The sequence below is a fragment of the Pinus tabuliformis genome, chromosome 5_2 (assembly GCF_031772625.1).
Source record: "Pinus tabuliformis cultivar Carrire ecotype Pingquan chromosome 5_2, CPIR1, whole genome shotgun sequence".
Lineage (NCBI taxonomy): Eukaryota > Viridiplantae > Streptophyta > Pinopsida > Pinales > Pinaceae > Pinus > Pinus tabuliformis.
In genome coordinates this window covers 695,840,837-695,985,015 of record NC_142306.1, presented here as the reverse complement: position 1 = coordinate 695,985,015, position 144,179 = coordinate 695,840,837, and positions in this window count along the sequence as shown.

Below are 144,179 nucleotides of genomic sequence, written 5' to 3'. Positions count from 1 at the left end.
AACCAAACTTACCGCCATATGTAATGGGTTGCCTCCATATCATACCACCAAGCTCCAACCATAAACCACATGCCCCCCAAAAAACACTACACGCCACGATCGTTACGCCTAACTCTAAGTAAATGGTATATGGGGGAGGCCCGCGGGTTTGACCCCGGGACCTTCGCCCATCAAGTATAGTGTTCCACCAACGGCCCAATGGGCCTCACATTAAAATCTGTGCCCAATTTTTTTTTATATACCCTCAATCCACCATTCGACGGGGGGAGCGAACGCTGTGAGGCACTGAGCGGATGAGCATGAGAGCCAAGTGCCAGAACTGTGTGCCGAAACTGTGATTGGGCACAATTTTCGAGGGAATCTTCCAAAGGGATATTCGTCCAAGGAATATTCCACAAGATATTTTTTTATGGAGAATCTTGTGAGGAATCTAAAAGATTCCTTGGAGGGCAACTTTTCATAGTGACGGAATCATGTCAATTTTATACTCAAACGAACCAGAATTCCATAGGGAACGTGATGGTGTGGTCCGTTTCCTCATCCAAGTAGCAAAATTTCAGGCAGTCAACAGTAAAGGATCTTTGCAGAATCTTGAGGAATCTAAAGATTCCTTGAGAGGCTGATTTTTGACAGAAGCAAAATGATGCCGACTTTATAGTCATTTTCCCATAATTTCGCAAGGAGTGCAGTGTTTTTCTCAGAATTTTAATCCGAGCAACAAATTCTTTGCCCATCTCCAAGAAATAATCTTTGGGGGAATCTTCGAGATACCCGGGGGTCGAGATTTTGACAGTGTCAGAACGGGGTCATGTTTACAGTCATTCGAAACGATTTCGTGCCACGAATTCAACGGTGCAGTCTATTTCGTTAGTAGAGCCATGCGTTTTCAGGCCATCCCCGAAAGTAGAGGTATATTAATATGATGCAGTTATTCCATGTTTTTCTTTTGATTTGCTGAGGTGATGATTTTGTTGTTGAGATCCTTGTTACCATTATGTTGAAACTTGAAGGATACTTGTATGTCACGTCGTGAGAATTTATTATCTTGTCATGCTGAAGGAGGGCTCACATGAGTGAGAGTTCTTATAGGAGAATGTCTCGTGGAGAGATAAGCCACTCTGGTTGGGGGAATTTATCCTTATAATGACAAAGAATTTACCATGTACTTATCATCATCATGCAACATTTAATGAAGCGGCCTCCCCACTCTTGACATCGGACCCAGAGATGTAACCCACACTGGGTGAACTCTGTTATCACTGTGTGTGTGTCCGTTGATTTTATGGTCATCATTATGTTTCCTCTTCTTTAAAGTATGCACATGTGGTTTTTCATATTCTTTCACATGCAATTATGCTAACATCACAAAAGTAAAATATCTTGGGTAATTCCGGTACTCGAAGAGATTCGGATCAATGTCGCATCTTGATCCTTCTCCTTACGAAGGATCTTATTACTTTGGCTTGCATCTAAAAAGGTTGAGTTGAGAGGTGCTTGTTTGTAGGCTCTATTATGAAATGTTGCAATAATCGCAATCGGGATTAAATCGACAAGGGTTCAAAATTAGAAAAAATCATAAAAATCGGGAAAAAATTGGTAAAATTTTGCAAATACAAAATAAATCATTTTTTTTCAATTTTTTTAATATCTAAAGCATCCACAACATAAAATAAATGCATTGACACATAAATATGAAAAGAGAACTAATATATAAGATGTGTAATATGTCTAGTGCTACATCACACATAACAGTGAATCATGTCTTGAATACTGATCCCCGAGTCCTGACTCAACTTCAAAATATCAACAAAAAATATAATAATGTATCTCATGTCATAATATCATATAAAATGAAATGAACCAAGTAACTAGTACTACTGTACTACTGATTTCCTATGCCAATCTTGCGAGAAAATATAACAACTTTCCCTCTAGATGAAGAAGGCCCTGGGGCTGGCAGTGGACTCTGCTGTGTTCTAGAAGTTGAAGAACTAGGAGCTATAGGAGGTAGACCACATCCTCTATTGGTGACCGTGGTAGGTGGTGTCACCTCCTCCTCATGTTGCTCCTCCTCCTCTGCAATTTCTACCCTCTCGACTACCTCCTCTAACCAATCAGGGGCCGACTCCATGATAGACCTCTCGACCTCAACCCTCCATGAAGCAGTGGTGTCAATCCCATCCAATGAGATGGCCTCCACATCATGTGTCCTCTCAAGTTGCCTCACCCACAATAAAAGATTGTAGTAGAGGTAGACCATGTCATTAAGGCGTTGGGACTCCAATCTGTACAAGGGTCATAAATTAATAAATTATAAATAATAAATTAATAACTATTAAAAATTTAAAATAATAAATTATAATGTTTATTATTTTAATGAATTCAAAAAATTAATTTGGAATTTTTTTATTATTTAACCTATTGCGCTTCTTGGTGTGTATTTTTTCAAATACACTCTAGTTGCACTCCCATCCGAAGGAGCTACATGTTTGGTTGAGCACTCGAATGGCAAACTTTTGGTGATTGGGTTCTCTTCCACCATAGCTTCTCCACCATGCATCTACAACAAATAAGATAAACATAAGAAAAAAATTGAAATTTGAAAGTTGAAGCAAAGTATGAAGAGATAATGAAATTTGAAACGAACTAAAGCGTACCTAGCATTTTAGTCTTCCTATCCACAATATTCATGTAAAAGCTAAATGTGCCACCTGCCATCCTGTATATCTCCATTTCTTTGGAGGTTTCTGCACGTTCTGCTAGAGATGGTGCCATATTTTGAACACAAGTGAATAATCCATCTATGACCTCAGCATCAAATAAGAAACCACAGGAGTAAGAAAATGCGGGGTTCAAGTAGATCCCTACAGCATGAAGGGGAAGATGGAGTGTATTATTGCATCGCTCATCAATCACTTCCCATATCAGTTGTTGTTTCTCAAACCCCTCATCCCCCTAATCATCATAATAGTTGCGAATTGATTCTTTGGCCCTATCCATGGCCTCATACAAGTAGCCCATTGTAGGATTGTCTCCATCAACTAATTGTAATATTCCTAATGGAAATTTTACAATGATAACAAAGTCATGCAAAGATAATAACACAATTTTTTTCAAAAATGCATACGCATAAACTAGAAATATCGCAAAATCCACAAACTGGCCAAGATTTTATTAATAATAGTGTTGTGGTACAAATGAGTTGGAGAAAGTGCACCTGGGCTTGCACAAGGCAAGCTACAAGCACCAGGTGATGAATACAAGAAAACTCAACAAATATGATAGTAAGCTGCTCTAGAAAATTGCGTTGCTGCTCCAAAATTGCATTGCTGCTTGAATTCGCCCTCTGATTTCCCACTCTAGAGTGCCCAGAAAATTCTATAAAATTAGGAGAGTGTTCCTTGCCCAAAACCCAGAAAAACCCAGAAAGGGTTTTCCCTATCTCCAAGCCAAAGTCAAACCCACAAAATGGTGCAAATTCCCCAATTAACTAGCAATTCACCCCGCTATAGGAATTAGGATTTCAGGTCTGAATATCGCCCGAAAAATTCTGTAAAATTATCTATAGGCTCCTCTCAATAAACCCACAAAAACCCAGAAAGGGTTTTAGTTGAATCCACCAATCCCCGATGACCCCCAATAAGTGCAAATTGCCCAATTTGGCCAGGAAACGCCCCACAAAACTAATACTTCTGAAGTAAGCCCAAATCCACCATTGGAAATCTCTCCCAACTTTGGCTAAATTATCCCCTGAGGAATACCTTCAATCTCCGACCTTTATCTCTCCTCAACCTCTATTCCTCCAACCCCTGTGCACTTCTAGAAATGTAGAATTTCGTCCCCAAGAATTCTCTCAACTCAGCCCTATTAATCACCACAAAATATTCGGTTAAATTAGGGGAAAAACCTTGCAAATCCTTCGGTGTTTTACTTCTTCGTAATTGATCTCCCACAAGTAATTGAAAGGCTTGTGCACCCTGGAAGAAAAACATACCAGCGGAAATAACTTGCAAATATGCCCAATGGAAACTTTAAATTGAGCTCCCCAAATTGTCTCACTAGGGAGACACTCGAAGTTCTCCAAAATGAGGGTGGAATTCCCGCTCGAAAATTCTTTGTGCTGAACAACACGGTTGTCTTGGCTAAACAACTCAAGAGAACTAATGTTGAATTGCCAAATGATCAAAGATATCAAATGGAGGCCTCCAAGCTCTACTTATAATTGCTAGTCCTCTCCCTTGGTGGTCCCCACCTTCCACTAATAAAGTATTACTTCTCTTCCATTCTTCATTAAAATAATAATTTCCGCTTTTCTCCCACAAAATAATATTTTCTCCTTTTTATTTAATATCACCAAAAATTGGCCAAACTCCTTAGTGAATTTTGCACTCACAAAAATTGGGAACATTACACTAATCAAGGAACCTTTACCAAAGGTTCGGTAATGCTACACACCTCCTGCACTCCCGCCCAAAATCTCTTTTGGTATGAAACTAGCCTGCATATGGCCTCTGCCTCTAGTTTGCAGCTAAATGACAAAGCACACCACTCGTCTAAAAGAAGCATTCTCTTCACATTCCACATAGAATTCAAGAGGGATTGAAGAGATATGAAGCTAGTGGCAAATCGTGTAATAGACCAACTCCTTGTTGTTGGTGAATGTTCTCATCAAATGAAGCACAGATGCATGATTATATATAAATTTTGTAATGTTTTTTGATGATTCAACAATATCCTTGACAAAAGGATTTTTTCCCATGTCCTCCAACATCAAGTCAATGCAATGTGCAACACAAGGTGTTCAAAATATGTTAGGATGCCTCTCCATAAACATTTTGCCAACAATAACATAATTTGCAGCATTGTCCATTATGACTTGGACAACATGTTTTGGACCCACCTCCTGAATGAACACATCCAACAAATCACATAATAACCTTGCATCTTTGATCTGTGTAGATGCATAAACAAATTTCATAAAAATTGTCCCCTTGGGATAATTAAACAAGAAGTTAATAAGGGTTCTACCCTTTTGATCGGTCCAACCATCTGACATCACAGTGCATCCTGTGTGTGCCCATGAGCCCCTAAACTCCTCCAATCTCTTAGTGCATTCGACCTTTTCATTATGAAGAATATACCCTCTAAAGTCATCATAGGAGGGGCTTTGTACCCTGGGCCAACAATAGAAATAGCATCAATTGCGGGCTGGAAAAATGGATTGTTTTTGACAATGCTAAAAAGAACATCACTCCAAAGAAGACACCTACCCAACAACTTGTCAGCTTCTTCCTTGCCCCTTTTTTTTAAGAGCTGATGTAATAGATGGTTGTGCACTTGGTGTGGTTCTAGGAAAAAAAAGTGATGAGACAACTGTAGGGTTGACTACAAATGCTGATGCTGAAGGAGAACTAGTTCCACTCTCACGGTCACCTCCCAATCCCACCATTCCACCTCTTGCCATTTGACTCTTTAGAGCTTCCTTTGTCACTTTGGTTGTTTCTATTTCTTCCAATGATTTGAGGGATTTGTGGATGATTTCTGTATTTGTATTTGTGCAAGGAACTACTTCTTGTCCACAAATTTGTGCAAGGTGGAACTTCAATCTGTATACCTCCCCTGTCATATGATGCCCACGTAACTTGCAACTCAAATTTGATCTGTCAAACCCTCTGTCAGGTTCACCAAATTCCCACAGAGGGTCCAATTTCCTTGGTGTGTTTGTAACTTTGTTGAACCCTTGATTTTTAATGTAATATTGAAGTTTGAACCTAGGGCACAAAAAGAATTGCAAGTTAAACAAATGAAATTAATTTTTTCATACAATATTTTGAATTTTTGACAAAAAAACCCTCAACTCAATGCAACAATAATGGCAAAAAAAACACATTCAAACCCAAGCAAAAATCATGGAAAAAAATGAGGGCACAAGAAGAATTTAAACAAATAAAACTAACAATCAAGATTTTGCATTTTTTTGACCAAAAAAACCCTCTCCACTAAATGCAACAAAAATGACAAAAAAACACACTCAAATACAAGCAAAAAGCATGGAAAATATATGGGTGTCAAAAATCCAAGAAAAAACAAAAAAAAGAGGGCCAAATTTGATGCCCATATCTGAAAACCACGCCTTGCTGAAGAAACTTGGTTCAAACTCGATTTTTTTTTTGCTTAGGATGCTAAATTCCTTAACTTTTCTCCTCTCTTTCCCTTGTAGATGAGTTATCCTCCTCCTTTGCTCTCACCCTTGCTCTCTGTCTACAAAATGAATAAAAAAAACCAACAAAAAGAGTTTTAAAAATCATTGTCGCGTGCCCTGACGATTTTTTCAAAAAAATTGCGATAAATTCACAGTTTTTTCAAAGCGAAAAAAACGCCAATTTTATTGGCCAATTTAATCACCATCATGAAATTATCATGATTTTATCGTGATGTTCGCAACACTGCTATTACGGCAAGAGGCTACAAACTTTGATTCTTTGGGCTTAACTATTTGGTAGTTGATCCTTTTTCTTTCCCATGGAACCATGCATGAGAAACCCCTGGAAACTTTACCGTTGATGGGTGGTAACTAGAGTAAATTGTCAGCTTAGAATACAGTATGCTTGACTTGGTAGGGACAATGAGTATTGGCATATCACATATAGCTGGCCTGGGGACTTGACATTGAGACCTCTAATTTGAATTCACAACACTCAACTATGTGAGCTTACTAGTTGGTTTATTTATCTTCCCTTGCCCCAATCAAGGCCCAATGATTTTGCCAGTCGTGGATGAAAAAATTGCTAGAAATTTGCTAGATTGCTAAAAATGCAAGTTTAAACCGAATATGAGAAATTGGTAATGGAAAATGTTTGGTTTTCAAAAATTGTGACATCGTGATGTTGAGGAAAAATCATGATTTCTTAGGAAAACATCACACAATGACCTAAAAAATTGCTAGACAATGAATTATGTTGATTTTTGTAGCTATGGTCAGTCTTGATAATTTGCCTTAGCCCCCCAAAATGGAAAATACAATTTGTACTTTGATTAGGCTTCAAATAAAGGAAATTTTAAATTTTAAATTTTGATTTTGCCTCCAAATGTAAGGTCAGCTTCAAGTCGGCGCCAGTGAAGGGACACACCCATTCGACCCTTTTAACATCAATATATTTGCATTCATTCTCTCTAATTTTGGTATCCAATTCAGATCATCATCTGAGGCTAATTCAAATTATTTGAGGTAGAAATTCAGGGCTTATTGAAGGATGAATATGAGGTTCTTGAAGGACAAATTTGAGGCATGATTTGAGGCTTGAAAGAAGGACAAATTCTCTGAGGTAGTGGGCCAAAATTTCAGGAGGGTGAATTTTGTCTCTAGTTGACCAGGATTGACTTGGGTTTGGTTACTGGTTATTTGACTTTATTTTTGACTGGGAAATCAAATTGTATCTATTGTTGAAGTGGACAAATTCTCTACGAAAAGGTTGTTGGGTTTATCCCAGGGTAATTTTTGTCTCTCTTGTGTTTGGCTGTCTCTTCATGTTTCTACTACTATTATTGTTTAATGTTGAAGATTTCCTATACATAATTGCTTAATGATGATGTGACACAAGATAAATAACTAATGGTATCATTGGAAGTAATTATCAATCTAGGGAATCTTGAAAAATCAACATGGTTTTAGAGCCAAGTGGAAGAACAACCATTAAGAAGTACAACCCTAATCAAGTCAAGGATGGTCACGTCAAGAAAGACAAAGATAGTTCTGATCAGAATGATAGAAGGTTTTTTTAAGCATTATTTTGGGACTCTAATTATGCCCTAAAAGAGACCCAAAAGCTCTTGTTGAACAAGGAAGATTATCTACCTAGTTTTTCCAAGTATGGAGTTTTGTAAGCCCTAGTTCAAATTTGTGAAAATTTCGCTGCAGTGATTGATTTATTTCTCCTACTTATTTACAATAATAAGTTATTTACCAATGATTTAGTAAATATCAAAATAAATTCAGTTGTAGACTTCACAAATTAAGAATTGAAAATTAAAAGGAAAGAGAAACACCAACATATGAACAATCACATTGACACACTTGTTTTTGGACAATCGTCCCTGGAAAAACCCAATGCGGAAAAACCGATGCAACAAATCTGAGGGTTTCTATTATTGGCAGTAAATTTCTGAATACAATCTGGATGCCCCAAAGAAAATGGAAATCCACCCAAAGAAGATAACTGATAGAAAAATAGTGAGAATTTTCTCACATTGAATCTGGAGATTTTGCACTGGCCCCAGCTCCTGGATGACCCACTGTGCAGTCTCTGTGTGAGCCTACGCAGTCATTGCGTGGCTTCTGCATGGAGACTCCCTCTGACTACGTCACCCTAGCTGCTGTTGCTTCTGCTACTGAGAAATCGAGATTTCTCCTGCCAATCACCCACAGTGATTCCTGACACTGATCTTTGTTATCCCCCAACAATTCTGTGTCAACCTCCTCAAGTTGCTGCGCTGTCCCTCCTTGGCACTGCGCTGGCTCTTTGATCCTCCACTGTCTTCTCTAAAGCATATTCATTGGAACTGAAAATCACTTCTTTCCAATACTGCCTCTGATCCTCACTGCTTGATCACTTGTTCGAATTCCTTAGCAAACCCTGCCCTAGGAATATCGAACTGACTGATCAACTCTCTGTGTGTTTTCAAATGAACCCCAAGCCTCCTTCTTATACTTTTCTCGTTGAGACTTCAACGGCCGAGATTAAGTCTCTAATAAACGGCTAAGATTAAATCTTGACTTGATCCGCTTTCTAGAACATTCTCACCCATATTTTAATTAATACCCATTAATACTTTAATTTTCCTAAGTTTAGACTCAGGAACTCCATTAAAAATATTAATTATTTTAATAAAATACAATCCGGGTGGAATTTCACCAAATGGTTTCTGGGTTCTTTAGAACTCATGTGCCTTAGCCTCTCCACCAATTTTCATGGCTAGAGCACATCCGATGCTACCAAAAACTAATGCTCCCTCTTAGCGAGAAAAGTGCTCTAGCAACAATGTCCAACTACATGCTGCTGTCTCTGAAGCATCTCCTTTGCGCACTGTTGCTGCCACCAACACTATGCTGCTGCTACTGTACTGTTTCCCATGACACTGCCACTGCCATTACTGCATTTGTACTACAGCTCCCTCTCAAATGTTGCATCACGCTATTAAAAGGGATTTTCCAACGTACCCATTTGTTCTTGAAATTGAACAAACTTTGTTCTTCCTAGAGCCTTGGTGAGTACATCTGCTACCTGATTTCCTGTGGGAGTATACTCCAACTGTACCACCCCACGCTGAACACAGTCCCTAATAAAGTGACTGAATATAAATGTGTTTGGAGCGACCATGAAACACTAGATTTTCAGAGAGCTTGATACAACTCTGATTATCACAGAAGATTTTTGTCGCTTCCATCCTTTTCCTGAATAGATTTACAAGAAATTTCCTGAGCCATATAGCTTCACATGTTGCTTTGCTAGTTGCCATATACTCAGCTTCAACCGAGTTTAGTGCTATAGACTTCTTCTTCTTATTGCACCAGGAGGTCATCCCACATCCAATACCGAAGCAATACCCATTGGTACTTTTCCTGTCTACTGAACTTCTTGCCTAATCTGCATCAACGAATCCACTCAATTCGATATCATCGTCCTTGGTGTATCTTAATCCAAAATTGACTGTTCCCTGCACATACCTGAGAATGTGCTTTGTTGTTTCCCAGTTCCCCCTTTTTGGTTCCACCATGAACTGACTAAGGGCATTGACAGCATAACATATGTCTGGCTTGGTGTTGACCAGATACATAAGCGACCTAATGAGCTATCTGTATAAGGTGGGGTCCACTTCCTTGTCTCCGGAAGCATCTATTTTCTTCCAATTGGTAATCATAGGCATAGCCATAGGTCGACAATCCTGCATTCTGAATCTTTTCAGAATTTCTGACGCATATCTACCTTGGCCAAGGAAGATCTCACCATCCTGCTGCCAAACTTCCAATCCTAGAAAGTAGTGCATTAGCCCCAAATCCTTCATGTCAAATTCTGTTTCCAGGTTCTTCTTGCAATCCTCTATGAGTCTGGATGATCCTGTCAAAAATAGATCATCCACATATAATACCAGAATTAATGGCTCACCTTCTACCAATAGATAATAAATATTGGGATCGACATCGCTCTTGATGAATCCCAACTGTTGTAAGCAGCTGTCAATTCGACCATACCAAGCTCTGGGTGCTTTTTTCAGCCCATACAAGGCTTTCTTCAATCTACACACATGAGTTCTCTTTTCATGTGTTTCAAAACCTTCTGGCTGTTCGATATATACCTCTTCTTCTATCACCCCATTCAAGAACATTGTCTTGACATCCATTTGGTGAATCTCTCATCCCATATGCGCTGCAAGGAATATAATGGATATGATAGAGGTATACCGAGCCACTGGGGCAAAGGTCTCTTCATAGTCTATTCCTTCCTTTTGAGCATATCCTTTTGCGACAAACCTAGCCTTATACTTGTCTACGCTGCCATCTGCAGCATACTTGATCTTGTAGATCCATCTCAAACTGATCTGTTCTCTGGTCTTGGTACAATTTCCTAGACATCATTTGTCATAATGGAACTGTACTCTTCTACCATGGCATCCACCCATACCTGGTGCTGTACGACTTCACGAAAACTAGAAGGTTCTTCGACCTGAGCTACCAATGCTTGGTACCTGTCAGGTTGTCTACGCTGCCTTTTCTCGGCTCTAGGAGCTCCAATGAATTCCTCTACATCCCTCAAAGTCTGTCATACCTCTCAACTAGTCCTTCCACTGGTGGTGGGAGGTTCCATCTGTTCCTCTTCCTGTTGTTGTACCTGTTGTGACACTCTTGGCTCCTCTTCTCTTGAGGAGATGCTAGTACTGGTTACAGTGCTCGAACCAGATACTTGTCTTCTTGCTAGATCTGATCCCTGTTGCTGGACTAGAGGAACATCCTCAGCCTGTTCTTCAAAAGGAATCTCTCGAGATTTCCTGAAATCTCTATCTTCCATGAACTTTACATCCTGCCTTACTACAATCTTCCTACTGCTCGAAATGTAGATATGGTACACCTTTGAAGTCTCGCTGTAACCCACGAGATATCCAACTTCGACAGTCTGCTCTAACTTACTCTACTTCTCTTCTGGAATATGACAATAAGCCACACTTCTGAATATTCTGAGGTGACTCACTTTTGGCTTCTTTTCCATGAAAACACCCTCTGGCGTCTTCTTTCATAAAGCCTTGTGAGGAGTCTTGTTCTGAATGTATACAACCGTGCTGCATGCTTCTGCCCATATAAACTTGGGTAGATTATGATCATATAACATTGCCTTCACTGCTCCAACAATAGTTATGTTCTTCCTTTCTGCGACTCCATTCTGCTCTGGATTATAAGGTGTTGTCCATTCTCTTCTGATCCCTTCTCTTGAGCAGAAATATGTGAAGTTTTTATCCGTGTATTCTCCACCATTTTCAGAGCGCATTATTTTGATCTTCCTTCCTGTCAGGTTTTTTGCTAGAGCCTTAAACTTTTTAAACTGATCAAAGACCTCATCCTTAGCTCTTAAGAAATAAATCCAAGTTTTCCTGGAATGGTCATCTATGAAAGTGACAAAATACTCAACACCACTGATAGCTCTTGTAGACATTGAATCGCAGATGTCTGAGTGTATTAAGCCCAATACACTCTTAGCTCTATTGTTTCTTATGGAATAAGCTGCTTTGGCGTACTTGCCTAGTACGCAGCCTCTACATGTATCCTCATGCTTAGTAGTAAGCACTGGAACCCTCGTAACAATTTCCTTGAGAATCCTTAACGCCCCATGATGTAAGTGTCCCATCCTTCTATGCCACAGTTCATTTAAGTCTTTTTCTCCACTGACATTATTGCTTGTAAGTGCCATAGGAGACTTGAGCTGCAACTTGTATAACCTGTTGCTTCGAGTTCCAATCTGGGCCCTCTTTTTCCACTTAGGATGCTTGACATATACTCTGTTACTGATGAAGTACATATCATATCCTTTATCTTGTAATTGAGATACATAAATCAAATTCATTCCCATACCTCGCACATGTAGTATGTTAGTGGCCTGAAGACTATCTCCTCCTGCTGTCTGGAATGTAATGGTTCCCTTTCCTACTGGGGTGCATTTCGTCCTATTACCCATTGTGATTTGGAAGTTCATCTGTTCCTCCTGATAGCTTGAGAAATATTCTCGTTCTCCAGTCATATGAGCTGAAGCCCTGCTATCAATGTACTAATCCTCGGCTGATGCAGAACTCGATAAGCAAGCAAATTCCTCTTCCAGCCTGGAAGCTAATTCAGAAATATTCTGATCCCTACTGTTCTCCATGCTCTTTTTCTCTGCTACCATCTTGCCTGAACCTTTCTTTGATACCATGTGAAAATTTCGCTATAGTGATTGATTTATTTCTCCTACTTATTTACAATAATAAGTTATTTACCAATGCTTTAGTAAATATCAAAATAAATTCAGCTGCAGAATTCACAAATTAAGAACTGAAAATTAAAAGTCAAGAGAAACACCAGCATATGAACAATCACATTGACACACTTGTTTTTCAACAATTGTTCCTGGAAAAACCCAATGCAGGAAAACCGGTGAAGCAGATCTAAGGGTTTCTATTATTGGCAGTAAATTTCTAAATACAATCTAGATGCCCCAGAGAAAATGGAAATCCACTCAGAGAAGGCAATTGATAGAAAAATAGTGAGAATTTCTCACACTGAATATGGAGATTTTGCACTGGCCCCAACTCCTGGATGAGCCACTGCACAGTCTCTGCATGAGCTTGTGCAGTCACTACGTGGAGACTCCCTCTGACTGCGTCATCCTAGCTGCTACTGCTTCTGCTGCTGAGAAATCGAGATTTCTCCTGCCATTCACCCATAGTGATTCCTTGCACCGATCTCTGCTATCCCCCAACAATTCTGCGTCAACCTCCTCCAGTTGCTGTGCTGTCCCTCCTTGGCACTGCGCTAGCTCTTTTATCCTTCACTTTCTTCTCTGAAGTATATTCACTGGAAGTGGAAATTACTTTCTTCCAGTATTGATTTTGATCCTCACTGCTTGATCACTTTTTCAAATTCCTTAGCAAACCTTGCCCTAGGAATATCGAACTGACTGATGAACTCTGTGTGTGTTTTCAAATGAACCCCAAACCTCCTTCTTATACTTTTCTTGTTGAGACTTCAACGACTGAGATTAAGTCTCTAATCAACTACTAAGATTAAATATTGACTTGATCCGCTTTCTAGAACATTCTCACCCATATTTTAATTAATACCCATTAATACTTTAATTTACTTAGGAACTCCATTAAAAATATTAATTATTTTAATAAAATACAATCCGGGTGGAATTTCACCAAATGGTTAATGGGTTCTTTAGAACTCATGTGCCTTAGCCTCTCCACCAATTTTCATGGCTAGAGCACATCTGGTGCTACCAAAAACTAACAAAATTATGATTGAAAGAAGGACAAAATCTGCCTGTGCTTTGGCCAAGGTTATTTATGTTTATAAAGAAGACCGAAGCCCTAGGTTCAGAGCTGAAATACATTTCTTGTAGGACAAAAAGCCTTAGGACTAGGCCGCAACCTGTTTGAGGAAGCCCGTGTTGGTTGATGTAGCTCAAACAAATATTCTAGCCTTAGGTGGTGTCAGTGAGCCTAGGAACACAAGAGTGGAAAATATAAGCCCATGTTATTTATTTGAATGTAAATGTCTTAATCAAATTAATCAATCATTTTTTAATCATTTTCCTAAGTTTTAACTTAGGGAAATAGATTAATTAATTAGTAATAATTGAGACAGTCGATTTTTCTCCAAAGACTTCTAGTAAAGTTTCTAAGTGATCTTAGCCATCAATTAGATAATTTCAGATCTATATCTTGGTTGTTGATTTCCCAACAAGAGATTATAAAGAAAATCAATGGGTAGTCTTAGAGATAATTCATTGCAGTGAAGAGGGTGCACTGATAGTGTGGGGTTTGACACCAGTGAGCATTTCAACAACAGTTGAAGTAGTAAATATTTCCGGAGGTTCTTTCATCGATATTCTTCTAGTTTCCAAGATCTAGAGGAGGAATTCTCCCAGAGTTATTTTGCAGGAAAAGAGGTCGAGATTGTCAGGAGACGCTGTACGAGATTGCCAGGAGAGGCCATACGAGTTTCCATTTTAGTAGATCAAGATTTCCTATTGCAGAGCGAATTGCAGGAATTCGCAATGTGAATTGCAGGAAAGGCTGTGTTAGGTTGTAGAGGGAGGCTATGAGCCTTCTAATGGTTGGATCGATCTATGCAGGTAAATAAATATTTTTTCGGAGCTTTGTCGGGTTTTTGCAAGTAGTTTTAATATTTATCAATTGTAGAATATACTGAAGATAATAATAACACCCTCAGATTTGAAGAATTGGTTTCCCCTTTGAGGTTTTTCCAAGGATGTTTTGTCCAAAAATATTTTGTGCATTTTGTAATTGGTTTTTTATCAGAGTTTTTGCAGTTTATTTAATTGATGAAATTTTTAGTTGTGTTTTATTTGTTATTTGCAGTAAATAATATGTTGAGACAAATAATTTGTTTAAAGATAGGAGAATAATAATCGAATTAACTGCGATCGATTTTTCACATTATATCAGAGTAGATCTAAAGTGTAGGGGTTTACTGGAGTAGTGCAATGCAGGGGTTTGGAAGAGGAAGCTATTAGTTTTTGTTTGGGGTACCACCAGATAGGTGTTCTAGTCTCTATGGTGTGTAAGAGGCTAAGGAACACATGATCTCCAAAACCTCGAAAATGTTTTGTGAGAAAAGACTTGGAGACACTTAAATTAAATTAATTAGCCAATAATTAAATATTTCCCAAGTCTATTTTAGGAGAACTGGTTAATTAAAGTGAATTGAGGGAGTTCGATTTTTCTCTAGAGGCTTCCAGAAAAGTTAATTAACGCAGTCAAGATGATCTTAGCCATTGGTTGAGATGTGATTGTGGCCATTGAGAGTTGTTAAAATTGGTGACTAGGGCCAAATTCCACTTTGAACAGCTCCTTTTGGGAAGATAATTGTGGCATTGAATTCCTCTTTTCGAGAGGACCAAAATCGACCTAAAGATCATCAAATTTGGTTAAGGAGAAATGTGTTTTTGATTTTATACCCACTCTTATGCAAATGTCAAGGTCGACCTCTCCTCCATAGAGCCCAAACGACATGTCTCTAGAACCTCTCCAATTCCTATATATAGAGGTGCTTCCAACCTCATTTGATACAACATCAATGTGAATTTTCTTCTAAAATAGGGTGCAAAGTAGAGGCTAGAACGTCCAAGCCGGATTTGTGAGAAGATTGTCTCTGTTTGGGTTCCGTTCCCTTGTGGGAGAAAGGCCAAAGTTGTATGTGGTTGCAGTAGCCAGAAATGAGGTTTGGAGGACTGTTATAATGAGGTTTAGGGCTGCGGATTCCTTACTATCTCTGGCTGCAATTCAGAGGTGAGGTAATAAGGGTTTCTATGCTTGATTTATGTTTTCTATATCTCTGTTCTAGCCGCAGGAAAGAAACAACTACAGAAGCAAGTTAAGACACTTGTTTGAGGGATTGTAAGGCCTGGGAAGGCTCTTCCCTTCAAGCCACAATCACATGAAGATTCAGTTCAGTTGATCAAGGGCTTTTGTTGGTACGGGTCACTGTAGGGTGCATTGAGGAGCCTCAAACCCTAGATCAAAGTATATATGTTTAGAAGTGAACTACAAGGGTGAAACTCAATGAACGGAGGATACACCATGTTTAGCATATTTGATTAGGCTGTTGGTATGCCCTAACCAGTTTTGTTGATGCACAATGTTCTAGACCTTCATTGTACTCTTTCTCTATCTCTACTTAACATTTGATATTAATAACAGAAGAATTGATAAAGGGTTTTCCCATCTTGGGGTTTTTCCTTGGCTTGAGGCATCTCTTGTGTTCTTTTGTCTTGGTTTGTCTTCTGCATTTACATTGGATGTTCTTTCATCAGTTACTATTATGAGGTAATGGTTAATATATTAATGGAATCAATAAATGAAGTAACTGACCTAAGAAAAGAACATGTTAACTTAAAATTAACAAGAGTCCAACAAAAAATTATAAGAGTAGAGTCGAAGGGCTTGGAGAATCAATTCAAGTGAGTTCAAGCAGTTCGACTTACCCAGTTGCAGCGCGCAGGGCAAAATTGAAGCTAGGAAGCCACTAGCAGCGAGGTATTCAATAGAGATTTGAGAGCAGGATTTCAGAGGAGATTCAAAAATATTTTCTAGTGTCAGAGAGGTAGGAAAAGGGAGGCTGAATTATCTGCAGAGGAGGCTGAAAAACAATAGTGCAAGTTAGCCAGTTTATCTAGTGCGAGTTGCCGAAGAGACCACATTTCAGTTGCCAGAGGCCGGATCTATTTCTCGTAGGCAGAGTGAGTGGGTCTAAGCAGCTACAGGAGGTAGAACGACTTGCAAGGAAGGGTTTCCAGGGTTGTGCAAATTATCCTCAGCCAATAGTGTGCATTTCAAGAGGGCAGTGTGAGTGTCGAAAGGAAGTGCGAGTGACTAGGAGGAGGCCGAGTTGGTTTGCAGAGGGAGATAGGTAGTCCCCAGTAAATTCATCCAGAGAAGATCAATATTTACCAGAGGTTTTCCAGTGAATGGAAGCCAATTGTAATAATTTTTCAAATTGCTGAATAATAATAAAACCCTCATCTGCTGCACTAGTTTTCCCTTTGGGATTTTTCCAGGGACTATTGTCCAAAAAATAACGGTGTCATATTTTTATGTGTATGTGCATTATTTCTCAGTGCTAGTATTTTATTTTCTGCAACTTATCTTATTTGTGAAGATTGCAATAGTGATTTAGTCATTATTTGCCGAATTAAAATTCAAAATACAAATAATCTCCAGTAGGTAGAAGATTAAACTCTAGTTTATTGCAATCGTGGAAATTTCACATGGTATCAGAGCAAATTGGATCAAAGAAGTTTTAGAGCAAGGGTTGTGCAATTCAAAGGGAGATTTTAAGCACAAAAAACCATATCTGTGTAGGCTAGCCAAACAGTGCGAATTGTAGAGGCAACGGTTCGGTTTCGTGGAGGTGCGAGTTGTCTCAGTGAGTAGTAGCAGGCAATGACTTGTCGAAAAGGGTTTTTGGAGAGAAGATCAGATTTCGTAGAACAAATCTAGCGTAGAGGGTTTGTAGCATAAGAGTTTTGCAATAACAGATAAACGTAGGGCAAGGAAGAGAGAGCACACGAGGGTTTCAACCCAGTTTATTTCTCCAGTGTATTTGAGTTTCACAAAGTTTTCTAGAGACGGCTGCAGAAAGATTCAAAGACCAGGAGGTTATGGATTTGTCTTCCAGATTTGAAGATGAATTTGCTCAGATAGCTTGCCTCTCTAGCTGGACTTCACACGGTGTTTTGTATATAGATAATGGAGTGTCAACACACATAACAAGATATAGAGACTACTTATCCAACTATAAGGAGGAAGAGATGGACTTTCAGATTCAGATGGGAAACAAGACTACGTGTACTCCAGTTGGGAGAGGTACCATTGATATTCAGAGGGAGTCAAGAGAAAGCACCAATGTTACATATGTGTTGCATGTGCGAGGCTTAGGAATGAACCTAATTTATGTTTTTGAACTAGAGGACAAAGGGTATGATGTCTACTTTGAAGGGAAGGAGGTGTTCATCAAACAATAGAACTGGAAGAAGGTGAAGCTGATTGGATTTCAAAGAAACAAATTGTATAAGTTGCAACTCAATTCTCCAAAGGCACTAGTTAGCAACACCAGTAGCAGTGGGAGAGACTTGGGTGAATTGTGGCATAGGAGAATGGGATATTTACACTATGGATCACTGAAGATGCTTAAGGAAACAGTGACATGCATTCTAGAATTGAGCACGAAACATGATGATGTGTGCAGGGGCTGCGTGATTGGGAAATTCTCTATGGAAACGTTCCCAAGAAGTGACAATAGATCAGATGGTGTGTTGGAGCTTGTACATTCAGACATTTGTGGCCCGATGTCCACCAGATCTCTTAGAGGGTACGAGTACTTCGTCACCTTCATAGATGATTACTCTAGGAAGACCTGGATCTACTTTATGAAGACCAAGGATGAGGTCTTAAGTCACTTCCAAGAGTTCAAGGTTCTAGTGGGAAATATTACAGGGTAAAAGATCAAGGTGCTTCACACAGATAACTGACGGGAGTACATAGATAGTGAATTCACAGGATTTTGTGCAAAGGAGGGCATCAGGAGGGAGTGGACAACTCCATACAATCCACAATAGAATGGAGTAGCGGAGTTGTTAATTTTAGTTAACAATGGTATGTTCTATGCTTAGAAAAATTTACTTTAATGTTCCTTAGTAGCCCAATAACAATTTCCAATTTCCAATAGCAATCACAATAATCACATTGATAGTAAAAGCAGATAGAACATGAAAGAAAATGAAGAAGACAAGCCAAGGCAAGAGGACACCAGATTTGGTGGATGCCAGGGAAAAACCCCAATGTGGGGTAAAACCTTTGATCAATTATTCTTATTATTAAATAAAAAGTTCAGCAGAGAGAGAGAGTACAAAAATCAAATTGACTTGCCCAATACAAAGTCAAAACAACCTTGTAAATTTCTATAGGAAACTGCAATCAAACTTCAGCCCTAACCAGAAAGTCAACGCTGGTAAAAAAACCAAATCGTCCTCAAAGCAACTCGGTCTTCCTCAGTCAAACTCGGCCTGATCAGGAGGACAAATTCAACCCAAAACAGCTTGGTCAAACTCGGTCAAAGGAGAGAGAAAATTGTTGTAATTTTTCTGCAGTCAAACAACAATCAACCCTGAAGTCAACACAGGTCAAACAACCCAAAATTTCTTGGTTTTTATGCCCAAAGATGCGACCTAGAAAAATCAAACTTTTGACAAAAAACGAAGTCAAACTCGGTCAGCAAGTCCATGGTGAACGTTGGTCAAACCTGTCACAAAAGTCTGAAATTTTGGCCTGCAATTATGCTTAGAAAACTCGTCCTCCTTGCCACACGTGTGAGAGAGAAGTTGCCCAATAGCTATACAAACCAATCAGATGAAGAGAGAGAATAATGTGTGAGTGATGAATGTGCCAAATGAAGTGTGAGGTCTCTTGTATTTATACAATTTGTTGTGGGTGAAGAGACACATCCATTGGGCTTTTTGAGCCTACATGATGATGATGCCAACCTGAACAAATTGCACATGTGAGGGCATAAATTCAAAATCACACTTCTGCTTGTCCAAATGAAATGATCTTTATATCCATCTTGGACCTCTCGGAAAGAGTAATCCAATGCAATCATCATCTCCATCAAATGAGTTGTCTTAAGGTGGAATTTGGCCCTAGTTGCCAATTTTAACACTCCCTCTCAACTAGGGAGAATTCCACTTGCCAATCCATCTGTCGTCATCATGCCATCCATTCGTCATGTACCATATCTGTCATGTCATCTCTGCTCTACTAAACCATGAAGTAATAATGAAGAAGAATCGATCAAGAGTGAGTCACAAGACCTTACCACTCTCCACTGAAAAAAGTCAGTCTAGAGGTAGAACCTCAAATGATCCTAGATCAAGTTGTTGAACACCATGCATCCTAGACATAGGGGGTACGACAGTACACGATGTGTCCATCGGTAGTGCTATGGTCCTTATCCACGTTTCTCAATTCATTGGCCAGATGAGAGGTACTTCCCATGAGTCCCAGACTACATGGGTAGGATGTATGATGGAGCATCAACAGGAGAAGGGGAACCACTCATCTTGCTCATATGCCATAGGAGAAGGTGAACCACTCATCCTATGCATATGTCAATCGTAGGGGAAGGTGAACCACTCACCCTACACACATGTCACCATGGGGTATCATAGGGGAAGGTGAACCACTCACCCTGTACACAACGCACCACATAGGGGAAGGTGAACCACTCACCCTATGGTCACGCATAACTACAAGAAGTACCCCAAGCCCCCAAGAGCTCATAGAGCTCAGTGTCCAACTCAAGCGGGACCCTTATGGGAGGGTCTTTCCACGACTCCAAGTATCTCTCGGAAGATTAAGAATTTGACCTTCCCCAAAGGCTTCATGAGGATATCTGCAACTTGCTCATCAGTCCTGTTGTGTTGGAGCCTTATTTCTCCCCGTTGTACCATATCCCAGATAAAGTGGTACCTGATATCAATGTGCTTGGAGCGGTCATGGAAAAAATGATTCTATGAAAGGCAAACCCCACTCTGGTTGTCACAGAAGATCACGGTGGTATCTAGCACGTGCTCAAATAGCTCACTGAAGAGCTTCCTCAACCAAACAACTTCACAACAATCCATAATAGTTGTAATGTATTCGGCCTCGTCTGTGCTTAGTGCAACCGATTTCTTCTTTCTGCTCATCCAAGAAATTGAAGAAGACCCCAATCAGAAGCAACATCCAGACATGCTCTTACGATCCACCACACTACCATCCTAGTCAGCATCTGTATATCCGTGCAGCCTCAAATTCTTGATAGTGTATCTCAGTCCATAATAGATTGTGCCCCGAAGATATCTCAAGAGATTCTTAGTAGCAATCCAATGAATGTGATGAGGCTCGACCATAAATTGACTCAACGTATTCAAAACGAAGCTTATGTCAAGATGGAATTTTACCAAGAACATCAGGCCCCCCACAAGTTGTCTATATTCAGAGGGATTTGCCAATTCGGGCCCAATAACACTTCCACATAGCTTCTTGAAGTTGAGTTCCATCAAAGTAGACACAAACTTGCAATCCACCATCCCACATCTCTCGAGAAACTTCACAATGTATTTTACTTGAGAAAGGAAAATCTCACCTAGCTTTTGCGAGACCTCCAGGCCTAGGCAGTAGTGCATCAGTGCTAGGTCCTTCATCTTGAACTCGAAAGCCCACTCCCTCTTGCATTGATAGATGAGAGGGTCTGCACCTGTCAGAATGTAAAGGACGAGAATGAGAGGCATGTCATTTTCAACCTTGAAATATAGGTTAGGGTCAGCTTCACGCCTTGTAAATCCCAACTTCATAAGATAACTATCAATCCTCTCATACCAAGCCTTGGGGGCTTGCTTCAACCCGTAGAGGGATTTCTTCAATTTGCATACGTGTGTCCTTCGATATGTTGATTTTTGGTAGCATCGGATGTGCTCTAGCCTTGAAATTTGGAGGAGAGGCTAAGGCATATGAGATATCCAAGACCCAGAAATCGTTTTGAGAAATTCCACTCGGATGAGGAGTTATTAAAATAATTATTATTTTTAATGGGTTCCTAAGTCTAAACTTAGGAAAATAAAAATATTAATGGGTATTAATAAATATATGGGTGAGAAGCTTCTAAGAGACGAGGATCAAGTCTGTTTTAATCTTAGCCATTGATTAGAGACTTAATTTCGATCGTTGATTCATCAACAAGAAAAGTATAAGAAAAGACTTGAGGATCATTTGGAGAAACACCGATAGATACTCAGTATCTCTAGGAAAATTGATTCTCAAGTAAAGGAGATCGATTTCATAGGGAGAGTTGCAGGGCAGAGGAAGAGGAGGGAATCAATAGCAGGGAATGACTAAGGAGGAGGTGACGCAGGGACAATGGGGACAATGCAGAGAGAGACGCAGTCCAGAGGAGAGATACAACCCTCACGCAGGTTGACTCAGAGGGACGCAGAGCCACTCAGAGCCACGCTGAGTGACACAGAGGTGACGCAGGAGTGGGAGCAGGGTCTCCAAAGTGTCAAAGAGTCTAAAAGGGAAAGTCTCAGGTGTTTTCTTTCAGTTTCTCTGTAAAACCATTCCTTGTAAAAGCAATTGTTGCTGAAGATTAATAAAGCCCTCATTTGCTGTACCGATTTTCCCGCATTGGGTTTTTCCGGGGACAATTGTCCAAAGCAACTGTGTTGATGTGATTGGTTCTTGTGCATGTATTTTTCTCTGGGTAATTGTGTGATAATTACAGTAGAATTTATTTTAATATTTGCTAAAGGGATTTCGTAAATAGCTTATTGTGAATAATAAGTAGGTGAAATAAATCAGTTGCTGCAGTAGAATTTCAGTTTAGAATTTTTCACATGGTATCAGAGCAGAGATCTGGCAACATGAGAGGAAAATCAACTATGGGTCAAGAGCATGATGCAGAGGTATCCACTCAAGGGGACTCGTGCAAATTTCCAGAAGAATGCACAAGTGACATGAATTATGATTATTCTATGTTAGCTTCCATATTGGAAGAAGAAGTCGCTTGTTTAGCAAGCTCTGCCTCCTCTAAGGTTTGGTATATAGACAATGAAGCTTCCTGGCATATGATAGGAATCCAAGAATGTTTTTCAAATTATCAGGAAGAAAGAATGAATTTTTAGATCACCATGGGAAATAAGGCCAAGTGTACTCCAGTAGGAAGAGGTACTGTGGTCTTTCAAACCGAAGCAGGAGAGTTGCTTCAAGCAACCAATGTGCTGCATGTGCCAGGATTGGGGATGAACTTACTCTCCGTATCTCAACTTCAAAACAAGGGCTATGACGTTTTCTTCATTAAGGAAAAAGTATATGTCAAACACTCGAGTTGGAAAAAGAAGGTCCAGATTGGAATAAGAAGTAACAGGTTGCAGCTAGAATCATCAATGGCACTGATAGGCAGTAATGGAGACAAAGATTTGAATGAACTATGGCACAGGAGGATGAGACACTTACACCATGGGGTTCTGAGAATTCTCAGGAAAACAGTATCAGGAGTTCCAGAACTAAGTACTGAACGAGATGATGTATGTAGAGGGTGCATTCTGGGCAAGTATGCCAAAGCAACGTTTTCCAAAAGTAACAATAGGGCTAAGAGTGTGCTAGGATTGATACACTCGGATATCTGTGGACTGATGTCCACAAAAGCTCTTAGTGGCGCCAAATACTTCATCACCTTCATTGATGACCATTCCAAAAAGACTTGGATCTACTTTCTGAAAACCAAGGATGAAGTTTGTGGTCGATTCAAAGAGTTCAAGGCTCTAGTGGAGAATCTGACAAGAAAGAAGATAAAAGTGTTGCACTCAGACAATGGTGGAGAGTATGTTGACAAGGAATTCACCGATTTTTGTGCTAAGGAAAGCATCAAAAGAGAGTGGAAAACTCCCTACAATCCGGAGCAGAAAGGAAAAACATGACTATTGTGGAAGCAACTAGGGCAATGCTGTATGATCAGGATATGCCTAAATTTCTGTGGGCAGAAGTATGCTGCACGATAGTTTATGTCCAGAACAGGACTCCACACAGGGCATTGGGAAAAATCACTCCGGAGAAGGTCTTCACAGGGAAGACAACTGAAGTCAGTCATTTCAGGATATTTGGGAGTTTAGCATATTGCTGTATACCCGAAGAAAAGAGAAAGAAATTAGATCAAATTGCTGAGAAAGGATATCTTGTGGGATATACAGAGAATGCTAAGGCATATAGAGTCTATCTTCTAGGGAGTAGGAAGGTAGTAGTTCGACAGGATCAATGTTACTTGGGAGCGGGAGCGACCATTTTCAGAAGCTCCCGGTTTGGGAGCGAATCCCGGAGCGATTTTTTAAAAATATATATATTTTTTAATTTTTGATACATATATGTCAACAAAAACATGTAGAATGATGAATTAGATATAAAAAACATAAAAAAGCATAGATTGAACCATATAACAACAATCATCTAGAAGTTATAATCTTCATCAACCACGTCCGCAAGTTAGTAACATAGTAACATACAACATATTGAGTCTCATGATTCATCAATCTTAAAGTTTCAAGCTTTCAAAATTCAATATATAACATTTATCATCATTGATCACCAAAGTTGTACTTGTAAGCTAAGTGTAACCATTACAACAAATAATATCTAACATGAAATGAAATGTTATAAAATGAAATGAAATGAAACAACTTTCAACTTTCATGAAGCATCATATTCATAATTCATTACTAATGAGTTATAATTGCCAACTTCAAACTTAAATTGTCATATATTGTTTAAAAAAATATCATAATAAATATGAAAGAGTCAATAGTTATAAAAGCTACTAGAAACTAGAAAAGAGAAGTAAATCTATTATCTATTTCTTATGCTTGGGCCTCTTGCCACCACGAGAAATGTCTAATTTTTTAGTCTTGTTGCAAAATCAGGATCTTTGTCATTAATATCACCCTCCAAGCATTAATATCCAGAGGTATCTTTGTCATTACCTTTGTATCTGTATAGGGATCTTTGTCATTAATATCACCCTCTAAGCATTAACATAAGATAGAAAAAGCATAGCATGTCAAGTCAAGATTTTGTTTGAGTGATGCGTACATTTTTAGAAGGGTCATGATAGAGGAGTTCGACAACCAATGTCACTAACATCAAGGTACATAGAGGGATTGGTACTCTTGTTTAAATATGAGTTCCATACCCTAATACATGACAAAATTCAATGGAAACATTGCAATCCCCCAATCCTGAAATCCTGAAAAACTGATAAGTCTGCTGGATTTTGAATGAAATCTAAAATTCTACTTTCTCCATATGAAATCCAATGAGGACGAAACCACTCTCAAACATCCTGAGTCATTTCATGGTAATGTTAAAAATTTAAGTAAAAGGATGAAAATGAAAATTAAAGAAAATGTCACTTTTACTTATTCTTAAACATTACCATGAATAGCATATCAATACTAGGGCCTAGACTTGATCATTAAGTTGCCCCACTCAAAAACTATTTGTTTCTTTCAAAAAAAATTGCATTTCGAACATTACTACAAAAAAAAAATGCAAAAAAGGCAAAACGCAAAACGCTCCCGAAAAGGCAGGGAGCGAAATTTTTTTTAGGGAGCGCGCTCCCGACCCGCTCCCGAGTCGCTCCCGCTCGGAGCGCGGATCGGGAGCGGGAGCGAGGGGGGGGGGGGGCGCTCCCCCGCAACACTGGACAGGATGTAAAGTGCATGGAGGATAGAGCTTTCAGGAAATCCCGAGAAATTCCTTCTGAGGAGCAGTCGAAAGATGAGACGTTGGTCAAACCACTTCGACCATTAGAAACTAGTACCAGAAATTCTTCCGAAGAAAAAGCTCCAGAAAAAAGAGGAATCTCAGGAAGAGGAAGAGCCAATAGATGTGCCTACTACCAGTGGAAGAACGAGCAGGGAACTCCGACAGATTCTACGGGATGCAGAGGACTTCATTGGTGCACCCAAGAATAATAAAAGGGAGCAAAGACAGCTAGACAGATACTAGGACTTAGTAGCTCAAGTTGGGGAACCTTCTAGTTTTCAGGAGGCCGTTCAACATCAAGTATGGGTAGATGCTATGGTGGAGGAATAGAACTCTATAATGGTCAATGATGTCTGGGAAGTGGTACCTAGGCTTCAGGACAGATCGGTGGTAGGTTCGAGATGGATCTACAAGGTCAAATATGATGTAGACAATAGTGTGGAGAAATACAAAGCCAGGTTTGTGGCTAAGGGGTATGCTCAGAAGGAAGGGATAGACTACGATGAAACCTTCGCCCCAGTAGCCATGTATACTTCTATTAGAGCCATGATATCTCTTGCAGCACAGATGGGGTGGGAGATTCATCAGATGGATGTCAGGACAACATTCTTGAACGGGGTAATAGAAGAGGAAGTATACATTGAACAACCAAAAAGTTTTGAGACACATGGGAAGAAATCTCATGTATGCAGATTAAAGAAAGCCTTGTATGGGCTTAAACAGGCACCTAGAGTATGGAACGATCGAATTGATGGCTACTTGCAGAAGATGGGGTTCGTCAAGAGTGACGCAGACCCTAATCTCTACTATCTTGTTGTAGAGATTGAGCCTCTAATCCTAGTGTTATATGTGGATGATCTCTTCCTGACAGGATCATCTAGGCTCATCAAAGACTGCAAGAAGAACCTAGCCACAAAATTCGACATGAAGGATTTGGGACAGATGCATTATTTCCTTGGGTTGGAAGTTTGGCAGCAGAAGGGTGAGATCTTCCTTGGACAAGGGAGATATGCTATAGAGATCTTGAAGAGATTCAGGATGTAGGACTGTAGAGCTATGGCTACTCCAATGATCACCAACTGGAAAAAGATTGATGCGTCATAAGATAAAGACATTGATCCCACCTTGTACAAGCAACTTATAGGGTCCCTGATGTATCTGGTCAATACTAGGCCAGAGATTTGTTACATTGTCAACACCCTCAGTCAGTTCATGGTGGAACCTAAGAAGGCACACTAGGCAACAACCAAACAATTTCTCAAGTATATACAAGGAACAATTGAGCATGGACTATTGTACACCAGAGACAATGACATCAGGCTGATTGGGTTCAGTAACGCAAATTGGGCTGGAAGTTTAGTAGATCAGAAAAGTACAACTAGGTACCGTTTCAACATTGGATCAAGAATGACCTCCTGGTGTAGCAGAAAACAGAAATCCGTGGCTCTAAGCTCAGCTGAAGCAGAATATATGACAACTAGAATAGCTTCGTGCAAAACCATATGGCTTAGGAAATTGCTTGTGAATCTATTCAGGGGAAGGATGGAAGCGACAATGATCATGTGTGATAATCAGAGTTGCATCAAGCTCTTTGAGAATCTAGTATTTCATGATTGGTCGAAGCACATTGATATCAGGTGTCACTTTGTCAGAGACTGTGTCCAACGACGAGCAATACAATTGAAGTACACTCCTACAGGAGAACAGGTGGCAGATATCTTCATCAAGGCTCTAGGAAGAACAAAGTTTGTTTATTTTAGGGAGAAGATGGGGATGGTAAAGAATCCATTTCAGTAGCATAAATGGATAAGTTTTAGGAGTTGCAGTGCAACAGTTAGCAGTGGTAGTGCTATGGGAAACATGATGTAGCATGTTGAGAGGGAGCTGCAATACAGGTGCAGAAGTGGCAGTGGCAGTGTGGTGTCATGGGCAGCAGTACAGGAAGAAGCAGTGCAGGGGATGTGAGGCAGCAGGCCAAGCATCAACACAGGTATTGATGCAGAAGATTAATGTGATGTTTCTATAGTGAAGCATTGCTAGAGCACATTCCTCACTAAGAGGGAGTGTTGATTTTTGGTAGCATTGGATGTGCTCTAGCCTTGAAATTTGAAGGAGAGGCTAAGGCACGTGAGATCTCCAAGACCTAAAAATCGTTTTGAGAAATTCCACCCGAATGAGGAGTTATTAAAATAATTAACATTTTTAATGGGTTTCTAAGTCTAAACTTAGGAAAATAAAAATATTAATGGGTATTAATAAAGATAAGGGTGAGAAGCTTCTAAGAGACGAGAATCGAGTCTGTTTTAATCTTAGCCATTGATTAGAGACTTAATCTCGGTTGTTGATTCATCAACAGGAAAAGTATAAGAGAAGACTTGAGGATCATTTGGAGAAACACCGACAGATACTTAGTATCTCTAGGAAAATTGATTCTCAAGTAAAGGAGATCAATTTCAGAGGGAGAGTTGTAGGGTGGAGGAAGAGGAGGGCATCAACAGCAGGCAGTGACTGAGGAGGAGGTGACACAGGGACAGTGGGAGATAGTGCAGCGAGAGACGCAATCTAGAGGAGAGATGCAACCCAGAGGAGAGACGCAACCCTCACGCAGGCTGATGCAGAGGGACGTAGAGCCACGCTGAGCTACACAGAGTGACGCAGAGGTGACACAGGAGTGGGAGCAAGGTCTCCAAAGTGTCAGAAAGTGTCAAAGGGAAAGTCTCAAGTGTTTTCTTTCAGTTTCTCTGTAAAATCATTTCTTGTAAAAGCAATTGATGCTGAAGATTAATAAAGCCCTCATCTGTTGCACCAGTTTTCCCGCATTGGGTTTTTCCGAGGACAATTGTCCAAAAAACTATGTTGATGTGATTGGTTCTTGTGCATGTATTTTCTCTGCGTAATTGTGTGATAACTGCAGTAGAATTTGTTTTAATATTTGTTGAAGGGATTTCGTAAATAACTTATTGTGAATAATAAGTAGGTGAAATAAATCAATTGCTGCAGTAGAATTTCAGTTTAGAAATTTTCACATGATCCTGTATTTCGAACCCCTCAGGTTGTTCCAAGTAGACTTCCTCCTTAAGTGAGCCATGCAAGAAAGTAGTCTTCACATCCATTTAGTGTAGGCTCCATCCTTGAGAGGCAACAAGAGCAATAATCGAACAGATAGTGGTATATCGGTTAAATGATGCAAATATCTCCTCATAGTCCACTCCTTTTTGAGAGAAGCCTCAAGCAATGAATCCGGCCTTGTATTTTTTAGCACTCCCATTAGCTCCATGTTTGATTTTGTAAATCCATTTAGAAGTGATCACAAACTTGTCCTTGGGTCTAGGAACCACATCCTAGACATCATTCTTCATGATGGATTCATACTCTTCATTCATCGCATCCTTCCATACTTGGTGTTTCACGTATTCTTTGAACGTACAAGGCTCATATTGAACAATAGTACTCATAACAACAAGGTACCCTTGATACCTATTGGGGTTCTTACTTTCGCGAAATGCCCCTCTTGGAGGAATATGCTTTTCAGCATCTTCGAGAGTGTCTTTAAGCCACAAAGGTCTTTTCCTTGAGGTAGAGGAATCGCCAGGAGGCATAGGCTCATCAAATAGAGGTTCATCCTGCTTTCCAGTAGCATCATCATTCTCTTTTCCTGGAATGGGGAGGTCTTTGACTTTCCCAAGAGCAATGTCTTCATCGAATGTAACATCATGACTTACTTCCACATCTCATTGACCAGACACATAGATTCTATATGCCTTTGAATTTTCACTGTAACCAACAAATGTTCCTTTCTTCTCGCATGCTCCTAACTTGTTTCTCTTTTCTTTAGGCACATAAAAATACACGGGACAACCAAATATTCTAAAATGAGAAACATTAGGTTTCTTACCAGTGAAAACTTCTTCGGGTGTCTTGCAATTCAATGCTTGATGTGGGCACCTATTTTGAACATATACGACAATATTTGCAGCTTCTCCCCATAAGAACTTCAATAGACCTAGATCATGAAGAATGGCATGGGTGGCTTCCATGGTCGTTCGATTCTTTCTTTCAACAATTTAATTTTGCTCAGGAGTGTATGCAACAGTTGTCTCCCTCTTAATGTCAGCCTCTCTGCAAAATTCATTGAATTCATTTGATTCATATTCGGTTCCATTGTCGGTCTATAGTTGGGGCAGCAAAAACTATGTTGTATGACCAGGATATGCCCAAGTTCTTATGGGTAGAGGCATGTAGCAAAAAGGTGTACATACATAATAGGGTTTCTCATAGGGCGTTGGGGAAGATAACACCAGAGGAGGTTCTCTCAGGGAAGAAACCTGAGGTCAGTTACTTCAAGATCTTTGGCAGTATAGCTTACTGTCATGTACCAAATGAAAAATGCACTAAGCTAGATCAGACTACAGAGAAGGGGTTCTTCGTTGGGTATAGCGAAACCTCAAAGGCATACAGGATCTATATTCCTAGCAGGAGGAAGATTATCGTGAGACGGGACGTGAAGTTCATGTAGGATAGAGCCTTCAGGGGATCTCATGAGATGCCAACAGGTGATTAGAGTGGGCCAGCAAAAGCTCCATTAGTCTAGTAGTAGGGACAACCGTAGGAACAATTGCAGGATTCTAGTACAGTTACTAGTACCAACACTAGTTTAGGAGCAGAGGATCCAATGAGTTTGCAACAGACATAGCAGCAGAGGCAAGATGAGGAGCTGGTTGAACCACCCACCACTAGCGGTTGCACCAATAAGGAAGTTTGTCAGACGCTTAGGGATGCGCAGGAGTTTATGGGGACTCCTAGGATGAGCAAGAGAGAACGTAGACAACCACACATGTACCGAGCATTGGTGGCATAGGTTGTTAAACCTTCTAGCTATCAAGAGGTTGCACAACATAAGGTGTGGCAGAATGCAATGGTGGAGGAGTATAGATCCATCATGAAGAACTATGTTAAGGAGGTACTGTCGAGACCTATGGATAGGTTAGTTGTGGGCTCTTGGTGGATCTATAAGATCAAGTACGTTGTAGATGGTAGCGTAGAGAAATACAAGGCTAGGTTCATGGCAAAGAGGTATGCACAGAAAGAAGGCATAGACTAAGGGGAGACCTTTTCCCTATGTTCAAATTTGAAACTAGGGCCAAATTCGACCTTAGGACAACTCATATGATGGAGATGATTATTGCATTGGATTCCTCTTTCAGAGAGGTACAATTTTGATATAAAGATCATCTCATTTCGACAAGCAAAAATGGAATTATGAATTTATTTCTTCTATGGACAAATTGTCAAGGTCGGCTCCAGTCAAATGTAGGCTCATGAAGCCCAACAGATGTGTCTTTTCACCCTCAATCATGTGTATAAATAAGAGAGGCCTTTTCCGCACTTGGACATCATCATGTCACACATCTTCTCTCTTGATTGGGTCAGACATCATTGGAGGCTTCTCTCTCTCTTCTTCGCACGTGTGGATGGGCAGCTCTTGTTTCTACTTTGCACATGTGGTAGGAGGCCGAGTTTTGGGAAGAATAGACCGCTGACTTCAGGGCGTTGACCGAGGGGTATTTGACTTGCATTGACTTCAGTTTTTGGGCCAGATTTCTGATTTCTCTAGGCTGCGATATTTGGCACAGAGATTGAGGCATTTGGAGGTGTTTGACCAGTGTTGACTTCAACATTGACATCAGGTTTGACTGCAGAAAATTACAGCAGACTTTCTCTCTCCTTTGACTGGGTTTGACCAAAGATTTTGAGCTGACTTTGACTCTCTTGGAAGGTTGAATTGGACTGCTGTTTGGAGGATGTTTTGGGGCAGCTTTGACCACCGTTGTCTTTTTGGTTAGGGTTGATTTCACTGTTGATTTGTCTGCTGATTTAGGAGATCTGTTTTGGGCTTATATTTGTACTCTCTCTCTATGCTGAACTATTGAAGAATAATGAGATTTTATCAAAGGGTTTCCCCACATTGGGGTTTGTCCCTGGCAAGTGCCACATCTTGTGTCCTCTTGTCTTGGCTTGTCTTATGCATATGATTTTATGTTCTATCTACATTTACTGTCAATGTTTATAAGTTAATGTGATTGCTACTGGATACAATTGGAATTTGTCATTGGGCTGCTAAAGGAACATTGAAGTAAATTGTTTTAAGTATAGAACATACCACTGTTATTTAAAATTAACATGGTATCAGAGCTGCGGTGAAGACAAAGACCAAGCAAGAGTGAAGCCAAGCAATCACTAAAGGACGCTGTTGGACAAGGACTTGGAACTAGTCCCAATAACGACTACATCTTTCTTCAAATCAGAGGACAAGCTCAAGGACAAATCCGACTATCATGCATGGAAGATGATCTTGGATTTGGCTTTGGAAGAGAATGATGCCATGGACTATGTCAAGGGAAGAATAACCGAGCCTCCTTCAAGTGCATCTGCTGTTGTTCAAACAAAGTACAATAAATGTGAGACAAAAGCTAAAAAGATTATTGTTGATTCTATTCATAAGCCTTTGGTTGCATATATTTCTGATCTAGAAACATCTAAGGAGATGTATGAAATACTGGTTGGGATGTTCAAAGTGAACAATGCAAATTAAATTCTCTTTCTCAAGAACAAGTTGAAAGACATCAAGATGGATAGAGGAGAATCCATCCAATCCTACTTCATGAGGATCATCGAGATCAAGAATGATCTCTTATCTATTGGAGAAGTCATTGGTGACATGGAAATATCTCTTATTGTACTTGGGGGCCTTACAAGAGATTGGGATGTGTTCAACACTACCATTCTTAACAATGATAGGATTTTGGGCTATGAGGAACTATTGGCCAGATGGACACAAGAAGAAATAAGGATGATGGAACGAGACAAGCCCTCAAATGAAAACAATCCTACTACCTCCCCCGCTCATTCTAGAAGAAGGAACAACACCAAGGAATCAAGGACAAGGGTTCAAGTAGGGATTCAAAGAAGGAAGAAAAGGAAGGTGCTTCAATTGTAACAGGTTTGGCCACTTCACTAGAGAGTGTCCTCACAAGAAGGATACTCCATGAGATGATGACAACAATAACGACAACAACTTCAAGGGCAATGGTAATCGAAGGAACAACAAGTTCAATATCAAAGGAAAGAGGAACGCACCTGCTGCTCGAAATGGAGGTGGTCATCCTCCCAAGAAGTCGAGAAACTCCAGGTATGATGAAGTTAATGTTGCAAAGAAAAATGAATTTTATCTTATTTCTTCCCTCTCCACCGCCACTCCTCCAAATACATTGGACCATTGGTTGATTTATAGTGGTGCCTCAAGGCACTTCAATGGGTATAAATAAGCTCTCTCAAACTTGGTTGAGAAGAAGACAAATACAAAGATCATACTTGGGGATAATGCCACCTATCCCGTGAAAGGAATTGGGACCATTACTCTTCACTTAAATCAAGGTCAAACCCTTCACCTACAAGAAATGCTATATGTACCTGACTTGAAAAAGAACTTGGTTTCTATTTCTATGATGAAAGATAAAGGTTTTAAGGTGTCCTTCGTTGATGGGAAGGTTTGTCTTTGGCAAAGGAATCCAAGAGATGCATTCACTCTAGGATTCAAGGTTGAAGGTCTCTATCAGGTTGGAGGAAGTCCGTTGGGAGCTATGATTTGTGACACCTCTCTTCAATCTGAATTATGGCACCGAAGATTTGCTCACCTTCATTTTAAAGCCTTACTTGATGTAAGGAAGATGGTCACAGGGATGCCCGAATTCAACTTGAATCATGAAGGTGTTTGTCAGGGATGTGAAGTTGGAAAACATACAAGGGGACCATTCCCCTCAAGTGAGACTCAAACCACTGATATTCTTCAATTAGTCCATTATGATCTATCATGTATGATGTCCGTTACATCTTTGGGTAGATATTTGTATTATGCTATTTTTGTGGATAACTTTTCTCGCAAAACATGGATCTATTTCTTAAAGAAGAAGAACAAAACATTCAAATGTTCCTCTCCTTCAAAGCCTTGGTCGAGAATCAAACAGGGAAGAAGATCAAAGTTTTGAGGACCGATAATGGGACCAAATATGAGTCAAATGAGTTCAAAGACTATTGTAGAGAAGCTAGCATTAAGAGGGAGACTACAATCGCTTATACTCCTGAACAAAATGGTGTTGCCGAAAGGAAGAATCGTACTATCATCGAAGCTACCCAGGTTATGCTTCATGATCAGGTCTTCCGAAGTTCTTATGGGGAGAAGCTTCCAACATTGCTGTGTATGTCCAAAATCGATGCCCACATCAAGCTTTGGATTTCAAGACACCCGAAGAAGTATTCACCGTTAAGACACGTGATGTTTCTCATTTTAGAATTTTTGGTTGTCCCGTATACTTTCACGTGCTAAAAGAGAAAAGAAACAAACTAGACGCATCTCGGAAAAAAGGAATATTCGTGGGCTACAGTGAAACTTCGAAGGCATATAGAATCTATGTGCCTGGTCAAAGGGAAGTGGAATTAAGTCATGATGCCACTTTCAATGAAGATTCCACACTTAGAAAGATTTGAGATCTTCCTATTCCGAGGAAGGCCAATGATGACGCTGATGCAGAAAAGCAGGATGAATCTCCATCTGATGTATCGATGCCCAATGTTGAAGAACTATATTGAAATTTCTAAGTGTTACCTGTTAGAAATTTTATCTGTATTCTCTCGTTTACTTATCCTACTTGTTAATTATGAACAAGTTATTTAAACATATAAATATCGAAATAAACACAATATAGTCTCAACCATCTACAAATCAATAGTTGAAAGAAATAGCAAACACACAAGTGACACCGTTATTTTTGGACAACTCGTCCCTGGAAAAACCCAACTTGGGAAAACCGGTGCAGCAATTATAAGGGTTATTTTATTATGCAGTCTATCCGAGTACAACTGGGTGCCAAATCGGCTCACCCGACAGAAAAAATAATTCGACAGTAATACCTCTCTATTTGGAAGCAGATATTCAGAATATCTGCCCCATGAAACCCTCTCTAGCACAACTGAAGCACTGCGTCAGCCCTCCTGGCCTTTGCGTTAGCCTAGAAACCCCTTGCGTTAGCTCTCTGAGGCTCTGGTAGCCTCTCTGGCTCTCTACGTCACTCCTGCAGCCTCTGCGTGGATGACGTAGGCCCTCCTGGCCTTTGCGCTGTCTATCCTAGCCTCTGCGTGGTTCCCTTTGGCCTATGTGTCTACCTTTCTGCCTTTGCGCTGGTCTTCCGACACTATCTCTGCCTCTCTGTCTCGTACTTACTTCCCCTCGCTGCAAACTGATCACTGATTCAATTTCTCTTAGCAAACCCGCTCTAGAAAATTGAATGACTGATCACTCTGGTGTATTCTCCAACTGACCCTCAAGCCTCCTCTTATACTTTTCCTGTTGGTCCTTCAACGGCCGAGATTACATCTCTAATCAACGGCTAAGATTAGATTTGGCTTGATCCATATCATTTGGAACCTTCTAACCCAGTTTTATATTAATACCTATTAATATTTTATTTTTCCTAAGTTTAGACTTAGGAACTCCATTAAAAATATTAATTATTTTAATATCTCCTTAACTAGGTAGTATCTGCCCAAACCATTTATGGGTTTTGGAGATCTCATGTGCTTTAGCCTCTTCACCAATTTTAATGGCCAGAGCACATCCGATGCTACCCCAAATCAACGCTCCTTCTTAGCGAGGACTGTGCTCTAGTAATATTCCAACTGAGCATCACTCTGATTATATGACATCGGTACCTGTGCTGATGCTAGGCCTCCCCGCCCAACATCCTCTGCACTGCTGCATCCTTACCTGCTGCCCATGTCTCTGCCACTGCTACATTCGTATGACAACTCCCTCTGCATCCGTGCTGCTGCTGGTCCTTTCTCCTAACACTGCATCTGCATTGCAACCCCCTCTCATCACGCTGCATCGTGCTACTGCCAATTTCTACTTCACTGCAACTCAGTTACTAAGAAGTAAGTAACTGATCCACCCAACCACTGACATCCCTGTCAGGCTAGAAACACTCCCGATGCTGAAGCTCTCTCTGTCACTATCACGTGCCCCCTCTACTGCCTCTGCATTGCTACAACAACTCCCTGCCTCACGCACCGCTGCAAACCTCTTTGTGCCATCCTGCACTACTGTAACCTCTTTTGTGCCTCTCGCACTGCTGCAGCCTACTAGCTCTGCGCTGCCCGAGACTACTGCACTGTAGCACTCTCTGCTGCTTCATCCGCATCCATTTCTACCGACATCTGTCATCCTACTACTTTCACTTCGGGGTTCCCATAGCCAGGTATGATCCAAGAGTTTGGGTACCTCAAGGATCCTGCCCCTCATCGCCTGTAATCTTCCTGACTATAGCTCGATGTCTCCCCACCTCTTCTCTAGAGGTACATGAGCACTCATGGCACAATCGTCATCCTCCTCTTCCTCCTTTTCCGCCTTCGCTGGCGCTGCCTTGGAGTTAGACGCCTCTTCGATATTCTTCTTCCTTGGACACTAGTTCGCATAATGCCCTAGTTCCCCACAGTTGAAGCACTTAATATTGGCGAGGTCCTTTTTCTTCCTCTTCTCCTGCTTCCCCGTAGATGCCAGAGCTGCATCCTCTTCCTCTTCCTTCTTGATCCAGAATCCTTTGCTACTACTTCTTGTCTTGCTCAGCCGTCTGATCTCTTCTTGGCGAAGAGCTGCCCACAATTCTTCCCAATCTGGAAGATTCGTCCTGCCCAGAATGCTCTGGACAAATGTATCCCACTCAGAGACTGCGTTTAGGGTGGTCCTCACCATCAGCTCCTGATTTGGCGTGGCCCCTATGGAAGTCAGTTGGTCCTGGATCTCCTTCAATCTCCCGAGAAAGTGATCTATCTGCTCCCCCTTCTGCATCTGGTATGACCGCAGCTGATTCTCAAGTAACATCTTCCTCTGCACTGAAGTATGTTGGTACAACGTTTTCAAGGTGTCCCACATTTCCTTTGTCATCTCTTTCTCAGCAATATGTTGGACCACATGATCCTTGACCCCATCAAGGATGATGCATTTCGCCTTGGCCATTTCATCCTTGTACTTTTCATTGACAGCTGGGTCAACTGGGATAGCCACATTTCTCAAGGCGAAGGTCTTGATGTGATGTCTATCTAGAATGGACAGGATCCTGGCCTTCTAGACGACAAAGTTGGACACCTCGTCCAGCCTGTCCTGATCCCTCAGTCTATTCATGGCCATCTCTCTGCTCTTCCTTTCGACTCCTCTGAGTCTCTACTTCCATCTGGAAGTTCTCTCTTTGACTCCCTCTGAGTCTCTACTTCCCGCCTGGAAGTTCTCTGCTAGACTCCCTCTGATTCTCGATTTCCCTCCTGGAAATCCGCCTGCCAAACGTCGAGTTGCACCTCTCCAATCTCTTATGCACCTGCAACACTAATCTGGATTTCTTGGCTAGAAATCTACCTAGGTTGTGAATCAATACAATCTCAACCATCCATAGATCAACAGCTGAAAGAAATAGCAAACACACAAGTGACACTGTTATTTTTGGACAACTCATCCCTGAAAAAACCCAACTTGGGAAAACCGGTGCAAAAATTCTGAGGGTTATTTTATTATGCAGTCTATCTGAGTATGACTGGGTGCCAAACCGGCTCACCCAACAGAAAAAATAATCTGGTAGTAATACCTCTTTATTTGGAAGCAGATATTCAGAAGATCTGCCCCACGAAACCCTCTCTAGCACAACTGAAGCACTGTGTCAGCCTAAAAACCCAATACGTCAGCTCTCTGAGGCTCTGTGCAACCTCTTTGGCTCTCTACGTCACTCCTGCAGCCTCTGCGTGGATGACGCAGGCCCCCCTGGCCTCTGCGCTATCTCTCCTAGCCTCTGCATGGTTCCCTATGGATTCTGCATCTGCCTTTCTGCCTCTGCGCTGGTCTTCTGACACTATCTCTGCCTCTCTATCTCATACTCACTGCCCCTCGCTGCAAACTGATCATTGATTCGATTTCTCTTAGCAAACCCCGCTCTAGAAAATCGAATGACTGATCACTCTAGTGTATTCCCCAACTGGCCCTCAAGCCTCCTCTTATAATTTTCTTGTTGGTCCTTCAACGACCGAGATCACATCTCTAATCAATGGCTAAGATTAGATTTGGCTTGATCCATATCATTTGGAACCTTCTAACCCATTTTATATTAATACCCATTAATATTTTATTTTTCTTAAGTTTAGACTTAGGAACTCCATTAAAAATATTGATTATTTTAATATCTCCTTAACCGAGTAGCATCTTCCCAAACCATTTATGGGTCTTGTAGATCTCATGTGCTTTAGCCTTTCCAACAATTTTCATGGCTAGATCACATCTGATGCTACCCCAAATCAACACCGATGGATCCCATTGATCCACCCCCTTGTGAGCCCTCTACTACAAGAAAGAATCCTTTGTGGCTTAAAGATCCTCTTGAAGATGCCGAGAAACACATTGCACCAAGAGGGACATTTTGTGAAAGAAAGAAGCCGAATAGGTACCAAGGGTACTTAGCTGTAAATGAGAACTATTGTACAATCCGAGCCTTGTACGTTCGAAGAAGCCGTGAAGCAACAGGTTTGGAAGGATGCGATGAACGAAAAATATGAATCGATCATGAAGAATGATGTCTGGGATGTGGTTCCTAGACCCAAGGATAAGTCTGTGGTCACTTCGAAATGGCTCTAGAAGATCAAACATGGAGCTGATGGGAGTGCTGAGAAATTGAAGGCCAAATTTGTAGCTCGAGGCTTCTCTCAAAAGGAAGGAGTAGACTATGATGAGATATTTGCACCGGTTTCCCGATACACCACCATCCATTCGATCATAGCCCTTGCTACCTCACAAGGATGGAACCTTCATCAAATGGATGTCAAAATTGCCTTCTAGCATGGTTCACTTAAGGAGGAAATATATGTGGAACAACCTGAGGGGTTCGAGGTTCAAGATAATGAGACACATGTATGCAGGTTGAAGAAAGCTCTTTATGGGTTGAAGCAAGCCCCTAGGGCTTGGTATGAGAGGATCGATAGCTATCTTATGAAGTTGGGATTTACAAGAAGCGATGTTGACCCGAACCTATACTTCAAGGTTGAAAAGGACAGACCTCTCATTTTGGTCCTTTATGTGGATGATCTCTTTCTGACAGGTGATGATCCTCTCATTCATTAATTCCAGAGGGAGTTGACTTCCGAGTTGGAAATGGAGGACCTAGGATTGATGCATTATTTCCTAGGGTTGGAGGTCTAGCAAAAGCCAGGTGAGATTTTACTTTCTCAAGGAAAATATGTTGTGAAGCTACTTGAGAGATGTGGGACGGTGGACTGTAAGTTCGTGAATACTCCAATGGAACTCAACTTTAAGAAGTTATGTGGAAGTGCTGTTGGGCCCAAATTGGTGAATCCTACTGAGTATCGTCAACTTGTGGGGGCACTGATGTTCTTGGTCAACCCCTGTCCTAAAATATGCTTCGCTGTGAACACGTTGAGTCAATATATGGTCGAGCCTCATCACATTCATTGGATTTCCGCCAAGAATCTCTTGAGATATCTCCGGGGCACTATCCACTATGGTCTGAGATACACTGTCGGGAATTTGAGGCTATGTGGATATTCAAATGCTGACTGGGCTGGCAGTGTGGTGGATCGTAAGAGCACGTCTTGGTGCTGCTTCTCTTTGGGGTCTGCTTCTATATCCTGGATGAGCAGGAAGCAGAAATCGATTGCACTGAGCACCGCTGAGGCCGAATCCATTGCTGCGAGTATGGCATGTTGTGAAGCAGTCTGGTTGAGGAAGCTCTTCAGTGAGCTATTTGAGCACGTGCTAGATACGACCATGATCTTCTGCAACAACCAAAGTGGGATTCGTTTATCAGAGAATCCGGTGTTCCACGACTGCTCCAAGCACATTGATATTAGGTAGCACTTTATCCAGGATATGGTACATCGAGGAGTAGTTAGGCTCCAACACATCAAGACAGATGAGCAGGTTGCTGACATTCTGATGAAGCCTCTTGGGAAGGTCAAATTCTTATTGTTTCGAGAGAGACTTGGAGTCGTGGAACGACCCTCCTATGAGGGTCCCGTATGAGTTGGACACAAAGCTTTGGGAGTTCCTGGGGGCGTGGGGTACTTCTTGGAGCTAGCTATGAGCGACCATAGGGTGAGTGGTACACCTTCCTCTAGTGGTGCACTGGATATAGGGTGAGTGGTTCACCTTCCCCTGTGATACCCCATTATGGTTGACATGTGTGTAGGGTGAGTGGTTCACCTTCCCCTACCCGGCCACATGCATGTAGGGCGAGTCCTTCCCCTAGAGTTGACATATGCATAGGATGAGTGTGTCACCTTCTCCTATGGCATATGAGCAGGATGAGTGGTTCACCTTATCTTGCTGATTCTTCGACACACATCCTACCCATAAAGTCTGGGACTCATGGGAAGTACCTCTCATCTGGTCAATGAGTTGGGAAAAGTTGGTTAGGGACCATAGCACTACCGATGGATGCATTGTGTACTGCCGTACTCCCTATGACTAGGATGCATGGTGTTCAACAACTTGATCTAGGATCAAGGACCGAATTCAATCAGTGGAGAGTGGTATGATACACTCTCGATCACTTCTTCTTCATTATTACTTCATGGTTCAACAGAGCAGCATAACAGTGATGGCATGATGGTACATGATGATAGGTTGGCATGATGATGGATTGGCAGGTGGAATTCTCCCTAGTTGAGAGGGAGTGTTAAAATTGGAAACTAGGGCCAAATTCCACCTTTAGACAACTCATATGATGGAGATGATTATTACATTGGATTCCTCTTTTGGAGAGGTACAATTTTGATATAAAGATCATCTCATTTCGACAAGCAGAAAAGGAATTATGAATTTATTTCTTCTATGGACAAATTGTCAAGGTTGACAACAATCAAATGTAGGCTCATGAAGCCCAACAGATGTGTCTTTTCACCCTCAACGTTGTTTATAAATAAAAGAGACCTTTTCCTCACTTTGACATCATCATCTCACACATCTTCTTCTCTCTCTTGATTGGGTCAGACATCATTGTAGGCTTCTCTCTCTCTTCTTCGCACATGTGGCTGGCCAACTATTCTTTCTACTTAGCACATGTGGTAGGAGGTCGAGTTTCTGGGTAGAACAAACCTCTGACTTCAGGGCGTTGACCAGCGTTTTCCTAGGGGTATTTGACTTCTGTTGACTTCGGTTTTTGGGCTAGATTTCCAATTTCTCTAGGCCGCATTCTTTGGCACAGAAATCGATTCATTTGGAGGTGTTTGATTGACATTGACTTCAGCGTTGACATCAGGTTTGACTGCAGAAAATTATAGGAGACTTTCTCTCTCCTTTGACTAGGTTTGACCGAATATTTTGAGTTGGCTTTGACTCTGTTGGAAGGCCGAATTGGATTGTTGTTTGGAGGATGCTTTTGGGTAGCTTTGACAACCGTTGTCTTTTTGGTTAGGGCTGATTTGATTGTTGCTTTAGCAGATCTGTTTTGGGCTTATATTTGTACTCTCTCTCTCTCTCTGCTAAACTATTGAAAAGTAATAAGAAGATTTGATCAAAGGGTTTCCCCACATTGGGGTTTGTCCCTATCATGCACCACATCTTGTGTCCTCTTGTCTTGGCTTGTCTTATGCATATGATTTTATGTTCTATTTTCATTTACTGTCAATGTTTATAAGTTAATGTGATTGCTACTAAATATAATTGGAATTTTTCATTGGGCTGCTAAAGGAACATTGAAGTAAATTGTCTTAAGCATAGAACATACCACTGTTATCTAAAATTAACAACCTAGTTGCCAGATATACTTCCATCCGGTCAGTTATATCTCTAATAGCACATATGGGATGGTAGATTCGCCAGATGGATGTTAAGACAACATTCTTGAATGGGGTGATAGAAGAGGAGGTATACATCGAACAACCAGAGGGTTTCAAGACACATGAGAGGGGCGCACACATTTGCAGACTGAAGAGAGCGCTATACGGGCTCAAACAGGCTCCCAGGTCATGGTATGGTCGGATTGACAACTACTTGCAGCGGATGGGATTTATTAAGAGTGATGCGGATCCCAACCTTTACTATCTGATGGTAGAGGATGAGCCACTCATCCTAAAGTTGTATGTGGATGACTTCTTTTTGACAGGGTCATCAGGGCTCATTGAGGACTACAAGAGGAACCTGGAAACGAAGTTTGACATGAAGGATCTGGGATTGATGCATCACTTCCTAGGCCTAGAGGCATGGCAAAGGGATGGGGAGATCTTCTTTAGTCAAGGGAGATATACTACAAATATCCTGAAGAAGTTCAAGATGTAGGATTGTAGGCCTATGTCCAAGCTTATGATTACTAACTAGAGGAAGATAGATGCATCATAGGACAAGGATGTGGACCCGACCTTGTATAGACAACTCATCAACACCATGCCATACATTTGCTTTGCAGTCAACACTCTTAGTCAGTTTATGGTGGGACTTGAGAGAATGCACTGGACAACGACGAGGCATATATTGAGGTACTTGCATGGCACAGTCGAGTATGGGTTGAGGTATACTCGAGGTGATGGTGTTAGGTTATGTGGTTATACATATGCATATTGGGCAGGCAATTCAGTGGATCAAAAAAGGACTTAGGGTGTTGCTTCAACATTGGATAATGGGTTGTGTCTTGGTGCAACAAGAAGAAAAAGTTTGTGGCACTGAGCTCTATAGAGGCAGAGTACATGGCAACTAGCATGGCCACATGTGAAGCTATTTGGCTTCGGAAGCTGCTAGTGAGTCTGTTCAGTTAGAGTATGGAGGTGACCAATATCTACTAGAATAATTAGAGTTGCATCAGGGTCTCTGAGAATCTATTGTTACGTGATAGTTCGAAACATATAGACATACGCCACCACTTCATCATGGATTATGTGTAGCATGGATCAATCAGCTACAATATGTTCCCACAGACTAGTAGGTAGTTGATATACTCATGAGAGCTCTAGGTAGATCTAAGTTCGTATACTTCAGAGAACAAATGGGTATAGTGAACAACACCTTCCTCACCAAGAGGGAGTGTTAGTTTTTGGAGTAACAATGGACAGGTGTTCTAATCTCAAATGATGCTAAAAGGCTAAGGAACATGTGATCTCCAAAACCCATAAAAGGTTTCATGAGATTAGCTTGGGAAACACCTTCATTAAATTAATTAGCCAATAATTTAATTATTTTCTAAGTCTAACTTAGGTAAGTTGGTTAATTAAAGTTAATTAATTAAGATAATTTGATTTTGCTCTAGAGACTTCTATTGATGGAGTCAAAGTGATTTAAGCCATTGGCTGGGATTAGATCTTGGCCGTTGGTTGTCTATTGGGAATCACGATTGTCGTTAGACCAAAACCCGCATGTGTTAATCAATGATCCCATCGACAGAGATAAGGATCCACGGGAGGCAGTTAGTCCATGTCGCAAAACACATAGGGAGCGTTGGTTTATCCAATGTCCAACAATCTCCTCCCCAATGCTAGTCGGGTGTGTATCGAACTCACGACCTACGCTCTGATCCCACTTGTTGGGAATCACGGCCAAAACCTGCAGGTGTTAGTCAACAATCCCATCGCCAGAGATAAGGATCAACGAGAGGCGGTTAGTCCATGTCGCGAAACACATAGGGAGCTTTGGTTTATCCAATGTCCAAGATTGTCCAACAAAAGATTATAAGATCAAGTCGAGGGCTTGGAGAAGAGAAATCAAGTGAGTTTGAGCAGTTCAACTTACCCAGTTTGCAGCATTCAACAAGGGTGCAGTTGAAGCTAGGGAAGAGACAGTAGCAGGGTTTGTAGTAGTGATAATTTCTGGAGAAATTCTCAGGAGGTTTTCGAGTGTTCTAGTTTCCAGACAGGAGGCCGAATTATCAAGTATAGGAGGTCGTATTCTGTAGTTTGAGTTAGCCAGATTCCCATCGTGAGTTGCTGGAAGGGGCATCGATTCAGTTGCTAGTGCCTGGATCTATTCGTGGGGGGCAGAGGGAATTGATTCTAGAGGCTGATGGAGGCAGGATGACTTGCTTGGAGGTGTTTTCAGCATAGAATGAATTTTATGGAGGTAACAATGTGAATTCCCAATTAGGCAGTGCAAATTGCCAGGGAAGTACGAGTTGCCTAGAGAGGGCCAGATTGAGTTGCTGTAAGGGAAAAGGATTTTCCTAGTATATTTCCAATTGAGCTAAATTGCTGGAGCTAAGCCATAAAGGCTAGCAGTTGGAATTCTCTAATTTTGTTGTATAATAATAAAACCCTCATCTACTGCACTAGTTTTCCCTTCGGGGTTTTTACAGGGACAATTGTCCAAAAATAACGATGCATATTTGATTGTGTGTGTGCATCTATTTCTCAGTTCCATATATTTGTTTCCACAACGTTTTTATGATGGAGAATGCATCAATGATTTAAATGTTATTTTCCCTTAATAATTAACAAAAGACAAATAAACTGCTAACAGTTAGAAGATTAAATTTTAGTTGTTGCATTCAAGGAATTTTAACAGATTTTCTATGTATAATTTCTTAATGATGATGTGACACAAGATAAATAATTAATGATATCATTGGAAGTAATTATCAGTCTAGGAAATCCTGAAAAATCAACAAATTAACCCTCATAGACTGCCAATTTTCAATTTTTTCCGACTCATTTGTCTTTGCAGTGGTTGGGGATTGAGAAGGAAGGAGGTTACCATCATTAACATTTGATCTTAGAAAGGCCAAACCATTTTTGTCATTGCCATTAATGACTTATTTTGGAGCAGGGATTGATTTCTGTTTAACTATGTTTTCATATCTTCAAATCCTATGTATTTCTTAAAATTCTACCCTCTTAATTAGTTTATTTTTCTATATTTCTGTAGGGATTTCAAAGTGCATGTTGCTTGCATCTTATTATTATTTTTTTTCTCATGGATCATAGAACAATTTATAGGTTTGTTTTGTTAACTAACATTTTTTTTTTTTCAAGTCTTTGATGTCCAATTTTTTTTTCTAGTTTATTTGGCCCTAGGTTTGAAGTTCGAAGTTGAATATTGATTTGTTAATATGCCAAATGTTTTGGACTCATTTTGATAGTATGATGAACTTGAAAACGGGACAAACCAACAAAAATGACATGAAACTTGTGTAGGCAATTTATGATTGGAGGAATTAGCTAGTCGAAATTCCTACTTGTTAGAATCATAGGGAAGGAGGTTGCAGTTTGTAATATATCATCCCTAGAGGTTATGTGAGTTGGCCATGAAGCTATTTATTAAGAGGATAAAAAGAAAGAAAAGGTAGTTGTTGTCAAGTTGAGCTTGTCACTGGTGCAGTGGCTAGATCTTGAAGATCCACATGCATATGTGGGACTTAGGGTAGTGAGAGGGATTCCATGAGTTCGCCTTTTGTGAGGATTGTTACCACATAATATAGTAGGCCTGGTGGAAAGCCCCACTAGGCAATATAGGTCTTATGGGAACAAGAGATTGGCTACCATTGTCAACTTAGTGGTTTCTCTTCAATTGTTTAGTGGTAAATTAAATCCTAGAAGGAAAGGCTTCCCTATAAAGATCACCTAAGGATATTCAATGAAGAAGGATTTAAGGTGTTGTGATGCAAGGTCTAGTAATTGGGGTAAGGGTGCTATTGGAGCCTAGAAAGGCTAAGATAATATTTACCAAAATCCAAGTATTCTTTACTGGGACCCTTTAGATATATTAACGAGCTGTTATAAGTTAGGGTTTGAGAGATATTCAATATTATGGTATGCAATGTCATATAACAACTAGAGAAAATATCCCTTTAAGCATATATCAATAAAGGGTTAAGACTATCAATTAGGTAAGCAAGTTTTAGGGTAGGCGAGTTTATGTGGTTGAAACATGCATAAAACAACAATAAATGAGATGATGTCAACCTTGGTTATAAGGTTTTAACATTCAATAATGCTAGATTTTTCTTTATTCAAATTATTGAATGCAACCCCTATCAAGAGGGCAATAACATACAAAATAAAATTGCTATTAAACACAATTTCAAGAAAAACCTTAACCTTAAGTACCTAGAAATTAGAGAAAAGAGAGAAATTATATATAAAGAAGGGATTGTTCAACACCTACTAGACTAGTGCTTTGATCTAATTGGACAATGGAGTCTTGTAGGGTGAAATCTATGAAGAGGGCCTTGATGAAGAAGGTGAGAGAAAAATGATCTTTATTTACAGACCTTAGCGACTTCCTTAAGTGGGAGATTTTAAGTTCAAGAGATGCCTGTATCAAAATTCTCTTAAAGGATTCAGGGAAAACAATTTTACATAAGATGAAGAATCAACATTTCAAAAAAATATTGGAATTTTCACATGGCACACATAGAAACCCTAATTCACATAATATAGCATGCAAAATGGAGCAAAACTAACAATAATTTGCACCATTCCATAAGAATCTCTTCGATCAATCCCCAATAAGTCTCCCCATGCACACTGTTGAATTTTCCTTAGGCCTTAAATTTGGTCTGAGGCTAATCATGCACACAAACACACTAGGAAACATCAACTTACTAGCACTTCGCACAATGGAAATATTTAGCATTGAAATCAATTAAGTACACAGGGATTTGAGTCCAAAGATCGATTATTTTATTAGTCCATCAATAAAAGAATCACGGTGATCTTATACCAAGGATCATGGCCCTCAATCACTAGTATAGCTAGTATACATAGTATACAAAACTAGGGCTTGCGATCTACTTCTACAGATCTGCAATTTTCCCAACAAGACTAGAACAAATACACATGACTTACTTGTTGAAGATTCCCTTTTATCACCAACCCTTTCAATACTCATCTTCCCTTGACACATGGATGTCCTTTTCCTCCTTAATCATAGAGATTAGTATCCTTTCTGATCTTTTTCCATCTCAGCGTCTCATAGTGAATTAGGTCTATCAAACTCACTGTACCATCATCTCTAAAACAAAGCTACTCACAGTGACTCTATCCTTCAACTCACTACATATTAGCCCTCAAAATCAATAACTACTCACACGGTATTCAGTCTTTCAGATACTTTGCATAATCAACCTTCTAACCAACTGTTCATTAATCCTTTAATGAACAAACTTTTGAGAATACACTCAAAAATCATCCAATCGCAAAATAACAACATGCTTGTTGGTCACCTACAGTGTTGTATCTTCTCGACCCTGTCGGTACTCAGCCTTAGGATTTTTGGCCTCCTACTTGGCCTACAACCTAGTCACAGACAACTCAGACCTCCTCATATTGCCTTCAGCTCTTGGGTGGCCATATTTGTGACTCGGTCCTCTTTGTTCAAGACTTTGAGGCTTAAGTGCTTCCTCTTAGGGCTTCGACCCCCTTTCTCTTGAGCAGATCAGTCTCCCAGTATTTTTTGCATCCTTCTCCTAGGTTTTCGACATTCTTCCTTGAGCAGAACAAACTCTAAATATTGGTAGCATCTTACTCCTAGGGCTTCGACCTTCCTTTAGGCATGAACATAATTAGACAAGCACTTAACTTTGCCATAAAACCTTAGCAAATAGAGGTACAAGGTACTCGACCTTCCTTCTTGGGCTTCATTCCTCCTTAAGACAAAAATATGCCACTTTACTTGATCTCACTAGTTGATCTGTGGCTTCTCCTTGTTCTATCATTCACAAGGATGAGTGCTATGATTAAACTTTGTTCATGGAAACCCTTGGAAATGATGCCAAAAATGCTACCACAAAATCTAGCAGGTCTAGTTCAAAGGCCCACTAGGAAATCTAGGTCTTATGACAACATGAGATTGGCCACCACTGTCTCCTTAGTGGCTTCTCTCTAGTTGTTTAGTGGTGAATTAAATCCCACAAAGGAGGCTTCCCTATAAATATCACCTAAGGATATCCAATGGAGGAGTTAAGGTGATGCAAGGTCTAATGATTGGGAGAAGAGCATTGGCGGAGCTTAGAAAAGCTAAGATAATATTTACCAAAGTTCAAGTGCTCTTTCCTCAGACCCTTTAGATATATTAGTGAGTTGTTATAAGTTAGGTTTTGAGAGAGATTCAATATTATGGCATGCAATGTCATATAACATTAATTTTTAATAATATATTAAGGCTATCAATTAGGTAATCAAGTTCTAAGGTTGGTAAGTTTTTGTGGTTGAACATGCATAAAGCAACAATAAATGAGATGGTCAACCCTTTAACGTGCAATTAATGCTATATTTTTCTTTATTCAAATGATTGAATGCAACCCTTATTAAGAGGGCAATAACAATTCAAAATAAAATTGCTATCAAACTCAATTTCAAGAAAAAGCCTAACCCTAGATACCTAGAAATTAGACAGAAGAGAGAGAACACACACACACATATAAGGGATCGATATAAAAATGTTAGACTAATGCCTTGATCTAATTGGGCAATGGAGTCTTTTAGGGAAAAATCTATGAAGAGGGCTTTCATGAAGGGGGTGAGAGAAAAATGCTCTCTACTTACAAACCCTAGCAACTTCCTTAAGTGGGAGATGTTAAGTTCAAGAGATGAATGTATCAAATTTCTCTTGAAGGATTCAAGGAAAACAATACATACCATAAAGAATTAAGATTTCAAAAAAATATTGCAATTTTGACAAGTCACACATATAAAACCTAGTTCACATAATATGGCATGCAAAATGGAGGAAAATTAATAATAAACTTACACCATTCCACAAGAATCTCTTTAATCAATCCCAAAGAAGTCTTCCCATGCAAACATCTCCCTCCCAAGACAATTCACACCATATAGATCACATTGCATCCAAGTAGAAAGCAAACAAGAGTTAGTGTCCTGTAGTATCCCTTAACAGAGATATCCCTCAAACACAAGCAAACTCCAACCAGAGAAATAACAGTAATGCAACATACAATAATGTATACATGGAATATAAGCAAATACTCAAGAAATGTAGAGAGAAATGCGAAGCCATTTTATTATACTAAGTAATGGAAAGAGTACAAGAGGTGATCAGAAAGATAGCACCTCGACTTGCACAAGGCAAGTGAAGAAATACACTCAGAATGGTAAGGAAATGGCCTCTCTCTGAACTGCGTCCAAACTTCCGGAGAACTGCTGTGCTGCTGCTACTGCTGGAATCAAATGAGGATTTGGGGATGTTCCCCTCCTAAGAAAATGCTGAAACTCTGGAATCAGCCTCTGCTCGATAAACCCAGAAAAGCCCAGAAAGCTTTTCTAAAATAGCTGACCCCCGGAAATCACCCCCTTGAGGATCTACGCTATCCCCCAAGGCTCTGCGCTGCTCCTGAAGAGAATCCTCCAAAACTCTACCCGAAACTCTGCCAAAATCCTCCAATATGCAAGGGCTGATCCCCTGCTCAATCTCCAAGCTCAAATCCACCACAAAATCCCAATCCGGAGCTCCTACCAAAAGAACTGCGTCCTCCCCTCTCAAGAATGCGCAGTCATCAAAATACTCAGCTCTTCCTCAACTCCAGAAATCGCTCCTCCTGCAAAATACTGATGAAACTACCTTGCCTGAGAAGGCACTCGAAGTCCCCCGGGGCTAAGGGTGAGATCTCCGAACGGAGACACTCGATGCACTAAATAGTGCTGCAGACAGGCTAAACAGCCAGCGTGCTCTAAGTCGAAGTGACTAACTCAAATGCAACATAACCGAATGATCAAAATGAGGAGGCTCCTCTCTCCTTTATAGCGTTGGCCTCTCTCAAAACCCTAAGGCCCACCTCCTCCAACGTAGCCTCTCTCTTGCCACATGTTCCTTCTCCATCTGCGCAGTCCCTCCAAGTGTCTACGTGGGCCCCTTCTCTACGTGGTCCTTGGGCCCCCTTGGCTCCCCTTTAAGTTACAACGTTGTGCTACTAGGGAGTGACTTTATTCATAAAGTGAGTTATGTCCCCCTTTCCTCGCCTTTTTATTTATAAATAACTATAGAAGGCAAAATTGAGCAAAATCGAATATTCTAATTAGCCATGGCTAATTAGGAATATTACATGTGCACTTCTAAAGAGAGACAAGCGTGATGAATGCTGATCATGAATAAGTGAATGAGACTCCCCTCTATTTAGATGAGGGTAACCAAGTCTCATATCACTAATCTTACAAACAAAATCCCTAAAACTAATTTACTTGAGCATTCGATTAGGTCAAATGTCACACATCGACCTTGAGATAGCTCTAAAACATAATAAAATGCGAAAAATAAACCACATGTGTGGGAATAAATGCTCTCCACCATGATCTCATCCTCCAAGAATGGTCAATAATGCATCAAGGTATGGTCCAAGAGTGCTCCTTACTCCAAGAAATCCTCAAAGTGAATGTGTACATCTCGACTAGGTGTGAGAGTTTCTAACACGAAATTCCACTGTAGTGAGTGATTTATTTCTCCTACTTATTTTCCACAATAAGTTATTTACAAAACCCTTCAGAAAAATTAAAATAAATTCTATTGAAGTTATCACATAATGGCATAGATAAAGTAACAATGATATACAAGCACAAGAATCAATCACATCAACACAGTTATTTTTGGACAATTGTCCCCGGAAAAACCCAATACGGGAAAACTGGTGCAGCAGATGAGGGTTTATTTATTAATCTTCAGAAACAATCTCTTTACACATAAAGATTCTATAGAATACTGAGACACTTATGAGAGAAACACTTGAGAAAATTTTTCTCCTCCTCCTGGAGAAGTTCTGACACCTTGGAGACCCTCTACCCTCCTCTGCGTCACTTCTGCATCAGCCTGTGTAAGGACTGCATCTCCAGCTGCGCTATCTCACTGATCTTCCCTTTGCACTGTCTCTCAGATGCTTTGCGTCACCTCTTCGTTAGTCTCTGACTGATGCTGATACCCTCCTCTTCCTTCACCCTACTACTCTCCCTTTGAAATCGAACTTCTTCTCCTTGAGAATTGATTTCCCTTAGGTTACTGAGTATTTGCTTGGTGTGTCTCCAAATGACTCTCAATTCTTCTCTTATACTTTTCTTGTTGATGAATCAACGATTGAGATTAAGTCCCTAATCAATGAATAGGATTAAAACAGACTTGATCCTTGTCTCTTAGAAGCTTCTCACCCATAACTTTATTAATACCCATTAATAGTTTTATTTTCCTAAGTTTAGACTTAGGAACCCCATTAAAAATATTAGTTATTTTAATAACTCATCATTCAGGTGGAATTTCTCCAAATGATTTATGGGTCTTGCAGATCTCATGAATTTTAGCCCCTCCACAAAATTTCGGAGCTATACCACATCCGATGCTACACAAAATCAACACTCCCTCTTAGCAAGGAATGTGTTCTAGCAATGCCTCCAAATAGACGTATCACACTAATCCATGTCAGCGGTCCTCTGTGATGCTGATGCTCGGCCTGCTGCCCCTCATCTACTGTGCTGTTGCATTTGTACTGCAACTCCCTCTGAATATGCTGCATCATGCTGTCCATAGCACTTCCACTGTTAACTGTTGCACTGCAACTCCCTATACTATCCACTTCTGTTACTAAAACAAATTCTTAACCATCCCCATCTTGTCCCTGATATAAACAAACTTTGTTCTTCCTAGAGCCTTGGTGAGAACGTCTGCCACCTATTCTCCTATTGGGGTGTACCTCAACTGTACATCCCCTCGTTGGACACAGTCTCTGATAAAGTGACACCTGATGTCAATGTGCTTCGACCGATCATGAAAAACTGGATTCTCAGAGAGCTTGATGCAACTCTGATTATCACACAAAATATTGGTCGCTTCCATCCTTCTCCTGAATAGATTCACAAGCAATTTCCTAAGCCATATGGCTTCACACAAAGCTGTGCTAGCTGCCATATATTCAGCTTTAGCTGAGCTTAGAGCTACGGATTTCTGTTTCCTACTACACTAGGAGGTCATTCCCGATCCAATGTTGAAATAGTACCCAGTGGTACTTTTCCAATCTACTGAACTTCTAGCCCAATCTGCGTCAGTGAACCCACTCAGCCTGATGTCATTTCCTTGGGTGTACATTAATCCATGCTCGACTGTTCCTCGTATATATCTGAGAACATGCTTGGTTGTTGCCCAGTGCACCCTCTTTGGTTCCACCATGAACTGACTGAGGGTGTTGACAGCGTAACAAATGTCTGGCCTGGTATTGACCAAATACATCAGGGACCCTATGAGCTGCCTGTACAAGGTGGGATCGACTTCTTTATCTTTGGATGCATCAATCTTCTTCTAGTTGGTAATCATTGGAGTAGCCATAGGTCTATGGTCCTGAAATTATGAACCTTTTCAAAATCTATGTAGCGTATCTCCCTTGTCCAAGGAAAATCCCACCCTTCTGCTGCCAAACTTCCAACCCCAGGAAATAATGCATTCGTCTCAAATCCTTCATGTCAAATTCTGTAGCTAGGTTTTCCTTGCAATCTTAATTGAGCCTGGATGAGCCTGTCAGAAAAAGATCATCCACATATAACACTAGGATTAGAGGCTCATTCTCTACAACCAGATAGTAGAGGTTAGGATCTGCGTCACTCTTGACGAATCCCATCTTCTGCAAGTAACCATCAATTCGACCGTACAATGCTCTAGGTGCTTGTTTAAGCCCATACAAGGCTTTCTTCAACCGACATACATGAGATTTCTTCTCATGTATCTCAAAACCCTTTGGTTTTTCAACGTATACTTCTTCTTCTATCACCTCGTTCAAGAACGTTGCCTTGACATCCATCTGGTGAATCTACCACCCCATTTGTGCTGCAAGGGATATCAAAGATCTAATAGAAGTATACCTGGCTATTGGGGCGAAGGTTTCTTCGTAGTCTATCCCTTCCTTCTGAGCATACCCCTTAGCCACAAACTTGGCTTTGTATTTTTCCACACTGCCATTTGCAGCATATTTGACTTTGTAGATCCATCTCGAACCTACAACTGACCTGTCCTAAGGCCTAGGTACCACTTCCCAAACATCATTGACCATTATGGAACTGTATTCCTCCACCATAGCATCTACCCATACTTGATGCTGAACGGCCTCCTGAAAACTAGAGGGTTCTCCAACCTGAGCCACCAAGGCTTGGTATCTGTCTGGCTGTCTATGCTCCCTTTTCTCGTTCTTGGGCGCACCGACGAAATCCTCTGCATCTCGTAGTATCTGTCGAAGTTCCCGACTCGTTCTTCCACTGGTAGTGGGTATATCTATCTGCTCCTCCTCTTCTTGAGACTCCTCTCATTGTGATACCTCTGGAGTTTTTCCTCTAGGAGAAATACTGGTGCGACATGAACCACGCCCCCATCTGTGATTTCTTTGATGACATATGGCCCCAACTAGTGCATCTAAAACTTTCTTGGAAACTTATCAAACTTACTATCATATAATAATACCATATCATTTACCTTGAATGTGCACAACTTGATGTGTCGATCGTGCCATGCTTTTTCACGTTCCTTTTGTACTTGTTGATGAAATCTAGCCAAGAATCTATCCTCTTTGAGCTCCATCAACTGTGCGAGCTGTTCCTCTAAGGCTCTGTGGTCCTCCATCCCTGTGAAAGTTGTTATGCATAGACTAGGCACGATATATTCCATAGGCATCACAACTTCTACGCCATAGACCAATTGGAAAGGTGTCTGACCTGTTAGTTTTTTGCAAGTAGTCCTGTACGCACGTCCCAATCATTCTGCTGCGCATTGCAAATCTTTGTCAACGCATTCTCCAATATCTTATTGAAGGCCTCAACTATTCCATTAGCTTGAGGATGATAGGGTGTACTCTTCTGATGACAAACTCGGAACACTACGGTCAACGCACTGATCGTTTCATTGAGGAAGTGCGTACCGCAATCACTCATCAACAATTTTGGGCAAACGAACCTGCTTAACACGTACTCAAACAAGAATTTAGCTGTTGTAGCCCCTGTACAATCCTTCACAGGCTGTGCCTCTGCCCATCTGGTCAGATACTCTGTCACGGTGATGATATAGCGTGCACCTGTTTTCTTGCCTGGGGGCTGAATCGGTCCTACAAAGTTGATTGCCCATTTCTCAAATGGCTGCAATGACACCTGAGGGTTCAGAGGCAGCTCATCCCTTCGTGATGGCTTGCCCGTTCTTTGACATGCATCACATGCCCTACAATATGCTTTGGTATCCTTATGTAATGTAGGCCACCACAAACCCGCGCGCAAAATATTCTGCGTTGTTTCTTTTCCTGCATAATGTACTCCCGCAACTCCTCCATGAGCTTCAACAAGGATGTTATTTCGTTCAAAATCGGGCACATACTGCCATAGTATCTCGTCTGATCCCATCTTATACAAATGTCTTGCAATTACGGAGAAATCAGCTGCGCGTACCACCAACTCTTTCTTTTGCTGACTGGTGTATCCCTCTGGAGCCGTCCCTGTGGTCAAAAAGTGGATAATATCTGCAAAGTGGTTATCTACTATGCACACCGCGAAGAGCTGCGCGTTGGACAACCCTTCCTCCAAATTAGTAGGCTCCTCCCCCATTTCTATTCGCGACAAATGGTCAGGTCCTGCATTCAACCTTCCTGGCTTCAAAATTACCTCAAAGTCATATTCTTGAAACAACAACAACCATCTACATATCTCCCCCCCAACACAGGCTTATTGACTAGGTACTTCAAGGCGGAGTGGTCTGTGTACATCTTGAAATGTCCGCCCAACATATAGTGTCTGCATTTTTGGAGTGTATACACCATAGCTAATCCCTCACGCTCTGTTGTTGAGTAGTTCTTTTCAGCCTTTGATAATTTCCTTCTCGCAAAGGCTATAGGGTGATCCATCTCTCCTTCGCTAGCCTGTGTCAGCACTACTCCCAACACAATACATGAGGCATCAATGTGCATATGGAATTCCTTCTTCCAGTCTGGGAAGACCAAGATCGGCGTGGTGACCATCTTCTTTTTCAATACATCCAAACTGCGCTGACATTCTTCATCCCAACAGAATGTAGCATCCTTATTTAATAGCTTCTCCATAGACGAAGTAATCTGAGCATAAGCCTTAATGAACATTTGATAATACCCAGTATGGGCCAGCGTTGCGCACAACTGTTTGACACTCCTTGGGGCCTCCAAATTGACTATTACTGCGATCTTGGCAGGATCCACCATTAGTCCTTGCTTGGAAACCACATGACCCAACAAAATTCCAAAAGGGATACAGAACAAGCATTTCTTCAGGTTCAACGCGATCTGATATCTTTGGCACGTATCCAACATTAAGCGTAGATTGGCTCCATGGCACTTTACTAACCCAAAAACTATCCAATCATCAAAGTATATCTCTAAGAATTTTTGAATGAATTCCTTGAACGCTGTGATGACTACGCGGGAGAATATTGCCAGCGCATTCTTGAGTTCGAATGGCATCACCGTGTACTGAAAACAACCCCATTCCGTCTTGAAGGTTGTTTTACTCCTGTCTTTCGGCGCGATCTTAATCTGATGGTACCCAGAGAACCCATTAGTGAATGAGTAGGCCTCCTATCCTCCAACATTATCCAATACCTCATCAGTAAACGACGTTGGGAAAGGATCATGGATGTAGGCACCGTTAAACTTTCTTAGATCAACGAAAATCCTTATTTATCCCTTCCGCTTCTTTTCCTGAACTACCTTTGGGCTCACCCAATGAAATTCCTCCATTGGTTCAATAATGCCTACCTCAAGCATCTTGTCCAATTCCAAGCGGACCTTTTCCTTGTATTTGGGGTTTAGGTGATACAACCTCTGCTTAATAGGCTTCACGTTCGGTTTCAGGGTAATCTTCATCACGCCCAGGTCACCTATGATACCTTTTAGGTCCGAAAATTTTGTAGGAAACAAATCCTGATATTCGTGGAGCAATTCAACAACCTTATCCACTGTGGCATCATCCCAGTAATCTCCAATCTTCGCAAATTTTGGCTCCGCTTCAGTACCAATGTTTACTTTCCTAGTCTTCAACAGTGCGGTGATATCCGAGTTCTCTATTTGTGGACCTTCGACCTTGTGGTGGCCTTCTATTTCTGGGATATTGATATTCCTTGGATCCTCATCCTCCCCTTCAGTAGTCACATTATAGCATTCTAGCGCATGGCGCAGCTGGGTGCTCCAATCTGGTTGAACCAATTCCAAAGGATCCTGCGGAATTCTGAAGATCGCTGCCTTAACCTCCTGTAGTGCCTCATCAATGCTTTCGAATCCGTCTTCAAAACTGAAGGTCATAAAAAAGCCTTCCCTTAAGATATCCCACTTCGTGGTGTCGTGGCGGAGCTCTGTTTCCAGGTACCAATTCATAGGGATTATATCCAGGGTGTGACAGAACAAGTGCACCCACTCTGGCTGTGGCTCTGTTCCACTTGACTAAATGATCACGCGGATCATTCCTCCCATCATATTTCTCAGTTAACTGCACTTTAGAATGACCAAATTGCATTCTCATCATCTCCTGTAATCACGCCATTCAACAAAGTTGTCCTTGTGCGTACCCCACCATTGAGCGGACGTAGCGCGCAGTGCCAAATCTAGTGCCTGGAAGCGATGATCCTCCTAGACTTCTCTTTCAAAAGCATCCAAAAAATTATCTACATCGGTTAAACCGTCATAATAAGGTAAATTTCTTACCTCTGATGACACGCAGTGCAATGATTTAGTCATCATATTGCAGCGCAGCGTAGATACTTCATGCAACCTATTCTGCCAATGCTCCAATTCTTCATCTGAGTCTAAGGTACAGGAGCTTTCGTGGTCCCATGCAATTCATCCATCAACTGTTGGATTAACCCAATCTTGGTCTCACACCATAATTTTGTAGATTTGATCCAAATCATCATCACTTTCCTCATAGTCGCAGACCGGTTCAGTATAGCGCGGTCCTTCTGCAGGGTCCAATGGTACTACAACCATAGTGATTTCCTTTTGAATGACATTGTCCGCTTCTTCAAATTGATTACCCATTCATATCAATAGCCCAGTCGATTCCAAGAAGCGTGGGGTATGGATTGCTGTCATCAACAATTTCTATCACTTCAAAATCATCCAGCACGCTCGTGTTAGGATATTCCGACACATAGGATATAGTTAAGTTCAACTTGGTCTAGTTTAGAGTTAGGTATAGAGTTAGGTAAAGTGTGTTTCTTTACCGTTGTACATATTGTAACTTACAATCCGACGGTCACGATATGTAGTGATCCGACGGTTCACTCTCACCTCGGTATTATCGACACTTGATCCGTGGCTTGACACCCGATTGGTCCATGAGTTCTATTTAAAGCGCATGGAGGGTCATTGTTCGGGTAATCCGTGCATGAGAGAAGCTTATGTAAATTTTCATTCTTTGATTAATAAATTGCCTGTAGTACCCACGTTGGGACAGGCCGTGGACTGTTTCCCTCCTTGCACTCTGAGGGTTTTAACCACGTCAAAAATACTGGTGTATTTATTTGAGATCTGGCTTTTCTAGGTGTCATTCTGACAATACTGTCTACACCAAGAAAGTGGGTGACTCTCTTATCATCCTTGTTCTTTATGTTGATGATCTTATCCTTACTGGCAGTGATCCCAACCTTATAAACCATGTGAAGTCTATCCTTAAAAAGAAATTTGAAATGACAGACTTAGGACACTTACACTATTTTCTCGGTCTATTTTCTCGGTCTTCAAGTCTTGCAATCCAAGGAAGGTATTTCCCTTTCCCAGTCCAAGTATGCTTGTGATATTCTTTGTCATTTTCACATGGAAGACTGTAAGCCAGCCCCTTCTCCCTTTCAGTCTGGAGTCAAACTTTCAGTCTCTTGTACTTCTCCTGAAGTTGATGCTACCTTATACCGTCAACTTGTAGGAAAACTCTTGTACTTAACCCATACTCGTCCTGATCTTTCCTTTGTTGTTGGCCTTGTTGCTCGTTTTATGCAAAACCCCCGTGAAAGTCATTGGAAAGCAGCCAAAAGAATACTTCGTTATGTTCGAGGTACAGTACAGTTTGGGATTCATTACAGTGCCAAAGCAGCTCCTCTGTTAGTTGGTTTCACTGATTCTGATTGGGCTGGTGACCCTGATGATCGGAAGTCTACTGCCGGTTATGTCTTCACTCTTGGTTTAGGACCTATTACATGGGCTTGTAAGAAACAGGCTGCCATTTCTCTTTCGTCAGCAGAAGCAGAGTATCATGGTGCCGTGGAAGCTAGTAAGGAAGCCTTGTGGCTTCGTCAGATCCTATCAGAGTTTGGCTTTGAGCAGCAACATCCAACCACACTTTGGTGTGATAATCAAAGTGCCATTCAGCTATGCAAAGATCCAGTTCAGCATCAGCGCAGCAAACACATCGAACTACACATGCACTTCATCAGAAAGCTCATTCATGACCATGTTCTTGAAGTGCAATATTGTCCAACAGATGATCAGGTTGCAGACATCTTCACAAAGGCTCTCACAGAGGCGAAGTTCACTAAACTTCGATATATGCTTGGAGTTCAGGAAGTTGTCACTAAGGGGGGATAGGCTCTAGTGCCTCCTTCCTTCTCCTATTGTGTCATATTTGTAAATCCTTCAATCCTATCCCAAGTTGTTCTTAAGGGGGGATGTTAGGATATTCCGACACATAGGATATAGTTAAGTTCAACTTGGTCTAGTTTAGAGTTAGGTATAGAGTTAGGTAAAGTGTGTTTCTTTACCGTTGTACATATTGTAACTTACAATCCGACGGTCACGATATGTAGTGATCCGACGGTTCACTCTCACCTCGGTATTATCGACACTTGATCCGTGGCTTGACACCCGATTGGTCCATGAGTTCTATTTAAAGCGCATGGAGGGTCATTGTTCGGGTAATCCGTGCATGAGAGAAGCTTATGTAAATTTTCATTCTTTGATTAATAAATTGCCTGTAGTACCCACGTTGGGACAGGCCGTGGACTGTTTCCCTCCTTGCACTCTGAGGGTTTTAACCACGTCAAAAATACTGGTGTATTGATTTGAGATCTGGTTGTGAGCGGTGTCCTTTTGGTATTCTTTCTGAGGAACTTACCCTGTAAATTCCTACAGCTCGCACCTTCTACATCTACAGTAACTCCGTGCAGACATCCCATAGGGATAATCTTCTGCTGGTTCACCATCCTTAACTAAATCGGAGACCATTTCAGCGCAGGTCTTCCCATTCTCTCCCATGTCTAAACAGGCAAAACATTCACATCAAACCCTAGATCCAGAATAACTTGGTCCATTTCATAGTCCCCTATTTGTGTGGTGAGCCTCATCTTGAGCCCTGTTCTTACCTTATGTTTACCAATCTTGCGGACCACGCGGTGTCCCTCCGGTGCATCTTCCTTACCAGCACACTTGTTTATCAATTCTTGTAGCCCTTTCACAGCCTTGCTATCACGCAGCAGTTTCATACAAGTCTCCAAGAAGGTAGTAAGCACAGAGGGGTCAACCTTTGTAGGTGCACCGGTTTCTGGCAGTTTTTCCTGTCTTCCTGAGGTAGAGGCCTCAGCGAAGCTTTTCTTCGCCTCCATAAATGTTTCCTTCACGCGCTCCAGATCAAAACTAGTCTCCTTTTCCAAGGCCTTGCGGACCCACCCACTTTCCTCAGGTTGTTTTCCTTTATCATCACCAGTTGTTACTTTGCTTCTCAGCACGATATTCACATTTGGATCTTCCTCGCGGGGCTCAACCCTCATCATCTGCAAGTTCTGGGTAGGATGTTGAGGCTGCACCTTCTTCTCCTACATCTTGGCTATCAACACAGGGCATTCTTCTATTGTGTGGTCAAACTGAGTGCAGTATTGACATGACGGGCGTGTTTGACTTGTACACTCCTGTGCATAGTGCCCTGGTGTTCCGCAATTATAGAAAATGACATGTCCCCGACCTCTACCAGGTCCTCCTCCTCCTCGACCTCGTCCATGCCCCTGATATCCTCCATGCGCTCCCCCAGTGCCTTGATCCGGAGGCCGAGTTTCTGCTTTCATTCGATACGTAGGCATCCTCTCCATCATTAGTTCATAGCTATGGTAGTGGCGCTCATCATGGCCCATCGATTTGCAAAAATCGCAGAAAAATTGTTGTGGTGTCTGCACAAATTTTTGTAGCAAATGACAGTTATCCGTTACATGTTTTCCAACCACTTGACAAATAGCGCACCATAGCGTAGGCCCCATACTTGGTCCTGCTGGAGCTTCCTGCCTCAGGGGCATGTGCCCCCCCCCCCCCGAGATATAATTCGCGAAGATAGGGCAATGATCCTTATCATGCCCCTGGCTCTTACACTTGAGGCACCAGACTTCTTCGCACACCTCTGTCCTGGCCTCCTTTTCTTTTTTCAAGCTCTGCAATTCCAAACAGAGGTTCTGCAACTGCGAGTGAATTTGTTGGACTCCCAAAGATGCGTCTTGAATAGGTGTTTCATGCAATCTCATCGCGATTTCTAGAGCTTCTGCCTGAGTTCCTATCTTTTGTTGCAATAAAGAAATCCTTAGGTGGGGCAGGAGCGAGGCTATAAACCATTCGCGGTGCTGACTATCTGTGAGATGCATATTAGCTTCGCGGATCACGCACTTTAGTCTTTGATCTAACTCCCAGGGCATTTCATCGGCCCTCATTGTGATTTCCTTAAATCCAATTACTGATTGCGAGTCAGACTTAGGCTTACCGAATTCTTTGTTCAAAGCGGTCTAAGTATCTGCTAATGACGCCAACGGATTATCAGTGCAGTACTTAACGTACCATGTCAGCGCGCGATCCTGTAGAGTGGTAACCAACTGCGCCTTCTTTATATTATCATCCGTAATCTGTTGTGCTGTCCACACAGCCTTTGCAACAAACCAAAACTGATCTGGATCCTCACTTCCTAAGCCCTTGAAAACTGGCAACTTCATGGTATTCGACATGTCGAACGGTGGTGGTGGTGGTGGTGGAGTGGGCGAAGGTGTAGGTTGTGGAGGTGAAGGTGGAGGTGGTGTGGATGGATGATGTATCTGTGGAAAACCCTGCCTTATCAACTAGATAACGCTTCGCAGCGAGGCCTGCACCGCTCCTTCGTCATCACTTGAAGGAGGTCCAATCAACAGGCTATATTCAGGACCTGCTTTTTCTTGGTTTCTAAAGCTCCGTCCACTTCGCGTAGATCCAAACATCAAGGCAATGGCATAACCCATTTTTCACACAAGAGAATCTTAATCTAGGTATTCAAAGACCTCAAATACTTACCTCACGGTCCCTTGAAGAAGCGTCACTCTGCTTCGTTGTAACTGACTGAGGTGTCAACCGTGAACTCTGTAACAAATCCTCCTATAACCCGATCAAGCCAATGGTCAACAACGTGCATGATCTTATCTTCAGAGGCTTCCAACCTCTGCACTAGCTCCAGAGTCCACACTATTGGACCGTCAAGCCTCCACCTTCCTTGGCCATTTGCCAATTTAGCTATCCACTCATATAATTCAATTAGGAAGGTGCAGAAGAAAATTTCGTGTATTTCTGTGTACAAATATCTGTCCAACCATTGTTCTTTTGTCAGGCGCGGATTCCTGTTTTCCTACGCCGCGAATTCGTGGATCTTTCTATCCAACCACTTCTCAATTTCCTTCTTGGTCGGATTCCAGTGATGCGACATCACACATATCTTTATGCAGATCCTAGTCCTGGCAACGAAACCATTTGTGGGGTACTATAAAGTATTTCCTTTTCTCCTCATCTTCTTCCTCTCGCGCTGAGAGTCGGACTCGCCTCCTCTGATACAATTGTTATTCCGACAACCAACAAGTCAGCGAGGACCATGGCAACGGAACCATTTGTTGGCTTAGTGGGTCCTGACCCAGGTTAAGAGTTAGTTGCGCCAAACAAAACCTTATACTACTGGCCCTTTCGGCATCAATCCATGTAGCATGGACTAAAGTCTCACTCGAAGCAGTATGGGGAGATGCTGGAACCAAGTTTCCGCATCCATAGATCAGTGTGATGTCTTTCTATGACCTAGATCTACCTTCGCGCAAATTTCTAAGCCCTTAAGGCTTATTGCTGTAACTCCCCTCAATCGGCCTCTAAACCTCTGCGCAGGTCTACGACTGGCTTTTGCAGACTCTGAACAAGCAAATTAGCTATTTACGTGCACCATATATTACCCTTAGATCAACATTTACTTAGATCTACCTAAGCATTCGATAACTTTAACAGAAAGTGTTATGATCTTCGTGTAATCACTTAACATTAATCGCGTTCAGGTAATAGGACGGATCAAGTAAATTCACGCATCAATACATCATTATTTTATAAAGGCATTATTTCATCACAACATATATCGCAATCATACATAACATAAGTAAAGGTATAAAACACATGAATTTCTGCAACAATCTTCTTTATTGATCTTCAATATAGGTTTACAGACTCAACACTTCCTTGCGCACTCAGTTGCAGGGGTCCGCGCACTCATCTTTTGACACTACTCTAGGCCTCTGCGCACTTAGCTGCAAAGCCTTTCCTCTTACTTTCCTGCGCTAACCCTCTAGACTCCTTCCGTCGTACCCATAGACAAAAGACTTCTCTCTCTATCTATCTCTACCTTAGACTCTCTAAGACACACCTATTTATACAATCCCATGGTCTGCAGACCATGGGTAGATCTTCAAAAACTGACTCAAGTTTACATGAATGAGGGTAAAAGCCCTTTTTGACTCTTAACTAACTCTGCGCTCTGTGTCCACAATTTGCGGAGACTTTACATATTTTACATCAAAACTTGGGCTTTTGCCCCAAAACTGACCCAGGGGACCCCATCCCAACAATACTCAACTTTGGAACTCATGTTACTATTCTTCCGAGAATTCTTAGAGCCCCTGTGCCATAGTTCATTCAAATATTTTTCCCCACTGCTGCCTATCTGTGCCATTGGAGATTCTAGCTGTAATTTATACAGCCTGTTACTTCTGACTCCAATTTGGGCCTTCTTTTTCCAACTCAAGTGTTTAACATATAATTTTTCCTTAATGAAGAAAACATCATAACCCTTGTTTTGAAGCTGAGATACAAAGAGTAAGTTCATCCCCAATCCTGACACATGCAACACATTGGTTGCTTGAAGCCGATCCCCTACTTCTATTTGAAAGGCTACACTACCTCTTCCTACGGGGGTACATTTTGACTTATTTCCCATGGTGATCTGGAAGTTCATCCTTTCTTCCTGATAATTTAAAAAACATTATCGTATTCATGTCATGTGCTAGGAAGCTCCACTATCTATATACCAAACCTTAGAGGAGGTAGAACTCGCTAAGCAAGCGACTTCTTCTTCTAGTCTGGAAGCTAACATAGAATAATCATGATCCATGTTCTTCGTGCTCTCTTCTTTCTTTGGAGATCTGCGTGAGTCCATCTGAGTTGATGGCCTGACATCATGCTCCTAACTCATAGCAGATTCTTTAATCCGATTGCCTGTACCTCGCTCAGAAACCATGTGAAAATTTCTAACACGAAATTCTACTGCAGTAACTGATTTATTTCTCCGACTTTTTTTCCAAAATAAGTTATTTACAAAACCCTTCAGTAAACATTAAAATAAATTCTACTGCAGTTATCACATAATAGCATAGAGAAAATAACAGTGATATACAAGCACAAGAATCAATCACATCAACACAGTTATTTTTGGACAATTGTCCCCGGAAAAACCCAATGCGGGAAAACCGGTGCAGTAGATGAGGGTTTATTTATTAATCTTCAGCAACAATCTCTTTACACAGAAAGATTCTATAGAATACTGAGACACTTCTGAGAGAAACACCTTAGACAATTTTTCTCCTCCTCCTGGAGAAGTTATGACTGAGACCATCTACCCTCCTCTGCGTCACTTCTGCGTCAGCCTGCGTGAGGACTGCGTCTCTAGTTGCGTTGTCTCACTGATCTTCCCTCTGTGCTGTCTCTCAGATGCTTTGCGTCACCTCTTCCTTAGTCTTTGACTGATGCTGATACCCTCCTCTTCCTTCACCCTGCTACTCTCATGTTATTGAGTATTTGCCCGATGTGTCTCCAAATGACTGTCAAGTCTTCTCTTATACTTTTCCTGTTGATGAATCAACGACCAAGATTAAGTCCCTAGTCAATGGCTAAGATTAAAACAGACTTGATCCTCGTCTCTTAGAAGCTTCTCACCCATATCTTTATTAATACCCATTACTATTTTTATTTTCCTAAGTTTAGACTTAGGAACCCCATTAAAAATATTAATTATTTTAATAACTCATCATCTGGGTGGAATTTCTCCAAACGATTTCTTGGTCTTGGAGATCTCATGAATTCTAGCCAGAGGCCTACATCACCCTTCCAAGGCATGTAGGAGGTACCATCTAGGGAAAGCATTGGTATGAAGGAAGAATGTGCCATCCCTATCAAGTCATCTTAGTGATAACCATCTTCATGTGGGTTCCAGAACAAGGCAACATCCATCAAATAGGGTCAAGGATAACTTGGGGGTGTCCTGGGTCCATCTGTGCACATCATCAAATAGTCTAATGCCCAAGCTTTCAAGCTCAACGTTTAGCATCTGGAGGCACATCAAGAGGTGTAGAATCATGTAGAAGTTGCTCAAGGCCCAATGCTAATCTATGGAGGGGAAAGGTTGGGGCCACAAGGTCATATATGTTCTCAGAATGAGGCAAAGCACATCCTCGAGGTGTTGGAAAGAATTCAAGTTGTCCCTTTAGGGATCTCCATTGGATGTGTGATAGCACTTGAAAAAAACCTTTTACGAGCGAGTGAGATCAACATCATTATGGACATAAAACCATTAAAGCATCACAATGGACCATATCTAAAGCTAGAGGCATAGTAATACTTCGCACAAAACTGACCTTCAAATGTCTAACTAGAGATTTGTAAATAAATTAGCTTAGTTATGCTAGGGATGATTAGGTCAACAACTCTATTAGGTGTTTCTAGCCTCCAAGGGGAGTGACATGTCCTAGGTAGACTCATCAATCCATAGGTGTGTGTGATAAGATGGTCATGGAGTGGGAAAGGATTCAAGGAAGATGTCATAGCCATGAGACCAGCTAATGGAGGTCCAACATCTTGAGTTTAATTATGTAAGGAGGGAGCAATTGTGGAGGCATGCATTACCCCTTTCCTTGATCTGCTTTTTTCACCCCTCTCATATGCCATTTACTTTAATGATTTATCTTTCTTTGGTGCACAACTTAAAAGCCCAAGCTTGCTTTTTTCTTTTGTAATACCCTTTAAAGATGTCACAGTTTCTTGCTCATTAGGGTTGGGAAATTTAAGAGTTCGTTTCTTTTAGATGAAGTTCTTTTTACCACGTGCTAAATAAGTTCCAACCATCTTTTGCATTTTGCATTTTATTTGTATTGTTGCTTTATATGCTTTTATCATTCTTTTAGTTGAATCAACCTCAGGGACCGAGCTTTTGGGCCTTGACTCAAGGATGTAGTTATAGGATGCAAATCCTAATGACCGTTGGCTATTAACCCAACGAATGGATATGGATAATCAGGAGAGATGGAAAGTGGTAAGTATGGATTACCCTAGACACACTACATCAATTTCTGGTTCCTTGGTAGTGCCCTTTCTAAACCATAAGGCCTTAGAGGGGGTCCCATTGGACCTAGGTGAAGTGTGGGAACAAGGATACAATCGTTAGTAAAATCAAGTTTGCACAGTGACTCATATTAATATGTTCATAACATTAAATGAAGGCACATGATTGCTAAAATGCTTAAAGTAGTCATTGATAGATGACCCACTTTCCTTCTAGAAGAATGATAGATGGGAGAGAGCACTGACGAGAGCTATAGGTGGAGAATTCTAGCATAATGCTATCTGAAGACCATCATAGGGCTACTAGATGCTTGTCAATCAAAAGAGGACAAAACATTTCTCCTATGGGTTACCCACTTTTGGTTGGTAAAAGGACCTCACCTTTCTTTGTTGCAAAAAATTGAAGATGGACCACAACTTTCCATTTGATCAAATGATTAAAAGAAAGGAGAAGCAAAAAGAAAATAACTTTTGGGAGGTGTCTTTTCTAGAGTGAAATACTTTTGAGCATTACAAATACCAATCCATTCTTCTAGTCCATGTTTGATGCCATTGGTGGCCTAGAGTTTAGGTGTCCTACTTACGAGGAGTTGTGAGGGCCAATTCTTCAAGCAGAAAATAATGACATTGATACTAAATTGGAGGACCTAGAGAAGTCGTGGAAGTCCACTAGATGCACAATGATGTTTGCTGGTTGAATAGATAGAAAGAGGACCTTTCTCAATTCATTCATTAGCACATTATCCTAGGGTTACAATGTTTATTAGATCTGTTAATGCGTTGATGCATGTTAAAGATGTTGCATTGTTGTGTGAATTATTTTATGGGTTTATCCAAGAGATTGGTGTGCAACATGTTGCACAAATAATAACAAGTTGCTAATGGAGAGGCACCCTATAGTGTTTGGACTCCATGTGTTTTCCATTGCATTGATTTGATGCTCAAGGATATGGGCAAAATCTTCTTTATCAAGGTGGTCATTGATAAGGTTAAGAGTGCCACAAAATGCATATATTGACAATGCATTTTTTCTTAGCTTCATGAGGAAAGTCACAAGAATCATGGAGTTGTTGCATCCTACACACATGTTTTCTCAACAACTTCATTTCTCTTCAATGTATGTTCCATTGTCATTTTGAGGTGAAGCATATGTTTGTTTCTGGTGAGTGGTGTGATTGAACATTTAGCACAAGATAGGATTTGAGAGCCATTGCTAGACTAGCGTACACTTATTTCTTTTGGGAAGGAGTAGAGGAAGTGTGCATTGTTAGTGAACCTTTGGTAAAGGTTCTATATTTGGCTACTAGGGATAAGCCTGTAATGGACTATTGGTACAAGGTCATGGATAGGGCCAAAGGAACTCTCTGAGCTTATTATGTGTGAAAGGGTACCATTGGACATGAAAAATATATGAACAATTGGGATTTGATTGATGACCAATGGAATAGGATGCTCCATTGTTTTGTTCATGCAACAATGCTTGTCCTCAACCCTGCGTTTGCTTACCCCATGTAATTTTGATTTCCATAGTGAGGTTATGGAAAGGTTCCTTATGTGTCTTCAAAGGATTGTACTTGATCAAGAAACTCACAAAGGAAATAATCGTTACATGGAGATGTAAAGGAATGTTAATGGATTATTTGACTTTGACTTTGCTATCCAAGAAAAGGATATTTTGATACCAAGTAAGGCATTATAATTTAAAAATGTTTTGGTGTTTTATTTGCAAGTTAAATTGTGTTCTTTACTTCCTATTTTCCACTGTAATAAAATGTAATTTAAGTATACCATTTTTCTTTATTTGTTGGAAATGGTTGGTGGAAAAATTATGGCATGGAGTTTTGTCATTCCGGTGCTCAGCCAAACTTGTAACGCTTCAGGTTGCCAGCACGATTGGAGTATATTAAAAAACTTACACACAAAGGAACAAAATATGTTTGAGCTTAGCAATTACGATTATATATTTTATGACCTTCTCAATGTATTTATGACCCTCAAGATTTGTTAAATTTATTATGGTCCTCTTACTGGTTAGATTTCAGTGCTGGAATGATGTGGTTTATGTCTGCTACTGTCTCTCATTGTGGGTGAGGGAGTGAGAAATCCCTGATGTGGATACATAACATTGGACAACATTAACATATTGTCTTAATTGAGTGTGGAGTATGAGACTGCCTATTATGGAGGAGGCACCAGAGTGGTAAGAGGAGCAACAGCAGCAGCAAGCACAGTTGGCAGGGGAGGAGCAACAGTAGCGGCAAGCACAGGTGGCAGGGGAGGAGCAACAGCAGCAGAAAGAACAGGCGGCAGGGGAGGAGCAACAGTAGCAGAAAGCACAGGTGGCCGGGGAGGAGCAACAGCAGCAAGCATGGGGGTAGAAGAAGAACACTTTAAGAGCATGGAGGATAATGTGGCAGCCTCACCACCACCTTCTACACAGATTAATACACCTACGCTCACCAATGGCTATCAGATGGACGATGCAGGATCTTCTAGTAGCAAGTGCTTTTTCCATATCCATGTCCCAATGTGGTCATTTGATGTTGCTGTTTGTTTATATTTAAAAAAAATTGGAAAAAAGAATTTATTGTGTTTTTTTAATGCTCTCCATTGCTTGCCAATTTTTACCGTCTTTTTCCCCGCTATTTCTGTTGTTCCAATCCTTGGTGAGTTTTTGCTGATGCCAATGTTCTCAACAATGCGGAGTCATTCAATTACTTGGTCGTTCGATAATTCATTGTTTTTGGAACTCTCTGGGGTATGGTGTTGGAGAACCTGGAAAAAATTTGAGTCTGTTATAGCATATTTATTTGCTTCTTTTTATTTTTCTCCCATACTTTGGAAAATTTGTTTCTTACTTCGTGCCAATCTAAGGATGTTTCTCCTTGATTGGCTTGAGATAGGGAAGCTTGGTTCTCTTAACTGTCCTTAATGTTATGCTGTAGTGTTATTTTAGATTATAATCATCAGCATCTATACTTGTTTTGATTTGTTTTAAATTTCATTGTTGGGATATTATGTTCTATATCATGTGACATGAAGTACTGTACATCTATGTATTCGCTTGACTGGAAGATAAAAATAAACATTGTCTTTAATCACTCTTATTTGGATGATGCCAAGCATACAATGAACAAAAGTCTTCAGCACTGATGCACCAAACACCAGATTCTATATATTCTCAACCACCTCTTTTGTTAGCACCAGGGTCAAGTCCCTAGGGGGACAAGGTGCAAGAAGGTAAATTGAGTAGAATCCAACATGGTATCTGCATTTGAAGGTCCAACACATCATGGATTTTGAAAAATAATATATGAAACAGAGCAAAAGATACCGGATCCTTGTGAAGAAAACTTTATCACACTTTCTATGGCTAACAGGGAGCAGGAGCCTGTAAAAATGTCTGTTCTGGCAGCAAAGTCGGTAATGTAGGTGTAGAAATGCTGCCACTGCCACTCCCGTGTATGTGTATCCAGCATCAACTCAGAAACATATTTCTCTATATTGCCTCGAGGAAGGTACGGGCAGCAGTCTGGAATCATCAAGGACCATGTCTAAATGGGTAAATTCTGACAAGTGCTCCCATTCACCTGAGGAAAATGGGCAGGAGATAATGTGTACAAACTACGAACAAAAGAAAAAAATCATACAATTCACAAAGATCAGCAAAAGAAGGGCGAACGAGACCTCAGCAGCCTGTAATGCATCCCTTTTGGTGCTTTGAAATGTGAAGATATACTAGGAAGCACTTGCAGATTATAGAGTTCCATCTTGTAGAAACGAATTTCTCGCAAGAAATTTGTTCTCAATTATTCAGCCACCATAACAGGTCAATTGAACAGTCCTGCAAGCATAATGTGTCTGGCATTTGTTATTACCAATGTTCTATATCATGTGACATGAAGTACTGTACATCTATGTATTCGCTTGACTGGAAGATAAAAATAAACATTGTCTTTAATCACTCTTATTTGGATGATGCCAAGCATACAATGAACAAAAGTCTTCAGCACTGATGCACCAAACACCAGATTCTATATATTCTCAACCACCTCTTTTGTTAGCACCAGGGTCAAGTCCCTAGGGGGACAAGGTGCAAGAAGGTAAATTGAGTAGAATCCAACATGGTATCTGCATTTGAAGGTCCAACACATCATGGATTTTGAAAAATAATATATGAAACAGAGCAAAAGATACCGGATCCTTGTGAAGAAAACTTTATCACACTTTCTATGGCTAACAGGGAGCAGGAGCCTGTAAAAATGTCTGTTCTGGCAGCAAAGTCGGTAATGTAGGTGTAGAAAAGCTGCCACTGCCACTCCCGTGTATGTGTATCCAGCATCAACTCAGAAACATATTTCTCTATATTGCCTCGAGGAAGGTACGGGCAGCAGTCTGGAATCATCAAGGACCATGTCTAAATGGGTAAATTCTGACAAGTGCTCCCATTCACCTGAGGAAAATGGGCAGGAGATAATGTGTACAAACTACGAACAAAAGAAAAAAATCATACAATTCACAAAGATCAGCAAAAGAAGGGCGAACGAGACCTCAGCAGCCTGTAATGCATCCCTTTTGGTGCTTTGAAATGTGAAGATATACTAGGAAGCACTTGCAGATTATAGAGTTCCATCTTGTAGAAACAAATTTCTCGCAAGAAATTTGTTCTCAATTATTCAGCCACCATAACAGGTCAATTGAACAGTCCTGCAAGCATAATGTGTCTGGCATTTGTTATTACCAATGTTCTATATCATGTGACATGAAGTACTGTACATCTATGTATTCGCTTGACTGGAAGATAAAAATAAACATCGTCTTTAATCACTCTTATTTGGATGATGCCAAGCATACAATGAACAAAAGTCTTCAGCACTGATGCACCAAACACCAGATTCTATATATTCTCAACCACCTCTTTTGTTAGCACCAGGGTCAAGTCCCTAGGGGGACAAGGTGCAAGAAGGTAAATTGAGTAGAATCCAACATGGTATCTGCATTTGAAGGTCCAACACATCATGGATTTTGAAAAATAATATATGAAACAGAGCAAAAGATACCTGATCCTTGTGAAGAAAACTTTATCACACTTTCTATGGCTAACAGGGAGCAGGAGCCTGTAAAAATGTCTGTTCTGGCAGCAAAGTCGGTAATGTAGGTGTAGAAAAGCTGCCACTGCCACTTCCGTGTATGTGTATCCAGCATCAACTCAGAAACATATTTCTCTATATTGCGTCGAGGAAGGTACGGGCAGCAGTCTGGAATCATCAAGGACCATGTCTAAATGGGTAAATTCTGACAAGTGCTCCCATTCACCTGAGGAAAATGGGCAGGAGATAATGTGTACAAACTACGAACAAAAGAAAAAAATCATACAATTCACAAAGATCAGCAAAAGAAGGGCGAACGAGACCTCAGCAGCCTGTAATGCATCCCTTTTGGTGCTTTGAAATGTGAAGATATACTAGGAAGCACTTGCAGATTATAGAGTTCCATCTTGTAGAAACAAATTTCTCGTAAGAAATTTGTTCTCAATTATTCAGCCACCATAACAGGTCAATTGAACAGTCCTGCAAGCATAATGTGTCTGGCATTTGTTATTACCAGTATAGATCTATTTTAAACACTGATCTACAATGAGGTGTAAATTTTTTGAGGTGTAATTTGTTTTTATGAGCCTATGCTATTTAAATATTTTGTATATATTTTTTTCTTGGATGACCTAACAAAATTTCAATTTTGATGACAGACGAATGTTACACATCATGCTGGGCTGTAGAATGAGCCTCTAGACTTAATTAGTCTGGCAACCATATGGGTCTAGAATTTATTAATATGTGTTGTTTTAAGAATATGCACCATTACAGAAACTTTACTATTTGTTTTCCTTTGATAATACCTGTATCATCTTACTGCAAATTTCCCAATTTTCAAAGCAACTATTTGAATCTAATTTTTAAGCCTTGCATGGAAAATGTATTCCACGAATTGCCACTATGACAAGATGACGACATTTCCATTTTTTTTTGTGTGAACATTTTGAGTAGATTTATTCGCTTGTGTTCAAATATCGTGTTCTTTCATTGAGGGGAAGTGCAAATCTGGTTGTTACTGTGCTTGTGTTATCTTCTGCACGTAAATCTCATTGAAAGTTGACTACATTTTTCATAGAAAGTTGGCTACATTTTTTCATACTTGAAATATTTGATTGTAAATTAATTAGCATGGTAATTATAATAATTTAAATGTTGATGTTTGTATTTTGGGCTGGAGGATGTTTTAAAATCGGTTTTGTTTGGCTAAGAGCTCATCTTCCTCAGAGATAAGGAAACATGTTAATGGCTCAAGACTCAGAGGTATCTAGCAAGAGTGAAAGCTTGCCCCCTTATAGACCACCAACGGGTAATTACAAGTGGTGTGGTTTTCCTTCAATAAGAGTAATGAGTCAACTTACATTTGCCGATAGCCGCCAATGATGGTTGACCCTATTGTTGGTTTGACCACTGAATTATAATAGGTTTTCCCACAGTTTAAAAAAAAAATTCTTGGGTAGGTACTTATGCATAGGTTTAACTCTCTAGGTATGCAAAAGTCATCCAAAGTCTCTTTAGCATATTGCTCAATTGTTGAGTAAGTTGCTTTTGTAATTTAGCCTAATTTGTTAGGATATTTAGACACTTAGGGGTTAGTTAAGTTCAACTTGGTTTGATGTGTCTATTAGGTAAAAGTGTATTTTTTTAGTATGCATCGGTTGCATTGTAATCCAATGGTCACGATATGTACTAGACACAAAACTTTAGCATATTGCTCAATTGTTGAGTAAGTTGCTTTTGTAATTTAGCCTAATTTGTTAGAATATTTAGACACTTAGGGGCTAGTTAAGTTCAACTTGGTTTGATGTGTCTATTAGGTAAAAGTGTATTTTTTTAGTATGCATCGGTTGCATTGTAATCCAATGGTCACAATATGTACTAGACACAAAGTGATCTGATGGCTCATATCCTATTCGATACTAATAACTTTGAAGCACATAATTATGTATGTTGACTATTAGAAAAAGTAAATTATTTTCTCTATTGAATATGTTTTAGTTTCAATCGATTATCTCAAGTGGGTTATGATTTAATTAATCCATCACTTTAGAGATTAGGGTTAAGAATTTAGCTCAATGATAAATTATAAAAGCAAGGTTAATGAGAGGAGAAGGCACACAAAAACGTGTAAGCACAAGACTTGAGAAGAGACCTCAGTGATTGGGTGGAGGAATTTCATCCAAGTGTGCCAGATTTGAGGAAAGTGCAAGGGTGTAGCAAAGGAGATCTAGATTAGCCAAACAAATAAGATCCAGATTTGGAGTTTTAGGATTAAATCTAGATGTAGAGCTTGATCAATTGGGTCAGATGTAGAGTATACTGTATCTGTAAATTTCTCAGAGGACCATTTTCCTAGGAAGGGAGCCTGAGTAGGTTTTGATATTATATTAATGAGTAGTTGATTTGATTGGGTCGATATTTGTGTAATGCACATGTGTGAGATTGGTTGTTTTGTTTGTTTCTGCTAAATAATTTACGTTAAGATCCAAATTGTGCTTTTATCTAGTGGCTCTATAATTTGCTAGGAATTAAATAGTTAGGTTCGTGTGTTCAAAAGGAAATATAGTGTTAAATAATGCTATAATTAATAAGCAATGTTGGACACTATGTTGTAAAACCACAATGATGGCTATTGCATAATTTTACTAGTGCAGCGACTAATTGGTAACAAACTATAAGTAATTATGCAACAACCATAGTGAATGAAAGAAAAAATGAAAGTGATAATGCAACAACCATGGTGAAGGAAAGAAAATAAAAAAAACACAAATCAACAAAAATAGTCTTGATGTAGAGCACAAGTGTGAAGCAAGAGGTAATGATGATGGCCTTACCTTAACTTAGCCATCAAACTAGGGGGCATAACCACGCATGCCTATGATAAAAAATGAGGGAAATTGAATTTTTGACCCATGACATAAGGAAAAAGGCAATACAAGATATCGTATTATCTAGGAACATGTAAATATTCAAACCAAGCCATTATACTAGCTAGGATATGTAATCTTTCAAACCAAGCCCATGTTTTCCTACAAATCCCAATGGTTCGAACTTAGTGTAGCAATCATTGTATGGCCCAAATTTACTTCAACCATTGTTTGTAATAGAAAGCATTTCCTAATTTTTTAAAGATATCAATTAAGAATCACTAAACCACTAAAAAAACATGCATTTGATTTGGCTCAAAACCCCCAAGGGTAGGTTGCTAATAGGGGGATTATTCGAATTTGATCTATCGCTGACTAGTCTCCTCCATGTTGAGGAGGCTAATGGTGGTGTAGAAGGAAAGTAACTTTGTCAATCCTTTCATTGAAATGGAAAAATGCACTAAGGATGCATGTTATCAACCATTTTATGGGTGATATCTCTACGATAAATTTTTCTTGTAGTAAATCTGACCTGCAAATATATTAAAATGGAAAATATGCCCAAGAAATATCATGATTGATCCTAAAATATAAAATAGAAATGCTTCTATTTATTAATCAAACCCTTGAGGTAGGGCAACACCATACAATCACTCTTTAAGGAAGGATAACACTCCACAAGCCATATGCATGTCACTACACAATACTTGACATATATCAATGGAGAACCTTTAGCCTCTATATAGGCTTCATACATACAATACTAAGGGTAATTACCATGGGTCTCTCAATACCATACATCCATTACTACAAGCTTATCAAATTATTCACTAACTACTTGTGGTCCCATACATAATGTGGGTTAACCAATTTATTTATTAAATATGGCCCATCACATTATTACATTATTCCCTTGGGTACTTCCCTCTGTACCCCATATTATCCCCCCTAAGTATACTACATTGCACCCCCCTTAAATGTGTTTCGTCCCTGAAACATGAGAAAAACACAAATAATAAGATCTACTCAAACGAGTAGTCCATTGGTACCATGCACGTGCATCTAGCCATCCTAGAGAAAGGTGAACACTCAATCTAGTCGGTGCTTCACTCGCTTAAGATGGAAGTTGATCCTGAAGGTTCCTCTATGTTGATGTGTTGTGGGTGGATCGTTGCACTACTCTATCTGTCGTCCTGAGGTTTTTTTCCTTGTTGCTAATTTGTTGCCACCTTGTTGGTTGTTGTCTCGCTGGGTGATGCAGTGTAGAATATCTGGTGTAGATTAACCCGATAATGAAATATGAATCAAAGAAGAATACTATAACCTACTTCTACTATCAATTTGCGGAAGCTTAAAGATTGAGATGAACAATATAACAAGAAGAAGAATCAATGCACAATACACATGAAAATACTTTGGGGAAAGCCTCAGCTTAAAACCCCACTAACTGTATTATCATACAAGGTGGAAATACATAGGAATTATCCAAAGCCTTAGCTCTCACAGCTAGCCAGATCTCAGTACAATTCTCACAGATGCTCACAGGCAATCTTGGCTTCTCTCAAGCCTTCCTATCTACCCTCCAAGCTCCTATTTCCTTGCGCTGTTCCTCTGGGATGATTCACCTTCAACCAAGTGGAACACTCTGATCTCACATACTGTCAGAATTGCGCAATCCTCAAGGAATAATCCTTGACTGCATGCATGAGTTTTCTTTATAAGAAAACACATGCAACTGATAGTACATTGTCCTTGTCTTTAATCTCAACTAGGTCTTTCTCATAATAGACATGAATGAGTCTCTGATGAGGGAATCTTTAGTTAACTGGAGTACACTAATTGAGAGCATGTATGCGTCAACTGACTGTTAACTCACCATTAGTTCCTCAAACAGTTTGGAACTAATTTAACTGGACTTAACTTAGTAAACTGAGTTAACTAATTACAACTCAAATATAACTCAATCTTATCTCCTTAATTTAAGGGATAATTGTTGCATGACTTTAGAAAGAATTCTAACTTGAATTTCTCCAACTAATTAATTCAAAATGAATTAATCAATTATTTCCAAGTAGCTGTTAAGACTAAATTCGATTTTAATTCACAATTTAATTCAAGGACAAATTAAATTGGAATATTCTTGTTGCCACATTTCAACACTCCCTCTCAACAAGAAAGGGGTTATCTACCACCCTGATCCTGTCTCTATGGAATTTGAATTTACACTTTGACAATGCCTTTGTCAAAATGTCAGCATCTTGCTCCTCTATCGAAATATACTACAACAACGTGATCCTCCCATCATCAACATCTTGCTTTACCTTGTAAAGTCAATCAGAACTCACAACTGACTTGTTCTCCGGTCTCGAAACCACGTCCCAAACATTGTTACGAACTATGGAGTCATACTCCTTCACCATAGCATCAACCCAAATCGGCTACTGTACTGCTTCCTCAAAGGAAGATGGCTTGGTCTCAACACATTCCCCAACAAGGGCCATGTATCCAGTGTACCTCTCAAGTGACCTCCTTTGTCTGCGCTGAGAAGATGGTGCTCCCACATTCTCTCTCGCATCTTCCAACAATTTGTTAGCTTCTCTTGTGCACTTTCATCCATCTCTGGAAGACTCTGCTTGAGTGGATGTCTCCACTCCTGGAACCTCTGCATGAGGCTAGTCCGCATCAGTATGAGGCTCCTCCTCCTTAGGAACCAACAGTTCCTCCACAGCCTGTAGTGGGAGCTCCCTCTCAAGGGAAACTCGCATGACCTTCTGCTCATCAAACTTGAGATCTCTATGAACCACTATCCTCCGACTGGTAGGCAAGTACACCCGATAGTTGTGAGGTGTATCAGTTTACCCCACAAGTATCCCCAACTCTATTGTCGGCTTAAGCTTCTTTCGTGCATCCTTTGTCCTACGACAATATACCGATGAGCCAAAGATCCTGAAGTGACCCACATCTCGTCTCTTACCGGAGAAAGCTTCCTCTGGTGTCTTCATCCCAAGTATGCGATGCGGGCTTCTATTCTGCAAATAGACTGCCGTGTTGCATGCCTTAGCTCACAAGTGAAGTGGTAGGCCTTGGTCATGCAACATTGCCTGTGCTGCCCCTACAATAGTTCTGTTCTTCCTCTCGGCCACCCCATTCTGCTGTGGGTTATGAGGTGCCGTCAACTCTCGTTTAATTCCTTCCGCTGCACAGAAGTCCTTAAACTCTTGAGAGACATTCTCCACTGTTGTTGCTTCTCAAGGCCTTGATCTTCTTCCCTGACTCTTTCTCGACCAAACCTTTGAACTCACAAAACTTTGTGAAAGTTTGGTCCTTCTTTTGCATGAAATAAATCCAGCATTTACGAGAATAGTCATCAATGAAAATCACAAAATACCTTTGCTTTTCTGTGGATGTCATCGAGAATGGTCCACACACATCAGTATGAACTCGCTCTAAGATAGCCTCTGCTCGACTGTCTCGATCATGAAAGGAAGACTTGGTATACTTTCCCAAGGTACAACCTTTGCATGTGACAACTTGCTCAAGTTTACCTTTGGCAAGTCCTGTAGATATCTAATGCATTATCTTCAAATCCCCATGATGCAAATGGGCCAGCTGCATGTGCCACAACTTGTCAACGTCTTGGATTTGCACCAATTCTTCTTTCATACTCAATGCTGCACAATCATCTACCTTTAGTTTATAGAGATTCTTCACCTGAATCCCTATCCTCTTGGTCTGACCCATGGCTATGTGTCTTAGGAATGCCTTTCCTTTACTAAAGACAACATCGTAGTCTTTGTCCTCCAACATCGCAACCGATACCAAGTTTTTCTTCAGTCCAGGCACATACTTCACATCTGTCAAGGTGATAGGAGCTCCATGCTCACTCTGAAAAGCAACCGTGCCCACTTTTGAAACACTATACCTTCCCTCGTCACCCATCTCTATGCGCATCTTGAGGTCTTTCTCCTCCAAGGCACTGAATAAATTTTTATCATCGGTCATGTGGAATGAGGTTCCATTATCAAGATACCAGACGCAACCCATCATTGATGACACCATGCATGCGATGAGGGTAAAGTCCATTTCGAACTGAGAGGCTAATGCATCACCTTCTGATCCTTCTGAGGATCCCTTCTTGGACTTCTTCGATGGGCAATTAGTCGCATAATGTTCCATCTCGTGAAAATTAAAGCATCTCACTTTAGACATGTCACCCTTCTTCTCTCCATGAGAAGAATTCGATTTGAAATGGGAAGCCTTCCACTTCCCTTTCTTGCCTTACTTGCTAAGGCTAGATTTTCTTCATCATCATTCTTGGATGAAGAACCATCTCGTGTGTTCCTCTTGATCTCCTCCTGCATGATATCCGACCACAGTCGTTCCAAATTCGTCAGTTTTTCCCTTCCATTCACAGAGTCTTGGTAGCTATTCCAACTCTTTGGAAGGCCAAGGAGAGCGAGACTCACCATATCATCGTCGGCAGTAGTTATTCCCACACTGCCAAGCTCATCTCTGCAGGTGGTGAGCTTATTTAGATATGTGGAAATAGTATCGCCCTTCTCCATCTTGATTCTTCGAAGCTTATCCTTGAGCGCCAATTTCCTCTGGTCGCTACTTTTCTGGTAGAGGTCCTTTAATGTCTTCCAAATTGAAAATGGAGTATCCTTCCCATGGAGACTCAAGATAATATGGTCTTGAACTCCCTCAAGGATGATCTGTCTCGCCTTCACCACACACTTCTTCCACTCAACCAACTCTTGTGCATTAGTTGAATTTGGCTTTGGGATTTCTTAATAAATGAATTCTTTCAAGCCATTGTCTTCTAATACGACCTCCATTCTATCTTTCCATGCTATGTAATTCGAGCTACCTTCCAAGGCATACTCGAGTCTCAAGCCATAGAACGCCATTAGCCAACCTTGAAGTATGATATGAATTCAATTTGCACCTGCAACCCCGAACTTCAAACTTCAAATTCTCTTCTCAGTATACTGTTCACAGCTCCGATACCATGTACAAAATTTCTACAAATCCAATTCTAATACCATGTAGAAAATATAGTGTAGGTTAACCCGCTAATGCAATGTAAATCAAAGCAGAATACTATAACCTACTTCTACTATCAATTTTCGGAAGCTTAAAGATCGAGATGAACAATATAACCAGAAGGAGAAGAATCAATGCACAATACACATGAAAATACTTTGGGGAAAGCCTCAGCTCAAAACCCCACTATCTATATTATCATACAAGGTGGAAATACATAGGAATTATACAAAGCCTTAGCTCTAACAGCTAGCCAGATTTGAGTACAATCCTCAGAGATGCTCAAGGGAAATCTTGGCTTCTCTCAAGCCTTCCTCTCTTCCCTCCACGCTCCTATTTCCTTGCGCTATTCCTCTAGGATGATTCACCTTCAACCAAGTGGAACACTCTGATCTCACACATTGTCATAACTACGCAATCCTCAAGGATGATCCTTGACTGCATGCATGAATTTTCTTTATAAGAAAACACATGCAACTAATAGTACACTGTCCTTGTCTTTAATCTCAACTGGGTCTTTCTCAGAATAGACATGCATGAGTTTCTGATGAGGGAAACTTCAGTTAACTGGAGTACACTAGTTGAGTGCATGCATGCATCAACTGACTGTTAACTCACCATTAGTTCCTCAAACAGTTTGGAACTAATTTAACTGGACTTAACTCAGTAAACTAAGTTAAATAATTACAACTCAAATATAACTCAATCTTATCTCCTTAATTTAAGGGATAACTGTTGCATGACTTCAGAAAGACTTCTAACTTGAATTTCTCCAACTAATTAATTCAAAATGAATTAATCAATTATTTCCAAGTAGCTGTTAAGACTAAATTCCATTTTAATTCACAATTCAATTCAAGGACAAATTAAATTGGAATATTCTTCTTGCCACATTTCAACACTCCCTCTCAAAAAGAAAGGGATTATCTGCCACCCCGATCCTGTCTCTATGGAACTCAAATTTACACTTTGACAATGCCTTTGTCAAAATGTCAACATCTTGCTCCTTTGTCGAAATATACTACAACAACATGATCCTCCCATCATCAGCAGCTTGCTTTACCTTGTAAAGCCAACGAGAACTCACAATTGACTTGTTCTCCGGTCTTGGAACCACGTCCCAAACACTGTTACGAACTATGGAGTCATACTCCTCCACCATAGCATCAACCCAAATCAGCTGCTACACTGCTTCCTCAAAGGAAGATGGCTCAGTCTCAACACATTCCCTAGCAAGGGCCATGTATCCAGTGTACCTCTCAGGTGACCTCCTCTGTCTGTGCTGAGAAGATGGTGCTCCCACATTCTCTCTCGCATCCTCCAACAATCTGTCAGCTTCTCTTGTGCGCTTCCGTCCATCTCTGGAAGACTCTGCTTGAGTGGATGTCTCCACTCCTGGAACCTCTGCATGCGGCTGCTCTGCATCAGTCTGAGGCTCCTCCTCCTTAGGAACCAATAGTTCCTCCACAACCTGTAGTTGGAGCTCCCTCTCAAGGGAAACTCGCATGGCCTTCTACTCATCAAAATTGAGATCTCTGCGAACCATTGTCCTCCGACTGGTAGGCAAGTACACCCGATAGTTGTGAGGTGTGTCAGTGTATCCCACAAGTATCCCCAACTCTACTGTCAGCTCAAGCTTCTTCCGTGCATCTTTTGTCCCACGACAATATACCAATGAGCCAAAGATCCTAAAGTGACCCACATCTGGTCTCTTGCTGGAGAAAGCTTCCTCTGGTGTCTTCATCCCAAGTATGCGATGCGGGCTTCTATTCTGCAAATAGACCGCTGTGTTGCATGCCTTAGCCCATAAGTGAAGTGGTAGGCCTTGGTCATGCAACATTGCCTATGCTGCGCCTACAATAGTTATGTTCTTCCTCTTGGCCACCCCATTTTTTTGTGGGTTATGATGTGCCTTCAACTCTCGTTTAATTCCTTCCGTTGCACAGAAGTCCTTAAACTCTTGAGAGACATATTCTTCACCATTGTCGCTTCTCAAGGCCTTGATCTTCTTCCCTGACTCTTTCTCGACCAAACCTTTGAACTCACAAAACTTTGTGAAAGTTTGGTCCTTCTTCTACATGAAATAAATCTAGCATTTAGAAAATAGTCATCAATGAAAATCACAAAATACCTTTTCTTTTTTGTGGATGCCATCGAGAATGGTCCACACAAATTAGTATGAACTCACTCTAAGATAGTCTCTGCTCGACTATCTCGATCATGAAAGGAAGACTTGGTGTACTTTCCCAAGGTACAACCTTTGCATGTGTTAACTTGCTCAAGTTTACCTTTGGGAAGTCCTGTAAATATCTGCTGCATTATCTTCAAAGCCCCATGATGCAAATGGCCCAACTGCCTGTGTCACAACTTGTCAATGTCTTGGCTTTGCACCAATTCTTCTTTCGTAATCAATGCTGCACAATAAAATACCTCTAGTTTATAGAGATTCTTCACCCGAATCCCTATCCTCCTGGTTTGACTTGTGGCTGTGTCTTAGGAACGCCTTTCCTTTACTGAAGACGACATCGTAGCTTTTGTCCTCCAACATCACGATCGATACCAAGTTTTTCTTTAGTCCAATCACATACTTCACATCTATCAAGGTGATAGGAGCTCCATGCTCCCTCTGAAAAGCAATCGTGCCCACTCTTGAAACACTATACCTTCCATCGTCACCCATCTCTATGCGCATCTTGAAGTCTTTCTCCTCCAAGGCACTGAATAAATTTTTATCATTGGTCATGTGGAATGAGGCTCCACTGTCAAGATACCAGACACATCCCATCATCGATGACACCATGCATGCGATGAGGGTAAAGTCCATTTCGAACTGAGAGGCTAATGCTCACATTCTGATCCTTCCAAGGATCCCTTCTTGGACTTCTTCGATGGGCAATTAGTCGCATAATGTCCCATCTCGTGACAATTAAAGCATCTCACTTTAGACATGTCACCCTTCTTCCTTCCATGAGAAGAATTCGATTTGAAATGGGAAGCCTTCCCCTTCCCTTTCCTTGCCTTACTTGCTAAGGCCAGATTTTCTTCATCATCATTCTTGGATGAAGAACCATCTCGTGTGTTCGTCTTGATATCCTCCTGCATGAGATCCAACCACAATTGTTCCCAATTCGGAAATTTCTCCCTTCCATTCACAGAGTCTTGGTAGCTATTCCAACTCTTTGGAAGGCGAAGGAGAGTGAGGCTCACCATATCATCATCGACAGTAGTTATTACCACACTGCCAAGCTCATCTCTGCAAGTGGTGAGCTTGTTTAGATATGTGGAAATAATATCGCCCTTCTCCATCTTGATTCTTTGAAGCTTATCCTTGAGCACCAATTTCCTCTGGTCATTACTATTCTGGTAGAGGTCCTTCAATGTCTTCCACATTGAAAATGGAGTATCCTTCCCATGAAGACTCGAGACAATATGGTCTCGAACTCCCTCAAGGACGATCCGTCTCGCCTTCGTTACACACTTCTTCTACTCAGCCAACTCTTGTGCATTAGTTGAAGCTGGCTTTGGGATTTCTTGATCAATGAGTTCCTTCAAGCCATTATCTTCTAATACAGCCTCCATTCTATCTTTCCATGCTATGTAATTCAAGATACCTTCCAAGGCATACTTGAGTCTCAAGCCATAGAACGCCATTGGCCAACCTTGAAGTATGATATGAATTCGATTTGAACCTGCAACCCTGAACTTCAAACTTCGAATTCTCTTCTTAGTATACTGTTCACATCTCTGATACCATGTAGAAAATTTCTACAAATCCAACTCTGATACCATGTAGAAAATCTGGTGTAGGTTAACCCGATAATGCAATATAAATCAACGCAGAATACTATAACCTACTTATACTATCAATTTCTGGAAGCTTAAAGATCGAGCTGAACAATATAACTAGAAGAAGAAGAATCAATGCATAATACACATGAAAATACTTTGGGGAAAGCCTCAGCCCAAAATCCCACTATCTGTATTATCATACAAGGTGGAAATACATAGGAATTATACAAAGCCTTAGCTTTCACAGCTAGCCAACTCTCAATACAATCCTCGCAGATGCTCACAGGAAATCTTGGCTTCTCTCAAGCCTTCCTCTCTGCCCTCCAAGCTCCTATTTCCTTGCACTGTTCCTCTGGGATGACTCACCTTCAACCAAGTGGAACACTCTAATCTCACACAGTGTCAGAACTACGCAATCCTCAAGGAATGATCCTTGACTACATGCATGAGTTTTCTTTATAAGAAAACACATGCAACTAATATTACACTGTTCTTGTCTTTAATCTCAACTGGGTCTTTCTCAGAATAGACATGCATGAGTTTTTGATGAGGGAATCTTCAGTTAATTGGAGTACACTAGTTGAGTGTATGCATACATCAACTGACTGTTAACTCACCATTAATTCCTCAAACAGTTTGGAACTAATTTAACTGGACTTAACTCAGTAAACTGAGTTAACTAATTACAACTCAAATATAACTCAATCTTATCTCCTTAATTTAAGGGATAACTATTGCATGAATTCAGAAAGACTTCTAACTTGAATTTCTCCAACTAATTAATTCAAAATGAATTAATCAATTATTTCCAAGTAGCTGTTAAGACTAAATTCAATTTTAATTCACAATTTAATTCAAGGACAAATTAAATTGGAATATTCTTGTTGCCACATTTCAACATGTAGGTGGTGATATGTTGAATCTTTAACTAATGAAATATCTTTCATTAATTCCTGTACTATTGGTGCTTGAGTGGTGTCTGGTGCTTTTTCTTGTACCTTTGCTATTGGTGCTTGCGGTTGTTGCTTGTCTTCCATTATTACTTCCACCACAGACTCCTCATCTAATGTGTCAGTATCTATAACATTTTCTGCTTGTGTCTCCTTCCTTGGGCTCTACCTGTTTATGGATGGAAATATTCTATAATGTAATTTTCTTCTTTTTATACCAAAGCTTCAAGAATTTCTTCTGCACATTAATATTGATAGTACCAACAAATTCCATCCAAGAGTATCTTAAAACAACATCCACATCAGCGATATCTGAAGTACATAAATCAGAATGCAGCATATACTTATCCATAAAAATCTTCAAATATTTATAAATTTGAACATCTTCATTATCAATATGTGTGTTTTCAATATGTTTTGCTGAGACTTGTAATTTTTTAGCCAAATTAACTTTGATAGAATTATTCTTGCAACTAGGATTGATAGACACAATGATTTTCTCTTTTTGAATACTTTCATGAACCTATAAGATGGAAAACTTAGTAGAAAATCAGTCTTTATGACTCTTATTGTCCTTGTTTCCAACACGTGACCACTTGTTCAAAAGTACCTGTTCAACCTCTTCATCAAGAAGTGCCCCGATATGTTCATGGTTATGTGATTTCCACCATATGGAAACCTCATCCTTGAAATCAATCAATGGTCCATAACACCAAGTTATTGGGCATCGTAACTTCTTATATGTTAGGTATTCTTCAATAGTTAGACCATCATCTTTTCCTATAAAAAATAGCTGAGTAGAACCCATGAAATAGAATGAGGGTTTTGAAAAAAATTACCTACTTTATGTAGCAAATCTAAAATGGCCACAATTTGGTCAATATGGCTCAAAATCTTTAATATATCATATCTTCGGAAATTGAACGACCATTTTTCATCTTTCCATGTGATTGGAATCCTGATCTAGGCACTTAGGAAACTTAGATCCACACTGCAACTTTATGACCGTCACAAAAATTATGAAAAAATAGTTGATTTTAAATCGTCGATATCTCCCTGTTCTGGACTCTGATTCAACCGATTTTTTTTTTTTTTTTTGAATTTGGGTGATTTTTTAGGAGGATCTCAGATCTATAATTAATTTTCCAAAATTCCCCACAAAAATTGCAAAAATTGACTGGAGAGTTGCTGTCTAGGAATTGTCGTCAAAAAAATTTCTGCAAAACAACTGATTTTAAATCAGCAATATCTCCCTCATTCGGACTCCGATTCGAATGATTTTGTTTTTGAAATTGGGTAATTTTTTGCAAGGAATTTAGATCTACTATTTTTTTTTGCAAAGTTTTCACCAAAAGTTTCAGATCCAATTTGCGAACTCGCGATTTAAAAAATTCCTGCAAAAAATGAAAAAAAAAAATCTCCCCGTCTTTGCCCAAGAAAGTGCTCTGATACCACTTGTAATAAATCTGAACCGCAAATATATTAAAATGGAAAATATGTCCAAGAAATATCAAGATCGATCCTAAAATATAAAATAGAAATGCTTCTCTTTATTAATCAAACCCTTGAGGCAGGGAAACACCATACAATCACTCCTTAAGGAAGAAGAACACTCCACAAGCCATATGCTTGTCACTACACAATACTTGACATATCTCAATGGAGAATCGCTACCCTCTATATAGGCTTCATACATACAATACCGTTGGTAATTACCATGGGTCTCTCAATACCATACATCCATTACAATGAGCTTATCAAATTATTCCCTAACTACTTGTGGTCCCTTACATAATGTGGGTTAACCACTTTATTTATTAAATATGGCCTGTCAAATTATTACATTATTCCCTTGGGTACCTCCCTCTATACCCCATATTATCCCCCTTAGGTATACTACATTCTTCTAGGTGGTTCTCAGTTGGCATTCAACAACCCGTTGCAGCCACTAGCTAGGTCACTGTGCCATTTTTTCGCCACCTGAGCCAACCATGTGGTCCTTCACCCATCTTCCATGATCGTATGTTTGAAGGTGGGCTTCCCGAACCTAAAGGTATGCCTTGTCATTTGGTAATTGAGTATTGTAGTTTGCTTATCATGGACACTTCTGGGCATGGATTAATGGGGGGATTCGACAGAAAGAATGGGTTAGGTTTGTGCTCCTATCCCCTAGACCCCTTTTGGATATTAACCTCGGATTCTAGTCCCGTGGGATCTCTTTTACTGACCATTTGGCTTTAGGGATGGTATTTCATGGGAAACCCTAATTTTGGTTGCATGGTCCTTCTCCTTTATCCGCTTATATTACCCCCTTTCCAATCATTATTATCTCATTCATCATTTCTCCCACTTGGGTCCACATTCCTCCATTGGGTTCACATAGGGTTATCTCGCCCCTTCCCCTTTACCTCACTTCGGGTCAGGCCTGGAATGATGCCTCGGAGGCTTATGCATCTAAAAGGAAATTTAAAGCATATTTGGCCACATTCAACAGGAAAATGTACCACAAAATGCAAAAGATGGCCGAGACAAACACATTTAGCATGTGGGAAAAATACCAATACATGAGCTCTACCCCATCATCTTGGCTATCACCATGGTTCCTATAAGTTCTATGAACTTTCTTCATCATATAGGAACTCATGATTATCCCAACCCATGGTAGGAAATGAAACAACCTACCATTAAAGGGGTGTATTCACTACTTTATCTTATGCATCATGCTCTTACCCCTTGAGCCCCAAATAATTAATCAAATAAAATCATAAAAAGACAAAAGGAATAAAAAGATTTGTGGAAAAATCAAGACTAGGGCACCTCATGTACCACGATTTCTCTCTCTTATACATTATAAACCCAAGTGTGGGTTTCCCTTTTATTAGCTATCCACCCAGCACATGGCCCATGGCTGCCTCTTCTTATCCCCTACTTCATTCACCTATCTTTCGCATACCACCACCTTTTGAAGGATGTACCTTGAATATATTACCCCCTTTAGAAGTAGAAACCACCTAATAGGATATTTTGTTAGCCCCACTTGGAGTTTAGGAGACATTGGCACATCCCTAAGCCCATTATAGAAGGGCAGGCCATTATGAAGTCTCCACCTGTGTTCTAGGATTCATAAACTCATTTTCTTGATTTCTCTAATGACTTGTTGTACTAGAAGGCTAGGGGATGCATTGGATCTTATGCAGGATTGTAGATGGGCTTCATCTCCCTATACAAGGTCCTAATCCTCTAGAGGGATACATTGGCACATGTAGGTTGTGTTTTGAGAGCCATGAGCCTCCACAATAGTAGAAAACATTCCATGTATCCACGAGGATGGTCAGAGATGCTCAAGATACTCTTATTGGACAAGGAAGATGCATTTGGTTCACCTTTGCCTAGTTGGCCACACAGATGTACCATGCACTTGGAAGCTGACCCAAGGGTTGTAAGATGATGTGGAATCCCCTACACCATCATCAAATCCCTTGCAGATGATCTATAGGCATGTTTGAATCAGTTGGAGACCCATGTGGTTATTATTATGCCCCCACACCCATTGGGAGCACCACAAGTTTATTGTTTGGAGAACAGGGGGCCATTCCCTTGTCCGTCACTTTTGAGGGTCCTACTTTTCATTATGGCACCCGTGGACCTCATCAGGCCATTTAGAAGTCTGTATGACATATATTATTCATCATCTGACCTCTTAAGGAGATCATTCTTTCATTTGTGAGCTAGTTTGGTGGGTTTGTTACCAACAGTTAGATTATTATCACATTATTTTATTTTTTGGGCTTATGTAGGCCAAGGAGACTAATTCGAACTCCTCAGCAGTGTATAAATACAAGTGAGATGAGTTCATTTTCTCATCATCATTTTGGGTTGGATCTCTTCTCTCTCTTGAGAATTTCACACTTTTTCTAGAGGATGAATTGGAGCTTTATGGATGAAGTTTGATGTGTGGATATTGGTCTATCCTATCTTGGAGCTTCTCTTTTGTCAATTGTGGATGGTTGGATATATTCTGTTACATGTAAGTACATTATTTTAATGTTATTCTTGTTTTACTTTGTCATATGCATTGGATTGAGTTTTCCGCTATTTTAGGGCTAATTGCTGCATGCATTTACTGCTTTAAATTGTGGAATTTTGTCTCTATTATAGCATCTCCCAATGTATGGGCCATGTAATGTGAACAAAATCTCCTAGGGGTAATTCTATCAATGAATTTACCTTGGTAAGCCATCTCCTTTGCACATCGAAGTATAAATGCTGCAAGATTGCTTCTCTTTAGCCTAGAAGGCTAAGCGAAGTGGTCTTGAGGCCTCCTTGACTAGGAATCAAAGATCCTCACTCATATTCATCACAGACTCCATTCTCCCAAGACTAAGGCATTGATCTACCAATAGGTGGTCACCTAAAATCATATATTTTCACCTTTTTCCAGGTCTAGCCAAGTTGGGTCACCTAGGGCATCATTTTCCTGACAAACTACCCATCCAAAAAGTTTGATCTCTTACGATCTCCTGCACTGGTGTTTTCTCAAAACCTCCTCCAAATTTGAGGCCATTCCGACAATGGAGTTGTGAGAAAAGTTAAACCCTAGCTTCGAGATCAAACTTTGCCCTAAAATCCCCGAAGGCTAGTACCTTATTGGATCAATTCAAACCTTTAAGTGGATATTATTTCTTGGATACATTTCCATACCTCGTCTAGGTTAGGGACATCGTTGGTTTCCATACTCTTCCCCCCTACCCTAGATTGGGTCCACTTGCTCCCGTGTGGTCCCGTTCCTCTTAAAGACAATTCTTCAAGAACCATATGGGATACTGTTGGGAGGTATAAATGCAATATTTAAACCAAAATTTAAATTGTCAATCTGGGTCAGTAAACTTAGAGACGTAGCACAATATATGCCAGAATACGACCTCAGGGATTTGTAAAATCAAAATCCTAAAAATACAATTCAAAAAGGAAATCATTCAGGAAAAGAAATAAGGCATTTCAAAATAAACACACTGCAAATTAATAATCTATGCAAGAAATAAAGAATGTAATTATTCTTAAAAGACTACAAATATACTACAAATATGGAAAGCATGAAACAAACACACTTTCAACTATCTTAAAATCTGTACTTTAAATGCTTCTTTCTAATGTGTGAATATTGTTGCTGGAAAGGAATCATAGGTGTATGGCAATATTCAATCCAGAATTCAAATAATCGATTGAGGATACCTTCAAGAGTGTTGCTAGACACTTTATTTATGGTAATAAAGTTTATTCAAACTAATCTTGATATCTAAGTTTTGATACTAAATGTTGTTTCCTTAAAATTTCGAGATCAATTCATACGATAATTTAAATTGTTCATAAGTGCCCAAAAATAAGAATAACGAATTAAATGAAACCTTATTGATCTTATATCATTATTATCCCCATCGTGAGTTCTTGCAAACTAGAGATATGTTCAGTTAGAAAATAGATTGAACAAAAAAACAATGAAAATGAGAAAAGAAGCACTTGTTAAATGTACGCTATTTTTAATCTAATTACTTTGAACATAAATAAATTCTAAAGAGTAACTACATAATTAAATTCATTAATCAAACCTATGCAATAAAACATAAAGGAAATATGTAAAATGAAATTGCAGAACAAAATTTAAGTCACACCACACAATGCGGAAAATAGAATGCACTAAAATAAATAAATCATAAGCAATTCAGGCAATGAATTGGCTGATGGGCCCAACCACCCAGCTCATTGGTTCTATAATAGCTAAATCAAAACACCATCTTCAAAAAATTCAAAAGAACTGGGAAATATAAATTAAGTGCAAAATCATATTTCTACTAAAATCCAATTACATAAATGCTAAATCATACAATGTTGGGCTCCAATGGTCCCCTCCAGGGATCATTCCACCGGGCTCAGATTCCTCTCAGTGCACAATTGAAATCCACCCTTAAGTTATGCAATATACAGGTTCAAATCTCAATCTTCAGTCTGCGATCTTCCTGATCATCTATTAGTGCGCAATGCTCTCTTTTATAGCAGCAACCCTGCCACTAATTAACTTGATCGATTGTTACATTGGCATATAAATTTAGGATTTTTGTTAATATAAATCAATTGAGATAAAAAAAGAGGATTTGTTTCCAATTGGGTTCGAATTGGTGATCGTCTTATAGAAATAATTTGACCCTCACACACTGCTGGCAAAGGAACATTAACACACGGCTGGCAAGCTCTAGTTCGTTTGCTACATTTGTCACAACTCTTCTTACTGGATCTCAACGCCATAGTTCCAATCATTTGTTGGCAATGTAGTATTGATGTTGACCACACTTGTGAAGGAACTACAAACTTCCTTGCGTAGGCATATTATATGAGACGTCATGGCACTGTCCTTGAGATAAGTGCAACAGAGCTTATTTTGGTAGGTCCTAGCTTCTTTCATGTCCCGCACAAACTAATGGCAAAGGCTACTTTAGGTGCAGTTGAGAGGAGAAAGCAATAAAGCTTCAAACCAATTTAAACAACATGACAGTGTTGGGCTTAGAGATGTTGAATGGAAAAGTGTCATTGAGAACAAGTCCACCATCCCAAAAATTTGTAGAAATGCATGTATCGTCCACCAATGTTGGCAGTCTAATCACTAGAGTGAAAGAATATGAGTCAATACTCAGGATATGATAAGCAGTTCCATTATCCAACTTGAATTCTAGATGATTATTGTTACAAAAGATGTGGTATTTTGGGTTCCTGCAGGTATCATCGGTGCTCAGAGGATATGGAACGACATGCTTCCCACACTTGGGACAACTTATATTTGCAGCACTGCACATGTAGGAAACCATTGCAAATACCATAAATTGCATTAACATGGAGTTAATATCCATCATTAATGCGTCCTCCATCCGGTGCTGATGAACATACATGAGCATCGAAACAGAGTCACCCACTGCGCCTTCGCCTTATCCTATCGACTAGCTTAGGATAGACTATGTGATTCAACACCCACAACAACATCGTTCAAAGAGGATTGAAGGGTCTATTGTACAGTGGAGGAGCATAGGTGTAATACACACTGTATTGTTGGAGTTCGGAGAAAAAAATAGAAAAGTAGTTGTTGAAGAAGGTGGCTTGCAACTTCATATTGGGTGTGTATATTACTGCATTTGGACCAACATTAAAATATATGCCAATATAATAATATTTTGGCCATGACATTAATGCTTTCTGTGCATGACATGAATCCGTACTCAAATGTGCTTCAGGGAGCATTCCCGCACTGCTGGTATGAAAATTGCTAGTACATGACCTATTCAGCTACCACCAAGAAGGCATATTATTATTGACATTATTAAACAAAACACTCTTCAAATTAACTAAACAAGAAGAATTCTTAATTCAACAACTTCTGCCTCTGAATTCCTCTAGCTAACAGTGTAATAGCATAGAAAGGATTAAAAGCACCAGGCATAAGCATAGAATTATTTGATAAAAATCATAAAATATGGACAAAAAGGTGGCTCAACATCCCCCCATGCCGATCTTCTTGCACGTCCTCGTGCAAGCCAAACCATTAAATTATAAAATCATGAAATAAGGCAGGGGAAATGTTTAAATATCAAACTATGCTTCCCGATAAGAGTGTTAGCAAAAATTTCAGCAAGTAAAGATGAAGATGCCTGGTATTTTAAAGCATTCATTAGCTTGCAACATAACTATTACAATGCTAGCTAAAACCATGTTACAACTCTAATGAAAGTATCGATTGCAGGAATGTAACAAGATCAGGTACAGAAAGTAGACATTATGGAGAAAAGAGTATTGCACATACCTGTTGTCTTGTTCCAAATGAACTCCCTGTTTTGTTTTTGCCCAGAGTCTTATGATAAAAATCAAGTTTTTGCTAAAAAGGTGCAATTTCAAGAAGACTACCACAAGATTCCACACCTACTATAGCAATCTTGTACCTAGACTATGTAGCACGTATTTAGAGGCAACCACAATCAATACACATGGTTGTCAATCAACACCTTGTGAGTAGTCATCACTGAGTAATTCATCACTCTAATTACCATGAAAATTAAAGTGAGTTATGATACCAGAAAAGGGAAATAAAAATTGAGCATTATGACACTTTCCTGGACCAATCAACAACCTCTTTATTGAACATTCTAAATTTCGTTGTCATCTAGATGCAAAACTGAATTTCTCCTTAATCAGTACAAAGAATTAAATTCATTAACGGTACCACATCATTAAATATTCCCAATTTTTGAAAAATAGAACTCAAAGCATCATGTTCAAATCATCTTAAAACCATTGTCCAAGAATTAAAATGATGAGCTTCAGGGAAAGAGAAGGATAACCGATTAAATATTAGTATGAAATTAACTTTAATACCACAAACATGGCCCTATTGCTCGCAGGTGTCTATAACCTCGACAGGGATGTCTTTTAACCCAATGAAATGCATGTGTCCCACTTACTAGATATAGATTCAGAGTTAGCTTATTTGACTTTTAGATGAAGGCCACTGTCTTGGCTTGGTAACTAGATGATGGCAGTGCCACTCACAAGAAGTATCATGGATCAACAGACCGGCTCATGATGAGACCTCCTGTCTTCTAGCTTTTTGGTTGAAACCCATTACTCTGGCTTGGTGACCAGCAGAAGCAATGCCATGCATGTTAGGTCTCATGATCGTGGTAGTTCGACTCATCACAAGACATCCTATCCTCCCCTAAATCTTTTGTAAACTCTAATTATTATTAACCTTAAAGGTTACTTAGTAAGTGGGGAGACAGATCTACTCCTTAAGATTATGGGATGGCGTGAAAAGTTTTTAATGACTAATCATTACTGGCTAGTTCCTCTACCCTAAATACTTATTAAAAATATCCCAAATAATGATTGAGAGATTATTTGAGTTAGTAATGCTAATGTTCTCATGAAGAACTAATTATGATCTTTTACAAGAGTGGTCCACCATAGGGGGCTCTCCAATAGTACCTTCTAAGGGAAACTAAAAAATATATATCTTAGATGACAACTCATTAGAGTGATTAATCATGGTTACTTTTGCAGAATCATGAGGTATTAGAGTGAATCATACTCAACAAGATTTGTCACAGATGTGTGTGTTAACAACTAATATGGATCAAAAGCAGCTTTAGTGGCAATGCTTTGAAAGTCAAAACCCTAATAGTATTATTATAACAACTTTATTAATAGTATCCATGTGCGCAACAAGAGTATAATCCTACTCATGTTCAAATTTGAAAAGTATATATGAGAAAATACTAGAACATGAGGTACCAGTTGCACTAACTAATGTGATGCTAAAAATTTCCGAATGATAAAGGAGGAGTGGATATTGACAGTCATTTGGAACCAGGATTCTATGGGATCCATATTGTCTTGGTTACTTGATTCATGGGCAACATCTAAGGCATCGTACAAATCCTCCACATTTCCTTGTTCTACTTCTAATGGCTTCTCCTCATCATAGATGATACACAACTTCTTAGTCTCCTTAGGAAGATCTTCTGAATCTTCATGAATCTTCTATTCCAAAGGAATAGACCTTTCTCTGATTGATTCCAAAATGTGATCTTTCTGTGAAGCAGAGACCCCAACTTCTGCTACAATTTGACATAATTCTGGGAATAACATCAAACTTCCTAACATTTTCTTGCTAGTTGGAAAGTCTTGTTATCACCAAACTTGAAATCTTCGTTTACTCGGACAATCAAACTTTGGAGTGACCCAAAACAAAAGCGGATGCGTGGCTCTTCACTCACGTCTTACCATCATCTCTGCCCTCTAGTTTCCCTGCAATGGTAAAAGCGGGAAAATATAAATCAATTAATCGAAATTGCAGTAAATAAAACAACCACACTTTGCAATAAAGAAAACCACTCATTTGCAGTAAACAAAATCGCTCTTTTGCAGTAAAGAAAACATGGCATGTGAGCTTTCTGGCAATACCATCTAGTATGCTTCAGCAAGCAAGGGGAATCTCATTAATATAAAAGTTCATTGCGAAGAAAAATAATAACAAATCATGAGGCCTTATCCTACAACGCCTCCCCGACAACGACACCAAAATGTTGGGAGGTATATGTGAAATATTTACACCAACATTTAAATTGTCAGTCCGGGCCAAGAAACTTAGAGACGTAGCACAATATATGCCAGAATACGACCTCAGGGATTTGTAAAATCAAAATCCTAAAAAAACAATTAAAAAAGGAAATAGTTTAGGAAAAGAAATAACGCATTTCAAAATAAACACACTGCAAATTAATAATCTATTCAAGAAATAAAGAATGCAAAGCTTCTTAAAAGACTACAACTATACTACAAATATGGAAAGCATGAAACAAACTCACTTTCAACTATCTTAAAATCTGTACTTTAAATGCTTCTTTCTAATCTGTGAATACTGTTGCTGGAAATGAATCATAGGTGTATGGAAATATTCAATCCAAAATTCAAATCATCGATCGAGGATACCTTCAAGAGTGTTGCTAGACACTTTACTTATGTTAATAAAGTTTATTCAAACTAATCTTGATATTTAAGTTATGATAATAAATGTTGTTTCCTTAAAATTTCAAGATCAATTCATATGATAATTTAAATTGTTCATAAGTGCCCAAAAATATGAATAACGAATTAAATGAAAACCTTATTGATCTTATACCATTATTATCCCTGTCATGAGTTCCTGCAAACTAGAGATATGTTTCGTTAGAAAATAGATTGAACATACAAGTAATGAAAATGAGAAAAGAAGCACTTGTTAACTGTACGCTATTTTTAATCTAATTACTTTGAACGGAAATAAATTCTAAAGAGTAACTGAATAATTAAATTCATTAATCAAACCTATGCAATAAAACATAAAGGAAATCTGTAAAATGAAATTGCAAAATAAAATTTAAATCACACCACACAATGCAAAAAATAGAATGCAATAAAATAAATAAATCCTAAGAAATTTAGGCAATGAATTGGTTGATGGGCCCAACCACCCAGCTCGCTGGTTTTGCAGTAGCTAAATCAAAACACCATCTTCAGAAAATTCAAAAGAACTGGGAAATATAAATTAAGTGCAGAATCATATTGCTACTAAAATCTAATTACATAAATGCTAAATCATACAGTGCTGGGCTCCAGTGGTCCCCTCCAGGGATCATTCCACCGGGCTCAGATTCCTCTCAGTGCACAATTGAAATCCACCCTTAAGTTCTGCAATGTATAGGTTCAAATATCAATCTTCAGTCCATAGTCTTCAGTCTACGATCTGCCCGAGCATCTATTAGTGCACAATGATCTCTTTTATAGCAACAACCCTGCCCCTAATTAACTTGATCGATTGTTACATTGGCATATAAATTTAGGATTTTTGTTAATACAAATCAACTAAGATCAAAACAAGAGGATTTGTTTCCAACTGGGTTCGAATTGGTGATCGTCTTATAGAAATAATTTGACCCTCATGCGCTGCTGGCAAAGACACATTAACACATGGCTGACAAGCTCCAGTCTGTCTACTGCATTTGTCGCAACTCTTCTTACTGGATCTCAACGCCATAGTTCCAATCATTTGTTGGCAATGTAGTATTGATGTTGACCACACTTGTGGAGGAACTACAAACTTCCTTGCATAGGCGTATTATATGAGACGTCATGGCACTGTCCTTGAGATAAGTGCAACAGAGCTTATTTTGGTAGGTCCTAGCTTCTTTCATGTCCCGCACAAACTGATGGCAAACGTTGCTTGAGGTGCAGTTGAGAGGGGAAAGCAATAAAGCTTCAGACTAATTTAAACAACATGATAGTGTTGGGCTTAGAGATGTTAAATGGAAAAGTGTCATTGAGAACAAGTCCACCATCGCAAAAATATGTAGAAATGCATGTATCGTCCACCAATGCTGGCGGTCTAATCACCAGAGTGAAAGAAGATGGGTCAATACTCAGGATCTGATAAGCAGTTCCATTCTCCAACTTGAATTCCAGATAATTATTGTTATAAAAGATGTGGTATTTTGGGTTCCCGCAGGTATCATTGGTGCTCAGAGGATATGGAACGGCATGCTTCCCATACTTGGGACAACTTATATTTGCAGCACTGCACATGTAGAAAACCATTGAAAATACCATAAATTGCGTTAACACGGAGTTGATCTCCATCATTAATGCGTCCTCCATGCAACGTTGATGAACATACAGGAGCATCGAAGCAAAGTCACCCACTGCGCCTTCGCCTTATCCTCTCAACTGGCTTAGGATATACTATGTGATTCAACACCCACAACAACATCATTCAAAGAGGATTGAAGGGTCTATTGTACGGTGGAGGAGCATAGGTGTAATACACACTGTATTGCTGTTGTCCGGAGAAAAAAATAGAAAAGCAGTTGCTGAAGAAGGTGGCTTGCAACTTCGTATTGGTTGTGTATATTACTGCATTTGGAACAACATTAAAACATATGACACCATAATAATATTTTGTCCATGACATTAATGATTTTTTTGCATGAGATGAATCTGTACTCAAATGTGCTTCAAGAAGCATTCTTGCACTACGGGTACGAAAACTGCTAGTACATGATCTATTCACTTGCCACCAAGAAGGCATATTATTATTGACATTATTAAACAAAACAATCTTCAAATTAACTAAATAAGAAGAATTCTTAATTCAACAATTTTTGCCTCTGATTGCCTCTAGCTAACAACATAATAGGATATAAATGATTAAAAGCACCAGGCACAAGCATAGAATTATTCGATAAAAATCGTAAAAATCTGGACAAAAAGGTGGCTCAACAGATACCAATTTCAATAAGGATTTTAGGGATTGGGAAATTCCTTCACAAGTCATATCCCGTAAATCTAACCCTCAAATCCTCCCTTTCTCTAGAAGGCATTGTACCTTGCTTAGAAGGAAAGCAAGCTCTATCTTTCTAACTCTCCCGAGAAAGAGATTATTTGGGTCACTCCACATCCTTTGATTGACTTATCCTTCATCGGTGACTCCACAACATACCGGGTCTCCTCCCATCAGTGAAATTCTATAAATAAATGGGAGCCTTAGTTGAGGTGATAGTGGGCTAAGTCTCCTGTTTTTTTCCCTTGGTATAACATTGGCCCTTTAGGTCCCTTGCTAGTTTGAGCGTTAACAATGCCGACCTATAAATTTTTGAAAGATTAAAGAGTTGTGGAAAACCATTGTAAAGTGGGGGTTGTTTCACATGAAGCAAGCTTGCTCCTTCATCTGTTACGTTTTTGGTCTATGGTGGATGAGATGAAATTCAGTGCCTACATATCATAAAAGACCTTGAAATCTTATGAGTTGAAGTGGATAATTGGGACTAAATTATCTTGAGAAGCATATGTTCCTAAATGGCATAACAACCAGTTGTAAGCTAGGGGCTCCCAAGTTCAACGCAGTCATAATCTAGCAAATTTGACATAGGTGCCTAGCTCACATTCACAACCATCCTTGAGCTTTATTACAAGGACATAACAACAATGTTAAGGTATAGTGATCAATGCATCCCATAGAAAGAGGGCAGCGTTAGAATGAATGAACCAACAAAGGCCTTCAAGAATGTAATCAATGAAAGATCAATGAGAACATATGTAGATAGATATAAACTAATAGGGAAGGATAAACAAGTAAAGATAGTATATTCTAGAATTTATACCACAAGAAAATGGGGTCAAAATTCACAAATTGAGTGAGAAAGATTCTACAAAGGGAACTAGAAGGTCAATGGATGAATATTAAATTGAGTTTAGTAGAGAAAGCATGGAAAGAGGCTAAAAATTCTAAAGTGTTTATTGTGTACAATATAGAGGGGATGGGGACACTAATGTAGAGGCAACCAACAAAAGTACAATTGGTCCTTGAAGGTTCATGAGTAGTGGAATACACCAACATTGGAAAATTGTGATAAATCACGAGAATATTGCGATGTTGCAATTTTTTAGCCTAATTGAAAAATCGACCATAAAAATTGGCAATATTTTCAATGCAAAAAAATCTACTTTTTATCATGAATATTACAAAAAATTGTGACAATTGGAAAAATCATGTTTTTTAATATTTTTACTTTTTTTTTTTTTTTAATGTTTGTCGATGTTTGCCAGTTTTTATCGATATTTTCATAATTTGTACAATTTGGTTCTTCTCTAAACCTTTATAGATTTTATTCTAATGCCATGTGAGCAACAATGGGATGCGCTACGATATATTAGGAAAGAAATGGAGGAACCCATTCGTTAGAATGAAATATGGACAAGGACTACTTTTGTTGTCCCAATACCTTAGTTTCAAGGAAAACAAGAAAATTAGTACATACTAAGTTGCATGATATGGGGAAATGGTCATGGAAAATTTTAGGGGCTAATATTTGTAGGTGGGTTAATTTCCATTTTTTCTAAAAGTGATTTGCCCATATTTTAGAATATAAAAATATTTTACTTTAAATATAGCCAAAATTTTATATAGAATAATATAAATGAATTATAAATCTAAATATTTTTATAAAAGTATATCAAACATTTAAATTTTGCATATTAGGGCTATAAGATTCACCAAGGTGTCTAAACTTTAAGTTAAACTCCAATCCTTAAAATTTTCCCTAGAAATGGTTACACGTGTATAAAACATAAATGCGCTGGAATTGTGACCCTCCAAAAATTTGGAAAGGGTTTACAATATCTATATATTCCTAGTGCTTCGTTTCAAAGTTTCGATATAATGTGATATTTATAAAGTGGTATGCTATATCTAGCATCCCACTTTATAAATAACACACTATATCGAAACTTTGAAAGGAACCATTAGGAATATATCAACAAGTATATTTAAATGACAAATATGAATAATAAGCAATGTTTTTTTAGACCATTAGTCCCTAGACATTCACAAATTTTGAGACCACCTACTTATTATTGAGAAATAAATACTTATAGGAATTAGGGTTTGATTCATCTTTCTTGATAATTACTTGTGAATCATGATTTATTATTTTACTTCTTTATTAGTTTGTCTTTCATCAATAAAATTACCAAATTATATGTATATGAAGATTGTTACTGTTCAAACTAGTAGGGGGCCTAAAAGGGACTCCTAAAGGGAAAATTGCTATATCAACAACAACAATGGAGACTTAGCCCACTGTCACCTCAGATAAGACTCCCTACTCTTTACAGACTTTCACCGATGGGAGGAGACCTGATATATGGAAAGTCACTTGTGAAGGATGAATCAAAAAATGGATGTGAATTGACCTTAATGATCCTTTTCCTAGAAGGTGATTAAGAATGGAGCTTGCTTGCTCTTCAAGCAAGGTACAAAGCCTTATAGGAGAAGGAGGTGAGGATTTAAGGGATAGGTTAAAGGAATATGCCTTGTAAAGTATTTTCCCAATCCCTAAAATCCTCATTGGACTTGGTTTCCCTTGTGGTTGTTGAAGAATTAACTTTTCAAAGGTATGGGACCACACGGGACCAAGTGGGCCCAACCAAGGTTAAGGGGAGGGATTTTAGCAACCAATGATGATATTAACCTAAAAATGGAAGGGGAAAGGATCAAAATAAGAATTTCCACTTAAAGGTGTCAAATTGATCATATGAGGTACTAGTCTAGGGAACACCAGGGCAAAGTTTGATCTCAGAGATAGGGCTTGGGATATCGCACAATCCCACCATCAGAATTTCTTCAAATTTTGAAGAGACCTTGAGGGCACACCAACGTAGTAGCGGCTAGGATATTGAAACTTTTCTATGGCTACTTTGTCAGGAAAGTGATGCCCTAGGTGGCCTAATGTGGCTAGACATAGAAAAGAGGAGAAAAAGGTCAAGAAAAAGGTTTTAAGGTGATCACCTTATGGTGGATCAATGTCTAATTTCTTTGGGGATATGGAGTCAAGAAGAGTCATGGGAATGGATCTTGTTTCTAGTTCAAGGAGGTTTTAAGGGAAACTTTGTCCAACGTTAGGGAAAAAAATAAAGTGACCTTAAAGCGTTTATACTTTGCTCGCAAATGAATATGGCTTATCAAGATAAATTTGATCTCTAGGACAGTTCATTCAACAAACTTGGGCTATACATAGAGATATGTTATATTGAAACATAATTCCACATTGAAGCAGTAAATGCATGCAACAATTAGCCCTAAAATAGCGAAAATCTCATGATCAATGTATGTGACAAAGTAAAAGAAAATAACATCAATATCGTACTTACATGTAAGAGAATATATCCCCATCAATACATTTGCCAATAAATAAGCTTCAAGATAAGAAATTCCAATCCAAACATAAAAATTCATCCATGCTCCAATTTGTCCTCCAAGAAAGAAATGCGAAATTTTCAAGAGAGAGAATGATCCAATCCAAATGATGATACAATATGAATACATGTCTCTCCTATTTACACACTCATTAGGAGTTCGAATTACCTAATTTGAGCCTACATTAGCCCATCAAACAAAATAATGTGGAAATAACTATCATTTGGTGACAAGCCCACCAAACTAGCTCATAAACAACATAATAAGCCTCCCAAGAGGTCGAATAATCAATAATGCCGGTCATTGGGCTCTTTAAGAGGCCCGATGAAGTCCATAAGTGCCACAATGATGAATTGGACTTTCAAGAGAAATGGACAAGGGGTTGGCCCCTTGTTCTCCACATAATAAACCTATGGTGCTCCCAATGGTTGTGAGGGCACACAAGTGACCTCATGGGTCTCCAAGTAAGTTGAAGATTCTTGTAGACCATTTGTAAGGGCCAGATGATGGTGTAAGTAATGCCACATCAGCATACAAGTCTTGGGTCATCTGCCAAGTGCATGGTACAACTGTGGGGTTGGCTGGGAAAAGGTGAACCATGTGCATCTTTCTCGTCTAATAGGTGAACCTCGAGCATCTATGAACATCCATTAGGGGAATTTTGAGGTCTAAAATGGGACTCCTATGGAAATTATAAAATAATAGTGGAAATAATAAAATAAGAATAGATTACATCATCAAATTTTAGAGGGAAAAAAGAAATTAAACTACTTTTTCAACTTATCTCCCTATGGGTTTACTCAAATTTCGAGTGGGAACACTCGTTGGATGCATAATTTGATTCCTCATCCAAGGAGTACCCATGTTGCATACTTTCAATGGACCTTGCTACGTGAAAAATGAGAAATACATGAAAAACATGATTGCAATCACGTTTTTTCATGTATTTCTCATATTTCATGTAGAAGGGTCCATTGAAAGTATGCAACATGTGTACTCTTTGGATGAGGAATTAATTTTTTGATCCAACGAGTACTCTTGCTTGAAATTTGAGTAAAACATTAGGGATATAAGTTGAAAAAATAGTTTTATCATTTTAATATTTTTTAATCTTTTTACTTTTTTAATCCAAAAATGGTGAATCATCCCCCGTGGTTGACATCATCTTCTTGAATCCTATTGGTTATTATAAAGTTTAATTTGGTTGTACATTTTTCTTAGGAGGCCCATTTTAGACCTCAAAATTCCTCTAATGTCTAGGGATCCATGGAGTGTTGTCTACTGTTGTGGAGGTCCATGGCTCTCAACACACACACTACATGTGCCAATGTAGCCCTATGGAGGGTTAGGACCCCGTATAGGGAGACCAAACCCAAGATGGAGACCACCTGCAATCCTGCATAAGATCCAGTGCGTCCCCTAGCCTTCCAATACAACAAGTCATCAAGAAAATCAAGTAAAAGAGCTTACAAACTACGGACAACAGGTGTTGACTTCATAATGGCCTGCTCTTCCATAATGGGCTTTAGCATGTGCTAATGTCTCCAAGATCTAAATGCGGTTAACTAAGTATCATATTAGGTGGTTTCTACTTCTAAAGGGGATAGTATGTCCAAAGTACATCCTTCAAAAGGTGGTGATATGTGATAAATAGATGAATGGAGTAGGGGATGAAAGGAGCAGCCCTAGGCCACATGCTGGGGTACAAGGGTAGCTAATAAAAAGGAAGCACATACTTGGGTATATAATGTATAGGAGGGAGAAATCGTGGAACATGAGGTGCCCCTACCTTGATTTTTCCACCCTTCTTTATATGCCTTTTACCTTTTATGATTTTTCTTTACTTGACTGCTTGGGGCTCAAGGGGTAAGATCATGATGTGTGAGATATAACAGTGGATACTGTTGGAAATAATACTGAGAGGGGGGGTGAATTAGTATTATCAAGTCACTTATTTTCTTTTTCAAACCCAGATCATATACACTACTTCAGTTAGATAAAACCGCGTATATACGCAACTACAGAGAAGGAAACCCGCGTATGCAATGCAGACTTATAATTTAATTTATCTTACAGATGTTGATCATTAATCTGTGTATTAGAATCAAATAAACAGTAACCAGAAACAGTAAAACAGATTTGAAGACAATCACACACAAGAACACAAGATATAAGGTGGAAACCCCATGTGGGTGAAAACCACCTGCTGCAATTTGTCTCTATCTTCTTTTAATTAGAAACTTCTTTTTACAATGTACTGGTGTAGTCCTTTACCAGTACGCAGGCTGCAACCTGCAGAGAGCTACAACCCTCTCTCGTTCTCCAGCTTCTCCTGGAAGGGAGCTATAACCCCCTTAGCTCTTGCACTAGCCAAGATACTAGTACATAGGTGCTGGCTTACAGAAGGCTACAACCTTCTCTTTCTTCCAGGGACCACGTTTCATAAATTTTCAGACTGGATCCATGAACATAAATCAATCATCAAAATTTTTTGCATCAAACAATCTCCTTTTCACCAATTAGAACTGAATCAAGTAGATACTTCTCTGACGGCTGTACCCAAAACACAATAACAGTAACCACACACCAAATTCTGAACCCAGAACACTGCAGCAATAAACAGAAGAAGCTAGATCACAACTCAAAAGATATACGCTACTTCAATAACCTGAAACCTGCGTGCATACACTTCTGTGTTTGGACCAACTTGTGTATACGCTGTTTTTATTCACTGAACCAGCGTGTATATGAGCCTTCGCTTCACTGAACCTGCGTATAGATCTATAAAGGATAATTCACTCTTTCAAATATTCAGACACTAATTAACCTAGATTATCAGATTTATAGATCGAGCATGCGCCACATATAACATATCAAAATCATACACAGATACTATCATTCAAGCCTAAAGATTATGACCCATCAATAGAACTTATCCTTCTCTTTGCGCTAAGGTTCCTCCTTCATTCAGATCCAGATCTGCACCATAACCCCAATCACCAATATTTCAGATCTAGCACTTATTAGATATTCAATTAATTCAGATGATCCTTTGCCAAATGATCTCCTTCCTCTTTTATAGTCTTAGGCCTTTCACAATACCACGGTCCAAAACCATAATAAAACAATACCATGGACCCAATACTTGGGATCAACACTTCTGACGAGATACCATGGTCCAAAACCATAGGTTCAAATACCAAGGACTAACTACCATGGACCAAAAGTAAGTTCTCCAACATATACGCGCTTTTCCTTGCGTGAAAGTGCGTGTATACGCATACGCGCCTTTGTAACATCTAACTCGCGTGTATACGTGCCTTCGTCTAGGTGAACCTGCGTATATATCTTTTTCCTTCATTCTGAGAGCCTGTACTGAGATCTGTCACCAAAGTGAGTTGCCATCAAGGACAACACCTGTGCCATAGCTCTAAATCAGTGCCACAAGGCCAACAGATATCCCCCTTAAGGTAGGGCAATTCATTGCCCACCCTTGGTTGGGACAACCATGGGTTCCTAAATGATAAGGGAAGCTCATCTAGGGCTTGTAGGAACTAGGGTGATGACCATGATGATGAGGTAGAGCTCATGTATTGGCTTTTGCCCATGTGCTAAATGTGTTTGTCCTGACCATCTTTTGCATTTTGTGATACATTTTCTATTGTGTGTAGCCAATTATGCTTTTACTTTTCTTTTTCAACTCCATCAACCTCTGAGGCATCATTCTAGGCCTGACCCAAGGTGTGCGAAAGGGGGGGGGGGAGCTGACCCTATGTGGACCCAGTGGAGGAATGTGGACCCATGTGGGAGAAATGATGAAAGGGGTTATAATCATTGGAAGGGGAGTAATATATATTGATGAGGGAGCAGGACTACACAACCAAAATTAGGGTTTCCCATGTAATACCATCCCTAAATCCAAAGAGTTAGCTAAAGAGATCACACGGGACTAGAATCCAAGGTTAAAATCCAGAAGGGGGGCTAGGGGAGAAGAGAATATATCTAGCCCATTATTTCCATCGAATCCCCCCATTAATGCATGCCCAGAAATGTCCATGATAAGAAAACTACAATACTCAATTAGCAAATGACATGGCAGATGGGTGAGCGACCACATGTCTGGATTAAGTGGTGGAGAAGTGGCACAACGAACTAGTTGGTGGCTGTAATGGGATGTTGGTTTTCGACTGAGGACAATCTTGGTTTTTTTTTCTCCTAGGGATATCACGCACAAAGTGGTGGGTAACAAAGACCACAAGAACAAGAGAGACAACATGTAGGTGCTCAGCGAGTGAAAAACCCCTTCAAGGGGAAAACCTATTCCAACTCTTCCACTAGTAGATTGAAATCAAGATGAGACACTCCAAGACGTCTTAGACCTAGAAAAAGACCTTCCCCAACCTCAAGTCAACCCTTCCCTCCAATAGATGATCCCTGTCAAAGTCTCCAAGTGAAAACTCCCCAACAACAACTTAAGTCCATAATTTTGGCCCCTAGCAACAAAATTTCAGCCCCTAGTAACAAAATTCAGCCTCATAGTAGACACAAAATTTTGGCCCCAACAACTACCCAGAAACTTTGCACATGTGAGAGATAGATAACCCATAAACTCGAATTAGATCTTTACAACTTCTTTTTTCCTTCTCCAGCTACTTTGCTCTCTTTTTCTGCTTCTCTTCCATGAAGGTAAAACTTGATGAATGAGTGCTACAAATAGGTCGAACTACCTCTCTATATATAACCTTTCTGCTAGGTCGAATTCCCTAATATAGGTCGACTTCATGGGGATAGGGCCGACATGGTGTGGAGGTGACAAATAACCTTTTTGGCTCAAAAATGATTCTTTTTACATAATACAAAAGCCCAAAAAGGCTCTAATAAAAATGACAATGACTCTAATGACTCAATACAAAACCTAAAGCATTCAATGGAGGCTCTGAACTAGAAAACATTAACTCAAGCATGAAACCCATGCTTTAATAAGTCATTTTATTTAATAATAAAGTTTATTTTTACAAGTACAATCATAAAGACCGACACTAGTTACATTCTTCAACACTCCCTCTTAACTAGGGTGGTATTCATAATTACATACATATGAAGGCACATGGAATATCTCAAAATGAAATGAAGTATGAAGAGTTATAACACAATCAGTGCTTCATATTAGATACCTAACCAGGGTACTATAATCAGGTGGGACTAAGATGGACTCAAGCTTTAGCCACTCTAGGTACCATCAAGCTTTTAAGCTCTACCATCAACCCAAGGATCTAGGTGCATATCCAAGGTTGGAGCTCGATGACCAATGCCACCCTCCATACTTTGAGATCTAGAAATCAACACAGAGGCTGACCAGATGTCTCCCAAGAATCTTTCCATAAGATGCTTCATCTCTCCTATCAACTACATCTGTTATATCAACCAATCCAAGCATGCTTATACAATATTCAAACTTCTTATTCGAAAGAGATTTTTTCAGCCATCGACTACCTATTCATCTGTCAAAATATATTATAGCTTCATAACCCCATCTTGTACAAAACTCTTAATATAATGATACTTGTTATTGATATGCTTCGTCCTTTCATAAAACATGAGGTCTTCAAACATCTTGATGTTGTTTTGATTGTCACAATTTATTATTGTAGGATCCAAAGGCTTTCCAAATAAATCTGACAATAGTTTTCTTAACCAAACAACTTATTTTCCTACTTCACACGCAACAAAATATTTGTCTTTGACACTACCTAACGCAACAATATCTTGATTTCTACTCATCCATGAAATCATTGCAAATCCCAAACTAAAACATCCACCGGTAGTGCTCCTTCCACCAGTCTCATTACCTCCAAAATCGAAATTAGTAAAACTTTTCAACTTGACTTCCTTTCCATCATACTTTAGGCAATGATGTATTGTTCCTCGTAAGTATCTCAAGATATGCTTGGCAGCTATCCAATTATTGACTAAGAACATTTACAACAAAACATATATCAGGTCTTGTATTTACCAATTACATCAGAGAGCCCACCAAATTACAATAGCTAGTAGGATCGACGAGACTAGAGTTAGAGCTTCTCAACTTATTGAGGTTAGTGATCATGGGAGTAGTCATAGGCTTGGAATACATCATACCAAACTTCTATAACATCTTGATTATGTATTTACCTTGACCTAGATATATCTCACTGTGTTTAGCCAGACTTCCAAGCCCAAGTAATAGTTCACGAGTCCCAAATCTTCATTTTGAATTCTGCTGCCAAGTTTTTCTTACATTCTAGTATTATGTGCTCCACACTTGTAATAAACAAATCATCCACATATAGTAGTTTAATGACTGGCTCATTCTTCACCACCTTGATGTAGAGGTTTTCATCGACATAAGTTTTGATGAAACCAATTCTTAAGATATATGCATCCATCCTTGCATGCCATGCCCTAGGAGCTTGCTTCAATCGACATAGGGCTTTCTTGAGTCTGCAAACATGTGTATCTATGCTATTTATTTCAAATACTTTCAGTTGTTCAATGTATACTTCATCATCAATGGTTCCATTTATAAATGTTGTTTTCACATCCATTTGATGGATATTCCATCCCATAGTAGCAACTAGTGAAACCAGAGATCTTATAATATAATACCTAGCAGTAGGAGCAAAGGTTTATTCATAGTCTTTCCCTTCCTTTTGTGAGAAACACTTTGCGACAAATCTAGCTTTGTATTTTTCTATGTTTCGATCAACAACATGTTTGATTTTGTAAATCCATTTTGATATGACAACCGATTTGTCACTTGGTCTAGGAATGATTTCCCAAACCCCATTATTCATGATGGATTGATATTCTTCCTGCATCACCTTCTTCCATTCTTCTTGATGAGTGACTTATTCAAAGGTAGTAGGTTCTGCTTCTATCAATTTTTTCATATATTTGGCATATCCTGAATATCTCTTTGGTCTTTTGCTTTCTCTAAAATATCCTTTAGTTGCTCCATGTCCTTCGACATCTTAAAGTGTAGATTTTAACCAATTTGGCCTCTTCTTCATTTCAAGAATGATTACAGGTTGAATAGGATCACTTGGTCCTTCTTCTTCTTCTACTTGGTTTGTAGTTGGTTTGTCATGATGTTCTTCTTCTTCAAATAATGGTACAACTTATTTATTGGATTCAATTGGGATATCCTTGGATCTTTTATAGCCATGATTTTAATCAAATATAACATTCCTGCTAACTTCAATTTGTCTTCCTTCCTTTATGTAGATTATATAAGATTTTGAAGAAAGGCTATAAACAATGAATATTCCTTTTATGCTTGTAGAATCCAATTTCTTTCACTTGTCTTTTGGAACATGGATGTATGTGAGACACCCAAAGATTCGAAGATGGTATACACATGGCTTCTTCCCTGTGAATGCTTCTTCTGGTGTCATATTATCAAGGATTCTATAAGAACTTCTATTTTGCATATATATTGTTATCATTGTTACTTCCCATAGAAATTTTGGGATATCTTGACCGAATATCATAGTTCGTATGCATTCTTCAATAGTTCTATTTTTCCTTTCTGTAACTCCATTATGCTCGGGATTGTAGGGAAATTTTGTCGCTATGACAAACACCCTCCAAACATTTTCCTATACTTTAATTTTGGAACCTACCATGGATCTTGCGATCAACCTTTTCATAGTCACCTCTATCTCTATTAAGTATTTGAGCTCCCTTTTGGATTAGAAGTGTCAAAGTCACTTTCTCACACATGCTTAGTCAGTAACAAGTGCATGAGCTCATTGTTTTACACAAACTTGAACAAGCATAATACGGTCCATGAATATTGTGCTTGTGCGATATCCAATCCATGTCGACAGTTAGTGCACACTGACATTGCCAATTTCTCACTTCTAGCTGCATTTATACTTCTATTTCGGTGAGTTTTGCAAATTGTTGCTTCGCACACCTTTGTTTTTCGCAAGTGTCATTTTCATGTTTTCAGATGTCTCTTTTGCTTTCTTTCCCTTTAATTAGTGTCATTTTCATGTTATCTTCACCTTGGCATGTGTTGTTTTCACTGTCATTCGCATATCACAATTGTCATTTGTGTTGAAATATGTAACTAGGTTTGGTCTTCATAAATGTATTTGAGTCACAATGTAATGTACTTATCAAAAGAATGAAGAAATTATTATTATTATTACTACTGCTTATTAAATCATGGGTTTCATGCTTGGGTCATCTTGTTTTAGGTCAAAGTCCCCATTGAGGACTTCTACTACTTATTCTGAGCCATTAGAGTCATTGTCCATTAAAAGAGACCCTTCTTGGGCTTTCGAATCATGTAAAAATAATTAGTTTTGAGTAAAAAATAAATTTAGTCTTCTCCACACCAAGTCGACCTCAAGAAGGGTAATTCGACCTCACTAGAAGGCTATATATACAAGGTAGTTCGAATTCATTTGGAGAAATTCACTGTCTCTCTCTCATAGTTCGATGTCCCGAAGCTGGAAAGGGGTTGTAAAAGAGTGAAAAAATTTGGAGGCAAGAAGAAGTCATCAAGATCGAAATTTCGGGCCATTTATCTCTCACTCAAGAGGAGTATCTAGGGAGATCAAATTTTTTCCTTGTCTAGTCAAAGTTGCTACTACTACCAGTTGCTGGGTCGAAGCTGCCACTACAAGTTGATGTTGCTAGGTCGAAGTTTCTATTGAAGAGTTATCATCTGTAAGAAGGATTGAGGGTTGACTTGGTGTGGAGGTAGTCTTTGTGTAGGTCAAGAGTCTTGGATTATCTCGAAAAACTATTGAAGGAAGAATTGTTGACTGAGTTTTCCCCTAGATAGGGGTTTTTCCCTAGCATAGTGCCTACATATTGTGTCTTGTGTTTTTGTGATCTTCATGCACACATAATTTGGTAATTTCTTGATGAAAGATAATATAACAAAGAAGTAAAAGAAGGCAATATAATTCACAAGTAATTATCAAGAAAGAGGAATCTAACCATAACTCTACTAGCATTGATTTCTCAACATGGTACCAAAGCTAATGTCAAAGAAGATTGAAGATCACTTCATTGGCTTGAAGGAAAATGATTAATCCCTCTATGATAAGAATGAGATTCAATATTGCAGGAAGATATATCAAGAAGATCCTCTGCTACTTATTCAACAAAGTCAAAAATCAAGGGTTATTGGATGCACTTACAGGTTCACTTAAGATGATAATTAATGGATTGCTGACAATGAAGCATCTAGGCATATGATAGGGAAGAGTAAACAATTTCACACTTTATCAAAGGAATCATCTTCTCATACAGTGGAATTGGGAGACAAAAAAAATTATGCTACATTAGGGAACTTTTGAGGTCTAAAATGGGATTCCTAAGAAAAATATACAACCAAAATAAATTTTATAAGAACCAATAGGATTCAAGATGATGATGTCAAACATGGGGGATCATTCACCATTTTTGGGGTAAAAAGTGAAAAAAATAAAAATAAAATAAAATAATAAAACTACTTTTTTTAACTTGTGTTTTCAACTTATCTCCCTATGGTTTTACTCAAATTTCAAGCAGAAGTACTCGTTGTATGCAAAATTTAATTCCTCATACAAGCAGTACCCATGTTGCATACTTCCAATAGACCCTGCTACATGAAAAATAAGAAGTACATGAAAAAACGTGATTGCAATCACATTTTTCATGTATTTCTCATTTTTCGTGTAGTAGGATCCATCAAAAGTATGAAACATGGGTATTACTTGGATGAGGAATCATATTATTCATCCAACGAGTGTTCCCGCTCGAAATTTGTGTAAATCCATAGGGAGATAAGTTGAAAATACGTGTTGAAAAAGTAGTTTTTTCTTTTTTCCCTCTAAAATTTGATGATGTAATCTAATCTTATTTTATTATTTCCACTATTATTTTATAGTTTCCTTATGAGGCCCATTTTAGACCTAAAAATTCCCATCATGCTTTGAAGTTGGATAATGGAGCTAAGGTGAAGGAGGAGGAAAAAGAAAGTTTAAAGATATATTGAAAGGAATCTAAGGAACCTCTAGAAATTGATTAAAGGACCATATAAGGATACCTTATAAGGAAAGCAACTTATTATATTCAAGGAAAATGTCTAACATAATAAAGGGAGATAACAAACTAGAAGGAGTATCCAATTACAATTCTTGGAAGAAGAGGATAGATCTCATCCTCGGAAAGAATAAAGTATTGGATCTGGTAAAAGGAAAAGTGAAAAAGTCTACAAAATCAAGAAGTCTAAAGGGCCAAGAAAGAAGAGACAAGGATCAAGAAAACTTTTCCAAAGAAGTTTCACCAAAGAATAACATCATGGAAGGACACGAAGTCAAGGAATATTTTCTAGGAACTCTTGGGGACTCTATTCCTTGCATGTCCTTCTACTCTAAGTATCCCTCAAGCTTGGAAGGAGCCCTTACCAACTTCCAAAGATAAGTATCTTATCAATTTTTCATTTTTTTTTCCTTATATAAGTTTGTTTGCATTAAATACCAATCACATTTATATTCTATTTTCCTTGTTTAGGAAAATCTTGCTAAATACTCAAGGAACATGGAAGAAGGCTTCACAAGACAAAGCATTGGAATTAAAATTTTTGTTAAGAAACAAAGGTATGTCTTAAACTATAAGTTTTTCCTCTCTTCATGATATTCATTCTTGATAAAATATTACTAACATCATTGTGTTTATCTCTCATGAATCATAAATATTCTTGATTGGGTGATTCTTAATTAGATATATATACCCTCCTCATATCTTTGATTACTTTTGTGGAACCTTAGAAAGGTTCTTTGTGAAAAACCCTAACTTAAGGGTATGTCGATGATAATGTGTGGAACCCTAGCCTAGTTAGGGTTATTGTTGAAGTCAAAAGAAAATGTTTGATGCTTTCATGATGTCATGTTTGGGGTTTTGTTATGGGTATGAAAACTCGTTGTAGCCACAACATCCCCATATTTTTTCAATAATACATGTAAATTTGTTTCTAGTTTTGGTAATTTTTTTCTCTAGGGTCTTGATTTCATATAGGTTAAATGTTGTTTTTTGCTTTATGACCCTATTCTCACATGAATGACATTTGTGTCACTACACCTATTTTTCCACATCACCTCACATTTGGCATTTGATTTTATTGGTTGGCATTACCTCCAAGAAACTTGGTACACGACTTCACATTCAAAGATTGGTCAAGTTATTGGTTTTCTTCATTGGCATATCTACATTAACAAAAGAGTGTAACATTAGTTAGTTACATTGGAAATACATTTTGCACATATTGTACATATAATCATTTTCATTTTGATTGTAAACAAAATATAAACTCATATTACAAAACATTAATAAAAAATAAAACTTGTTCAAACTTATTTATACATATATCATGAACATTGTAAATATTATATTCATGATTTTGTTTTTTTTAATATTTCATAACACTCAAACATTAAAGGGTATAACCAAGCCCTCATCATGATATGTCAATGCAAGTAAGCCATCCTCACAATATCCATATGGCCAAAAGTCATAAACATGTTAGTGTGGAATTTAGTTTTAGGGGACACATATATTTTAAAAATGTCACTTTAAGTGGCGCACAATATGTCAAAAAAAATACTATACATAACCATACACCCAAGGCCTTGTCCTTATGAAGGGTATAATCGATGGTTTATTTTGACTGTGAAAATTCGAGAATCCCACCCGAATCACCTACTACAACCACTGATTAAACTTCTCCTATCTGTTAAATACTGAAACAAATTATTTTATGTTTCCTACAACAAATATTGAAGCTAACACATTGCTGCCTTCACTTAATTAATTAATTTTCCCAAAACAAGAACAAAACAAATAGGGAAATATGCACAAGTGACAGTATTTTTTGGACAAATGTCCCTGGAAAAACCCAATGAGGGAAAACCAGTGTAGCAGCTTTCATGACATAGTATTATTTGGACAAATGTGATATGAAATATGGATACATCGGTGATAAAAATGATTTTTGTGTACAATAAGATGAGCTTGGTGTTAGAGTCGGTCTAGTAGCCCTCCATCAGCGATCAAAGCTCTTTGCATTTGCATAAGTAGGTGTCTCATCAGTGTCATTTTCTGCATTCCATTAGGCATGCCATAACCCTGATGGAGGAGCTGGTGCCTTTGTCCCCCTCTTGGCATTGCTGGATCAAAGTCATTTCAGTCCTTAATCTCTTTCAAGCTTGTCTTGTCTTGTCTTGAGGTCAAATTCCTAGGTCTAGGGTTTTGGTCAAGTTTGTTTACAAGGTCATGTCTCTGAAGGTCAATAAGTGCTCAGCAAGCCAGAGGGATGATTTTAAAGGTGTTTCTTCGCAAATTTCTATCTTGTACAGTTAATTTTCACCTTGGATTTAAAAACTCTGTTTTTAAAGCCAAGGTCATTTTTCAAATTTTTGTAAAAGTGGTGAAATTTCAAAAGGCTTCCAAGGACAGCATGTAACCCTGGCTCCCTTGCCAAGATCCCTCAGATGCTATCCCTGCAAAAAGCATCAAAGAAAAGCATCAAATCAGTCAATTTCAGGACAAAGGAAACCAAGAAAAAGTCAAGTTTATAAAGTGTCAAAGAAAAACATTATAAAGTGGGTTTGGGCATGAAATTAATTCAAATCAAAGTTATAAAAGCCCAATCTCCCTCCATCGACCCTCATTGTGCATCCAAGTCGTTGAGCAAGTGCTTGCAAGTGATTTCGAGCTGAGTTTGTGAGCTTGACAGGCGCGCGACCCGTCAGAGGCGCGCGACCCGTAGAGCGCCTTCTAGCAGTGTTAATTTCTAACGGGCGCGACCCGTCAGTGGCGCGTGACCCGTTGGGTGAGGCACGCGACCTGTCAGCGCCCTCCTTATAAAATCACTTGCAAATTCATCCAAGGAGCCAACAAAATCGCCAAATTGCCTAAGGTAGGCCCTCCAACTTACAAATTGCTACTTGTTATGGTTAAAGACATCATGAATACATTTTTAAAGATCTATATTTGCAAGAGAAAAGCTCCATGTGGTTGTGGTTTAAACTTGTAAAAAATGGCTAGGGTTTTATGTTGTTTTAAGGTATTCCCTTGTAATCATTTTTCCCCATTGCCCATTTCATTTTCCTTGTCTTCCTATGTAAATTTCCCTTTTAAATTTGTAAAGAAAAATTAAACCCTACCCCTCTTCCCTAAAAAATAAAAAATCAAGCCCTAGTCCTACCTCTCATAATACCCATGTAAACAAATTTATATAATGATGCATATGCAATGATTTTGTAATGATTTTTCCCAAAATCCCTGTTTTATATATTTATTCCCATTTTTCCTTTAAAGTGTCCCTCCCCTAACATTCCCCTCATGCTCCTTGTCCCCTTGAAACAGCATTTTAATCAGCATTTTATGAAGCAGAAACAACAGTACATTTTGGCCACTTTGCTCCTTAAACAATGTCAGAAACCGAAACCTATGAGCAAAGTGATGACCAGGCATCAGCTTCAGAGTTTGAGGTACAGAGGAGGCCTCATAAGGGTGGAAAGGGTGGTCATCATAAGAGAGAGGAGCCCACTTCTTTGACAGATTTACAGGCTTGTCCTATGGCAGTCTCATGTTTCCGGTATATGTCTTGTTATGAGTTTTGCGAGAGGATCTCTCAGATTCAGCATCACAGAGAGTTGGCTCGCCTATTTGTTTTACATTTGCATGATGGACATGTCAACCTTGCCGGGATGGAATTTACATTGACACCCGAGATGATTGCACAGGCCACAGGGATACCTAATGTCGGAGAGGTATGGAATAAGCGCAAGGTGTTGGACAGTGTTCATTTTGAGCCTTTCGTTAGACCCGCACTCATGAGACACTTGACAGGTGTGTTCCCCTTCAGATTTCTCAGGAGTGAGTATGCTCCCATGATGAGGCTCATCATGCTCTATTTTACCTGTGAGGGCAGATTTTCACAGGTATATTCGTACCATATTCGCTTATTGATGCACTTCACATGGGTACGGATGATGAACATCCCTGTTTTCTTCTGCCAGAACATTGAGAGGATGGTGTCTGTGATGCAGCGGAAGAGCCCGGCACAGCAGTATAGGAGCCTTTACCATTATGGTTTGATTCAACTTGTGGTCTTACATCAGTTGGCTCAGCAGGGCATCTCATGGGAGGAGTTTATCTCTCGTGAGCTTTTCACAGCACCACCACCGCCACATCCTGAGGTTATTCACGAGGAGGGAGGACCATCACAGCAGCATGACATCCCCGTGACTAGACATGTCAGCTCCTCACCATTGGTCACCTATCAGAGAGGCCAAAGGGCCTTATTTGCAGCAGCTCGACGAGTACTTTCTCCACAGCATGTGGAAGGGGTCTCGCCTTCTTCATCGGCTCAGCAAGTGTTATCTCCACATCAAGTGGAAGGGGCCTCGCTTTCTTCAGCAGCACAGGTATCAGAGAGGGGCAAGCAGCCCAGGATTGATGAGGGACCATCAGGTGTTCCAGATATAGAGCTTATTGATCTTGATGTCAGTTCTCCTAGCCGAGAGTCAAAGGAGATCATTCAGCACCTTAGAGCTGAAAATGATGCATTGCAGAGGAGATTAGAGGGGGCACAATGGACAATCTCATATCTAGATCAGCGCAACAAGCAGTTGGAGGATGAACAAGCTCTTGATGAGTTGTGGAGGATTCGTGGAGACCGCATCTTGAATAGAAGAAGACCCGGTGATCTATTGCCCGCTGAGCGAGAGTCCATGCTTATCCGGCTCAATGCTCACTTGGAGAGGCTGTTGGCTAAGGCAAACCAAGATAAGAAATTGTTGAGAAACATGAAGAACCATTATTGGGCGCGGATGCACGTGTGCAAGGCAAAGATGAAGATGTTCCAAAGGCGGTTGGCCAAGGCACAAAAAAGGAGAAAGAGGCCCGATCCCCTCCACATTTTGGCCGAGGCTTCCTTAAAGGAGCAAGGCACTAAATAGCTCAGCCACAGCACAAATCCCAAGAAATTTTGAGCATTTTGGGTCAATTTTGGTTTTTTCAGGCAATTTACAGGTTTTGTCCCTTTAACGGGTCTCACCCCCCGCGCGACCCTTTCTCTTGGAAACTTCATTTTTCAAAAACTTAGCATTTCCAGATTTTTCATGAAAAGTTACATATGCTCATCCATTGCCAAGAGATTTTGTGAAGTTTTGGGCCTCCAGAAAGTCAAAAAACAAGCAAAAAATGACTTTCTGCCACATTTTTGAGACACAGAAAGAAGTCTTGGGAGATTGCAATTTTGGAGGGGCAAATGACCACCAAATTCAGAAATTCCAGTTGGGTTGGAAAGTAGACTCACAGACCTTTCCAACAAGCCTACTCTTGCCCAATTTGGACACCTAGAAGTGCCCCAAAAGTGACCTCAAAGGCGCGCGACCCGTCAGGCAGAGGTGCGCGACCTATCAGGCAATTTTCTCAAAATTTCACTGTACAGCTCAGAAAAACGAAGATTTGACCATGTTTGACTTTTTGGAGTGGATTGTTATCCTCCTTGATGTAAATAATGTAATTTCTTGATACTTTTACACTTATGTATCTCTTCTAGAAGATTCATTCATGAAATGGGTGAAAATTGAATGAATGAATTGGTTTCCTAGCTTATAGAGGCAAGTTGTTTTGACTGCCTAGTTTTTAGTGCTTAGTTTAGAAGTGGTTGAAACAGCTCCTAGGATAGTGAGCTCGACCCCTAGAGGCAGGGAAAGATGTTAGATGATCTATATTATGTACTTTCTGGCTCATTTTCATGGTTGGACTCTTGAGGGAGAAGCTATCATTGTATTATTCACTGTATCTCTGCAATTTTTGGCTAAGGAAGACCAGGGTTTTGCAGTCCTTTTTGGGATTCTTGTGGTTACATGTATTGATGGTGTGTTTCTCTATGTACTTGTAAGTGTGTTATGTGAATCATTTCCTTTCTTTTCCTTCTGCGCATTAAACAAATGAAGTGTTAAAGTAGAATTCATGACTGTCATGCTCTGCTTTTAAGTTTGTTTAATTTCAATGTTTTCTACTGTTTAAGGAGAATTCAAAGTTATTGTTTGCTCTCCTTAGCTCCTCACCTGTCTTTCTCATCCATTCACCTCAATCTGAGGCATCAATACTGTCTCCTATCTCGCCCCAAAGAACCCCCTGCAGAAACTGTGTCCAATCCCCGCACCCAAAATTTCCATCTCCTCAATTTGCCACCAAAAACCTAAAAACCCTAAATCAACCCCTTTTGATCAGTTTACTAGCCTAAAATCAGTGTTACCCTATTGGTCATCTCACCAATTGAAGATCTTTACCGAGATAGACCGGAGAGAGCCCTCTCCTGCCTCGTAGGGCTAGCTACGAGGCTAAGTGGTTTGATGTTGCCTTGAGGTTTACCTTCCTCAGCCTGAGGTGAAATTTCAAGCGCTAACACTTGGCATAGAAATATGATATATATAAAATACTCTTATAATAGATTAATACACACTTACATTGGTAACTCACCATTTTAAACTTGTTTTGGATACTTTCCACCTTCACTTTTTGATATTGCATATAAGAAGTAAGGAGGAGTGGGGGAGGATCTTATAGGGGATGCCTTAAGGGAAAAAAAAATGTTGAGAAGATCAAGTAGATCCATGTATAGGTATAGGAGACACTACACAATTCACATGAAAAATATAAGGATAGACATGATTAGCACATAACAGATAAGTCATTCGAGGTGGGAGATAGAGTATGGTTACAATTGAACAAGGAGAGAATATAGGGTCCTAGTAAAAAAATCAAGGCTTTGTGATATGACCCATTTGAGATACTGGAAAAGGTTGGAGATAATTCCTATAGACTAAATCTACTCCCCTACATGCACATTTACTTAGTGGTAATCTGAAGAATCTAAAACTCCATGAGCCTTCCATGTTAGATTAAGAACATGAATAGGTTGTACTTTCTCTAGAGGATTTAGCATCATATGCTCAAGAAGAGTTGATAGAGATGATTTTGTATAAGAGGTCTAGAACTACAAGACATGGGAATCATGACCTTTGGCACATTGGGTTGAAAGGAAAACTTCCAAGCCAGGCTAAATGGTACTACATGGAGAAGGTAGAGGAAAAATTTCCTCACCTCATTCAGTAAACTATTTTGGGAAATAAAAGCCTCCCAAAATGGGGAGGTATGATCTAGATTGTATCATTATATTATTTATCATCCACCTTGATTATTTTAAAGAGGAAAAATTTGAGGAATAATCTCAAAGGACCAATTTAATTGGTAGACACCAGTTGGTGAATTGGGGTTTGAAACCTCCTAGAAATAAATTGAGGCATTAAACACATTTTTTGGATAATTGTTTTTCTAATTAAGCACCACAATCCCTAGAAATATTCTACACATAGGTAGCTTTCCAAAAATGTAGAATCACCTCATTTAGAGCTTATACGCAAAAGTATGTCACTTGGAAGTTGACCTTCCTATTTTGTCCACCATGATTCGAGAGGATGTCATGTCAGCCCTCATTGTTCATGGAAAATGAGATATCCACATGATCATCATGAAGAGGAATCTTAAAGAGTCAATATTGAAACTCTAGTTAAGAGTTAAAGGAGCCAAACTTAACCATTAGTATGTTTTCAGGCTATGTTATAACTAGCCCACTAAGAGGAAAAGGGGTTCCATTCTATTTGAGTGCTTTTTTTCCATAGATGAGAAGAGTAGTTGAGAATGGATAGGGAGCGAAAATAAAGAGGGTTTGTGTACTGTAGCATCCTATGAGCCATAGGTCTCACTTCTTTGTACTGACATCCATTTCTATTCAAAGAAAGAGAGAGTAGAGAAACCTCACCTTCCAATTAAGTATACTCCTGTAAGGGTTTCCTAGGTTATATATTTTGTTATTATGGTTGTGAGTTATTGTAATTTTGTTTGTTCTCTATTTTATATATTTCATATATTGCATGCATAAGCATAACACATTAATTAACGGATCTACAAAAATATAAGGAAAAAATAACCCTCATAGTGTAGATTTTGGATTTTCATTATATCATATTTGATATGTTGTGACAAACTATCTAGTGAAACATCTACGGTAGTTTATAGATCAATTCCCTCCACTTGGGAATATCTAGTTGCTACTAGGTGAGATATAATCAACTTCTTCTTAAACAACCATTTGCTACCAATAAGTTTTCTTCTAGATAATAAGTCAATTATATATCAAGCCTCAATTCTATCCAATACATCGATTTCATCAACTATAGTCTTCTTCTATACTTTACTATCCTCTAACGCCACTACCTCCCCAATATATCTAGGATCATCATGTAATATATATAATAAAATAGAACGAAATTTAGGTGAGGTATATCTTTCTAGTTAACTTCTATCCTAAGCTAATCTCCTCAAGGCTTGAGTTTGAGGTTCTTCCTCTTTTTCTTCAGCTTTTTCTATTGACTTAGATTCTTCACGCTCAAACTCAAACTCTATTGTCTCATATTCTTTCCCTAGTTGGAGTTCTTATCTAGGAACAAATTCAAATTATCTAAAATACATCATTATTGTAACTATTCCATTTTATTGAATTTCTAATTTTGTAACTTTTTATAACATCTTTATAACCAATAAAGATACATTTTTCAACCTTGTTATTAAGCTTAATATTGTTTTCCTTGGAACATGCACATTAGCATCATAAACAAAACATATGAGATGTTTAAAAGAGGGTTTTTACTAATCCATCCATCATGTGGAGTTCTATCTACTATTGCTAATGTATGTGACCAATTTACCAACTGAAATGTGATGAGCACCAGTATTGTAGCAAGAATGCTGCAACTCCTGGGGCTACCAACTTTACTTTATCAACCCGGGGTTTGTACAAAATTGGAGGTGACAGTGCTGTATACACAAGTAAATGTGATGGGTCCACTCTTTTTCACTGCTAAGCTGGCAATAGACCACTAAGGTTTTTCAAACCATAATTCTATTGATTCAGAAGAAGCTTGATTACCAATGAGAAAAAGCGAAATCTACACTAAAAGAAATCTTATCTACTGCAGTAAGGAAAACGACTAAAAATCAAATGTTTAAACACACCATTCATCTAATCTAACTGCTAAGAGGCTTTGCTTCAAGAGACTACTAAGTTATCAGATGTGCAATCCTACTGTCCTAGGCATGCAATTTGAAACATCAAACATTCTACTGTTGTGCATGTAAATGAACAAAATAACTTTTTTTTTTCCTTTTTCTTTTTTGTGTGAAAGTGTGAAAGATAACTTCTTTTGATGATGTGGCAAGTGGATTAGGGATAATGGTGGATGGTTATATGGCTTGGGAGGAAAGTAGGGGTCCTTTTCTAGCTTCCTAAGGGATTTTTCCACAATTCAGCCTCAAAACAGGCCACTACAGGTCAACCTACATGATGTCCTAATTCATCCTACAGGATGTCCTAATGCTCCTAAAGGATCCCCAGTATTCCTACAGGATAGAACTGAGAAAAAGAGGAGGGATTTGGAAGGTGATGTAAGGCTTAGGGAAGGTGAATGGTGGGTGAAATGAAGCAAGGGAGTGCCTAGGATTCATTCAGAACCCAAAAACAAAGTTGTGAGATGGTTGGATTTGCTCAACATCTTGGAGAAGTATTGTTGTAGAATGATGAATTTAGTGAGGGATTTAGTGAAGGAAAGTGATGACCATGGATGGATGAGGTTAGGATGGGGTTCCTGATCATGAAATCTCTTTGTAATACTGAAACTCCTGCACTGCATCAATCATTGACATTTATCCATAAATCATGTAAACAAGAAGGATTTCAATTAAGTAAGGAAAACATAATTTCATGAGCTAGCTGCCTATTTCATGCATGGGAAAACTTGCAGGGTAATATGAAAACTTAATGAAATCTAATGTAAGGCTGAAGATAGCACAAATGAAAATTAAATCCTATTCTTAAAAACTAGTAAAATGTTGACCTAAGTAACATAAAACCCTAAATTCCATGAGAAATAAGAATTCTGTCTTTTTGGGGTTGCATAGGAGTTCCTTCCTCAAACCATGGTCCTTGAAGGGAGGAGTGAGGCCAAATCCACCTAATAACAAATTTTTGATATTCATTTATATTCCTAAGCTAATGCTGAAGCAATGCACAAATGGAAGCAAACTAATCAAATCCACAACTACATGTAATGAAATAATGCTAAAGACAATTCAACCATTAATCTATGAAATCAAATAAGCATACAAATAGAAGAAGAGGAGAATTTTTTGCTAGGGTTGGGCCCTAACCCAAGAGCTTTAGCCCTCTGAGTCAACTTAGTGCTGGATCAAGGAAATGCCCATTCTCATTATCGAAACAGAAAATTACATAACAATGTCTTCCAAAAGTCTTGAACTAGAAAATGCCTAGTGTTTTGCATCAACAATTCGAATCCTAATGAGGCTATGGGCCTCCTTAGTTATGCAACTGAATTCTCCAATGACTTCCTTAAATCTAGGGAGGTTCATCTCCCAAACTCAAGATGAACTGTCTCTTTAACTGGGCTCGGCTGCCTTTCGATCTTCATGACTTGGCTTCTTGTAACTCCAAGCTAGTGTGATTTGATGGAGGAATATTCGAATGAGTGAGGAGTAAATGAGGAGGATCTATCTCCTACAATCTCTCCTGCTTGTCTCAATCGAGTTTCAGCCCTTAATTAGCCAAAAAGTCCATGATTTTCTCTCAAAAACCTGCAATCAATGCACATTAGTCCACTAGGCATAATATCACACTTTGACTCATCTCATTAAGAAAAATATAATCAAAATATGTAAGAAATTATGAGAAGATTTGATTTGAATAAGCTAGGAGGTGTATTAAGGTCCATATAGTTACCCAATGATGAGGCTCATCATCACCCCCTACTGAAAGTGTTGCTCATCCTCTAAGCAACTCAATTTATATCCATGTCTTTCATTGCTCTAGTGGCCTCCCTGACATCCCATGCTTCTGCTGTAGTTTCCTCTTCCTGTGCATAGAATCCTACCTTCCTCTCTATCTCCTCCCACTGCTTTCTTTCTTCCTCTTCCTTCCTTCCTTCCAACATTCCTAAGATCAATGGTGGACTGTGTCTCAAGCCAATCCAATTGACTTTGAGTCTTTGGATAGTTTGCTTGTACATGGGTGTTCTGTTTAGTGCCTTTCTCATTCTCTGAGGAGAATGGTACTATTTGATTTTCAAGTTGTAGGAAAAATTGTTCTATCTCCTTTGGCAAGCTTGCATGTTATCATCCTCGAATAGCCTGAACATGTCCTCAAAGTGTGTGATTGCTTGCTCTTGGGCAACAAGGTACCTAGGTGCAAGTTGAGGGTCATTTGCAATCAAGTTATGGGTGCTGATGACAGCCATTGGATTTGATTGCTCAGCTCTTATCATGAGGGGTTATGTTTCTTCTCTTGCCATTACTTTCTTCATTTCTACAGCCCTTGCTTCCTCATGATTCATCCATGATGCCAAAGCCATCAGCTGTAAGTCCCCTAGTTTTGAATTTGGATCCCACACGTTCAGATCAGTCAAGGCCAAGTTGTGGAGGTAAAACTCAGAAATTTTAGCTCTATCCTCTAAGGTGCTTTGATCACAGAGATAAATGAATTGTCTATAATATTGGAAGGGCATAGTGCCTCTCTGTGCTAAATTTTTGATTTGGAACTGCAGCCACTGTTCCTTAAGATACAATGCATAGGACTTTTCTGGCATCTTGCACTGGATTGCCTCTAAGGATAGACTGGCCATGGATGCCAATTGATTTTGTCATTCTTGTAGTTGTTCCCTTAACCATGCATTCTCTTCCTCCAACTAAGCTTTCATCATTGTGTTTCTGTCCCTCAAGCTCCTCAGTTCTCTGCCCATCTCCTTTACTTTCTCTTCCATGTGACCTATGTCCTCCACTCCTTTAGATTTGGAAATTTTCATCCACCTATGTGTTCTTGCCCTTTCTTTCTCAAGCTCAAAGAATAAGGGGAAGGAAATTTTTTATGGAATGACCCTATCCCCTTCAATGAACCTGTAGCAGGAGTCAAGGTTGGGTTGAGGACTAGGTTCCCTCAGTTCTGCATCCTCCTTCTTTGTTTCTTGGTACATGATCCCTTCTTTATCCAATTTCTGAGTTTCCTGTAGGTTTAGCCGAGTTTCTTGTAGGATGGCCTCTGCTTCCTGTAGGTCCTTCTGTGTCTCTTGTTAGTGCCTAGATTTACCTCAGGCTGAAAAGGTAGGATCCAAGGCCAACATCAAACCACGCTTAGCCTGGTAGCTAGCCCTACCAGGTCAGGAGAGGGCTCTCTCCGGGTCAATCTCAGTAAATAATGATCGATGAGGGCTTGAGATGACTGAAATATCTTCTGATCTTAGGCTAGGTATGAGTGTAAGAGAGTTTGATTGAATAAAAAGATGATTTGTTGGCTCAGATGGAAAGATAGATTTTGGGTGCGGGGATTGAGGCTCAGTCCTGCAGAGATCTCAATGGGGCAAGGTAGGCAATTGTTTTGGAACTTAAATTTGAATGAGATGGAAGGAATAGATAGGTGAGGTGTTGAATAGGGCAAGATCAATCATGGATCCTCCCCAAACAGCTGAAAACATCAAATAACTAAAGCAAACTTCAAGTAGAGCACTGCACTTTCAATGGATTCTACTTACACTCTTGTTTGTTTAGTTCAGAAGAAACAAGATAGATAATGGCATACAATCACATAAACAAATTCAAAATTACAAATAGAAGCACTGTACGAAGACAAATTACCACATGAATCCCAAAGAGTGTTGCAAATCCTGGTCTCAATTCCTTAGCCAAAATGAAAATTTGAGTGTACAATGAACTTCCTTTCTTTCTCAAGAGTTCAACCATGCTAATGACTGAAAAACAACATAATATAGACAAACATAGCTCATCCTTACCTCTAGGGGTCGATCTCACATGTTTAGGATCTAATCCAACTGATTCTAAACTGAGAACTAGAAACTAGGCAACATAACAGTATGCCTCTAGAAACAAGGGAACTGATTCATTCAGTTTCAAACAACCTCTAAACTAATGAATCTACCTCTACAAGTGAAAATTTAACATATTTACATCATGATCCATCAAGTTTCATCAAATTACATAACAAATTTTCCATTAGGAAAGTGAAAAATTCAAACTAGGCAAAACTGGGTGAAAAACAGAGCAAAACTTGGTCAAACTGGCAATTTTTCCTCTATGCGCTGTGCTTGATTCTCTATGCGTCGTGCTTGTTTGGACCTGCTTTTGGAGGCCTTCCTGGTGTCCAAATGAGCTCTAGGTGTGCTTGTTGGAAAGGTCTACCTGTCTACTTTCCAACTCAAGTGGAATTTTTCAATTTAGCCTCCATTTTCCCCTCCAAAAGTCCATTCTCCCAACACTATTTCCTGTGTGTCAAAATAGGGGCAGTGAGGTCATTTTTTAAAGTGTTTTTGACCTTTTTGAGGGCTCAAAACCTGCCCAAATTTCTTGGCCATAGGTAGGCAAGCATAAATTTTCATGCTGAATCCAAAAATGCCGAGTTTTTGTGATTTGGAGGCCCCTAGCAAAAGCGAGCGCCATGTGGCGCGGCGCATAGGGCAGAAAATCCTGTTTTTGTGCCAAAAAATTTCCAAAATGCAAAAATTGCTCCAAATTTTTTGAAATTTGGGCTGAGTCTTCTCTATCAAGAGCTATGTTGGGCCAAGGAAGCCTCAACCAATATCTGAAGTCTATCATTCTCCTTTTGCCTCTTTGATGCCTTCTTCAATTTTGCCTTCAAACTCTTGATTCTTGCCTTGCAAATTTTGTTCCTTGCCATGCAATGAATAGCCATGTGTCTCAACAAGTTTTTCTCTTGTTGGCCCTTTCTAGCTTCCTTTCCAAGAGGATATTGACTCTTTCAAGCCATGACTCCCTATCGGCATTAATCTCCTGCTCAAGTGAAGTGAACTCCACCCTCCTCCTTTGGGCAGCTTGGTGATTCTCCCGAATGTTTTGCAACTCCATAATCACCTTCTGGTCCTCAAGTTGCTTATTCCTTTGCTCCAGATATTGTATTTTCCATTGGGCTCTATCCAAGTTGGTAGACAAGGTATCAATGTCTGCCTGCTGCTCCTGAATGATTTCTCTAAGATTGGTGCTTTGCGGGCCCATATCAGTATCATCACCCTCAATGAGAATGAAATCAGTCTCCTGCTCACTTGATGGTCCTTCTTCCTGTAGTGGCCTATTGCCTTGGTCCTGAACCTACTGTGTTGATGACGGAAGCGAGGCCCCTTCTACCCTGGGTGGAGATAACACTCGCTTTGCTGCTGCAAACAACCATCTAGTGCCCTTTTGATAGGTGATGAACACTGACACACTAGCGGTTTATGTCTCATGGCCCTCATGCCGATAAGAAGGTCCACCTGTCTCATGCCAAGCCTCTGAAGGTCCCTGTGGAGCTCTGAAAAACTCATGAGAGATGAAGTTCTCCCAAGTGATTCCCTGTAAGCCAAGCTGATGAACGACCACAATTTTGATGAGAGCAAAATGGTAAATACTGTTGAACTGCTGCTGAGGAGTTTTGTGCTGCACTAGGGTGGTCATATTTTCTATGTTTCGGCACATGAAGTAAGGGATGTTCATCATCCGTACCCAGGTAAAATGCATCAGCAGCCTGATATGATAAGCATATAAACGGGAGAACCAGCCCTCACAGCTGAAATACTTCATGATCAGTTTCATTAAAGGAGCATTTTCATCTTTGAGGTACCAAAAAGGAAACACTCTCTTGAGCTGTCTCAAAAAGCCGGGCTTGATGTATGGTTCATAATGTTGCCAGTCAATTTTCTGCCTTTTGTTCCATGGCTCTCTAATGTTGGGAATATCGGTTGCTAGCGAAATGGATTCTGGTGTTAATGTGAAAGTGACACCAGCTAGAGTGGCTTGATCACCATGTAAATGCAGTACAAACAAATGAGCCAACTCATGATGAAACTGAATGCTAGCAACCTTCTCACAGAATTCATAACATGACTGATGTTGGAAACAAGAGATGGCAAGAGGGCAGGCTTGTAATTCAACAAGAGTGGTTGGTTCTTCTCTAATGTGTTTGCCACCTTTATGAGGCCTCTTGGGTGCATGTCCCTCTGTAGGTGAGTCACTGTGGGTTTCCTCTTCATAATCATATGAAGGATCAGATGCCATGGCTGCTGGTAGATAAACTATCTTGGAGAAGTAGTTGATGTGTTAAACTGTCTTGAACTATCTTTGGTGATGTGTTTGACCTCTGCCACCAAGGGAAAACAGTGAAATGAGGGACAGTGGAGGGGTAATTTAGGGAAATAGGGAATTAGGGAATGATTTAGGAGGGGCTAGGGTTTAGGAATTTACATTTGGGATTTTGGGAAAGGGAAATTGGGATAGGGGATTAGTGAATATAGGGGGTAGGGGAACTTAGGGAATAATGAAATCAATGAAAAGATGGGTAAGGGAGTGATGGAGGAATTTAAAGGATTGACTTGGTAGCAAAACAATGAATCAAAACCCTAGGCAGCAATTTTCTTTGAGGAATTTCAAATGGTAGGGTTTGATTTCTTTAAGCAATCACCATTCATCAACCACCATGAAACAAGCACCAAACTTGGATAAAAAACAATGATGGAGGCTCTACCTACTTGTACCAAGACAAATATGTGCGTTTTGGGTGATTGGAGCAAGTTCTGGCAATTTTCATGCTCTCTGGCTGTGTGCGCCACACATCCAACCCAATGCGCCGCGCCCAGCGTATGCGCCGCGCCCGTGCAAAATAGAACTGGAGTCTGAGGCCCAGTGCGTCGCGCCTCCTGCCCAGTGTGCCACGCCGGTAACTTGGAGCGATTTTCACCCAAACTTCTCACTTGCTCACCACAACAACTTTGCTTTGCTTTCTCTTTGCTCTTGGAGTGCAAATGAGCTTTAAACATTTGGAGACATGATCTATACATGGAGCTTTTAGATTTTAATTTTGCCAAACCCACTTTCATAATGTTTTGAAATGATTTTATTTTCACACTTTGTTTTTTGGACTTTTTCACTTCATTTGAGTTTTGTGATGAATTAAATGACCTGAGCTTTGCTTGTTTTGCAGGTGTTGGAACTACTGGGGCTAAGGAAAGAAACCAGGATTATAGATGAAGGGATTTACAATGAGGAAAACAAAATTTCATGATTTTTGTACAATAAAAGCAAAATACTCTGTTTGTTTTTAGGAAAAACACATTCTGAGCACTTGGTGATGAAATTTATTAATGCTAAAACCTCCTCATGGCCTGCTGGTTGTTATTAAACACTTTGAAATATTTTTTGACGAAACCCTAATTAAACCCTAGACCTAATTGACAATAAAACCCTAAGGACAACCTTTGCAATCTTTAAGATAAAAAGAAGACTGTATATGCTTTTTAATGAACAGACATGAACCAGTAGGTAAATAACATGAGGGAAACTATAGGAAAGCCACTACCGTCAGACAATCCATGCGCCTAATGGAATGCAAATGACTGGGTGGGACACCTAATATGAAATGCAACAAGAGGATTTGATCTCTGACGGAGGGATGAAGATACCGACACTAACATCTCCTATAGGAGACCTTTTCCTTTGGATGAGGCAGATCTAGTGACAGGCCTCCTAATATAAGTGATAGGAGACTTGGGAGAGGCTTGTCCTGATGATCTTTCCCCTTGATTTTTCACAAGAGGAGCTATCTTTTCCTGCTGTTTTGGTGAGTCTTCAATGATAATAGGAACTTTAGTGGGTGTTTGAGGTTTTCCTTGCCTGATCCTTGTACTCTTTCTTGTCCTAAAGTACAATGGATTTTGTCTCTGCCTCTTTCCTTTTTGCTTGATAGGGGTACTTAGGGAAGTGAGGGCAACTGCTACCTCTTTCTCAGTGGGTTCTGGAGATACCCTGGGTGAGTCCTCCCCTTCCTTGCCTTGCATTGTAGACCTTTGTTCTTTCTTGTATTCTGTATCCCCTTTTCCATTCTCCTTCTTACTCTTGTCTTTCTCCTCTTCTTCTCCCTCTAGTTCCTCACTTTGTTCATCAATTTATTCCTTTGCATCTTCTTCTGTCTCTTCACCACTTTCCTTCTCCTTTTCTTCCTCTTCTTCCTCCTCTATTTCCTCTTCATCATTCTCTGTTTCTTCTTCATCCCTCTCTATTTCTTCTTCATCCCTTTCATTGACAGTGGGGATTTTGTCATATTCAAGGGCTTTTATGTCTTCCTCTATTTGCATGTCTCTGAAAGTTGCCCATGTGATAGGGAGTCTTAGGTTTTGGAGGGCATCTTCTATGATAAGTATAATTAAACCATGATGGGCTAGCTGTTGATAGTTTCCTCCCTATAGCTTAATGATCATATCTATCACTGATTGAAGAAGAAAGTAGGGTGTGCTTAGTTTGTTTTGAGGAGGTGTTTCTGATCCAAACCTCAGCTCTTGGAGAAGCCTAAAATGGTACCATACCACACTGTAGCTACCTTCACATGATACATACTTAATGAGGTGGTAGCTAATTTCATTCCAAGGATATGGCAGGCTTTCTCTTCTGACCCCATTTCTATCTTCCATTGCCTCCTCTCCTTCCAAAAAGAATTTCTTCATTGCAATTTGGTTGCTACCCTTATCTTCCTTTCTCCAAGGAAACCCTAAAGGAAGTGTGGTGATTTTGCCTATGATTTGAGGGGTGAGTTCTACAGAGAGGCCCTTCACCATAGCAGTGGCATGGGTCCTAGTTAGTGGTATGAGGGAGAGAGCAAATTCTTTGGCCACTTCATCATCATATCCCCTAAATTTTTCAAAGAAACCCATACAATTGTGCCTTGTGAATATCTCTAGTACAGGAGGGTGCTGATGAATTCTCACTGTGTTTGTGGGCTCCCTCTTGTTAAACCCTCGATGTCATTTTTCTCTGATGGATGTGGAGGGTATATATATATATATATATATATAGATAGATGATACCAAATTCTAATGGATGAGGAATTTTAAATGAAAATTCTGTGTATAATTCCCCTAGACTGCAATCTTTTCAACAAAATAGAAGGATTTTCTATATATTTTTTACTTGGAAAAGGTGGGAAGGTATAGCTCCTACCTCCTTGTCACTGCCTGATGAAGCCAACCTTTGGTTTTTCCATTTAAAAATGCTCACTACCAATCTTGTAGGTGACTATTCTGTATCCTATTGGATCCTGTAGGTGCTCTTGTGTTGGAAAAAACCACTCACTGTCTTTCCTGTAGACTATTTCAGGGGCTGAGAGCAACTTTTCTTTGATGTAGCCTTGAGATTGCAAATGCCTCTATCCATGGGAATCAACGTTTATTTCCTCTTATAAGTGATTTGAGTGGGATGGTGTGCTGGCAACCGAGGTACGAGTATCTATTTTTGGACCGTTGGTCCCACTACCACATCATCATTCCCCTTACCTCGTAATCAACTCCCACTTCGGGCATCCGTAACTTAACCACTTTCGACCTCATCTCTCCTTTCTCTTGACTTGACTGTTGCCACGTGTGTAATGAACTAACTGTATTCTCCTCGTTGACTGACCGAAGGTGGCCAAGTTAACTGCACACATTTTTCTTATAAAACCAACTCTTTCACAAATCTACATGTTTGATCATATTATGCTAACGAGAGAGTTGAAGTGAGAGACATACCTATGATGAGATGCCTTGATATTGCTTTGTTGGAGAGTGAAGTCGTTGCTGTGTATTTGCTGCATGTGTTTTTCTCTTTTTTTTTTTTTTATTGTCCTCCTCTAATGTGTTTCTTTGATGTGCAGGTACTAGATGGTGATGCTAATGATCCTGCTACTACTACTAAGCTCTAGAGGAGCTTTTATGACCTCTGGATCTCCATGCTGAAGCTGAATGAAACCTGTGATTTTTTGTTTGGTGGGATAAGCTGCTATAGGATGTCCTGTAGTTGCCTCTCCCTCAAATTTTTTAATCAATCCTTCACTTTTGGAGCATGAAGATGGTTGGCATGGGTAGAGAAGGGGTCTAGGGATTGGTGAATGAGAGGTATAGCTTTCAGGTGTTGTATCCTTGTTCTTTGGCTTTATCCTATTTTATCTATTTTTTTTCTTCTGAAAAATGTAATATTTTTTTTTTAAACTAACTTTATTGGATGAATGCGGGGGTGATCATGGTGGAGAGAGACATAGTGATGATATGGTGAAGTAGACACTTATTTTTTGACATAATTAGGTCATCCACTTGCTCTAGGGTTAATTTCCTTGGGATTCCCAAGCCACTGTAATTCCTACAGGATCATCTTGTAGGTTTTCAGGGAATCCTGTAGAAAGCACAGAACCCTTGCAAACTGAGCTAGATGAGTTCAAAAATGGAAGGAATGATGGAATGATGAAGGATATGGAATGCAGGAATGAAAACATGAACTGTATAGGTCCTTGTGATCCTTTCTTATTGCTCTGATCCTCGTCCTGCTGACCTATAAACAACATTTTGAAAGTTTTCCTTTCTCTCTTTTTTTTTGTCTCTTTTTTCCTTTTTGAAAACAACTAGTCTGCCTCCAAGAGTTTTTCATCCTAGTTTCTTTCCTGGGGTGCCTCAAAAGGGGTTTTCAGCTAGAGATATTTTTTTTTTGTTTTTTGTTTTGACACCATTGGGCCACCTCAAGAGGTTTTCAACCCAACAATGGGACTCAGGTGCCTCATGGAGGTTTTCACCTGAGTCTCCTTATTTTTTCTCTCTCTTTTTTCTTTTTTTAGTGACTTGATGGGGTGGAAGCTGATACTTTCTCCACTACCATCACTATCTTGCTGATGTCATCAATTAATTCTTGCTTTGACAAGGGCTTCTTGTAGACCTTCAATTTGTTCTCATTGACAAGTAAATGAATAACATCTGCATCAATGGTTCTTATCTGCACTGAGCCATTATCATGACATTTCTCTATGACACAAGGCCCTAACCATCTAGTCCTAAACTTGCCTTTAAAATATTTGTATCTAGAATCATACAACAAAGCCCAATCACCTTCTTGAATTTGTTTGTCCTTTATGTTGTTGTCATGCCAGATCTTCCTTTGAACTTGAGTCACCTCTGTGTGCAGGAGGGCCTGCATTCTAAACTCATCTAACCCATTTAGTTGGAGCAATCTCTCTTATTATGCACTGGTGAGATCTAGATCTAGTTGTGCTGCCATTCTCAATGTATTGTACTCAAATTTAATGGACAATAGGGCCTTTTTCCCATACACCAACTCATAGGGAGTGAATCCAGTGGTGGTATTCGAGGTGGTATTGTAGGCCCAAGTGGCCTCAACTAATCTATCTGCCCAATATTTTCTGCTGTTGCTAATCACTTTGGTTAGAATGCCCTCCAGCACTCTGTTGGTCACCTCCACTTTCCCATTAGCTTGTGGGTGGTAAGGAGTGGATTTTCTATTCTTGATCTTGTGTTGGCTTAAATTTTTTCAATCATGTGCGATGTAAACTGGTTGCCTTGATCAATGACTAGTTCTCTAGGGTTCCCAAACTTATAAAATGCATTTTCCCTTAAGAACTTAGACACTTTCTCCTCTGTTGCTGCCTTGATTGACTTGGTTTTAGCCCACTTGGTCAAATAGTTAGTGCACACAATGATGTACTGCTTTTGCCTGGATGGAGGGTCAATAGGTCCAATGAAATCCATGCCCCACTTGTTAAATGGCTCGAAAGTCACTTGAGGTTGCAGAGGCATTTCATCCCTTGGAGTAGGCTTTCCCATCCTTTGGCACTGATCACACTGACTAGTATACCTTCTTACATCCTGATGAAGAGTGGGCCAATAATACCCAACTTGTAGCACCTTGAATGCTATCCTCTTGGCTGAAAAGTGACCTCCACAAGGCCCATCATGACAGGTCAAAAGGATGTCAATGACTTCCTCCTCCCTCACACATCTTCTTAGAATTTGATTTGGGCATAGTTTGAAGAGGTTGCCTCCAATCCAAGTGAATGGGCTGCTTTTCCTCATAATCTTTCTTTTCTCTTTGGAGGACAAATTTGGTGGGAACTATGCAGACACCAAGTAGTTTGCTATGTCAGCAAACCATGGAGAGAGAACTAAAATAGCGAATAAGTATTCATCCGGTAACTGATCATCAACCATTTCTTCATCCCCTGCAAGAAAAGTTAATCTGGATAAAAAAACCTGCAACAAAATTCTCCTTTCCAGGCTTATCAATAATAGTTAGATCAAATTGTTGTAATAAAAGTAAGCATCTAATAATCCGGGCATTCACATTAGGTTTATTCATCAAATATTTGATTGCAGCATGGTCAGTATGTACAAATGTTTGGTAACATGTAATGTAATGCCTAAATTTGTTTAATAAATGCACAACAGCGAGGAGCTCCTTCTTAGTTACGGTATAGTTCAGTTCATCCTTTGACAGATTCTTACTGATCAAGTAAATGGCATAAGGTAACTTGTCATCTATCTAGCCTAGAGATGCTCCTATGGCTTTGTGAGAGGCATCAACATGTATATGGAAAGGAAGGGCCCAATTTGGGCCTCGAAGAATAGGTGCAGTGGTTAACTTGTTCTTTAGGGTGTTTAGGGCCTCTTGACAGCTTTTTGACCATAAAAATTCAGAGTCTTTGGCCAATAACCCAAATAAAGGAGAAGCTAACTTGTTGAAGTCTTTTATAAACCACTGATATTCTCCAGCTAAACCTATAAAACTTCTGACATCTCTCTATTTTTGTTGAGGTGGGACCCTTTGGATGATGGCTATTTTATTTGGGTCCACCTGCCGTCCTTTATGGGATATTGAATGACCTAGAACAGTCCCTGCAGTCATCAAGAACTCAAATTTTTCGGGAATAAGGGACAGGTTCATTTCAATGCATTTGTTCAACACCTTACCTAAGTTGGACAAAGCCTCCTGGAAATCACACCAATAGGGTGTAAAATCATCCATATAAATTTCTACTGCATCATGGACTAGCTCGACAAAGATACTCAGGACTGCTCTCTAGAAAGTGGTAGGGGCATTGCATAGGCCAAAAGGAAGGACCCAATAGGTGAAACTATCCCAAGGAAAAGTGAAGGCGGTTTTATCTTGGTCTCCAGGGCTGATTTGGATTTGATTGTACCCATTGAACCCATCTAGGAAAGAATTTTTTTTTTTCCTACCAGGCCATCTAGCACTTGGTTAATGAAAGGTAGAGGGAAATGATCCTTCTTTTTTGCTTTGTTTAACTCTCTGTAATTGACAAAAATCCTTCACTTCCCATTTTTCTTTGGAACCAACACCAAAGGAGAGACCCACTCACTGACCAAGATAGGGTAAATGAATCCCGCATCTAGCAGCTTTTGCAGTTCTTCTTTGACTATATCCTTGAGAGCTGGATTCATTCTCCTTTGGGGTTGTTGGACTGGTTTTCAACCTTCTTTGATATAAATGTGGTGAGTACATATGAGGGGTGTACTCCCTTCATTTCCTTGAAACTCCAAGAAAAGGCATCCAAATGTTCCTTTAGCAAGTTGCACAACTTTTCTTCTTGGAGTACAGAAAGAGATGGGTTGATTTTCAAAGTTCTCTTAGGGCCGAATTCTATGGTTTTGACACGGGTGGGGTTTGAATCAGCTAAGCATAGAACAATCTAACGGCTATTCTGGGTTTCCTTTACTACTTCCTCTAAGGACAAGGTGCTAGGAGTTGGACTTTGGAGTATGTGTTCAATCAAATCATCTTCATTTGATTGTCCTCCTCCCATGGTTGTTTCTAAGGTATGGAGTTGGCCTAAGTAGACTTCATCTTCTTCCTCCTCTTCCAGCCATAAAGGTAAGTCATGTTCTAGAGATGGTTGAGCAGGCGAGTACAAGACTAACTGCTTGGACATATGCCCATTTTTTATAGTCATATTTCCAGCCCTGCAGCTAATGTAGGCATCGACAGTGGCTAACCAGGACCTTCCAAGGATGAGAGGATAACCAGTAAGCTTGGCCTTAGGCTAAAGAGCTAGGAAGTATGCAGGGTACTCCCAAGAGTCAATGGAGACCATCACATCCTCCACAATACCCTCAGGGGTCACTATGGAATGGTCTGCAAGTTGCAATACAATTGTAGTCTTTCTTAATAAACCTTGGAGATTGAGCTTGAGCATGGTGTCCTTAGTCATTACATTAATGGCAGCCCCAATATCAATCAAATTATGTGGGACAATCACGCCATTGATGTGCACATCTACTACAGGGCTTCCAGGGTCCAAGTACTTTGGGCAAATTACCTGCACTAGAATTAAGTCGGACAACTATCCAATGACATTAATGGTAGGGGTGTCTCTTTTTCGCCTCCCTGGATGTTTGAAGCACTTCTCCTTAATCAACTTGTTGTAAATAGGTACATCCTTTATGGCTTGGAGAAGTGGAATTTTGACACATAGATTTTTCAATTCACCCAGAAGTTCATTCTCTTCTAGGGTAGGTTGGATTGGTTGAGTTAATCTCTTAGGAAAGGGTGGTGGATTTACTCTAGGCATGCTTTCCTCTCTTTCCTCCTCACTCTCCCTAGGTGGAGGTGGAGGTTGGTTGTCCGGGAGTACTCTCCCAGATCTCAGGTTGATTTCCTGAATCTCCACAACATAAGCAGGATAGGATGTATCTCCACTATACACTTTTTGTGCCTATCTGTTGTTCGGGTTTAGATTTGGTTGGGCAAGCATATGAGGTTGCTTAGGTGGATCAAGGTGTAAAATTTGTGGTTGAGTAGGTGGTGAAGGCAATAAAGTTGGAGCATTGTTGTATGGGGGCCTCCACCCCTGGGGTGGTGCATTCCACTGAGGCTGTGGCAGAGCATATGGCTGAAATGACTGGCTGGTTGGCTAGGAATGGTACTGAGGTGCAAAAGACCAAGGAGGAGGTGTAGACCAAGAGGGATGAGCATGGGGCCCCAAGAGGGAATGGATGTGGTCTGGTTGGGGTTGTAATATGCATGGGATGACCCTTGCATGCCCTGCTGGTATGGCCGAGGCCCATGAGGTCTCCTTTGATTTATGTAGTAGAGTTATTCAGTCACCCCTTTAGTTCCCTGATACACAACTTTTAGTCCAGGTAGAGAAGGGCACTTGTCTGTTGAGTAGTTTTCTTTACAGACAGAGCAGACTTCAATTAGATTCAATGGACATTCATTCCTGGGGTGCCTCCTTGTGCATCTAGGGCAAAAAATGGCTAAGGCTATCTTTGCTTCTTCCTTCTTTCTCTTGATGTGCATAGTGTCCATCTATAGGGCAAGGGTTTGCAACATTTCATTCTTGAAATCTTCTAGCATATTTCCAATTTCGCCTTTGATGGATGTATTGGAAGAGGATGGACTGGCCATTGGTTGACTACCCCTACCCTTTTTCCTAGCTTCCCTAGAATGGTTCCTAAAGACAGTATTGATATCTTCATAGGGTAGCTAGTAGATTTCCCCTCCTACTAGCAGGTTTAGGGTATCCAGAACATCTTCCCTTACCCCTCTGAGCAGGACTAGCTTCAGTGACTCAGGATCAAGTGTACACCTGGCCCTTTTGTAGCTACACTAGAATCTTTCTTCATAATCCTATAGGGATTCACCATGCCCTAAGGTCATCCTAAAAATTTCCTCTTTAGTGTCTTTGAACCTACAATAGTCTCGATACTTTTTGTTGAAGGCTTGTTGCATCTGAGCCCAGGTTGTGATGCTATCCTTAGGTAAACCCATGAACTAGCGCAAAGCTGCATCCTTGAGAGTGGATGGGAATAGTTTCAACTTCTTCTCATTATTGGTGTAATCATAAGTTCTAGATATGTCAACAAAATCAAACAAGAAAGTGTTTGAATCTTCTAAGGTCAGGCCATGGAAATGAGGAAGAGCAGAGGGGCTTATGTTTTTCATCTTGGTATCCCCATTATTTTCTCTGATGGGAAAGGTACCCTCAATTCTTTCTCTATATCCTCTGTCATTTCTATTTTCAGTCATTAGGTCAGTTGGAATGGGTTCTCCTTCTCCTCCCCATGTACACTCTTCAAATATCTCTGGTTGTTCACCTAAGGGGTCCTCCAATTCATAGCCACCAAAGAAGAGGGAAGATTGGTTGTTTGAAGCGGTGGGGGTATTTGGTAGAAATTTTCCTAAGTTATCCCTATTCCTAGGAGACATGAAAGAAGTGTTTTTTTTTTTGTTTTGTATTTTTCAAGCTTTGAGAATAATTGCAGAATTGAAATCACAACTGAATGGAAACTAACTGGCTGAACGAAAACTAACTGCTTGAATGAAATCTCACTTGCAGAATGGAAAAGAAAGAAAACTAAATTACTTTTGCAGAAATGAAGCTAATAGAAGAATGTCAGAGATAAGAAATGGAAGAAAGAAAGCAGAAATCAAATATTACTCAGACACCTCCCCGACAACGGAGCCAAAAAGTGATGAGCACCAGTATTGCAGCAAGAATGTTGCAACTCCTAGGGCTACCGACTTTACTTTATCAACCTGAGGTTCGTACAAACTTGGAGGTGACAATGCTGTATACATAAGTAAATGTGATGGGTCTGCTCTTTGTCACTACTAAGATGGCGATAGACCACTAAGGGTTTTCAAACCAGACTTATATTGATTCAGAAGAAGCTTGATTACCAATGAGAAAAAGGGAAATCTACACTAAAAGAAATCTTGTCTACTGCAGTAAGGAAAAAGATTGAAAATCAAATGCTTAAACAAACCATTCATCTAATCTAAATGCTAAGAGGCTTTGCTTCAAGAGACTTATAAGTTATCATATGTGCAATCCTACTGTCCTAGGCATGCAATTTGAAACATCAAACATTCTACTGTTGTGCATGCAAATGAACAAAATAACTATTTTTTCCTTTCTGTCTTTTATGTGTGAAAGTGTGAAAGCTAATTTCTTTTGGTGATGTGATAGGTGGATTAGGGATGATGGTGGATGGTAAAATGGCTTGGGAGGCAAGTAGGGGTCATTTTCTAGCTTCCTAGGGGATTTTTCCACAATTCGGCCTCAAAATAGGCCACTACAGGTCAACCTATAGGATGTCCTAATTCGTCCTACAGGATGTCCTAATGCTCCTACAAGATCCCTTGTATTCCTACAAGATACAACCGAGAGCAAGAGGAGGGATTTAGAAGGTGATGTAAGGCTTAGGGAAGGTGAATTGTTGGTGAAATGAAGTAAGGGAGTGCCTAGAACTCCTTCAGAACTCAAAAGTAGAGTTGTGAGATGGTTGGATTTGCTCAACAAGCTTGGAGAAGTATTCTTGTGGAATGATGAATTTAGTGAGGGATTTAGTGAAGAAAAGTGATAACCATGGATGGATGAGGTTAGGATGGGGTTGCTGATCATGAAATCTCTTTGTACTACTGAAACTCCTGCATTGCATCAATCATTGACATTTATCCATAAATCATGTAAACAAGAAGGATTTCAATTAACTAAGGAAAACATAATTTCATGAGCTAGCTTCCTATTTCATGCATGGGAAAACTTGTAGGGTAATATGAAACCTTAATGAAATCTAATGTAAGACATAAGATAGCAGAAATGACAATTAAATCCTATTCTTGAAAACTAGTAAAATGCTGACCTAAGTAACAGAAAACCCTAAATTCCATGAGAAATTAGAATTTTGTCTTTTTGGGGCTGCATAGGAGTTATTTCCTCAAACCATGGTCCCTAAAGGGAGGAGTGAGGCCAAAGCCACCTACTAAAAACTTTTTGATATTCCTTTATATTCCTAAGATAATGCTGAAGCAATGCACAAATGGAAGCAAACTAATCAAATCCACAACTACTTGTAATTAAATAATGCTAAAGACAATTCAACCATTAATATATGAAATCAAATAAGTATACAAATACAAGAAGACGATCCTTTGATTCTAGGGTTGGGCCCTAACCCAAGAGCTTCAACCCTCTAAGTTAACTCAGTGCTGGATCAAGGAAATGCTCATTCTCATTATCAAAACAAAAAATTACATAACAATGTCTTCCATAAGTCTTGAACTCGAAAATGCCTAGTGTTTTTAAATAAAAAATTCAAATCCTAATGAGGCTCTAGGCATCCTTATTTATGCAGGTGAAGTCTCCAATGACTTCCTTAAATCTAGGGAGGCTCAAATCCTAAACTCAATATGAACTAGCTCTTTAACTGTCACTGGCTCGACTGCCTTTTGATCTTCATGACTTGGCTGCTTGTAACCCCGAGATAGTGTGATTTTATGGAGGAATATTCGAATGAGTGAGGAGTAAATGAGGAGGATTTATCTCCTACAATCTCTCATCCTTGTCTCATTCGAGTTTCAGCCCTTAATTAGCCAAAATTTCCATGATTTTCTCTCAAAAACCTGCAATCAATGCACATTAGTCCACTAGGCATAATATCTCACTTTGACTCATCTCATTAAGCAAAATATAATCAAAATATGTAAGAAATTATGAGAAGAGTTGATTTGAATAAGCTAGGAGGTGTATCAAGGTCCATATAGTTACCCAATGATGAGTCTCATCAAAATGCAATATCCACTTTGTCTACCTAGAATTACCATGATAACCCTACACCACTGATCATACTTACATTTTCCATAACCATCTCGTTCATTTTTTCTACAACTCCATTCTATTGAGGTGTGCATCTTTTTCCTTGCTATTTTGTGCTTTTTTGAGGATTTCCTTGAACCCAACTATGTAGAAATCCCACTATTATCTATCTTCAACACCTTTATTTTATTCTCTATCTAGTTATCTACAATAGTCGCAAATGTTTTAAGTATATCAAAACCTTAGATTTCTTTTGAAGGAAATAGGATCATGTTTTCCTTGATAAATAATTTATGAATGAAGCATAATACACAAATTTACCTAGTGACATTGCAAGAATAGGTATAAGAACATCGTTATGTATCAACCTTGAGATTCCTTTTTCTCTTGTAGCACTAGATGGGAATATCACCCTATTCTATTTACCATGTTTATAATGATCATAGAAATTGAAATCTAATGTGAAACTAGACATACCTACAACCATATATTTAGCATGTAATGCTCAAAGGCCCTTCTCCCCAATTATGTCCTAGTCTTTGATTTCATAAAGTTTTCTTCTCCACATGGAGAACTATGTTCCTATATTCTTTATTGCTATCCTTATGAAAAATAGAACCATTATACTCATCATAAAAAGGTTCTTCCCAATAGATTGTAGAAATTTCCATTCCAAACTCCCTTGATCAACACCATTGCTCCTTGAACTATCTTATAAGCATCCTCTTCATAAATAGTTTGCACACTTTATATTAGAAACCAGGACAATAATGGGGGGGGTGAATCAATATTGTGGGAATTTTTAAACTTTATTTCACTAGTAAATAATACTAGGACACCAATAAACATTTCAAAACTATTCATATGAGCATCACAAGAATTGGCACAAGAGGAACAAATGGAACACATAGATTTTTCAAACTCCTCTTCAATTATTTTCACAAAGGAAAATTTATACTCGCTTCTACAAAGTTCTCTGGCAAAAATCCTAAGGAAGCTACTACTCCCTAATTTATTAGCTACAACTAAAAGGAGATACTACCCCTAGTTTATGAACTACCACTGAAAGGAGCTACAACCCCTGATTTATCAGCTACTACTGAAAGGAGCTTCAACCCTTGATTGTTTACCAACCATTACTAGGAGTTACAACCCCTGATCTGCAATGCCACTTTCTTGAACTCGTTGATTCATATATTTCATTCCATTTTCAAACTCAAATCAAGAAGGCCACTTCCTTTCATAAAATACATAAATTCTCACCTCAATTACTCACCTTAAACACTGCACAATCACCTTTGATCACTAATTAATCCACCATAAAAAACAACAAAAATATTAACCTGTGTGTACTATCTTTTCTTGCAAATTTAATTATGTTTATATAGACTTGAGTTGATATTTTTAGTTTTTGAACTTTTGGTTAAGTTCAACTCTTCTCCATGCATAAACTCTTAATTTTGGTTTTATCCCACTTTTGTCAAGTCTTTTGAATATGTTATTTTATTCTTCAAACTACGATCTTATTTCTCTAAGTGAAACTCTGAGTTAAATTGCCAATTTAGTAATTATGAAAAATATTAGGTTTTAAATGTGTTTTTCTAAATTTGGCTGACTCAAGATTTGGCCAAATACCAAATAGGCTTCTAAATATGTCCATGTCACCAAATATTCTTCCAAATCATTCACGCCTGATTATCCAAGCTTTATCACACTGTTGGTTATGGCAAAATTCACCAAATATGGCCCGATAGCGCCAGATTCATAGTTGTTGACCCGTTTATGCATTAGGCCCTCAGTTTAGGCCCATAGATGCTTTAAATCATGATTGTGGAATAGTTATGGGCCTGAGAGCTATCACATAAAATCTCACAGATAACCACTACTGGGTCCCTTCATTCTAAGCCCCAAGGGCTTATCCACTATTCATTAGACTTTCGTGCCCTTAGTCAAGATGAGCTAACAAAACTAAGTCCTGGTCTCAATATTTTAGCCCCTGACTCTTATTTCTCAGAAAGAAACAATGATGCACATTTGTTTTCTTCTAGGGTCAATCCTTTGGGAATACATATCCTGGTGGGACTACTTCTTCATGCTGCTTGCCCCCTTCTGATTGGTTTACTGCTCCATCTATATGCCACCTCAATGCCACAGTGTCCTGGAACCTCATCAACTAGGAGATAAAACCTCATGCTCCCTTTGAAACTTTCGGGGAGCCTAGACTTCTAGGGTTAGGGATGACATGTCTATATGTTACCAATATCGGATAAATGGACCAATCATTGAACAACATAGGTAAACCGTCTTTCCACTTCTAATCTATCGTGTCCCAGAACTATTTCCCTAGAACTTTCTACCTGCATTCCCTCCAAATATTCCTGGGTTATGCCTCCAATGTTATGTGTCTACTATCTTGTTTTCCACCTCTGCAAGGGTTCCATGTGTCACTCATTTTTGTCCCACTTAGGTACCTGAAAATGCCAAATTTACATGCCATGTGTCACACTGTCATTGGTACCACATCATGCTAATGTCATCATGCCACTGTGTCTCTTTGTCACCTCTATCAGAAAATACAATCGTGCCATGTGTCATCTTGGATAGGACCACACTATCAACACATACAATGGAAGAGGGGTCCTAGGACTTTGATTTTCAATGATTCCTTTGTTATTTGATTTTTGTACGAGACATATATTTCGTGCTACAATTGGAAGGAATATGTCCCGTTACCCCAAATCCGTCTCCCTGGAACTTGTTATTGGATATCTCTTTGGATATTTCGAGGATAGACCTCTAGGGTGACGTGTCTGTGGGCTCCTCCGTGCACCAATACCTGCTCATTCTACCTGCAACCTTGCCTTCCATGCTTCCATTGTGCCACTACACTGTTTATCATTGATGGATTTTCACGGACCCCCCGCATGTGCTTTCATGGTAAGGGTGGTGTCCCACTTTTAATATGGATCATTGATCTCTTTATTGGTGGTATGGGAAATATTGCCCAACATGGGGCCTCCCCTGTTGTTATCCATCGAGTAGGCATGAGCCTGCGTACATTCTTCAATGGGTTAAAGGGAACAAATGGCACACATCCTCCAACAAAGCTACCCACTATTTAACGGTCACTCTACTCCTCCATTTTGACGAAACACTAACTTTTCACCATTTTGGATAGCGCCACCAAGTTTAGTTGCACAATCTAGGATTTTGTCCTCCAACCTTTAACCTTGACTATATTTCGATCCAGGAGGCCATTTTCTGAATTCCATATTCCGTTGGAAATATCTCTTTGGGATTTATCCATCTAAGTAGTTTCCAAGTGCATTTGAGATGTTATGCTATGTTAAGAATGGCTCCAAAATTTGTGTTCTTTGATCATCATACTTGCAATGATATTTTCCTTTGCCATCAATGAAAACTTATATCTAACATTATCCCCCTTTGGCATTGATGGCAACACCACAAATACAAGCATGGAAGAAAAGTGTACTTCTCCTAATTCTACTCATTTTGGTACTCCTCCCTCTTTGGTGCACTTCTCCTCCTTTAAAATCAATGAAAAAGAAAATAATATGACCCCCCTACAACTTAGCTTCCCCTGTCTTGTTGATCCTGTGGACCTGACAACTTCCTTCTGATATTTTGATTACTTGTTGGTTGCCTTTATTCCTCTTGAGGAATATCTAGTGGAGGGAGTTAAGAGGAACTACTCCCAATCTTTTCCTTAAATACTCAAATTGATATCTTGGTAGAGGTTTAGGGAATATATCAACTACCTTCTATTTTGTAGATACATACTCCATCTTGATTGAAGTATTCTTTGTCTTTGAATGGAAAACATGGTCCTTGGATATGTTGATTACATGTGTATTATCATAGATGATTGGGATTGTAAAGTGTGCTTCATCCATAAGAGACGAGTGTAGCAAAACTTGTTACTATATATTCTACTTCAATAGTAGAGAGAGAGATTGCGGATTGCTTCTTACTTAGCCATGAAACAAGACATTCACCAATAATGAAATCACCATCACTAGTGTTTTTTCTGTCATGTACATCACTTGCCTAATCAGCATCAATTAAAACAATTAGTGTAAATTTTTTACCGTTGGGGTACCAAATTCCATAGTCCATTATGGCTCTAAGATATTTGAGAATCCTCTTGGCTACTAGAAGATGAATCTGTCTAGGTGTTGCTTGAAATTTTCCAATGATACTAACTACCTGCATGATTTATGGTCTTGACACTGTCAAATATAAGAGGTTTCCAATAATGGATCTATATAAGGTTTTATCCACCTCTGGTGATTCATCAATTATCTTGTTGATTTTGCAAATTGTAACCATTGGAGTTCTTACCAAAGAACATTTCTCCATGCCAAATTCTTCGAAAATTCCTTGAGATACTTGCTTTGGGAGATAAAAAATTCATTTTAAAGAGTGTGTAATATGCAAACCAAGGAAATATGAAAAATTTCCAAGAATAGACATCTCAAATTCAACCTTCATACCAGTTGCAAACTGGCATGGTAGTGAATCTAAATCACCGGAAAAAATAATATCATCAACATAGACAACCACCACTAACAATTTTCCATCATTAGATTTCACGTACAAGTTACTATCAATTGTGCATCTTTTAAAACCACACTTGACCAAATAACTATCCAAATTGGAATACCAAGACTATGGGGCTTGCTTAAGACCATACAAGGCATTTTTTCTTTATCTTGCAAACATAATCATGATTATATGATAGTTGAAAACCATCAGAATGCTCAATGTAGACTTCTTCATGCAATTCTCCATTTAAAAAGGAAGATTTGACATCCATCTAGTATATCTTGAATTTCTTGAAACTAGAAAAAGCCAAGAACATGCAAATTTCCTCTAATTGAGAAAAAAGTGCAAAGGTCACATCAAAATATAAACCTTCAATCTGTGCATAGCCTTTGAAAACTAACCTTTCTTTGTTTCTTACCACTTCACCATGTTCATTCAATTTGTTTTTGAAGATCCATTTCGTGCTTATCACATTCTTGTTTGCTGGTTTTGGAACAATCTCCCAAGTCTAATTTTCTCAATCTGATCAAGTTCTTCATTCATGGCCTTTAACCAATTATCATCTTGGTTGGCCTAATAAAAATCCTTTGGTTCCATCATAGATAACAAAGCTACATGTACTTGAGTAGGGGGATTTAACAATTTTCTTCTTGTATGCACACTTGTATTGAAGTCACCAACAATTTGGTTAGCTAGGTGGTATTTTTTCACATACCTTGCAGGATATTTGGATTGTGGACTAAGGGGTTCTTCAATGTATTCATCTAAAAATGGATCATCATCCTTCTCATCATTGTTGACTAGATTATTGGAGATGATATTTACTAGTTGATTGTCTTCAAAATCAATATGTTCATCAACTTTAACATCAATGCAATCAACTATCCTCTTTGTATTATTATTGTAGCATCTATAGTCCTCGTTATTTTGATAGTATCTAAGAAAAACACCTTCATCATCTATTGGATCAAACTTTCCAAGCTTTTCATTGTTCTTCTTGATATAATACTTACTTTCAAACACTCTAAAATGGTTGACTATAGCAGGTCTGCCATACCAAATCTCATATGGAGTTTTATCACTTTTCGATATGAAGTGTGCCTTGTTTAGCATCACCACTATTGTGTGAATGGCTTCAACCCAAAATCTCTGTTGAATATTTCTTTCTCCCATCATGTCTCTAGCCAACTGCTAAACTGATATATTGGCTCTCTCTGCTACACCATTCTTCTATGGAGTCTTTGTTATTATAAACTTCCTTTTGATGCCATGTTTCTTGCAAAAATCATCAAACTTCTTTGAAGTAAACTCACCTCAATTATCAAACGTTATGCACTTTATATTACAATATATCTCATTTTCAGCCATGGCCTTAAAGTTTTTAAACTTCTCAAAGGCCTTTGGTTTTTCTCTAAGAAATATAACCCACATGATTCTACTGAAATCATCAATGATTAGTATGAAATATAACTAACCTCAAGGTGTTCGAGTTCTTGAAGGAACACACAAGTCCATATGTATTAACTACAATGGGCTAGTTGATGAATTCTCCTTTGTTTTGAATGGTACTCACACTTGTTTTCTGAATTGATAGGACTTGCAAATAATATTATCTAGTTTCGAAAGTTTTGGTAGATCTCTAACAAAATTATTCTTGTCCAATTTGACATTCTAATCAAAATTCAGGGGTCCAAGTCTTCTATGCCATAGCCAACTTTGATCAATATTTGATAAACGACACCTCTCTATCTTATATTTTAGAAAATAGGCATTATTGTCTATTCTTACAGCTTCAACTACTATTTCTCCTATGCTTGTAGACTTGATTTGAATTTTTTTAGCTTTGAACAACACATCATAGTCTTGGTCACACATCTAAGACACAATAAGTAAATTATGCTTCAACCCATCAATAAACAACACATCCTTGGATTTACCTCTTGATACAAGGGATAAAAAATATGCTCAAAAAACAAAGTGCTTAAATTCTTCTGAAACTAGTGCCAAATCATAGATCTCATCGTTCTAATTCCAACAATGTTTGAATCGACTCAATTCGACACCGTATGAGAAAGTTATCAAGTTATGGAGTTTTTGGTAAACAACTAAAAAGTCAACTTGCATGGTTGAATGGGCAACTGACTGTGAATGTCGTACGATGACATGGTGCTGATATCAATAGGGTGACTATGTAAGTACGGTGTTCAAACAAGCCAATCCCATGTTGACACATGGTATCATTGTACATGGTGGTTGGTGACTTTTGATTGGTTATTGTGTTTCTAGTAGGGCTAACCACAAGCCACCACGTGGCCCAATGATAGGATTCCATGTGGCCCAATGACAAGATTCCAAGTGGCCCTATGGGAGGCCACCGCATGGCTTTGGCTTATTGGTCGAAATTATGTTAATAGACCAATTGACCTTGACAGGATTCGATCTTGAGACCTTTGACAGAACAATGCAATGCCCTTACCATTAGACCATGCAGAAGTTCTTAAAATATATGGTGCATTGGTTATATTTAATTTGAGGTGGTTGGAACATTTTTTTTTTTGGGGGGGCTCACCTGACTAACCCAACCCCAATCCATATCCATATAACCATGACCATGATAGTGTGCAATGATGGAGGGGGTGTGGAGTTGGCCCCCAACCCTCGGTTCTTTTGTTAACACATAACCAATAATGTATGGTATAGAGGGGTAGGGTGCATGGCACCCAGCCCGTGCCCTAGCCAATGGTCATATTAATTTTCACACGGTTAGGAGCAAAGGGCCGACGGGTGTGTGGTCTCTAGCCGATGCCCCTAGTCATTTGACTGACACATGCCTGACATAAGGAGTGGATGTTAGGGGCACGATGCCTCGCTAAATGTCTGATATTTTTCACCATTTGTGGTGGAAATGTTTCCAAACCTGCACCAATTTTTCTCTTGGAAATTCTGCCAAAGGAAATTTTGTTGCTAGTTTTTCCAAAAGTGAAAATTTGTAGAGCAGATAGCAGGAAAATGAAGGAGGCCTAACTTGACCATTTTTCATCCTTTTTGAGCCCAAGAAGAGCCTACACATGGTTTTTTTGGTGTTCTGGACATAATGGAAGCATTATTTTTGTGATTTGAGCACTATATGTTGATGTAATTGACATTTTGAGCATAAAATTTAAAGGGCCAACACTAGGAGCTG